General features: G+C 39.2%; 2 protein-coding genes and 1 pseudogene across 12 annotated transcripts; 1 reads left to right on the top strand and 2 right to left on the bottom strand.

The window, feature by feature from the left end:
• The first annotated feature begins 7,092 nt into the window (after positions 1-7,092).
• LOC103557311 (transcription factor IIIA pseudogene) lies at positions 7,093-8,494 on the top strand (annotated as a pseudogene).
• Positions 8,379-62,775, bottom strand: KYAT3 (kynurenine aminotransferase 3). 11 transcript variants are annotated; one of them, XM_070592451.1, is made up of 16 exons: positions 62,475-62,552; positions 57,400-57,741; positions 56,756-56,855; positions 40,937-40,995; positions 40,196-40,340; positions 37,964-38,269; positions 37,018-37,167; positions 32,985-33,071; positions 32,060-32,185; positions 31,836-31,956; positions 26,033-26,109; positions 24,766-24,855; positions 20,724-20,910; positions 17,564-17,640; positions 17,212-17,298; positions 8,379-8,605 (listed from the first exon to the last, which is right to left on the bottom strand). In XM_070592451.1, the coding sequence occupies exons 8-16, from the start codon at positions 33,030-33,032 to the stop codon at positions 8,543-8,545; spliced, it is 876 nt and encodes a 291-aa protein (XP_070448552.1). In that variant the 5' UTR covers positions 33,033-33,071; positions 37,018-37,167; positions 37,964-38,269; positions 40,196-40,340; positions 40,937-40,995; positions 56,756-56,855; positions 57,400-57,741; positions 62,475-62,552; the 3' UTR covers positions 8,379-8,542. The 11 variants fall into 11 exon arrangements, with proteins under 11 accessions (XP_070448552.1, XP_070448542.1, XP_070448550.1 ...); XM_070592441.1 differs by lacking the exon at positions 37,964-38,269 and having other exon boundaries at positions 57,400-57,543; positions 62,475-62,572; XM_070592449.1 differs by lacking the exons at positions 37,964-38,269; positions 57,400-57,741 and adding an exon at positions 60,486-60,696 and having other exon boundaries at positions 62,475-62,550.
• Positions 62,776-75,582: 12,807 nt separating this feature from the next.
• LOC103557163 (guanylate-binding protein 1) lies at positions 75,583-87,108 on the bottom strand. The gene is made up of 11 exons (XM_008529540.2): positions 86,990-87,108; positions 85,134-85,342; positions 83,677-83,804; positions 82,426-82,535; positions 81,965-82,161; positions 81,115-81,357; positions 79,989-80,269; positions 79,141-79,353; positions 78,277-78,379; positions 77,851-78,044; positions 75,583-76,757 (listed from the first exon to the last, which is right to left on the bottom strand). Exons 2-11 carry the CDS (start codon positions 85,321-85,323, stop codon positions 76,641-76,643), a joined length of 1,776 nt encoding a protein of 591 aa, XP_008527762.1. The 5' UTR covers positions 85,324-85,342; positions 86,990-87,108; the 3' UTR covers positions 75,583-76,640.
• Positions 87,109-116,381: the final 29,273 nt, after the last annotated feature.

The following is a 116,381-nucleotide window of genomic DNA, read 5'->3' as shown; positions in this document are numbered from 1 at the left end:
CTTCCAGGTCTTTTCATCAGGTCAATTTATCTTCTAGAAGAAACATTTGATCTTTGTACCATATCCTTTATGTCAGGTAGTAATGCGCTCATCTGTAAATAACAGAAAAACCCTACTACAGTGGCTTAAACAGAGGTTTATTTGTCTCATGCATTACAAAGCCTGGGGGTAGGTACAGTGGCTCCAAATTGCTTCCAGAGTCCCCATCTCTTCCCATCTTTCTGCTCTGCCATCCTCATTATGTAGGCCTTTACTCTCATGCTAGTTGCTGCACAAATGCAAGATGGCTGCTGTACCTCCATACCTCACTTCTACATTCCAAGCAGAAAGACGGGAGAATGGTAAAGAGGACAAAAAAGTCTCAGAATGACCTTGCTTTATATCTTATTCCATGAAGGGAAGCTCTTCTCAGGCACTTTTGGCTAGTTGCAAGGAAAGCTGAGAAATTGAGAATTTTGGCTTTTAGCCTCTATGTAGTAGTAGTCAAAGGAGAAGGTGGATATAATTGGCTTTTGGATAGCCAAACCATAGTTGTTTCCGTACTCCCTCTCTTCCATAAAAATCTTCGGCAATTCACCATTGCTTCCTGTATGAAGTCGATATCTCTTATTACTGTGCAGTATAATGTCATAGGATGACCGTCTTACCTAACTTAGGGAATTTATAGACAACTCATCTTCACTTTTGCATATCCACCTGTATGCCTCAGACTTCTCCAGAGAAACAGAACTAATAGGATGTGTTTATATGTACATATATATGTATATATATATATATACATATATATATACACACACACACAAAGAGATTTATTTTAAGAAATTGGCTCAGGTGATTACAGAGGCTGGCAAGTCCAAAATCTGCAGAGTGGGCCAGCAGGCTGGAGACCGAAGGAGGCAATGCTGCAGTTCAAGTCTGAGTTCATCAGCTGCAGAATTCCCTCTTGCTCAGGGGAGATCAGTCTTTTGTTCTATTCAGGCCTTCAACTGATTGGATGAGGCCCACCCACACTATGAAAGGCAATTTGCTTTACTCAAAGTCCACCAATTTAAATGTTAATCTCATCCAAAAACACCCTTACAGATACATCCAGAATAATGTTTGACCACATATCTGGGCCCAGCCAAGTTGACACATAAAATTAAGCATTATACCACCTAAATTAAGCATGCTTGAACGTCAGGAAATGACATGCGCTAAAAGGCAGAGAGAAAAGGGCTCATTTAGGAATTGAAGGGAGCTCAGTCTGTCTAGACCTTTGAGTAGGAGAAAATGACTGGGCAAGGTGAGACGGGAAGAGTGACAGAGACTACATCATGCAGGGCATTGTAGGCCCTGATGAGGGGAGTAGCCTCTACGTTAAGAGTGATGGAGTAATTAAAGGGCTTTAAGTTACTCAAGATGTTTGCTGATCCATTTCCTCCCTTCTCCATTCTGTCCTCTGCCAATCAATGTAGTGCGTGTGGAGTGGACCTTGGATTGGCCTAAGTTATTTAGCATGTCCGATCCCCTTGGCCTCAGCAGGTAGCTCAGGGATGGGCCAGTACAACACAATATACTGTTTGCTGGAGCTTCGGAAAGAGAAAGTGTCCTCTTTTGCTGGATTTGCTGGTGTGACCATATGATACTTAGAAACTGCTGAAGCCATGTTGCTATCACAGGATGTGGCAATCTGAAGATAAAGCTGACACAGAGAGGACAGCACTGTGGGATGGAACTTTGTAACAGATTATATTCTGAGTCCTGGATCAAGCTGTAACTGAAACTAGGTTACTCCTCAAATGTGCAGTTGAGTCAGAAAATTCCTTTTTATTTGATTTAAACCCGTATGAGTTAGGCTTTTTGCAGCTGGCAACATGAGTATTCTTAGCTAATATACGTAACAGATCCCATTTGCATTTTATAAAGCTCATTTGGTCTACAAGGATAATGGCTTGCAAGGAGCAAGGCAGGGAGAAGTGTGAGGAAGTCAACTAGTAATCTAGCTGAGTGATGATGTTGGCTTGTCCCAGATTGGTTGCAGTTGGGGCAGAGGCGAGTGATGGATTTAAGAGGCATTGAGGATATACAGAGGACTTGGACATGGGGAGAAAAGTTAAGAATGGCTTCTAGGTTTTCTACTTGAGCACCTGGATTGGTGGTGTCATTCCTTGAGGTGAGGAGGCCAGACCGGATAGGGTTTGCCTGTGAAACGTCCACGTGAGATGACAAATGAGGTGTTGGATATATGGGTCTGAAATTCAATAGGAAGGACTAGGCTGGAGATACAGATTTGGGAGTCACTAGCATATAAAGAGTCAATGAAGTTATTTAGTAAGGAAGACAAAATACCATTATTCAAGGAACAGGTAAAGGAGACTGAGAAAGAGCAGCCAGAGAGGTGAGAGGCAAGTCATGGATGTGCAGTGTCACGGGAACAAGAAAGAATAGGGTTTAAGAAGGCTAGAGTGTCCGCAGTGATAAATACGGAGAGGTAAAGTCAGATGGGACTGAGAAGTTTCCTTTAAACTTAGGAACATGGAGGTCATCAGAGAACTTAGAGCAATATTGGGTGTAGAATCCAGATTGCAGAGGGCTAAGGGTAAGGAGGTGGGAGTGTGTGTGACAGTGGAGGCATCAAATGAGAAAACTCTTTCAAGAGTTATTCCACTTTGCAGTAAAGTTTCTCACAACTCCAGAGCTAAGTCATCAGCACTCTTCTTGTTGCTGTCACTGACATATTTGGTGCTCCTATCCAGTCTCACGTCCTTAACTGTTATCAACAGGCCACAGACTCTCAAGTGTGTTTATCTCCAGCCTCTTCCCTAAACTGCATACTTAACTCTCCAGCTGCCTACCCAACATCCCCACTGAAAGCTGAATGGGCATCTGAAACTTACCATGTTCAAAACTGACCTCCTGATCTTCCCCAAGCCTGCCCCTCCTGGAGCCTTGTTGACCTCACTGGTGGCACTCAATCTTTCCAGTTGCTCAGGCCAAAAATTGGACTCATTTTTGATGCCTCACTTTCTCTCATGTCTGTTATAAACTTTGTTAGCAAATCCCGTTGGCTCCACTTTCCAGATACATCCAGAATCTGATCATTTCTTACTTCCCACTGCCACTACTGTGATCTTTTACCTGAATTATTGTAATAGGTTTCCATACCTCGAGCTTTGCTGCCCCACAGTCTATTCCCAACATAGCAGCCAGAGGGATCCTTTGAAAAGATGCAAGAGCCTCAAGAGTCTGGGGGCCCCTCAAGAAGAGTGAGAGGAATATACTCTCAACAGCAGGAAAGAGGAAAAAAAGGATGAAGTCTCTGTTTGAGAAGACCAAGTACCCAATCTTCAATGAGGGAGGAAGAGGCTGGAAACTCCAGCCTAGATGAGTGCAAAGGCAGGTGTGATTTGCAAATTGAGGGGCGAAATACTTTAAGCAGCAGCAGCAACAACAGTGCTCACCAGGGGAACTAGTTGAAGACAAGGAGCTGGGTGCTAGTGGGGCCTGTCAGCCAGAGCTGATGCTGATGCTATTGTTCTGCGATTCTCAGGTTCTTGCAGACTCCTCTGTTCAACCCCTTTGCATTTTGCATTGTAGCAATTACAGTCTTTAACAATTAGGCCTGGATGTCTAGTTAGGCGTCTGGAAGCCCCAGGTCTGGCCTTGGTCTCCAAAGTCACAGGGACGTTAAGCCAGACTTTAAAATTTTCCTTGGTCCAATATTGCACTGTTCACCCACACCCTATATTTAAAATCCATACCTTGCTCCTCCCCAGGTCAGCTCTCCTCATCCCAGCCAAGTGGAAAGGATGGTAACTTCTGTCCCTTGGATCACTCAGAAATGGAGTTCACTATGGACTAGTCCTAGACCTGACTGTTGGACCAAAACATGGAAGCCCTTACTCCAGTGGGCACAGAAATTCCAGGACCCCCAAGATTGGGGCTGGCATGTGAGGCTTCAATGATCACAGTATCAGATTCTAGTATTATAGAACACTCTGCTGACTAAGAACTCCAGCTTATTCTTTGAAGATACTGTGAGGAAACCCTATGAAAAATGTTGATGAAGTTCATTCACGTTACGTGTGTGGCTGTATTTCTCGAATTTTCATTGCTGTATGCTATTCTATTGTATGAATATACCCCCAAATATTAGACTGTTGTTGGACATTTTGGTTGTTCCCAGTTTGGAGTAATTATAAACAATGCTGCAATAAACATTATTTTACATATTTAAAAAAAGTATGGATGGAGTGGCACCCTGATCCTCTGGATTAAACCATAATTCTTACACTAGTCCTTGAGGTCCTATGTTACTTCTCTGATCTAATACCTACTACTCTGTCCTTTGGTTATTCCATCCAGCCATCCCAGACTCTTGGTATCATCAAACATGCCAGGCACTCTCCTGTCATAGAGCCTTTGCACTGGCCGTTCCTTCTCTCTAGAATCTTCCTCTCTGGGATCTTTGCACGGCTTTCTCCCTCCCCTCCTCTAAGTCTGCTTCTATGCCCCCTCCATGAGACCTACCCTGGCCAAGTGTTTAAAATTCCAATGTGCTCCCTAACACTCTCATTCCTCTCTATCCCGCTCTACTTCTTTTCTTCATACAATTATCATGTATAAGTTTAACATACAATATATCTCATTATGTTTATGATGTAGTCTCACTCCCCTGGGGGTCAGAAGGAAAGCCCTGGAAGGCAGGGATCTTTATTTGTTGACTGATATATCCTAAGTGCCTAGGATAGTGTCTGGCATATAATAGGAATTCAATGAATATTTGTTAAAGGGAGAAATGAAGGAAGGAAGGAGGGAGGGAAGATGGAAGGAAGAAACCTGAACACGTCTCACTGAGGAAGGGAGCCAGTAGAGGCTGAAGATACAAGCAAATGGACTGAACCAAGCCCTTGAGAATATGAGAAGAAATGGGATCTAGAGCACAGGTGGTAGGATTAGTACCGGACAAGGCTGTGGCTGCAAAGAGCAGACTTACACCCTGGTGAAAATTTTATCAAGTCTCCAGCAAGAGCAGACAGGCTAAAAATCATACATGGGATTTATATTGCTATGCAATAGTTGGCTCCTGAGGTCCTGGGCCTCCTTCTGCATGGCTGGCTCTGGTTCTGTCTGCCCACCATCCTCCCCACTCTGCCCCCCAATCCCAAGAGGAAATGAAGAAAGGATGGATGTTGATGCAGTGAAGTCATAGGAGTATTGGGAAGATCCCAGTTGGGAGTGCTGTTCTGGTAGTTTGTTTTTTATTTTGTTTTGTTTTTCACAGAAGCGGGAGATGAGGTCATTTTCTAAGAATTAATTGGGTGGCAGTGGTGGGCTTTGAGGTGTGAGGAGAACGGAGAAGTTTGGATATTTTTATTGTGGAGAATGGGAGAATCTTAGGGATTGCTGCTGAGGTAAAAGGTAGAGAAAGGTCGTTAGGGTATCACAGAAGAATTGAGTTAAGGTCAATGATGTGCATTCATGGCTGTCAGAACCTGCCCAATTGTGCATTTTGCTACAGCAGTGCCCAGCAGCCCAGGTGCCAGCATGGAGCTGCAACCCCAGGGTTGAGTTCTCTTTTTTTGACCAGGCAGGTGAGATAGAACAATGGGCAAGTTGTTCAAGGCAGAAAAGTATCTTGGTTGAAGTGATCGATGATTGAATCTAAGCTGGATGAGGAAGGGAGTGAAGACGTAAAGGGACCAATAGGAATAAAATCGAGGGTTCTATGGATTACAGCAGTGCTTATCAAATTTAGTGGGTATAAGAACCACCTGGGAAGGGCCAGATCCTAAAATTATTATTCAGTGTGTCTGGGTGAAGACCAGAATATCTTCAACAAGGATCCTGGTTGATTCTGATGTAAGAAAGCCATGGACCATTTTTTTGGACAAATAGTGGATTTTAAGTTATAGTGAGTTTAAAGAAGTGATTTTTGAGAGGAGCTGAGAGAGAGAATACTGTAAGTGATGTGGATTAAGGCTGCCCCAGCTAGAGAAGCCCAAGGTGACCTGGCCTACATGCCAAACTATATGACCCAGTGGACTTTTTTTATGGTATGAATTAGGACTGCCCCAGGGAGAGAAGCCCGGGGCATCCTCAACTGCATGCCGATCTATATGGCCAGATTCGTATCTAAAGTTATATGACCGCACAATAACCAGACCCCATCTGCACTGAAATCATTTAATGACTTTTACATCATCTTTTCTTTTTTCCAGTAAAAATAAGTCACGTACCCATGCCTTATAAAATTAGCCCTAACCGTCAACTCAGGGCAGCAGAAGCTCTGACTGCTCATGGGTCCTGTCCCCATGCTATTCCACACTATTCTCTAAATAAAAAGCACTACTACCAGATCTTGAGAGTCTAAGAAATCTTTCTTTTGACTCCTCGGCTCACCGACCCCGCATCATGGTTACAGTGTGAGGTGACTAATTTATTATCTCAAAGGTGGAACAGCCTCGAATGATGAAAGGCTCAGGGTGTGCCCAAGAGAGTGGGTGGCTGAAGTGGAGGTGAATGTCACCACAGGTGAGGAGATCAAAGTACCGAAAGCCTAGATAATCCAAGTGGAGCTTAAAGCCAGCCCAGATGATGGCAGCACTTGGACAGAGGCAAAACTGTGAGCAAAGTTCAAAGTCATTGGTAAATGAAGGCGAGGGAACTGCAGGCGGGCAGACAAAACAAAGATGTGGGGCAAAGGCGGGTGTTACTGGCTAAGAGTTTTACACAATGGCTGAGAAGTGAAACTGGCTAATGTTAGTTGAGTGTTTACTGTTTGCGAGGCTTTACACACATCAGTCCACTTCACCTTCACAAACCACAACTCACAAATTTCACATAAAGTAGGTGCTATTTTTTATCTCCTTTTTATGATGAGGAAACTAAAGCACAGAGAAGTTAACTATCAAGAAGCATCTCACAGTTCTTATCCACAAATGCTACATTACCTGTCATAAAGTAACAGTGGCAGGTGTTTTAATACATTTCAACTGAAACAAACAAACACAAGATCTCCTGAATATTGTTAGGACTGGGGTTAATTCTTTGGGAAAATAATGGAAATATTTCTTTAAATTTCACTTGTTCAGAAACATTTATTCTGGCATGCGGTCCGCCTGGAGGGGTTGCCGCTGGGCCGGGCATCAGCCGCGCGCAGCCGTTTGGCGCACGTGGCTGCGCACCCGGCCCCCAGCACCCTGGAGCCGCCGGCCTCGGTTGGCCTCGGTTGTCAACCCAGCACCCTGGAGCCGCCGGCCTCGGTTGGCCTCGGTTGTCGAGGCGGTGTCATCCCCGACCATCGTCGACGCGTTCACCACGGGCCGGCGAGAGCCCCGCGGCGGCGGCCCCCGCGCTCCCCAGGAGGTTCATCTGCTCCTTCCCCGACTGCAGCGCCAGTTACAACAAGGCCTGGAAGCTCGAAGCGCACCTGTGCAAGCACACGGGGGAGAGACCATTTGTCTGTGACCGTGAAGGGTGTGGCAAAGCCTTTGTCAGGGACTACCGTCTGAGCCGCCACATCCTGATTCACACTGGAGAAAAGCCATTTGTTTGTGCAGCTAGTGGCTGTGATCAAAAATTCAACACAAAGTCAAACTTGAGGAAACATTTTGAACGCAAACATGAAAATCCGCAGAAACAGTATGTATGCAGTTTTGAAGGTTGTGAGAAGACCTTTAGGAAACAGCAGCAGCTGAACATCCATCAGTGCCAGCACACCAACGGACCACTGTTTAAGTGTACCCATGAAGGATGTGGAAAGCACTTCGCTTCTCCCCGTGGGCTGAAACGGCAGGGGAAGGTCCACGAGGGTTATATATGTCAAAAAGAATGTTCCTTCGTGGCAAAAACATGGACAGAGCTTCTGAAACATGTGAGAGAAGCCCATCAAGGGGAGATAAGATGTGAAGTATGCCAGAAAACATTTAAACGCAAAGATTATCTGAAGCAACATAAGAAAACTGATGCCCCGGAGTGGGATGTGTGTCGATGTCCAAGAGAAGGCTGTGATAGAACCTACACAACCGTGTCTAATCTCCAGAGCCATATTCTCTCTTTTCATGAGGAAAGGTGCCCGTTTACACGTGAACATGCTGGCTGTGGCAAGACGTTTGCAATGAAGCAAAGTCTCACTAGGCATGCCGTCGCACATGACCCTGACAAGAAAATGAAGCTCAAAGTAAAACCTACTCGAGAAAAGCGGAGTTTGGCCTCTCGTGTCAGTGGATATATCCCTCCTAAAAAGAAACAAGAACAAGGCGTATCTCTGCCAACAAACGGAGAGTCACTGCGCTGCCCTCCAGACCGGGCGCCCCTGACCATTGCAGTGCTCGCCCTCAGCCAGAGAGCATCTTGCTTTGTTTAAAAGGACTACACATCAGCCAGCTCAGTTATTTTTTTTCTTAGCAGCACATTTTTCTTTATTAAAATTACTGATGCAGAACATCTAAAAAAAAAAAAAGAAACATTTATTCTTCACTATCCAGCAGGTGGCAGCACTAAATAACAATTGCATACTAATAGGTCATCTAAGAGAAAACAACACAGTCTGCACATATCAAGACTTCTGTCTACTCCATGCCTTGAAGATTTCTTCAGCAGCATCCAGTGTACTGTCTTTCTGTAAATAAATGAAATAATCATCGTTACATTTCAAAATAAATTCAAGATGAAGTAAAATTTAAATATCAAAAATACAACAAACTCAGTCTCTCGGGAAGAGTGGTGCAGTGATTTAGGAACCAAGTGCTCCTCGACCCTTGATAACCTGAGCCGGGCTGGGTCAGGCCCCAGCCTGTCCTTGGCCTCCGCAGTGATGACAGAGCCCAAGAGCACTCATTCAAGGGGCACATCTTCCCAGCGACTCAAGTCACTGGCGCCTTGCCTACATTAAGTGGGAAACCCAGCAAGGGCATGGACAGAGACTGGGAAATGGTGTCTGCAGCATCTTCCCTCACCTCAGGGGTCTAGGACACAGGTCCCAAGTGCTTTAAGAAGTCCAGAGGCAAATCAATCAATCCAATTATTTATAATGCTATATCCCATTGCCATCTGGCTGGAAAAGTGAATGAATTTCACAAGAATTCAGTATTAGAGGAGCTAGGAAGTGTGAGGCCAATCACTGTTCTTTACTGCTCCTCTCCTGACACTGAAGAAACATACAGATTAACCAGCATGGGACCAAAGAGCATCACCAAGAAAATGACTGACAAACTGTATAAACACAGTTTACAGTTTCAGTCTGAGTTTACAGCTCAGACTGAAAACGGTTTAACCTGATCCCAGCAAAAACCATGTCCATCAGTGTGGATGCTCTCATTATTCATAACCACTTGTGGCAGCCCAGGCGGTCCCCAGTGCCAAAGATGACCCACACTCATGAATGACACTAATGTGGCAGACAGCCTGAAGGATGTGTTGACGGGATTGATATTTATTATTTTCATCCATTTGGGTATGAGTGTGCAAAATCACTGACTTCCTTCAAAGAGGCTTCTAGACAACAAAAGAAAACCCCTCCCTTATCTTGCAACACATAGAGGATGCCAGGTGTAGCGAGAATGGAGGAATAAACTCCATGTTTTTAATGGTTCACAGCTGCTGTGGTCACTGCTATCTGTGAAAGCTTTCAGACGAGAGGTGCACATGTAGAAAGGTCTCTAGGCAGTGGATCCCTTTAAAGTTCTCCTTCAATATAAATCAAAAGTGATTTACTTTGCTTTCTTGCCTCTCACCTCACCCCCTTTTGCACATGACCTGACACCCTCAAGCAGGCCAGCTATAATCTCGTGAGATTGTAGGACTGAGACTCAATCTCGTGCCAGGGTGTTTGAATGTCTTTAGGAAAGGAATTTGTACTGGGGAAATCTTTTTCATTTGACAAATTGTATGACATTTATTGACTATGTCTATGGCCCACGTTGATATACAATTCCAAGATTTCTGAAAGAATCCCTATACCTTGCTGCTCAGAAAAAGTTTACTGAAAATACTAGTTCAGTAAAATCACTGAAATCTGCAAAGCCTGTCTTCTGCTAAAATAATGTTTGTAGATATGGAGATGATTCTTTCTGACACAACTGTGGTGAATGGTACTGTTAACTGGCATTTGCTTAATTGAAAATAGGCAAGTTGAGCAAATTACAGCCATCATTCATTAAGTTTTGGATAGTACTCTAATAATTTGTTCCCTTTAATGAAGATAGATTTGAGGAGAGTAGAAAAAATAGAACGTAATAACTAAATGAAGATTTAAGTGAATATCTGATCTCAAGTGAAGAGAATTTTTCAAAGTAAGAATGCAAAGGGAGACTCCCAAAAGGAAAACAATCACAGTAATATATGCAGTAGTCTTGCCTTATCTCACGGGACACATTCCAAGACCCCCAGTGGATGCCTGCAACTGTAGATAGTATTGAATCCTATACATAACATGCTTTTTCCTATACATGCATACCTATGATAAAGTTTAATTTATAAATTAGGCCTAGTGAGAGATTAGCAACAACTAATAATAAAGTTGGCTTTGGGTCCATTATTAAGTAAAATAAGGGTTACTTAAACACAAGCATCGCAATACCACCAGTTAATCTGATAACCAAGACAGTTACTGAGCGACTATCTGGCGGGTAGCATATGCAGCGTGGATCTGCTGGACAAAGGGATGATTCAGGCCCTGGGAGGGATGGAGAGATTTCATCACACTGCTCAGAATGGCACAAAACTTAAAACTTATAAATTGTTTATTTCAGGAATTTTTCATTTAATATTCTTTGGGCCAAGGGTGATAGTGGGTAACTGAAACCATGGCAAGTGAATCTGTGGATAAGGAGGACTACCGTAACTGCAGAAACAAGTCAAACTGCAGCAGAACTTACACTGAAAAATAATTGTCTGCTCCTCCCCTCCTCAGCCTTCCTGTTACGCCCGCCATCCCCCAAGGCAAACTTTCATGGCAATTTCTAGTTTTAGTTCTAGCGCTTACCACTAATATCTAAATAATGCATATGTTTCTATTTCCTTACTTATCAACTTTAGACAATATTCACCATTCTCTGCTCTGAATAAGGAAAAATTAGTGCATTCACACTACTCTGTTCCCTCCCATCAAAGTTGCATAGTTACAATTACTGATAAAATTAATTTATTTTTTGAATAGGTAATACCTGCATATGGTATACAATTAAATTGATGGGTAAATAGTGAAAATCAAGCCTCCTGTTCTTCCTCTTCTACTTTCTCTATTTCTCCTTTTCCTTTCTCTTCCTTCTCTACAGAATTATTTAGTCCAAAAGCCATTGGGCGCAGCTGAGTGACGTAGGTGCCCATGTCCGGGGGCAGGGGAAGCCTTGGCAGCCTGGTACAGGACGTCAGAGTCAGAGTGGAGTGAGGAGGGTTTCCAATGTGCGTGGCACGAGGTGGAGATGATGGCAGTGGTGGTGCTTACCAGGAACAGCATATCAAAGTCCACGCAGGGTAAGCAAGCCATCTGTATGGCAGGGTGTTGGAGCCTGGATGGGGTGAGGCAGGCATCTGCCAAGGCAGACTGGCATGGGGTGTCAGAGCCCATGACAGGTCAGGGCTTCTATCCAGTGGGTGACAGGGGTGGATTGGTGTGTGATGTTGGAGAGTTAGAGGAGGGCAGCTCTGCAGCAGGAGGGTGATGGCAGCAGCAGCCTGGTACAAAGTATCAAAGCCTGAGTAGGGTAAAGGGTGCCCGTCGGGGTGGTGGATGGAGGAGCAGTGGCATTGACACAAGACTGGTCACATACCAAGGTACTGATTAAAGAAATGATTACATGATGACAGCCAGGGTTTTCACTGTCAAAGAAGGGTGTTACAAATACGGAAAGGGAAAAAGCTAGAATAAACCCTGTGGTGGTTTTAATATAGTTAGACAGACATAGAAATAAATGCATGTGTAAATATGTGTATTTATGTATAGATGCGTGTGTAGGTATGTATATACTTTCATATATTCCCTATCTCTGTCCACTGGGAGGGCTTGGGAGCACCAATACCCCAATAGCAATGAGCACTCCTAATGCCCAGATCTTGGTTTGTAAATACCATTCTCCAGTAAAAGTTACTCATGATCGGGGTAGATAATGACAAGAAGAACCTGGTGCACCTTGCTATGCCAGTAAGTAAGGAAATGCTCAAGATGATGGAACATGTCAAAGGAAACAAAGGCCGGCCTGAAGGGGCTCCTCATGGTCAAATCTGGGAAAACCTGAGCATCAAAGTAAGTAATAAGAACAATAAATTATAACCCACTGAATAAAACAGGAATCCATAAATCTTTACATATATCAATCAATAAATGAATAAATTGCCTAATGAGATACAGAATATTTTCACAGTTTCAAAGTACCTCATCACAAAATATTGATTATTTATCAAGGGAAAAAGTGGAAGTTTACAGTAGAGAAGCCTGGCAGACACCACCTTAATCAGGTGATTAAAGTTGACATCATCAGTAATAGGAAAAACTAAAATCATGTGCTTCTTGATAGAATGCAACAAAATGAACATAGCATCAGTAGCATGGTTTCCTGCCAAAGGTGCACAACCTGAAAGTAATCATGAGGAAAAACAAACGTTGAGGGACTTTCTTCAAAATAATTGGCCAATAATTTTCGAAAGTATCAAGGTCATAAAAGTCAAAGGGGCCGGCCCAGTGGCATAGTGGTTAGGTTTATGCACTCTGTTTTGTGGCCCAGGGTTCGCCGGTTCAGATCCTGGATGCGGACCTACGCACTGCTTATCAAGCCATGCTGTGGCAGGTGTCCCACATATAAAGTAGAGGAAGACGGGCAGGGATGTCAGCTCACAGACATTCTTCCTCAGGAAAAAGAGGATTGCTGGTGGATGTTAGCTTAGGGCTAATCTTCCTCAAAAAAAGAAAAAAAGTCAAAGAAAACTGAGGAACCATTCCAGCTTGAAGGAGACATGACAACCAAATGCAACGCATGATTCTGGCCTAGATTGATTGATGATTGATTGACACAACTCTGGCCTGGATTTATTTATTTATTATAAAAAGGACATTATTGGGACAATTAGTTGAAATCTGAATTGGGTTGGATCTGAGGATTAGATAGAATGATACAGCAATGTTAACTCACGATTTGATGGTTATATTGTGGTTTTGTAGGAGAATGTTTTTATTTACGGGGAATATACATTAAAGCATTTGGGGGTGATAGAGGCATCATCAGTAATTAAGTCAACAATTTGCTCTAAAATGTTTCAGAAAAAAAGTTCTTGAACCATATATATTGAGAGTACTTTAAAAGTTTTTCTTTTTGTGAGGAAGATTCGCCCTGAGCTAACATCTGTTGCTACTCTTCCTCACTCAGTTCTCCTGAGGCAACGCTGGGATTTTATCACATATCCTTCCAGAGACAGTTCAGGCCTTCAAAAACAACTGTCTTCCTCCCTCGCTCCCTTCCTTCCTTTTCCTTCTCACACAAATGACAGAGTTCCATACCAACTGTTCTGCTCCTTGCTGTAAGCTTATGCTTTATCGCTACCTGGAGAGCTGCTTCATTCTTTTATCGATGTGAAGGTACCACAGTTTATTCAAGCAGCCCTCCCCGGTGAACATTTCGGTTGTTTATAATCCTTTGACATTACAAACAAAGATTCACTTAAAATCCTTGAATACAAGTCAATCCACAGACAAAAGCATCCTAGAAGTAGAATTGTTGAGTCAAAGGGTGTGTTTGTGCATTTACATTTGGATGGAAATTTTCAAACTAACCACTACAGAGATTTTACAAATTCTACTCCCACTCTCATCTATGTGAGTGCCATACAGAACTTTTTGGTTATTTTGGTGATTTCCAATCTAATGGATAATATACAATCTCAATGCAGGTTTGCATTTCTCTTCTTACGAGTGAAGTGGAGGAGCCTTTCATGTATTGACAGCTACTCAGGATTTTACCCATAACCAATGTAAAGTGCTGCTTTTTGGCTTATTTTGCCCTAAATTCAACTTCCTTTCTTTCGATTTCCATTTTCTTGGTATGTTTTGCCATCCTTTTATTTCTAGCCTCTCCAAGAGGTTGAGTTAGGTGTGCCAACTTTCCCTGGGGACTTCTCGGTATTGCTCTATCTTCCAACAGTGAATGTTGACGCAAAGGATCTGGGTTCACACTGATCCTCTTCTGCCCCCTGGAGGCCCGGATCTTTTTGTCTAGATGCCAAAGGATCATTCTTTATCTTTAAAGTCCAAAACAGTAAACAAAGTATAGCTCAGTGCTAATTATTCCGTGACAATTTTTCCTGTGATAAGGCATTCCCTTTCAATTTTTAGATTTGTTTGCTTGGTTTTTTAATGGAAAGCATTCTCAAAACAAAGCTATAAAATTCTTTCCTGTTTTTCCGATTTGTTCTGTTTTTGTTTTTCAGCGACTTCACGTTTCTTTCTTTCTTTTTTTCTTTTTGAGGAAGATTAGCCCTGAGCTAACATCCGCCACCAATCCTTCTCTTTTTGCTGAGGAAGAATGTACCTGAGCTAACATTTGTGCCCATCTTCCTCTACTTTATATGTGGGATGCCTGCCACAGCATGGCTTGATAAGTGGTGCATAGGTCTGCACCCGGGATGTGATCCAGTGAACCCCAGGCCACCAAAGTGGAGCGTGCCACCTTAACTGCTATGCCACTGGGCCAGCCTCTACTTATTTCATTTGTATTCTGCATCTATAATTTTTCTTTTTAATATTTTTAAATTCTTTGTTCCTTCCCACTTTTCTTTGCTCACTTTTCTCAATCCTTAACGTGTTTACCGAAGTATTTAGTACTCTTTGTGCAGTTTCCAATGTCACTACAATTACCAGTATCTTTATTTTGTGCCTTCAATTTCTTACCTGAGCTCTGAGAGCTGCTGTTTCATCTTCTTATATTATCTTACTCTATCTTCCCTGAACTTTAAAAATCTCTGCTTTAATTTCATTTTAAAGGTTTTGAATTTGAAATATCCTAATCTTTATTTGCTCTATGGCAACATTTTTCTGGTTGAATATTCTCTGATACTTGTTTTTCCTTGTACCTTTCAGCTTTTTTCCTCAGAGCATCTCTTTATAAATTCATAGGTGATTTCTTTTTATGACTTATTTTTGATTGAGTTCTCTTTGTAAGCTCCCACTGATGGTGCATCTAATGTTCCCATTGTTCTAGGTAATGAGTATGCTACCTGCTGGCTTTGTCTATGATTTGAAGATGTATTTGCAGGTCTGTATAAGGGAGGAGGCAGGACGGCAATAGAAGAGAGCAGATTCTCCTTGCCTCACAGTAAAGTTTAATATGATTGATGTAAAGTTCAGTGAGGGGGAGTTCCTTTAGATTCTGTTTCTTCCCAACTAATTTAATCGACTACTTCCAATTTAATACAACTTCTTCACATTGCCTCAACACAGCTTTTAGCAAAAATGGCAGGGGTGAATGAGCAAATCTACAGCCCAAACAGAATCTCCTTTCGACCCTGCCTCACATAGGTTTCTACCCTGCCTCTCTCATGACGCCAAATGGGTCTGGAGAAGCTCCCACTGCCAGTCCACTTACTGTTCCGATTGTTGTAGATAAAGAACAGGCTAACTCCTGGCTCTGTCGACAATGTGAAGACGCAGAAGCAGGAGCCTTTCCAGGCATATTTCTTCTACCATTACCTTCACTGTATTTGGCAACTCTTCCTCATCTACTGGGGAATTTGTTTTCCACTGTCCTAGTTATTTTTTAATAATTTCCAAGAAGAAAATGGGGGAAGGGTTGTATTTATCATTTTAAAACTGGAAGTCTTACATTACTTTTTCTTCTATTAGTTCTGTTTATTATGTCAAATAATATACCTATACCTCTATTTCTAGATCCACTGTAAGATGAGAATATTAATAGCCTTACTGTTTCTTCTACATTTTGGTCAACTAAATGTTGACATTGTTAGGTCATTAACATCTATATTCTATTCGGGATAAGTCTTCCATGGTTTGTCTCTAAAAGTTTAAAACAGTGTTTACACCATGTTGTCTAGGTTTATAGATGAGTATGTTGGTATAGAGTGCCATGATCTCAGCAAGATTGTTTTCAGTATCAATAACATCTTAAAACCAGCAATAATAAATTCAGTTCTTTTTAGTACAGATCTGATAGTGATGAATTTTCTCATTAATCAGAGATGTATATTTCACTTTCAGCTTTAAAGGATATTTTTCAGGATATAGAATTCTAGGCTGATATACCTTTTTATTTCAGCACTTTGAAGATGTCATTTCATTGTATTCTGGTCTCTGCTGTTTCTGATAAGAAGTTAGCTAACACTCATATAGTTGCTCCTATGCATGTGACATATAGTTTTTCTCTGGCTGCTTTCAAGATCTTACTGATACTTTTGGTTTTCAGTAGTTTGATTATGATGTATCTAGGTGTGGTTTTCTTTATATCCTGTTGTAGTTCACTGAACTTTTAGATCTCTAGGTTACTTTTCACCAAATATGGGGAAATTTTGGCCATTATTTCTTAAGGTACTTTTTCCACTACATTCTTCTTTTTTTGGTACTCCAATTATATGTGTATTATACTTGATATTGTCTCATAGATCCGAGGCTCTATTCATTTTTCAAAAATAATTTTTTCTTGTTTTTCAGATTGAATAATTTCTACAGAGCTGGATTCAAGTGGACCCTTTTTTCCCTAACATCTTCAATCCTCTGTGTGTTAAGCCCCATTTATTTTTCATATCAGATATCACACCTTAAGTTCTTGAATTTCCTCCCTTGATTCTCTCTTTTAGTTTTAATCTGTTCACTCACTATGACTATATTTTCCTTTAATTTCTTGAATATACGTAAAGTATCTGCTTTAAAGTCCTTGTCTGCTAATTCTACATCTGGGTCACCTTGAGTTTCTTTCCACTGACTGCTTTTTTCCTTTAGTAAAGGTCACATTTTCTTGGGTCTTCAGATGTCTAGTAATTTTTGATTGCAGGCTGGATATTGTAATGTTACACGGTAAGAAGACTGATTATGTTGTAGTCCAATAAACTCAACACCTCAAAGAGTGCTGAGTTTTGTTCTGATAGGCAGGTAATTTCATGGCAGCAAAGCCAAAATTTAAAACCTGCATATGAGCACATCATGTCTAGCAATAGAAAAAAATTGTGCTTTTTAAATCAGAAGGAAGGATATTATAAACGTGTTTTTCAGTCGAACAGGGAACTTACCTTAATGAAACAAAATCGCACAAACTTCTCAAACTGTAATTTGGTCTCTGAATTACAGAATGCTGAAACTGGGATGGCTGACAGTTTCTGAAAAATAAATAGAAAGCTAAAATAAGAAAACTACTTACACTTCAAATATTAATTTTAGGACCATATAAATTAGAAACAGATACTTCTAAATATTCAATACAGTTTCCAAAAAGAAAAATGTTTTTAAAATCTTCCAAATAATCACAAGCGGAATATCACGCAACAAAACTACAGTTAACATTGTTCAAAGCACGTGAACAGGTTTCTTTCATAAATTAACTACAAAATACAGCACAATATCACAAAGGCCAATAAACATTACCTTATTTTTAGTCATCCATTTCACAAATTTATAGTCATAAGGTTCATTGTTGTTCTCCATGTCAGAGAGGTCTGCATCTAAAACAACAGTGAAAATCAGACTACCTATGCATTATATCTGAGGCAATATGTATTTCATTTAGGTCTATAAAGATTCAAGATTTTCTCAGAAGATATTCACAGAATCTGCTGGAGTCTTATACTGTATGGTGTGCTGGGAAGTGAGGAATTCACAGGTAAGCTTCACTGATAAGACACTACTCATAGATACATTTGGTTGATGATGCTTGTGCATACAGCTCTTAGCTCTTAAGACAGTAGGAAAGGGGAAGGAAAGAGAAGTGTTGCCTTTCCATTCAGAAATAATATAAGACTGTGATCATTATTTAGGAAGTAACACCTAAATTTATAAAATATTCACCAGTAATAATTATATCTCCAAACAGTCATTCATTATGATTGTAAGCTCCACAAGGGTAAAGTGTCTGTATCGCAAGCTATCATTATCCCCAACTCCTATGTCAGTGTCTAGCATACAAGTAATGAAAATTATATTTGTTGAATGAATAAATTAATATTATTCATTATTTATAAAAGGAGAATGTCTGTGTAGATCTTTCTTTCAAATATTATGCTTTTTAAAAAAATTTTTTAATTTGGGGAAAAACTTCAAATATGTATTTCTATTCTTATCTCTTGCTCCAATCTTGCTTTAAGGTCTGGGCAAGATATTTTTTCTCTGGCCTTCAGTTTCAGCAATCTACATTTAATATTGTTCTATTTTATTGACTCTTAGATCCTTTTGAATGTTGCAAAGCAACTGACAGTGATAGTGTAATCAAAGAAATTTTACTATTTATTCCTCAAAACAAATTGAGGCAGTTATCCTCTTTCTTTTATTCACGAAATACTACTGGGTCTCTTCATATTAACACCATAAAAACCTTGATGCTGAAGAAAGTTTCATCTGTATTTTTTCATCTGAAAATGTTCTTACTTAATGATTTTATTTATGTTCTCCCTTGTGCTTTAAGAATGTAAAATTTCCATATAATAATGCTAATAATTTACTACCTTTACTGAGCACTTACTATTTGTTAAGCATGTTACATGATTCTCTCATTTATTTGTCCTACAACACTGAGAGGTCATTAACAATCTTCACTTTATAGATGAGGAAGTTAAATTACTATTTAAGTTATATATATGCATGTGTTTTAATTCAGGTCTGGCTCTAACAAAAATTACAACTTAAAAAAGTCAGAGTCTAATTGTAAATTACGTGAAAATGCCATGTGACAAGTACATAATAGTAGTGTATTCAAGGGGAACCCAGAGAAAGGGTGATTATGTACAGCAGTGGAAGGAAGAATAGGAGGATATTAACTGTAATTGACACTGGCTATACAATTCATTTATTCTTTTAAAGCTTAGAAAAGAGGAGTTTATTGTCATGGTGCTCAGAAGGAAAGAAGGGAATAAACACAATTATAAAGATTTTATAGTTAGAAGAAAGTCTGAATCTATTTCTTTTGAATGCTTGAGTCAGAGATCCTCAAAGGAACTAAACAAAATATTTCTTTATGAAGGTAGGAGTTTGAGCCACATTATGATAGCATTAGCATATTTAAGCAACCTATGAAAGTCAAAATTGGTTGTCGCATTCCCTCTATCTCCTCCATAATTTTGGATCTTATTCTCTCGCTAGAACATCTATAATAATCTCCTTATTTGTCATCTTGTCTTCTATTCAGATGTTCCCCTTTTTAGTTCTAGAATGCAGCTCATTGGTCTGGAAAGTTGATTAGTGCAGGAGAAAAAAGATAAGTTCACTGGTTAGGACATAGATCTCTGGGTTCAGAGCCCAGTTCCACTACATATTAGTTGATTAACTTTAGTAAATTTCTTGATTCTCTCTCTATCTCATCTTTCCCATCTATCAATGGGGACATAGCATCAATCTAATAGGGCTTTTGTGAGAATGTGATCTTTGTAAAACTCTCAGCATAATACATGCTATATCATAAACACTGAAAAAATATTAACCAGTTAGTCATTGCTATGAATTGTAAAGGGAAGTAATCACTATGTTCATGAATCTTACGGTTTGTTTTTATTTTCAAGCTATCATCAAATGAGAATTGGGATTTTTGCGTTTGTCTTTAGCAAATGGTGGGACCAACCTCTACTATATGAAAGAATTGCCATATGCAACTTAATCTGAGCAGATGAAGGAGTAAAATAAAATGAGCTTGTCTTCACATGTAGGAGGGTCTTACAGACATTAACATTTTTCCCCCACAGGTGAAGGAGGACGATAAAAAGAGACATCTTTTTTTCCTATCATCACCAAAGCTTTTCTAATCAAAACCCTTTCTGCTCCTACTATTACACACTACTTCAAGATCTAAGACCTAAAATAGTATTGCAAGCAGGATGGATCAACTGAAGATAGAATGGGAAAGTATTTAAGAGCCTAATGCAATAATCCTAGCAAAAGTGGCATCACTGTCTTTTTGATATTAATGTCACAATGTGATAAATTCCTTTTAGAATTTACTATCTGGAAAATTTGGTTCCAGGAAAGAATTATTCTTATCTAAAAAGCTATTAGGTTTCCTTTTTTCCTTTTATCTAAGAATTATGTAACTAATTCCATTTTTCTATTTGCCTTTGCTGCCATGAAGTTTGGTTTCAAGTTAATGCTAATTACAATACTCTATGAACCTAGGTGACTGAAATATTTGCTTCCTCCCCCTTCTAATCTAAAATGGAAAATATTCCCTGAAGGCATCAACATTCTAGAAATCTTATTTTTCTCAAGCAAAAAGGAAACTAAAATTTTACTCAAAAGAACTCAGGGTCCATATATTATTTCATGTACCTGTGTTTTAAATTACACAGCAGAACAAGATGACAGCAAATTCTATGTTTAAAAGAACACCCAGAACAACTGACTCCATAACCATGTAACAACAGTCACATTTAAGGTCAAGGATGTAAAAGCCAAGATGACTGTAGAAAAACATCGACATTGTGAAAATTCATTTTTCCATAGATAAAATGCTTATATGGCTTTGACACTAATTTTTCTCCCTAATTCTGATATAATTTCACACATAAGTTTCCATATATTTGAAACAATAAAAATGTTTACAAACCCATCAAAGACACATCAGCAATGATGAAGTAGCCCCCATCAGGAACTATGGGTTTTAGGCCAATACTTTCAAGTAAATGTACCATCCGATCTCTTTTCAATTCTAACTCTTTTGGCAAAGAATTAAAGTAACACTCTGGGTCATCCATGCGCTTGATGTCAATCCAAAAAGCGTGAGCCAAGGCTTCCTGTATGTTAACATTGAAAAATGCAGAAAGGAAATATGATAATGTTATTTATTGCTGGATTTATTGGTATAATAAATAAACTGAGTAATTTTGAGTAAAATTGAGTAAACAATGTCTGAGTAAACATTGTCTTGACAAAAAAGTCATTCAGGGAATTATAGACAAATTCCCGTGAACCTATGTTAAACTCCATAGATTAATAGAAGAATCAGTTACATGTAAGTGATTAAAAATACTGTGAAGAACAGAGAATGAACCATGAAAATCCAACTTGAAAAAGAGGTATTATATAAAGATGGTTTCCTTGGAAACGAAAAGACATTAAGTTATGTTCTATTGAGGTAAGCTTAGAATGACTTGCTAGATGCAAGTGTGAAAGATGACCAGAGAAATGATGAACTAACCAGCCTTTCCTCATTACCTTGGAGGATGTAGTGGAAATGAAAGCTGACCTACTGTGTCATCCTCCATACGTGTGCAAATCCCTGCTCTAATCGTTCCTATTCCAGGAAGGCAGTCTGAGTGCCACAAGGATTAGAAAGGAGTTTCTGGGGCATGTGGAATTACTGCTCTACTGTTCTTCAGGAAAGGCAGATGAGACAGGAGAGAAATTGAGCAAAGGAAAAAAGCCAGTGTTGTTAAGGGTCAGGCAGGCGTCCGGGGAGGCATCAGGTCAGGAACAGGTAAACAAGTCCGAATCAGGGCAAACCTAGAGAACAAGGTCTGAACAAGCAGGAAGGCAGAAGCTTGGCAGACAAGTATGAGCTGGGACAACTCAGAAATACTGGTTCTCAGAGCAAACCAGGAGATCCAAGCAGATAATCAAGAACCTGGAATGGTTGCGATAGAGGGGCAGAGCAAAGTGGCCCAAGTTTAAGGAAATTAATCAGAATCAAGAGATATCAAGAATTAAAGGATAAATTGATTCACTCAGTAAATATCTATTGAGTGCCTATGTTAAATGTGGCATTGTGGGGATACAGTTAGGGATACAGCGATAAACAAGATTAATATGGTCCTTGTCTTTATGGAGCTTCCAATTAGTGTGTTTTGACAGGCGCAGGTGGGAGGGATGAGAAAGAAAACAATATGTGAAAAACGCAGGGTATAGTTTGTTCTGTCAGAAGAACTGAGAAGTCTGGTGTGGCTGAAGGGTAGCAGGAGACATCATGGCAAGAGATGACACCTAGAGACAGAGAAGGGCAAGATCGTAGAGAAGACTGCATGCCAAGAGACTTCAGTAGGAAAAAAGAGGTAATAATAATCCCCCAGCACTAAAAAAAATCTTGGATAAATAAGGATCTGTTGGTTCAGTCTAGGAATCTGTGGGTCTCCTGGAAGCACGGACCAATTTCAAAACATGAGTGTCTGAGGACATGGGAAAAAAACAGGCACTTAGCTGAAATGGAGAATAAGATGGTTCAGAAAAAGAGATGTTCCAGATTCTTAGCTGAATCTTTCTTTTTCTCAGCAACTTATTCATTCCCTGTAGTAGGAGACACTGCCTTGGAAAATTCAAAGCCCAGGAGACATAAACATGAATCCTAACTGTAGAATTATACTGGACTACCCTCTTTTTCTCCTACGTATGATTCATCTGCAAATACTGTCAGCTGTACCTTCAAAATATATTCAGAACCCAGTCACTCTCTACCACTTCTACCATCCCCATCTTGGTTCAGTCCACTGCTGTCATCACTTCAATAGTCTTCAACTCAACAAAGCAGCCAGGGTCCCTTTGGTAACACAAGTTGGGTCATGTCACCCCTGTGCTCAAAACTCTCCAGACGCTTCTTGCCTCACGCAGTGTTTACAGTGACAAACACGGCCCTGTTGGATCTGGCTCCCAGTTATCCCTGATTTATTTCCTCCTACTCTCCTCCCTTAATGAGCCCATCACAGCCTCTGTGCTTTTCACTGATATAAACGTGACAGCCAGGCTGCTTACCCCAGGACCTTTGCACTTGTTGTTCTCGCAGTCTGGAGGGTTCTTCTCCAGGTAACCATGTGACTGCTTAACCTCCTTCAGTTCATAGATCAAATGTCACCTTCCTCAGTGAGGCTTTCAAAGATCGCTCCATTTAACACTGTATATTCTCCCACTTAGCACTATGTACCCTTCCTCTTCCCTACTTTATTTTTCTCCAATGCATCTACCAAAATCTGACATATTGCATTATTAAAATATTTATTTGCTTATTATCTGTGTCCCCCTACTAGGCTATAAGCTCCACAAGGACAGGAATTTTTGTCTGCTGTATCTCCAATCTTCAGTAAATATTTGTGGAATAAGTGAATAGATTTATTTTGAGAGGATGAAATGAGTTTAATATATAATAAAACAATGTCAGAATGAGCCTTTATCATGATATTACTTTACAGAGTCACTGGAAAAAGAATTTTAAAATAGAACTTTTTCTCATTCAGTAGGTATTTTTCAGGAAGCAAAAAGGTAAGTTTACTGTAGTCAACATATTTCACTCTTCTAGCCTTTTAACTGCCTTCCAGAAAAATACATTTTTTTCAGTGTTCTGATTATTCACAGAATGACAGTACGTAGATCCCTGTTTTGTAATTTTTTTAAAATAGCAACAATATAAAAAAGGATACACATTAAAGTTTTGCACCCATCCCATCCCTATCTACTAATTTCACCTATTTCCCTTATTCCTAAAAATAGCCACTTTTACTAGTTTCTTATGGATCGTTCCAGAGATTCTTTAAGAAAATATAAGCAAACAGTTTCCCCCCTTTCTTATACAGAATATAGCATAAATATACACTGTCCTATATCTTGCTTCTTTTACTTTACAATATATTCTGGAAATCTTTCCATATCATTAATTATTATAGTACTTCCTCATTCTTTTCCTTTCCTTTCTTTTTTTTCCTTTTTAAACAGCCATGGTGATAGACAGAATAATGGCCCCTAAAGCTGTCCATGCCTTAAAACCCAGAATCTGTAAAGATGTTACCTTGCATGGTAAAACGAACTTTGCAAATGATTTAAGTTAAGGATCTTGAGAGGGAGAGATTATCTTGGATTATCCACGGGCCTAATGCAATCACAAGGACCTTTATAAGGGAAAGAAGGTGGCAGCAGAGTTAGGGTCACAGGAGGATATGTGTCAACAGAAGTAGAGGTTAGAGTGATGTGACCATGAGCCAAGGAATCAAAGCAGCCCCTGGAAGCTGGAAAAGACAAAGAACGGATTCTGCTTAGAGCCTCCAGAAGGAATAGCAATGCCAACACCTTTCTTTTTGCCTTGTAAGACCCATTTTGGATTGCTGAACTCCAGAACCATAAGATAAAAAATGTGTCATTTTAAACCACTAAGTTTGTGGTAATTTGTTACAAAGATATAGGAAACTAATATAGTCATATGATATTTAAATGTTTGGACAGACCATGGTTTATTTAACCGATTGTCTGCAGATGAATAACAACTATCTCTTATCTTCTGCAATGAATGGCCAAGTACCTACAGAGCTTCTTACATGTACAGTTAACAGTTACAGGGCAAATTCCCAGAAGATGGACTGCTGCTTCGTAGGACACACACATCCGTAACTTTGCTTGGTGCTACCACTGTCCTCCAGAGAGTCTACAATACTCTGTGATCCCACCAGCAATGTATGAATGTTCAAAGCTAAATCTTGACAGATGAAAAAAACCAGTGAACCATCCTTGATAGCAATGAATATGTATCTGCTCCTAAATTCCCAAACTATACTAGAAAGGCCTGGTGAAGAAAGACATGAAGGGAAGAACTAAGCCAATTCAAATATGAAATATAAAAATAGCACCTTCACCAAGAGGACTGTGCTCCAACCGCAAGTTACTGCCACACCTACCTGCAAAGGAGTTGCACAAGTATAAACAGTGTTTTGCTGAACTGTCTGTAAGTGTTTTATCAAATGATCAGGACCAATGGACCAGCCAAGCTGGGAAAGGAAAAGATAAAACAGATTTCAAAAAATGACTTTAATTTTATGTACTAAATCTGAGAGTAGTTAGAATAACTTCAGCACTGTCCTTTTTGTGGAAAAATTTCCAACTGGAGACATTAAACTCTGCCTTCAGAAGGTGAACGGTGCCTCCATTCATGATCTTTACCCATGCCTCATATTTGCTACTTCGCATATTCTTGGAGGTCTAAAAACCAGTAATGAAGCTTTTTTGAATTAGATATAAATAAATAAAAGCAACTCTAGGGGCTGGCCCAGTGGTAGAGTGGTTAAGTTCCCATGCTCCACTTCAGTGGCCCAGGGTTCACAGGCTCGGATCCTGGGCATGGACCTACACACCGCTTGACAAGCCACGCTATGGCAGCGTCGTCCCAAATACAAAACAGAGGAAGACTGGCACAGATGTTAGCTCAGGGCCAATCCTCCTCACCAAAAACCAAAACCAAGACCAAAAAAATCCCACAAAACTCTGAATGAGGGCCTAAGGGACTCTTCCATAATTTGGTTCTGCCAGCATCATTTCCGATAATCCCTGCTTCTTAGGCACATTCCACAGAGGTTAGGTTGGAAGCTAACCAAGTCTCAACCGGATAAACTGTTACTGTGTTACACAGTACAGGGTTACGTGCGTGCATGGACTCTGAAACTGGACTGCCTGCCCTGGCTGGAATTTATTAGCAGTGTAACCTCAGGTAAGTTACTTAACTTCTCTGTGCTTTAGTTTTATTTTCTGTAAAATGGGGACAATAAATTATACTCACCTCATAATGTGGTGAAGAGAATCAAAGGACTCAGTAGGCATAAAGTGCCGAGAGACTGGCACATGGCAAGTGACAAAACATTAGCTATTACTGTTTTTTCTACCTTTACATTAATATGCACTAATCTGACCATTCTTTTCAAAGAAAAAAGTATCATTAGTTGATGACTTATAAAATGAAAGATTACCTAATTTTTCTTATTTTTAAAGAAATAATTAGGTCTCAAAAAGGATAAAGACCAACATGAAAGCTGAATGAGTAAATAATAAGCCCAAATCAGTACATATAAAAACTTCTGTGAACTGAGTATAAATTCATTTAAAACACAAAAAACTCTACAAAAAATAAAATACATACCTATTTTTAAGCAATTAAATTCTTACACATCTTACCTTCCAGCCAGTTACACTGAAAGTCTTTCCAGCACTTCCTATTGTTATTGTTCTCTCCCACATACCAGGAAAAGTGGCTAAACAGGAAAAAGAAAAAAAAAAAGCTTTCCAATCAATCTACTTTCAGTATAATCTAGAAACATAAAAAAGATACATGACTTCAAGGAAAGTAAATGTGTTATAGTCTAGTCAGTATAGTTATTTCAATAGGTTTTTTTAAGATAATGTAACTTTAACCCAAACACAGTTGAAAATGTTACAATGCTTTAAAACACTGCAATATCACACCAAAGTAATATGTAAATAGATCGAATAATTTTAAGTAGCAAAATTATTTCAAGGGGCAGGAGTGACAGAGGTGCCAGTAGGCAGTGTTCCACGCTGGTTCCGTGTGACACCCAGCGATCAGTGTTAGTAGTAGCTGTGTGTTCAATATAATTATCCTGCAGCACAGTTTTGGGTGTGGTCCTGGCTACGGTTTAGCCCACCTCTACCCATTTTCTGAATCCATTTCTACAGGATTCCTAGTGCAATGGTTCTTAAAATGTGTTCCCCACACCAGCAATGTCAGCATCACTGCGGACTTTGTAAGAAAGGCAAATTCTTTTTTTTTTTTTGAGGGAGATTAGCCCTGAGCTAACATCTGCTGCCAATCCTCCTCTTTTTGCTGAGGAAGACTGGCCCTGAGCTAATATCCATGCTCATCTTCCTCTACTTTATATGTGGGCCGCCTACCACAGCATGGCTTGACAAGTGGCGCCATGTCTGGACCCAGGATGTAAACCAGTGAACCCCGGGCCGCCTGAAGTGGAACGTGTGAACTTAACCGCTGCGCCACTGGGCTGGCCCCCTAAACTACTGTTTTCTTAAAGTAAGCTGCTCATAAGCAAGTTAAGTGCCCGTTAAAATGTAAGGTAGCTAAAGAAATTCCCAGAGCGGATGCATACATAATTTCAGTCCATCACAAAATACCTGCCAATATTTGTAAAGGAAGGAAAACTATATAAATCAGACAAATTATAATTGTATTCTCTGTGAAGCATACCAAAAACCAAAACAATAAATGAAAAAAATATTTAGAGGGTCCATTTGAAGAAGGAATTTTCTAACATTTGATATAAGTCATTACATCCCTTCAAGTTTTGAAACTTTTCTAGTTTTCTAAAGTATTCCAAAAGAACACCATGACACATATTCCACTTTTCTGACTAGAGAAAATCTAAACTATGAATAATGCAGGGTAATAACATGTGTCCAAAGTCAGCAAGGCATATTAGTAAGAACATTTAGAAATCAATTCTTTGAAAATAAGAATTACCCAGAGAAACTAATACAATCTTAACCTGTTTTCACTAAAAGTTACATATGAAGGAAATCAAAACTATTCACATGTCAAACGTAGGTTTTGTTCACAAAATATCAAATCTAATTACCATACTTAAAAGGAGAGCTAAATAATTTGTTAATGACTATTTAAACCATATAAAAGTGGATGCCTTTTTTCAAGGAGTGAGCTGATCAGCTGAATAACTTACAAGGAATTTAATACTAATTTTCCAAATATCAATGTATTAGTATATCTCTCTCCTAGAAGAGGTTTTTTTGTTTTTTGTTTTTTGTTTTCAGCCCTCAATGAGCATGGTTGTCACATAGTTCTTACAAAAGGAGAGTTTTCTTCAGTATGGAGATCTCTCAAAAAGTTAAAAATAGAAATACCCTATGACCCAGCCATCCCACTACTGGGTATCTACCCTAAGAACCTGAAATCAGCAATCCCAAGAATCCCGTGCACCCCTATGTTCATCGCAGCATTATTCACAATAGCCAAGATGTGGAACCAACCTAAATGCCCAGAACCTGATGACTGGATAAAGAAGATATGGTATATATACACAATGGAATACTACTCAGCCATAAAAAAGGACCAAATTGTTCCATTTGCATCAACATGGATGGACCTTGAGGGTATTATGTTAAGCGAAATAAGCCAGACAGAGAAAGACGAACTCTATATGACCCCACTTACAGGTGGAGGTTAACATATAGACATGGAGAACTGATCGGTGGTTACCAGGGAAAAGGGGGGGTGGGGGGAGGGCACAAAGGGTGAAGTGGTGTACTCACAACATTACTAACAATAATGTACAACTGAAATCTCACAAGGTTGTAATCTATCATAATCTTAATAAAAAAAAAATAAATAAATAAAAAGGAGAGTTTTCTTTTTGTTGACTGAAATCTGGAGACATAATTTGAATCAAGAATTTGGTCCAATAAGAATAAATTCTACTATTTCAACAAAAAGGAACTTCAGTAATTTTAAAACATCTAGATGTTCATATCCTCTCAATCTCAGAGATTTGGAAAGCCACAGAAATTAATGCAAATGGATGACCACACCACTGCATAGGCCAAAAAACAATCTTTGCAGGTCTGATGCATTTACAAAACCATATCCAGTATATTGTCAGTTTAGCTTGCAGTTGTATCTGAAAGGCACCTGGTCTTTGCACTTCTCATTTGTGACCCATGAACCTTAAATCAGCCACAGCTGTAACAGTTATTCCTAAGTGACACAGGCTTCAATAGAAGTCAGATAGAAATTAGAGACATGACGAAAAGTGCGACACCAGCAAAAACTGCCTGTGCGACATGAAGATGATGCTAATTTCATGATGTATAGCTAGAAAGCCTCATTGTATTATATGAAAGAACTATTATTACACTCTGCAAATTGATGCAATAGCCATTTTGCATCTTTCATGTAACAAAGGCCACTGTATTTGATAGAATATCTAAGTTTTCACGCAACTGACTCATACTCTCTAAATAATGAAATACTGAATTCATTTTTTCTTCTTTTAACTTTATGGGCTGTTATAACAACTAAAAAGTCTGAGTTAAAAATATGTGTCTTGATATCTTCAGCAAATAATACTACAGTTACACTTTTATCATGAAAGGCTTATAAAACTAAAAGTTTAAACAATATACTAACAAAGGTTTAAACAATAAATTTCAAGATCATTTAAAGTAAGCTTTTGGAAAAAATATTGCTAAACTGAGTTAACTAAAATTCTAAAGCTTTGAGTCATATCACATAGACATAAATATATATAAAATAATATTTCTTCATTTGATAGATGCCTCTTCCTCTCTGGTTAATATAAAAAAATTACACAAGTAATTGTCCATGTTGGTCTGATTTTCAATTGGGGGATAGTTCAAATGACCAGAGACAGAGATCATCAACAAGACAGTGAAGGTGAACTCTGATGCAATTTTGACAGATAACCACAGTTTGCTGTGTTAAGGCACCATGCCATGCAAATTTCTGGACTTCTCTGTTTATACATTCTCCCTGAGAAAATTCATTCTCTTCCATGGGTTCCACTATTAACAAAAATTTTTTTTAAGGTTTTATTTTTCCTTTTTCTCCCCAAACCCCCCTGGTACATAGTTGTATTTTTAGTTGTGGGTCCTTCTAGTTGTGGCATGTGGGAAGCTGCCTCAGCGTGGCTTGATGAGCGGTGCCATGTCGGCGCCCAGGATACGAACCAGCGAAACCCTGGGCCACCGAAGCAGAGCGTGCAAACTTAACCACTCGGCCACAGGGACAGCACCATACTAACAAAATTTTGATGACTGGCAAAAATATATCCGCTCATAATTTGATGCTGAGTATCAAGCCTGTAATTTCACGTCTCCAGATGTCTCCTCCTCTCTCTCTCACAGACACTGAAACTTAGCAAGTCTAAAGCATGAGAAGCAGGAATTTCCTTTGCTCAGCTCTTCTCCACTTATCTGCTCCTCCTCTCTCCACACTTCTGTCTCTGGTTAAGGGCCTCATTACTGCTGAGTGGACAGGCCAGGATCCTAGAATCATACTTGCTTGTTCCCTTCCCACCTTCAAATGCTATACTCTGTGCCCTATCAAACACAGTGGCCTTTGTTATAGTTTCTACTTGCAAACAGCCCCCATGTATCATGTCCACTGCCAGGACATCTGACTTGCTTAAGATCCTCACCAGTAGCTGGCTCTGACCTTTATAAAACAAACCCAATCATGTAACCAATACCTCTGCCTTGTCAAACTTCTGTAGTAGTAGTACTCAAAGTATGCTCATTGGTAGTCTGGTGATCAAATTAATACACAGAACTTTTTTAAAAAAAATCAATTTTAAGTTTTCTTCCACAAAATCTTCTTAAGCCACAAAATTTTCTTAAGCATTTAAGGTAAGTGCTACCACTTATCTAATACTGAATGCTGCCAAGAGGGAAACAAATGAGCATTTAGTAAGTGAATATTAATGGCAAAATCAGAAACAGTCAGATGTGTTTATTTCAATAGCTCTTGGTTACAGATAAATATGCACAGAATTGTGATCTTCTCCTACTTACTGGATTTCTGTTAGGAAAAACTGCTTCTAGTTTCAGAATGGAATGCAATCTATGACTATTTCATGATGTGAACATGATGGCTTCAAGGTGCTCTACCACTAAAATAAGTTTCAGAACCACTAACCTCCTCGATAAAGTTTAGACTCCTCATTCTCCTATCCAAAATCCTTCAGAATCACTCTACTTTTCCACCTCATCTGTGCCAGTTACTACAACACATCTTAGAGACCACTTACCTTTCTTAAGTGTATCTTGGTCTTTCATGCCTCCTTGCCTCAGAACATGCTGGTTTATATGATAGGAATTTTCTTTCTACTTCTCTGTCTACCTAATTCCATCTTTTGCCCACTTGTTTGCTGACCTCCTCAAGCATTTGCTTTCTCCTGTGTCTCTACAACAATATCTAATGTACCATTGGGGTAATTATGATATGCGCAACAACTATTTACACATAAGTGCACTAATTTTTTTATTTATTGGTTCCTACCACAGTGATTTTACTTATCCTTCCCTTATCCTTTTCATACTTCCTAGTCATTCATTCAACAATTACTTTCTGATTGTCTACCACGTACAGGATCCCAGTCTTGGAACTGGGGATTCAGAAGAGACCAAAACAAACAAAAATCCCTACCTTCTTGCAGGTTAGAAATAAAGTATGTTGATCCTGATGTTTGCTATAGAATAAAAAACAAAACAAAACAGAACAGAAAAAGGACAAAGCAAAAGCTGGAAGGAGAGGTGTAATTATCTTAAATGCTGTGGTCATAAAAACTGACCTCTGAATAAAGACCTGAGAAAGGTGAGAGACTGAGCCATGTGGATGTCTTGGGAAAAAGTGTTTCCAGGCAGGGAAGGGCAAGTGCAAAGGCCCAAGGTTGTACCCAGTTTATAATCCTATAGTTGAGATAAACATGGATTAATCCAGAAGACACCATGGCATTTATGAGATGGCCTGGTAGTAATGGTGAAATCTCAGGCAAGAGCCAAGCAGCAATAGCCTACTGTCCCTATAATCTTTCCCTGTTGACTTGCCATTTTGTCAACTTATTCAGCAGAGAGAGTCCAGCTGAGGAACAAGTAAGTCCCCTGTGTCCTATGTACCAAATAATAGCTGGTTTCTTGATAAAATCCCAAGGATATAGGCAAAAGTACTACTTCTCTGGTTTCATAGCTTTGTAGTGTGATCCAGAATCTCTTCCCCTAAGTTTGTACTATTTGTCCTTTAATGCGTTCATTAATCCACTCAGGCGTCATTTATTCAAATCCCATTTTTAAGTGCTCATATAGACAGATACCCATTACAAAGACTACTTTAAAGCTGTTCTGGGATCCTTTCCAATCAGTTGTTCAACACATGCCAAACACATTTCGATTTGTGACTCTATGTAATAATCAGTACCTATTTTTAAATGCTTATTTCCAGCATATACAAGCCATTCATAAACCTCATCACTGATGCAGAGCGTGTCATATTTGATGCAAAGGTCAGCGATTACTTGGAGCTCCTCTCTGGTATACACCTACACATATTAAAGGAAACAAAAGAGCAGAGCCAATTATGATTCAACATGTGGGAAAATGATGAGTGAGAAGGCTGTGTAAAGGCATCAAAGACTCACTTACCTTGCCTAAGGGGTTATGTGGGGTATTTAGTATAATGGCTTTGGTTTTGGAGTTAAATTTACTTGCCAATTCTTGAGGATCTAATGTCCAGTCAGAACTAGACCATTTTCTCCCATCAACAGGTTTCTAAGTATGAAGAATGAAGATGTGATTTAATTCAATTAATTCATGTTTGCTGTCTTACAAATAAATAACCTAATAAGGAAAAAAAATTAGAGAAAAACATAGCAAAGGTAACTTAATAAATGACTAACAAAGGAAACAAACAGAAATTACTAAGCTTTAGCTCTTCCTTCGGTGCCAAAGAGCACTTGAGTCTCATGCTCACACCTGTTAAACGGAAAAATGAACTCCATCAACAGTAACAGCTGTTAAAGGGCCTATGTTCCTTCAAAGGAGCCACCGATAACTATGGTTAACATGTCTGATACTGTAAGGCTAATAGAAGATTCTGTGATTCACCTTAGTGTATTACTTATTTTGATAAGATTTTTAAAAAGACAATGGTAGTAAACTTTATCATATTCCTCAAGATAATAGCAGAATAAAAAAAAAATCACTTCATTCAGAATTCAACAAGCATTTACTGAGCACGCAGCATATACCCTGCACTGTTTGTCACTGGGAAGCAGTGCTGTAAAAGTGCGTCAGAAATGGTCTCTGACCTGGCGGTGCTCACTGTCAGTGGGGGCGACATATAACCACAAAAGATGTTATATGCAGTGTGGATGCTGACATAACAGACACATGGCGAACGAGGACCAAGTAACAAAAGTTGTCTTCTTAAAGTTGTTGATGACCTTCAGTCACAGGAAAGATATACAGTAAATCCCAAAATGTAATCAAAGTAGAAACTTCATTGGTGACAAAGCAATTGGTAATTTCAAAACTTCTTAAAGCACGTGAGTCATATTGGCAAACTTACAGATCTCAGAGGAACAAAAACAGGAGTTGCTCCAGCCATTCTCACCATGGGCTCATAGCAGTCATAGAAAGGCACTATTATTATGACCTGAAAGAAAGCCAAATATGAACATAACATACCAATCATTAATTCATTTAACAAACATCAGGGGGCTGGCTCTGTGGTGGAGTGGTTAAGTTTGCGTGCTCCGCTTCGGCAGCCTGGGGTTCGCCAGTTCAGATCCTGGGTGCAGACCTAGCATCACTCATTGAGCCATGCTGTGGGGGCATCCCACATGGAAGAACTAGAATGACTTACAACTAGGATATATAACTATGTAGCAGGGCTTTGGGGAGAAAAAAAGGAAAAAAAAAAGAGAAAGATTGGTAACAGATGTTAGCTCAGGGCCAATTTTCCTCACCAAAAAGCATACCTTAAAAAGAAAAAGAAAAAGAAAACCCAAATATCATGCACCTACTATGTGCAAGGCACTATATTACATACTGAGATGCAGCAGTAAAAAAAGCAGGTTTTGCTTTCAAGGAGCTGACATCCAAGTGGTAGAGACCTTGAAGATAAACTTGTCCACGGAGAGTTACTGGAGTCCTTGGTCTCTTAGGGAGATCTACGGATGGGCTTGAGTGGAGACCCTTGAAATTGTATGCGAAATTTTATATGTGCATAGGTAGATTTTTCTGGAGAAAGGGGTGATAGCTCTCATCACATTTTCAAAGGGATGTTCCAGTCAAAAACGTTAAGATTTTCTTTAAATTTCAAATTAGAAAATAAAATATCACATAGCAGCAGAAGCAAGACTATAAGCGAAGAGAACACTGCAATGTTCTCTGTTATGGAGTACTAATTTATAAGTATTATCCTGAGAGTAAAGATGTTTCTCTTCTTAAAATCATCCTGAAGGGCCAGCCTGGTGGCGCAGTGGTTAAGTTCACACGTTCTGCTTTGGTGGCCTGGGGTTTGCTGGTTCGGATCCCAGGTGTGGACATGGCACCGCCTGGCAAAAGCCATACTGTGGTAGGCATCCCACATATAAAGTAGAGGAAGATGGGCATGGATGTTAGCTCAGGGCCAGTCTTCCTTAGCAAAAAGAGGAGGATTGGAGGCAGATGTTAGTTCAGGGCTAATCTTCCTCAAAAAAAAAAAAAAAAAAATCCTGAGACAAAGAATGGATGCTGGGAGACCAGTTGGGATGCTATTGTTATTGTCCAATACCCACAGTTTCCCTCCAGGTGACTTAGCACTGCATTCTGTCTTTTTTCCTAGTCCCTTGAGATGTACTCCTTGTCCCTTTGCCCCTGTGTGCTCTCTCTCAATCACTTGTGATCTGTTGGGTCAGTGAGCCAATCTAACCAGCCCAGTCAGTATCCCACCTGCAGTCCACAGCCTAGATCCAGCATCCCAGACCTTTTGCTTTTCTATAAGGAGAGCCTGAGCACATAATTTGTAACTATCAGAGACATTCAATTTTTCTATCTTTTTAAAACATAGCAATATGTCACAAAATTTCTAATTATTGTAGTTTTAATATTTATTATTTTAATGGCTGAGAGGCTACTGAATTCTAGAATAATTTTATCATTTGCTTGCATAAATAACAATGCTATGTTCTTTTGTGAGTATGTGTTGCTTCTCCATTTTTAAACAGTTTGCTGAATAAATTGACATGATTGCTATTACTAGATTAAAGGGTATAAACATATTTTTGGCACTCTATTTATATAGTCAAACTGCTTCTGAAAAACCTGACAACAATTTATATTTTCACAAGTCAACACTAAGTTGTCTCATTTAACTTTTTTTTCCCCTTTTTCTCCCAAAGCCCCCTGGTACATAGTTGTGTATTTTTAGTCGTGGGTCCTTTTAGTTGTGGCACGTGGGATGCAGCCTCAGCATGGCTCAACAAGCGGTGACATGTCTGCACCCAGGAGTCCAACCGGCGAAACCCCGGTTTCTGCTTCTGCGGAAGCAGAGCGTGTGAACTCAACCACTTGGCCACGGGGCCAGCCCTTCATTTAACTTTTTGTTAGTTAAATTAATGAAACCTAATTATTGTTTTAAATTTGTACTTTTTACTGTTTGTATTTCTTATGATGTGAAATACTTGTTCAAGGCCTTTCTCACTGGAGTCACATGAGGCCCTTCCATTCTAAAGCCCCTTTGTTTGTACTAGTCATTCAAGGCACGTTGAGTACCTACTATACAACGTGCTGTTAGGTGTTAGGTACCGTGGAGGACAAAGAAATGAACCAGGAACGGATCTTTCTGTCAAGTGGACTGTAAGTTCTTAATTAGTCTGTAACACTCTAGAGACTAAGATGACCTCTCTTTGCAACCCTGGTGAGAAACACACTGCCTGATATGAAGTGAGAGCTCAATAAAGGAAAATAAATTGGGGAGGCAGGGAGGTAAAACTGAAAGCTTATACTTGGCATTCTTTGCTGTAATTTCTTTATTTTTATAATGGGAATAATTCCCCTTTCTTTCTGAAGAGTATTTATTGTGCACTCAATATTTTAGATGCTGGCAGTACAGCAATAAATCAGTTCTCCTGGAACTTACATTCTACTGAGAGAGATAATAAAGAAAACAAGGAAGTAAATGAGATAATTTCAGATAGCAATAAATGTTACAAAGAAAATAAAATAGGTCAGTATGATAGAAAGTGCCATGTGTGTGGTTTCCAAATATTAGATAAGGTGATGAGGGAAGAAAGACTAGAGAAAAGAAGGCCAAGGGCTGAGCCTTGGGGTCTCTGACAGAGAGCAGAGGGGGAGGACGCAACAAAGGATTAACACCCAAAGGATGAGAGAAGACTTTCAACTACTTTATAGGATTAGAGGAGAGGATCTATATGACAGTAGAAGTGTACTTCCTTAAAACGTTTCCTTAAGTAGCTCATTGTCTGACAGAGTAGAGGGAACTAGAGACGTAAAAGAATAACGTAACACAGAGCAATGGGGTATCTGTTATAAAAGAGGTATAGGTAAAATGCACGAGCATTCAAAGAAAGAAATTCACAAAATAGACAAATATTCATTCCTCAGCCCCAGTGTAAGAATGCCTCTCTGGAGCTGTCCAGACCTACATTAGCAGACTGGTTCGCTTCTTTCCTTTGCCACCACCATAACTTATACACTCTCCACTGTTGACCATCGCCCCACATTCCTATTCATCTGTTTACAAGTCTGTCTCCTCTACTAGGCAGGGAACTTCCTCCAGGTAGAAACTGTCTTTTAAAAATCTTCTCTCCCACAGGACCTAGCACCTAGGAGATCCTCAGTAATTTCTGAACAAATGAAAGAGGTCAGGAAGTAGTGAAGCAGGGATACTGGAATGACAATGGGGAAGTAGGGGCAGAGCTGAATGAGCTCCGTGTCAAAGCGGGTCACAGTACTAAACAGCAGAAATCACTCAACCTTCTTGTTACACAGCCCCCACGTGGTGCTGCCAATAGTACTGGGCACAAAAAGACGCTGACCAAATACTTATGAATGCGTTCAGATGAAAGGTTATTCTAGCAGTGCAAACTAAAGATACATTTTCCCCATCATTGCTAGCCCTTCCACTTGCCCTTATCTAAATAAGCTATAAAAATAAGAACGAACTACACGCAACAAAATGGATAACTCCCACAGATATAATGACAAACGAAAGAAGACAGACTCGAGTACATACTGTATGATTCTATTTATATCCAGTTAAAGAGCAGGCAAATGAACCTATGGTGACAGGAGACAAAAGAGTGGTTACTTCTGGGAGGGTAGGCTAGGAAGGGGCAAAATGGAGCCTTCTGGGGTGCTGGAAATGCACTGTATCTTCACCTGGTGTGTGGTTACATGGATACACACATGTAAAAACTTATCAAGCTGTACACTTAAGATTTGTGAATTTTATTGCATATGCATTCTACTTCAAAAGTAATTCAAAATAAAAAAGAGCATAAAAAAAAAAAAAAAAAGAGCATAAAACAAGTAAAAGATTCAGACAGGACAAATGATAATGATTAATACAGGTAACATGATGTTAAAATACTTACTTCATCTCCCTCATCAATTAATCCGTGTATGGCATTAAAAAGAGATCCATATGCTCCTACTGTCACAAGGATTTCTTTATCTGGATTGATTTGATTTTGATAAAGTTTTTCATAAAGGCAGGACAGAGCTTTCACAAGTGATGGATGACCCTGTTGAATAAAAAAGAAGAAAAAAACCCTTGAATTTGATTATGGGACCTCCTTCTTAAGGTAATTTGGCTCTAAAATGTAAGAATTGTTAAAGTTTGGGTTTTATAATTATCCAAAGAAAACTTGTATTTTTAAAAGGCAGTAAATTAAAAGATTTTTTTTCCTGCCTTTAGAGGGTTCCTCCCTGGATGGTCATGAAGACTTCCTCATGATTAAAAACTTCCTATTAACGACTGGTTTTGGAAGAAAACATTTTAAGGTATTTGCTTTGAATAAAAATTGATTTCAATACCAAATATATTGTTGACAGTATATTTTTTTTTGTTTTTTTTTTTGAAGGTTTTATATATTTTTTTATTAAGGTTATGAAAGTTAACATCCTTGTGAAATTACAGTTGTACATCATTATTAGTCATGTTGTAGGTACACCACTTCACCCGTAGTGCCCTCCCCCCACCCCCCTTTCCCCTGGCCACCACCGATCAGTTCTCTTTGTTGACAGTATATTTTTTGATAGTAACTAAATCACATTTGATTATTTTTTGACAGTAATTAAATCATATTGAATAGTTGGATTTTTTCCCCAGTTAAAATAAGCCAAAAACCCTTCATTAACTGCATATCCCCTGAATTGGTTCCTCCAGTTGCTGAAGGGAAGGTTATGGCAACCAATGGACTATGGAGAGAGGACAAAAACAAATGCACCAAAGAAGCACACATTAGCGTTGGTGTGGTAGTACATGGTAGGAGGGAGTGGAACGTTATTCACACTGACAGCCAAGAGAGCAGCAGTTACCTAGAACTTTCACCAGAGGAACAAGAGCTTGTAAAGTCACAAGGTCTGAGACGTGTGGGGAGTCTCAGGACTCCTTGATTAGCTTCCTCAATTCTTCTCTTCTTCTGTGTTCTCTACCCTTCCCTCCTTCTCTTTCTTTTCCTTCCTTTTCCTCTCCCTGTCTTATTTGTTATCAAAGTCATTATTTCTTCTGTCCAGCATGTATTTCTTCTGTTTGCTTTTGAGGAACCACTCTGATTTTCTGTCAGTTGTGAGCGAGAGTCCAAGTGCAGGTCACGTGCCTTTGTTTGGAAAGCACATTGGGCTCTGGAGGAATAAAGCAGGTTAGGATGCAGAAGAGTGAGGCTGGGTGGACACACCCCAGGTTTGTGAGGTCAAAGAGCCTTCGGTTCCTTCAAACTTGTCCATCCCAGTTGAGGTGAAGAAAAAGAGGCACGTTGTGTCAAAGATGCATGTATTTGTCACCTTTTTATTCCTTTCAGAACATTGGCTAGTATGTCCCAGACACTCACCCAGATAAAATCAACAAAAACAAAGCTATAGCTCATTTTTCATATTTTGAAATTAGAAGATACTATAATATTAAAGAAACTGGGTACAATCAATAATTGAGGAGGCGACAGAATACAGCCAGCAAACTGAAAAATATCAGCAAAAGGAAAAGACCACTTAAATTCAAGCTCAAAAAATATATATGAATCGTGGAAAAAGCAAGAGAAGGTTGTCACCACTCCTAGAAATCCAAAATTGCCTTTGAATTTCATTTTCACACCAGGTCTAACAAATTCCAGCATAGGGTAATCTGAAAGCAACTATCAACATTATACATCTTTCCTTAGAATAAGGGTCTGTGTTTGTAAAATTTTTTAATTACAAAAATAATTCATGCTTCATATAATACGTAAAACTAGGCAAAGATTTGTAAAGAAAAATTATGATCTCTCCTCAACATCACTTCTTTCCCATTCCCCTGAGGTGACCAATGTCCACAGCCTGGTGACAGTGCAACACCACTCCCCGTGCTGATACCAACATAAAAACACATACACACTCACATACATTTACAAAAACTGGAACACACGGAAATGAATGGGCATGGTTACGTTCGAATAGAATTTTATACAGTATACAGGGGTGGGTCAGCTTTGGCCCAGAGGCCACAGCTTGCCAAACTCTGCTATAGATCAGTTTAGGGGAAAATGACATACTAACATTAGTCTCCCAATCATGAACCTTGTCTATCACTCCATTTACTTAGGTATTGTTCAATTCCTCTCAGCAATGTTTTGTAGTTTTCAGTGTACAGATCTTGTATATATTTAAAAAATTCAGTTCTAAACATTTCATGTTTTTGGATGCTATTGTAAATGGTATTCTAAAAAATTTTACTTTTTAGCATGTATATAAAAATATAATTGATTTTTGAATACTGGCTTGTGTCCTGCAACCTTGCTCAATTCACTAAGTTGGGGTAGTTTTTTTGTAGAATCTAGGAAATTTCTGGATATCCTAGGCATTTCATCATAGAAGGATGGGGGTTGGGCTGAGGTGGAGAGAAAGAAAGTACAGTCCTCCCTCAGTATCTGAGGGAGATTGGTTCCAGGACCTTTCCGGGATACCAAAATCCTCACGTGATCAAGTCCCTAATATAAAATGGGGTAGTATTTGCATATAACCTACACATATCCTCCCCTATAGTTTAAATCATCTCTAGATTACTTATAATATCCATACAGTGCAAATGCTATGGAAATCGTTGTTATACTGTATTGTTTAGGGAATAATCACAAGAAAAAAAAGTCTGTACACGTTCAGTACAGACACAGCCAGCATAGGTCTTTCCATCTGTGGACGGCTGACTCTGCGGATGCAGAAGTGTGGATATGGAGGGCCAACTGTAACCAGTTGGAAATAGAGGAGAATAATTAAGAGGCAAGTGCTGAGGCTGCATAAGTGTTAATGGGAGAGAAAACACACGATTCCAGAGAATATTCTCCCTCCCTTGTGTCCATAGGACCCCACCCTAGAACAACAGCCAAGATGAAGACAGGACAGTGGAGGGGCTAGAAGTAGAGGATGGCTTAACCTGGGAGAAAAGGGCAAGTTCCACTGGTTATCAGGTTGGATCAGCTGGTCCCAGAAGGTCAATTACATAGGAGTGACAGCAGTACATTCACATACAGCACAATATAAAATACAAGCTTATGGCCCACAGGGGCCTCATATACTTACAAAGCCCCGGGTGTACTGATTCAGGCTATCCGTTGTTGCAATCTTTGACAATTCTTCCTTTATGTACATAGGAAGGGATATATCTGGAAGGCCTTGGCCAAGATTCACAACAGAGGGGTCTGCAGCCAACTTGGTAAACTCAATCCTATGATAAAAAAAATACTAATATTAATAAGTACTACAATTACAAAATTAGCTTTTTAGACCTCATAGTCTTAGTACGAAACTGAAAAATAAGACCTAGTTGGGTCTTACAGATGAAAAAAAATGAGTTTTCAACAAAAATGTTACCATCTACAAAATGACTTTACCTAATAAAATGATGGCTGAACTAAAGCACTTAATGTTTCTTACAAATCTCAATTCCATGATGCCCATATTATAATCATAGATTTTTTTCCTCAACCATATGGGTTGTTAGGTTCTCTTATCAACCATTAGAGAGTAGAGCCGATCAGAAGAGTTCACAGATTAGAAGGTAAGTTCCATGAGGGCATCAACCAAATTCGTCCTTTTCTCTGCGTATTTCCAGTGCCTAGCACAGGGCTCAACACATTGGCTAAAGGAATAAATCAGTGTGTAGATTTTTAACTTCCTTCCATTTCCATTTAATGGATGAATTAAACTAAGCGCCTTTATTTATAGACTGTAGAAAAGGCTAAAAATTCCCAACTAAGGATATAAAAAATGTGTAGGAAGAAAACCTCACCAAATTATTATTGCTTATCCTAAGGTACTCACCACACATTACTATCAAGGCCTTCTATTCGTTTTGCATTTTTGAATTTCGAAGACATTTTCTGAAAGACATAAATATTGAAAGGGCCTATAAATCTCTTTAATCAAAATACAAAAATGCCAGAAAACCTTGGGTAATGCTTCCCTTTCCTTATTGTCACCATGGAAAAAGCAGTACCATAGAGGCAAATTCCAGACTCCAGTACAAAATTCTGTAGAAGAATTCATCTCCCACCGACTGCCCTAAGGAGGCTTTTTCTTACAAACTTTAGATGTTTATCTTCTCACATAAGAACAAAAATGTCATCCCAGACTAAAAAATAAATCAGTGTAAAGGCCTCAAAGGCACTAGAGAAAACAATAATGATACTAAAAAAATGTCAGTTTGAAAAAAATATCTTGAATTGTGCTCTGAAGATCACTTTAGGTAAGATGCTGAACAGTTCACAAGTGAATCCCTTGGATGCCATACAGGAAGCACTCAACAAATGGTTTTAAAACTACTCAATAAGGGGTTCCAAATAATAATACAGCTAACATTAATGAGTACTGAGAATGTACCAGGCACTGTTCTAAGTGTTTACATAACCCACTTAATGTTCACGCCACCCTCTGCAGTGGTTCTATTTTAGCCATAATTTTCATCTGAGGAAAGTGAGGGACAGAGAGGATAAGATAGCATAATGTTACAGATCTGCCCAAGTTTACAAAGTAGTAACATTTAAACCCAATAGATTCAACTCAGGATTTGAACCCAGGCAGTCTGACTCCAGAACACATACTCAGAACTATTTCCATATAGCCCTTCTAAAAAATATTATTGAAAGGCTGCCTCTTAAATAAGTATGTTAGACATTTAGATCAGGTCTAATTATATCAAGCAAGCCAGGGCTGTGGTAGAAAAGCATTAAAAGTTAAAATTATGGTACAGTATACAATTTTTTAGTTCTTTAGAATCCAAAATAAAGTTCATACTATTTCTCAAAAGCATTGAATTCGCTTCAAGTTCATTGTTAACAAGCTGCTGGAAATAAAGAAAATGATCGGCAGCATTTTTGTAAAGATTTCCTAATAGAATATTAAAGTCATTTTAATTTAATCTGGGAGGAAGATAATGATAATGGCTACAAAATAGACCATTGTTCTCATTCTATTACCCATAATGGAATCAAGAAAAACACCATTTTGCTCTCATATTTTTAATCTTTAAAACTCCAGTAAAGTGAATCACATTCAAATTCCCCAGAGGTGAATGTGCTTCCAGAACAGCATTAGGATTAATGCCCACCTGAACACAATGCTATTCCAGAGACCACAATTATAAAACTGAAAAGTCCCAGAATGACAGACAGAAAAAAGATATTTTACCAATTGTTCCTCTGCCATCTCTAGAAAAATGTTAAAAACTTAATGATTCATTCATATGTGACTACAAACACAAAGAACAGATTCATATACAAAAAGGTGAGCACAGTCTGCAGTCAAGAATTTAGACATCCAATCCAAGTTTACTTAAAGTACTTAGATAATTGAGGTCACAATGCATTTTCAGATGTAATTTTAAAATTTGTGTCTAGAAGAGCCTCTTCTCTCGGTACTCTCCCTGCCTCTGCTCCCTCCCAACACTGTGCCTCAAACATTCTACTATTCCCAATACACCATGCTCCCTCTCATTTCTGTAGCTTCACACGTGATCATTCCCTCTACCTTAGTGGTCTTTCTTTACCCATGTTTCTCAACCTCTTTTTCATCACTGCCCCCCAAGGAGACATTGTAGACTTTTTCCCTAATCATCCCCCATTAAATATTACAGGATAAAATTTTGTCAGATAAAGTTGAGCTCTGCATAGTCACAGAACATTGTAAAGTTAAGGTTCATTTCACCTGCCAAGCACAATTTTCTCCCCCTTGGGGGCAACACCGCCCCTGTTGACAATGCATGTTCTCTACTCAGTCTAATCCCTGGTCCCCACCACCCTGTCCCAGGCCTTGGCTAACCCCTAGTCCACCTGCCACCTGCAGTTCTCAAGTTAGCCCTGTTTCCTCCAGAAAGCCTTCTCTGATTCCCCATGACAGAGTTCGGTGCTCCTCCTTCCTATGTGCTCCTATTACATGTAATACTTTCCAGTATTTACTCCACATCATTGTAATTTCTCTGTTTGTCTGTATCCTCCCTTAGACCATAAGCTCTATGAGGACTTTGTCTAGTTTGTTCACTGATCTGTGTCTCTAGTAATCGGGTTTCTCCACAGAAACAGAACCAACAGGATGTGTATGTGTATATATAATATTTATATATTATATATAATAAAATGTATTCATATATATATACACACACTGATATATTTTAAGGAATTGGCTCCTGCGATTTACACGGGCTGGCATTTCAAGATCTGCAGAGCTGTCCAGTAGGCTGGAGACCCACGGAAGAGCTGATGCTGCAGCTTGAGTCTGAAGGCAGTCTGGAGGCAGAATTCCCTCTTCCTGGGGGAACCTCAGTCTCTTAAGGCCTTCAACTGATTGGATCAGGCCTACCCACATTACGGAGGGTAATTTGCTTAAAGTCTACTGATTTAAACGTTAATCTCATCTGAAAAATACCTTCACAGGGACATCTAAACTGGTGTTTGACCAAGTATCTGGGTATCATGGCCTAGCCAAGTTGACACATAAAATTAACCATTGCAGAGTAACAGAGTATTACGTCTAGCACATGGCAAGTTTTCAACAAACATCTGATGAATAAGTGAAAAAACCACACACATTAGGAATGAAGTTATGGTGTTAATTAGCTTAAGTTATGTGAGGTACTTATTGTTTCAGTCAGCTTGAGTTACTTTATGCTTCAACAGCAAATGACCCTAAAATATTGGCAGCTTAAAATCATAAAAGTTTCTTTCTTTTTCATGCTACACATCCACTGAAGGTCAGCTGCTGCTGTGTTCCATGTCACTGTCACTCTGAGACATAGACTGATGAAACTGCCTTATCTGGAGCACTGCCAGTTTCATAGTAGAGGGAAAAAAATTCTTAAAAGTTTCTGCTTAGTTGTACACACCTTACTTCTACTCACATTGAGCAATTCCATGGCTAAGCCTGACATCGACATGGCAGAAATGAAGCCTAGAGGTATAATGAGATAGGTGGTTATTATGGGTTCAGTTCTGTTCCCCCAAAGTTCACATGGTGAACTGTTAACACCTAGTACCTCAGAATGTGACTTTATTTGGAAATAGGTTCACTGCAATGTTATAAGTTGAGGGTATTAGGGTGGGCCCTAATCCAAGACGACTGGTATACTTATAAAAAGGAGAAATTCAGAGACAGACTGCCATACAGGGAGAACGCCACTTGAAGATGAAGATGGAGGTGATGCTGCTACAAGTCAAGGAACGCCAAACATTGCAGCAAATCACCAGAAGTTAGGGGAGAGGTGACGAACAGATTCTTCCTCACTTCCCTCAGAAGGAACCAGCCCTGGCAACACCTTGATCTTGGACTTCTAGCATCCCAAACTGAGACAATACATTTTTGTTCTTTAAGCCACTTCGTTTGTGGTACTTTGTTAAGGCAGCCCGAGGAAATGAGTAAGTGGTGAAAATGTGTAAGACACCCTACAACGTCCAAAGATGTCAAGATTCTGCAGTAGGTGCAAATGCTCACTGTCTAAGAATTGCTTTTCAGAGTGGATCCAGTATTAGGAAATAAACCTGGAATCCCATGGGGAATTAAGTACGAGCCCAGGAGTCTAATTCTATAGGGTCCATACAATTTCTGGACCAGCTAACTCCATGAAGTGGCTTCTGCTCCCAGGTAGGCTAACGCCTGGCATTCATATACTGTCCTGCTATGTTACAAACACAAAACTGCTAGTGAAATAATCAGCACATCTGTTTTTTTTTGAGGCTGAAAAATGCAGTTCTACAGAATCAACAGTAGATGCCACTCCTGGTGGAGATGAGAAAAAGCTTATTGTTATTAAGTCTTTTAAAATGTTTACTGCAATGGTGCTGGAACAACGACAGTTTGGAAAGATGAAAAAAAGAAATACCCCCCAGTATCCTAGAACCCTAGCATACTAAGTTCCAATGGCATATATTTTGAGGACTCTGCCTGTGAGACCTGACGCATTCAGGTGGGATACGACAGTGCAGAACGTTTTCCCAAATGGCGGGTTGAAGCGGGGGAAATCGAGGCTGATAAATCAAGACAGGCTATAAGTCAGGTCTAAAAAAAATAAAAGACTGCAAGACGAGGCCAGAAACAGAAATAGCACAGCTAGTGCTTGGATATGTGAAGAATCGGGCGTGAGAAGCCAAAAGCCTCAGCTACTTCAAGACTAGGCTGGGGCAGAAAGTGAGCACCTGCATAATGGGCACTCCTTTAATATGGTGCCCGGCTGCTGGGGTAGCCAAGACATCCATTACCTTCTAGAGCTATGAGTTAGATATGTATAGTTGTAATCATTTGTAATGTTTTTATATATTTTGCCTTTTCTCTCCAGAGGATCAAACATTTTATGAGTTTTCTTAGTCATCATAAAATTTTCACTTTTAATTAGTAGGTAGTACTTCAGGTTGTTCATGATCACACTTTACTCATTCATTCCCTGATTGTTTGGGTATTCCTTAGCATTACACCACTTCCTAGATGTCTTTTTTGTTTAAATATAGATTTTAAAAAGAAACTTTGTGCATTTTCCCTTTGGAAAGGTAATTTATTGACCCATTACCAGTTTGAGAGTTTCCTAGAAATTTGATTGTTCCCAACATGACTAAAAAGAAACTGTTATACTCTTTCCCAGCTTTGAGGGTAAGAAACATTCCAGTGCATAGATCCTTTGAAGCTCCAAAGCTGTGTTAACCAGATCTCTTAGTCATACAGACAGAGACTCAATCTGAGAGTTTAGGTGAAAAGAACTTATTAGAAAGCTCATGTCAGCATGACAAGGAGAGAAGTACAGCCAGGCTCAAGAGTATGTGAAACCAGAGACCTGAATCTCACTAGGACTCTGCTTCATCTATGTTTCTACCCAATCTTAGCCTTTCTCCACATGAGGCAAGACACAGTCATTCTTCACACTTTCACCACCATAGAGGAACTAAGAGTTGCTTTCTCTGGGTCCAGCTTCAAAACTTCTACGGAAGAGCTCTGAATGGCCCAGCCTTGGCTAACAAACTGGCATTTCCTCCCAAATTTAAAAAGTGCTATATTAAAATGGTTATTAAGAGTATGATGAAAAAATATTACAGAAAACAGCGTAGAGTAAGACTGTCAGAAGTGTAGAGATGATTGACCAAATGATGATGTCTTTTTTTTTGATGATGTCTTTAACGTGCTCACCACCCAGTCAAAAAATGGTCCAGACCTGACTCCCCAAGCCCCGGCCCTTCCAGGTGTGCTCCCTGAGCTGGAACCTGTCAATGCCCCTGGAGAGTATCTCGATAAATATACCAGCACCTATTGAAACACATGGTTGGAATGAGGAAAAGAGTATCTTTCAGAAAAACAGGAGGAAATGCTGTCCTTAGAAGGAGGGAGCATCTCAGGCCACAGCAGTCTGTGAAAGTCTCTCTAAATGGGAAGTCTAATAGGGAGAGTGGTGTGGACACTCTGCCTCTACAGAGAGCTGAAGGTATGGAGCCCAAGCTCCTATTGCTTGAACAGAGTTGGGCGAAAAGCTGACTGGAGAACTAAATTCTAAGGTAAGGGTGAAATTAAGTTTCCTCTTACATGCCAACTCATTGATTACTAGTGACTGCAATCTCATGTCTCACTTATAGTCTAACCACACTGGCTTTCATTCATTCATGCAACACTTATTTACTGAATACTTACAATGTGGAAGGCACTTTTCTGCTTGGGATATATCAGTGAGCGAAACAGACCAAGATTCCCCATTCTCATCGAGCCTTTTTTCTTTCTATGCCTTAAATGCTACAGGTTTGTTCCCAAGTGTCGTAGATTATATTACTCTATATAATTATTCACCCCTCCTTTCCAGTAGGTGAGATTGGCCACGTGATTTGCTCTGGTCAATGGCATGTGAAGGAATGTGACATACACTATGTCAAGGAGAAGCTTTAAACGCTGTTGCGTGGTTTTGCCTGGTCTCTCATTCTTCTGTCTTCTACTAGGAGAAGACCATGTCTCATGTCGGGGCTACTCCTTTAGCCTGGATCCTGGGATAAGAAGACACATAGAGCAGAGCTGCGACCTGAAGCACAGCCACAACTGACTCGTAGCCTACAGGTAACATGAGTGAGAATGGAATGTTTACTGATATGAGCTAACTGACATAACAGCCTTTGCAATCACTGTGTCCTCTGCCTGGAATGCCCCTCTCTTAGATCTGCACATGGCTGGCTCCTTACGTTGTTCTATTCAATACGCTCTCTACTGAAACAGAACTTTCTCAGAGAGGGCTGCCTTAGCATTAGCCATCCCTTCTCTCCTACTAACACCACTGAGAATTTTAGCATGTTTGTCTATTGATGTTTCTTACGACATTCACTACTATTTGAAATTGTTGATCTTGTTAATTATCTGACTCTCTCACTAAAATGAGAACCTCAGAAAACAAGGACTTGTCTTCTTCAGAGCCGTATCTCCAGTCCCTACAATGGGGTATGGGAGGTAATGTGTTCAAAAGTATTTTCTGAACACGTGGATGAAATCCTACCTCTTAGATATCCTCATCTTGAATTACTTCAATGGTATACTGACTCTAATCCATCATTTGCAGTGCTCCCGAGTTATGTACGTAAAACACAGATTAGGGGTTGCTACTATCTTGCTCGCAAATCTCCAGTGACTCCTCAATCTATGGATTGGAATTCAAATTCCAGCCTGCCATTCAAGTCCCTGAATCTATGTCCACCCTTCTCCCCGACCAGGCACCCTGTTACATAAAGTGATTCGATAGCAGAGGACCACCTGCCACTCTCTGATAGGGTGTGTCTAGTTCCCATAATTTTCGTTGAGTTCTTTCCTGTTTGATATGATCTTCTCCATCATCCCCAATGTAGTAGGCTCAGAAATGATCTCCCCAAAGATATCTGCATCCTAATCCCTGGAACCTGTGAAAGTGACCTTATATGGCAACACATACCCTCATATCCTAATGGATGTGATTAGATGAGGGATTTTTTTTTTTTAAAGATTGGCACCCGAGTCAACATCTGTTGCCAATCTTTTTTCTTCTTTTTTTAATTTCCCTTCTTCTTCTCCCCAAAGCCCCCCAGTACATAGTTGTATATTCTAGCTGTGAGTGCCTCTGGTTGTGCTATGTGGGACGCTGCCTCAGCATGGCCTGATGAGCAGTGCCATGTCCGCGCCCAGGATTCGAACCAGCAAAACCCTGGGCCACCGAAGCGGAGCACATGAACTTAACCACTCGGCCATGGGGCTGGCCCCTAAATCAAGGATCTTCAGATGGGGAGATTACTTTGAATTATCCAGGTGGGCCCTAAATGTAATAACAGGTACCCTTAAAAGAAGGAGGCAGAGGGAGCCTATACACACACAGAGAAGGCCCCTCGAAGACGGAGCAGAGAGAGATATGAAGATGCTGGCCATAAATAAAGATTAGAGTGATGTGACCATAAACCAAGGAATGCCTGCAGCCACCAGAAGCTGGAGCTGGAGGAGGAAAGGAATGGATTCGCCCCTAGAGCCTCTGGAGGGAGTGTGGCCCTCTGACGCCTTGATTTTGGATTCTGGTCTCCAGAACTGTGACAGAAGACATTTCTGTTGTTTTAAGCTGTCAAGTTTGTGGTAATTTTTTATAGCAGCCACAGCAAACTAATGCATCCACCTATTTAAGCACAGTCTACCCAACAAGATATACATTAGATCGAATGTCTAAGGAATGTTCTCAGATCCCCAGTTACAAGTAATCTTTTCTTCCCCTGTTCTCCCCTAGATCTCTTTCCTTCTACCTTCCCAGTTTCGATGGTACGTGTGCACGTCTGTGTTTAGGTTTTCTTTTAGAACCTGAACTTTGTCTCATTTCTCATATCTTTCAGGTAGCCTAGAAAAAAAGTATACATATATTTGCACATATATCTAAATCTTTATGTTCATATATTAGATTCTCAGTAAAATATATTTATTGAATTAACAATAATCTTGCTTAGGGACCTACAGTACAGTGATGAAAAGCATTAACAGTCTGAGTAAAGAAAATTACTAAACCCTTCTAAACCTACATTTCCTTATCGGTAAATTGGAGATAAAAATGGTACTTACAATATAGGACAGTTACAAGGATGAGATATCATAAAAACGCTTAGTGCAGTAGCACATGGTGAACACTCAAATATTGCTTGACTTAAAAAAATCTATTACGCTATTCTAAGAAATCAGCATAAGTCACCCCAAAATATGCCACTTTCATATAAGGACATTTTGAGCTGAAGGTAATAAGCAGCAGACACAAGAAAAACTCTGCCTCCTCCTCTCTACTAGGGTAGGCAGGACATTTTTAATCACCAAAGACATTTCTAGACTCTTATCAGCTGAGACAGCACCAGAGGAATCTATACAATCAAGCTTATTAAAACAACCCTACCTTTCACTCCTAAACTCCTTTTCCTTTGTCTTGTCACTTCTCTACAAATTTACTGCTCTTTGTTAAGTTGCTATAGAAGCCCAAGTTCTTACCACCCCTTTGAGTCACTCATAACTGAGTTCTCCTGTGTTTATTATGTGCAATGCACATGTTAATGAAATCTGTTTTTACTCTTGTTTTAATCTGTCTTTTTGTCAGTCTAATTCTCAAGGCCTCAGCTAGAAAACCTAGGAGGGCAGAGGAAAAAGTTGTCTATTTTCATCCTCCATAATACCATTCAGTGGGCTGAAATATCTCTTAAATAGTTGTCAGATGAGTCACAAAATGAGAGAAAGTATTTACAATACCTATATCTTACAAAAGACTTTTATTTATTTATTTCTGAGGAAGATTCACCCTGTGCTGACATCTGTTGACAATCTTCCTCTATTTTGTATGTGGGTCACTGCCACAGCATAGCCGCTGCTGAGGGGTGTAGGTCTGTGCCTGGGAAGTGAACCTGGGTTGCCAAAGCAGAGTGTGCCAAACTTACCACTAGGCCATGGGGCCAGCCCCAAGACTTTTATTTAGAAGATAACCTCTTGCTGTACAATCTGGCAATCAACTCCTTGGTATTTTACCCAAAAGAGTTGAAAAATTATGTCCATATAAAATCCTACACATGGATGTTTATAGCAGCTTTATTCGTAATTGCCAAAACTTGGAAGCAACCAAGAGGTCCTTCCGTAGGTGAATGGATAAATAAGCTGTCGTACATCCAGACAACGGAATATTATTCAGTGCTAAAAAGAAATGAGCTATCAAGCTTTGAAAAGACATGGAGGAACCTTAAATGCATATTCCAAAGTAAAAGAAGCCAATCTGAAAAGGCTACATACTTTATGACTCCAACTATATACATTCTAGAAAAGGCAAAATCATGGAGACAGTGAAAAGATCAGTGGTTTCCAGGAATTAGGGGGAGGAGGGATGAATACATAGACAGAGGACTTTTAGGGCAGTGAAACTATTCTGTATGATACTATAAAGGCAGATTCATGTCATTATACATTTCTCAAAACCCACAGAATGTACACCACCAACCGTGAACCCTAACATAAACTATAGACTTTGGGTGACAATGATGTGTCAGTGTAGGTTCAATGTTTGTAGCAAATGTACCAGTCTGGTGGGGGATGTGGATAACGGGGGAGGCTATGCATATGTAGGGGCAGTGAGTAAATGGGAACCGCTCAATTTTGCTCTGAACCTATAATGCTCCAAGAAAATAAACTCTATGAAAAAATTAAAGATTCTTTAAAAACTGAAAAAAAAGAGCTGCCAGGGTACTCGAAAATCATGTCTTTTTTCTCCCTTTGGACAAAATGCTCCTCAAGCAAGCAGATATTAACAGAACTATCTCATAGATTTTAGATGTTTTCCAAGGTGTGACTATATATCCAAAAAGCCAGACAAATTACATTCTTTCGCCACTAGATGGCATAGGAAAACAACAGAATGTACCTGTAATGGTAGAAGAACCGAAAGTAAAACTCAGAAGTGGACATGCAAAGTAGGGACAGAAAAATCCAATCATAATGAACTCAGAGGAGCACATATTTACCTGGAACTTTCCTCTCTTTTTTTTTAAATTTATTTCTTTTTTTTTTGGAGGATTAGCCCTGAGCTAACATCTGCCACCAATCCTCCTCTTTTTTTGCTGAGGAAGACTGGCCCCGAGAGAACATCCATGCCCACCTTCCTCTACTTTATATGTGGGATGCCTGCCACAGCATGGCTTGACAAGCAGTGTGTACGTCCACACCTGGGATCCGAACCGGCAAACCCCCGGCTGCCGACGCGGAATGTGCGAACTTAACTGCTGCGCCACCAGGCGGGTCCCCTACCTGGAACTTTTAAGCGACACATGTTTAGTTGCTTTACTTTATAATTACTGTGCCTGATATGTTGTAGTTATTTGATACTTGTTGACTAAACAAATGAGTGAAGGGGAAGGAATTTTGATCCCCTCTGAGAGATAATATATTGTAGAAAAAAATGTGTACTTCAATGGAAAACTAAGCAGTGGCTATAGCACACCCTTACAGGGCTGATTCTGGCAGGGCTAGAACTGGTCTTTGACTCATTTGCACCTTTGTAAACCAAGGTAACTGACAGGCATGCAAACTCTGCTCCTAGAGTTTTGATGGACTTCCCTCCACCCTGTGCAAAAACCAGTTTTGACTTTATTTGCATTCAATTTCTCCACTGCATATAAATTTGTGCTTTTCAACTTTTCCTTTGAACTGGTTATAACTTCTGCTTTGTTCTCTCCTATCAATAAAATAAAAAGGTGACCTTGCCATAATCAATCCACTTTTTGCTCGTCTACCTTCTTTGTTCCCACTTCCTTCTGCCTATAAAAGTCTTTCATTTTGCACAGTTCCTCAGAGCTCCTTTCTACCTGCTAGATGGGACGCTGCCCGACTCCAGAATCACTGAATAAAGCCAACAAGATCTTTAAAATTTACTCAGATGAATTTTGTTTTTTAACATTGGAAACAAGGGTTTCTCTAACCTTGAGCTCTGACAGAACAGGTAAATATGCAGCCGGAATACCTGGAAAGAGAGTCAGGTCAAGAAAAAAACAGTCTGATTTATTCTCTTTGAAAACTGAGTTCAAGCAAAGATCTGATGTGAGTAAGCTGGTAGGCAGTGAGTTTACTGCCCCCACTCAAATTCATAGGAGTGAGCCCTTCTGGGTTTCTAGACTGTGTAATCCGATTCACCTTCCCCCACCCCCAAACCAATCAGAATAGCTCATAGAAATTAGGGTTGGAGACTGACAGGCAGGTACTTTCTGCCAGGCACTTAAACCAAGAAGAGGTGTAAAGCAAGATTTGGGGCGAGCCTGTACACACTCCCTCACAGACCTGCCAAGCTCTGTGCTCTGTAATAGATGCCTACATTCTAATTAAAATTAAAATATTCAAGCTTGTTTAATGCAAAGAGCTTTCAAGCCAGGGAGATCTTAGTTCAAACTTAAATAACAAAACTCCTGTGTGATAGTAGGCAGGTTACTGAAACTGTTTCCTCATTTATTAAAAAGGAAAATGAATGCCTACTCCATGCAATTGTTATGATGATTAAATGAGTTAAATTCATAGTGGAAAAGATTCTCTCAGATACAAGAAGGTTGAAGACAATCGTGCACTGCATAATTATGTTTTGGACAACAACAGACCCCATATATGACAGGGGTCCCGTAAGATTAGTATCATATAACCTAGGTGTGTACTATGCTGTACCATCTAGGTTTGTGTAAGTACACTCTGATATTTGCACAAAGACAAAATCGCCTAACAGTTCTCAGAAGGTATCCTTGCTATTAAGGATGAATGACTGTAACTTTACACTGACGAGAGATTTTCACGTATGGAGGTATATGGGGTAACTATTCCCATTCAAAACTGATTCAATTAAAAAAGCCTGGCTTATGGCCTATCAAACATACATTGTACATCAGCTTAACCATTAAAGCAAAGAATGCATACTTCCCTTCCTCCCCTCTATTGGTAACGCCTGGATTAGTCCCTTTGTTGACATCATGGTCATGTTGACCTGCTAATTTGCAACTGAATATCTCTTTGAAAATTTGATGAAAACTTATCCTGGGTGTGTTTAATGTATGTTCTTCGTTCTACAAAGATATAAGACTGTACTGAAAACCAACCTCCTCCAGAATGCCTTCCAGGCCTTCCCAGGTTATAATTCTCACTCTGGCTCATAATAAACTCACCCCAATTTTGATTTATAGGTTGGTTATGGATTCTTTGTGTTGACAACACCAAAGCAGGTAAGAGGATGTGGGTATGGACTAAATCTACAACAGATAACGTTTTTCACATCAAAAAAGAGGGCTGTGATTTCTTTAGGGAAGGACAGATTGAAAGAGAAGGGAAAGTTTTTGTCCTAATTGCTATATAATAAATGTTTTTGTGCTTTTCTCGTGGGCATGTAAATTCAAGAAGACCTTTTTAAAAAAAAGAATAATAATAGGCAATTTTTTAGAACAGTTTTAGGTTCACGGCAAAATTGAGCATAAAGTTCAGAGAATTATTCCCATAATACCCCCCTGCCACCCCCACAGACTCCCCAGCCAACATCCCCTCAGAGTAGTCCATTTGTTAAAATAGATGAAGCAACACTGTCACATCATTATCACCCAGCACCCACAGTTTATATTTAGGTTTTGATGAGGATCAAGGCTGCCACAGGGAGAAAAGCTCAAGGCATCCTGCCCTACATACCAAACTATATCATCCTCCAGGCAGCATAGGATGTCCTGACCTGATCCGATCTGATTCTTATCCAAAGTTATAGGCCCACCCAATAATCAGACCCCACATGCGCGATTACCATTTTAATGACTTTTTTTTTAAAACATAATCTTTCCTTTATCTTGTAAAGAGATAACTCACATACCTATGCCTTATAAATTTAGCCCTACCTCAACCCATTGCAGCTCTTCACTGCCCATGGGTCCTGTCCCATGCTACTTCATGCTATTCTCTGAAAAAAAGAGCACTGGGGCTGGCCCCGTGGCTGAGTGGTTAAGTTCGTGCACTCAGCTGCAGGTGGCCCAGTGTTTTGTTGGTTCGAATCTTGGGCGCAGACGTGGCACTGCTCATCAAACCACGCTGAGGCAGCGTCCCACATGCCACAACTAGAAGGACCCACAACGAAGAATATACAACTATGTAGGAGGGGGCTTTGGGGAGAAAAAGGAAAAAAATAAAATCTTTAAAAAAAAAAAAAGAAAAAGAAAAAAAGAGCACTACCATCAGACCTTGAGAGTCCAAGAAATCTTTCTTTGGACTCCTCGGCTTGCCAAGCCCGCATCACTTTTACTCTTGGTGTTCTATGTAAATGTGTTACATGTACCAACCATTATAGTATCACACATAATAGTTTCCCTGAGAATTCCTATTTAGGAAGGCTATTTTAAGGATAAGCAGACAGGAAGCTATTAATGGAAGAAGAGGAGAAAACCAAAGGGCTAAGAATTACAATCTGAATGACTAAACCTTAAATGAAGACTAGACCAAAAAAGGGTGACACTATCAGATAGTGGGAGTTGGCGCTCCATGAGATCTCTCGAAAACAATGACTCCTTCCTTCTTTCCATGCTTCTTCTTCCCTTCCTTCCTTCTATCTTTCTCTTCCTGTCTCTCTCTCATCTATCTATTAATTTGTTCTCTGGCTTTGTGGCACCAGAGGATTATATAAATTTTATCTCCCAGTTTCTATACCTTTAAGATCTAAGTGCTAAAATAGGGGATAGATAGTGATTTTCATCCTGGGTGCCTCTTATTCTTTTCTTGCTTTATAGCAGTAATTGTTTTCTTAACATTTAAAATATTATTTATTTAAAATTACAGAAGCAATAAAAATGAAACTTTTTTGGTAAGAAAAGCAAATGATCCAGATAAAGTGCAGCCATCCCCCATTATGTTCCCTTCCTCAGAGGTAACTTGTAGAGTAAGTTTTCAATTTTAATGATGGTATGGATGAGAAGAATTTTCCAGTGAAAAAACAGGTTTACAGTAAATAGTCTGGCTGGTTCTAGTAAGCCTTTCTTGATTTAAACTTATCACTACTACTCTTGATACACTGATCATCTGCTTTTATCATTTGCCCAACAGCAGGAAGAATACTTATTTACCTGCGTGACTATTTAACTGCAAAGACTCTGATAAATAGGAAAGTAGGGACTTTTCTGACGTGGTTGTCAAAGATGGACAGCGTTGAATTCTGTCTCAGACAATCTGCAGATTTGAATAATGAACTGTCAGTGGTTCTTACCCGGGATGTACATCCAGAATCACCTGCAATACACTCCAGATGAATCAGATTCTCTTATGATGGGTCCTGGGCATGTACATTCTAACAGAGCTCTGCAGCTAATGGTTCTGCACACAAGCAGCCTCAATTTTGTACTGTGGCTTCATGTGACAACCCTACGTGACTGCACCCACTGCCTGGCTTCAACCAACTTCTCTGCATGGAGGAGGACCTGGACCAAGGTAGTCAGGGTGGTATCAAGAGGAGACAGAATTCAAGGCGTTTACAAGGTAGAAGTTATAGTGTTTATGTGTACAGGAAGAAGTTGATGATGGTTTTTATAAAAATTTCAAACCTATATAAAAGTTGAGAGATTACAATTAGGTTGAACAATTTCAAACTGGCAACATTCACCCATTTTTGACCTACAAAAATAACAAGTTCATATGATTCAACATAATACAAAACACTCATATACATGTTACCTAGATTCAAATTATCAGGATTTTGCCTCTTTTGCTTAATCTCTCTCCTTTTTCTTTTTGTTTTTTATTGATGACTAGTTCTAAAGCAAATCTGAGAGCTTAAGTCATTTTACAGCAATATACTTGGTATACATATCTAAAAAATATTGACATTTTCAATGTCATTATCATATCAATTAATAATAATTCCTTGGTATCATCTAATACTCAATCCACATTCATATTTCTCCAGTTGTCTTTAAAAATGTCTTTTTACACTTTGATTGGACCAAGTTCCTCAACAAGGTCCACACATCATGTTACTGGTTGTGGTTCTTAAGCCTCTTTTCGTCCCAGAGCAGTCCCTCTGAAACACTCCATCCCACTTTTCCCCCATGCCACTTGTTGAAGAAAACGGGTCAGTTACCCACCCTGTGGTTATGAACCACATTCTAGATTTGTTTGCTTTTCCATGTCACATAACCTGGTCCTCAATCTGCCATATTTCCTATAAACTGGAAGTCACGGGGCCTGCACTTATAGTCACTATACTATCCTTTCTTGAGTATACAGAGCCAGCTCTTTAGACCGCTCAAACTAGACAGAGGTGAGTGTAGTATTCTGGTTATGCCACTTACAAGCTGTGTGACCTTGAGCAAGTTACTAAACCTATCTAAGCTTCCACTCTCTCATTTGTGAAACAGAAAGATAACAATTCCTAACTTGAAAAGTTTTGTAAAGATAAGATAAGATAATGAATACACAATGCCCAGCACTAGTCCTGATACAGACAGGCAAGCAGTTGCTCAGTGAATGTCAGTTCTAGCCAATGAAAGAGACGACCTCAGTTTACATAACAGAAATATTCACTCCCACAAAATACTTATAGAGTATTTGAAAAATTCCATCTTTTTTTGACATAGCAGAATATGTACAATATGTAAGTGATTAAGCAATACCTACAGCAGAAGTAGAGAGTCCCAGGATTTTTGAAGAATAAATTGTCTTCAGGAATTTAGTTCTACTTTCAAGGGAGCCGAGTCTCCTCTGGGCCAAAACTATGCTACAGGATAAAGAAAAGTTTTTAAAAGGAGTAAATGTGTAATATTTACATCACTATCAGACACCTGCAGCTAACTGACAGATCACCAGCTTATATAAAATATATATATAAGTTTTTGATAGGTGTTTTCTGTGATATAATCTCATCACCAGAATCATTCAAATCATTCTAATAGACTCCTCATTACCTTATACAAATTTATGCATATGCCATTTTAAACTAGGGATCTGAAAGGATACTGTGAATTAAAAAAATTAGGCTCTATTTAGTCAACTGCACTAAACTACAGTAAGTAAAAGTTCCATTTCTCACAGCTGTAAAATCCAGAATATTTCAATCTAAGAAGTACTCAGATTTCAGAATTGTCTGGATAACAGTCACTAGTAAAAGCACAATTTGTAGTAGTAAATTAAAGTTTTTAGAAACAGATTATTTAGAAAATGAGGGGCTGGTCCCATGGCAAGTGGTTAAGTTCATGTGCTCTGCTTCAGCAGCCCAGGGTTCACCGGTTTGGATCCTGGGCACAGACCTACACACTGCTCACCAAGCCATGCTGTGGTGGCGTCCCACGTAGAAGAACTAGAATGACCTACAACTAGGATATACAACTATGTATTGGGGCTTTGAGGAGAAAAAAGAAAAAGAGGAAGATTGGCAACAGATGGTAACTCAGGACCAAGCTTCATCACTGAAAAAAAAAAAGAAAGAAAAGAAAATTATTTTAGAAGGATTATGGTAAGTCCTTGATAAATATAAAAAACATACGAAAGAATCTTAGGTTATTTTCTGAAATAATACTTCCCTCAACATTTCCATAGATAGCTAGGAAGCCATTTCAATAGATTCCAGTTACATAATAGGTGTGCATTCTGAATTACTTTTCCACCTGTAGGGATATCATCAATCGTGGGTAAATGGAGGAAGATCAAAGCAATAGGAAATTCTATTATTATACTGCCACTTAGAAGTAGAAGAAAACTCAGCTTTCTAAAAATGTTCAGGTAAACAGAATCATCTCATAGGGTTTTACTCTGAGTGTTCTGTCAGTGAATGGCATTTCCTCTATCTCTAATAGTTAAACTTTAGAAAAAGAGCTATACTCTATGGATTCAAAGGGACCACTGAAGCTAGCTATGAATCTCTTTAAGTTCCCAAAATGTTAAGGCTTCAGAAAGCACTGGATGTGAAAAGCAATATATTGGAAGTTTATTAAAAAGTGAAATATAAAATCCTCACCTTGTCAATAAAACCTCAGCTTAATTGACACCCTCTTACTCATTCTACATCACATCAGCCTTTTTGTGTGTGTGTGTGAGGAAGATTGGCATTGAGCTAACAATCTGTTGCCAATCTTGCTCTTTTGCTCAAGGAAGATTGCTGCTGAGCTAACATCTGTTGCCAGTCTTCCTCTATATGTATGTGGGTTGCCGCCATAGCATGCCCACTGACGAGTGGTGTATGTCTGCGCCTGGGAACCGAAGGGGCTGCCGAAGTTGAGTATGTCGAACTTAACCACTAGGCCACGGGGCCAGACCCTAAAAACAGGTTTCTATCCTCAGACAAGTCACTGACTCTTGTTGAACCTCAGTTTCCCCATGTTCCAAAACAAATGAATCATTAGTTTGAAGGCAATCTCAGAAGGTACTGTAAGTCACTGGGTGGTCAGCGTGACCTCAAACTGCAGCTCTTGGGAGATTTCACCCCACTGAGGGTGAGCCATGCCCTCTGGCCACCAGGCCATTCTCCTTAGGGAACTGACACTAAATCCACCTGCTTTCATCTGGAAATTCCAAAGCATAAATCCCACATTCTCTCCCCTACCTGTCTTCTACAGCACATTACCTCTGAATGCAATGTACTACCTGGCAACTGACCCAGCTCTTCACTTCTTTTCCACTTTCCAAACCTTCCACTGTGTCTTTTGAAACAGCTGCACCATAATCAGCAAATTCCATTATAACTTTATGTTCTCACAGGGTTCTTGCTTTACTCAAACCTTACTGTTCCCTGAAGATACCACATCCATCTTCTGCTGTGTTGGCTTTTTCTTATACGCCCCACCTACCTCTTGCTGTCCATTTCCCATTGCAAGATTATTAGTTCCCTCCTCTGCCTCACTGATGTTCTTTTGACCTGGTGATAACGCCTGGTCATTCATTAAGGACTGTGTCATTAGGCACACAGCTTTCTCCTCAACTCAAAGGACTGTGATCATCCCAGGTAATTTCAATGTCTTCAGAGATAACCCTTCCAACAACTGACACATCCCCATGTCCACTGAGCTTCTAATCCATTTCACCTTAGTCACTCTCTCCTACCGTCACACCCTGCACTTTGCCATAACCTCAATCTGGTCTAATTCCAAAGTAATTAACTGAAGCAATCTGCTCTTTGACCATAAACTACTGTCCTTTCAATTTGTGTAATTATTCCAACTATTGCTGTTCTTCAATATCACCAAGATCTCTAAGAGGTTGCCTCTCCTTTTCCCAATCAGCCCTCATCTTTTATTTTCCAGTTTAGATGCCAGTTCTACCATCCCAATAAGGTTCTTGACAATGCTCTAACCACCCCTCCCACCCCAAGTCTGTCTTTTCATCTGTTTTAAAAATCCTCACCCTGGATGAACTCAGTTAAAGTCTGTTTCTCCTACGGTCCAAGAAGCTGTGGACTGCTGGAGAAAGTCACGCAGGCTACGACTGGTTTCACCACAAGTTCATGGGCATTAATCTCAAACTGACCCCCAACACTCTCCAGCATTTCTACTATATTTTATAGGTGAAGGATGGCAGAATATGCATCTCAAAATATGCCACTTTGGCCTAATGATTAATTTGAGCTAAAGCAGCAGAGGCAAAAGGGGCAATCCTTATCTCCCCCTTTCTCCTGAAAACAGTAGATGAAATTCCCATGTGAAAGATGCCCTCCCTGTACCAGGAGAAAAGAGACATTCTTAGACAGGGAGTTGAGGCTGAGAAGGCTGTATAAACAGACTTTGTTAGAATAATTCTTATCCTCTTTAGCCTCCTCATACATTTCAGGTACTTTTCCACAATTGTCTCTCTTGGTTCAAGCTGGTATAAAAGCATTTGGTTTTGCCACTTCTTTGGGTCTTCATTTTCTTATGAAATCTTCTGTGTCACATAGAACTTATAATCAATTTGTGTGCTTTTCTCCTGTCTTATGTCACTTTAATTCTCAGGCCCAGTTGAAAACCCTAAGAGGACAGGCAATATTCTCTCTTATAGTCCAGGATGATTATTTTAATTTTTTCCCCCGCACCACTCTAACCTAAAACCCTCTTTAGTCAAAGCAGATGATCTTGTTTCCTCTCACAGAGAAAACAGAAGGCATCAGATGGGAACTCTCTCAAGGTAAACACCAAACCTAAAAAATCCTTTTATCTTCCTTCCTATTATAGGAAAGGAAGTGACCCTGCTACAAAAGGATGGTCCGCCCTCCCACACTCACAGCTCATTCTCGCCCACCTCTGCAGAGACGCTGCTCCACTGACTGTTACCTTTTTCTCCTATAGAGTCAGTCAGCTTCCCTTGCTCAAGTCTCTGCCAGTTGAAAAAACAATAAAAACAAACAAAAAATACAGATAAAAAATAAAACTCTTGACTCTACCTTCTCCTCCCTGTTGCTCATCTCTTCAAATCAAAACTTTCCTTGTTACTTACTTTCTTTCGAAAGCAAAACTTTTAAAAAGATATCAATTTATGGACCACCCCAGTAGCCTAGTGGTTAAGTTTGGCACACTCCGCTTAGGCGGGCTGGGTTCGGTTCCCGGGCACAGATCTACATGACTCATCTGTCAGTGGCCATGCTGTGGTGGCACCTGAAATTAAAAAAACAAAGCAGGAAGACTGGCAACAGATGTTAGCTCAGGGTGAATCTTCCTCAGCAAAAAACGAAAAGGAAAAAGGTATCATTTTATTAGCTGTCTCCTTGTCCTCAATCTATACTCAACCTAGTACAATCTGACTTTTATACTCATTACTCCACAGAGGCAGCTCTTTCTCAAGTCGATTTTGACCTCTGTATTGTTAAATCCAGGAGACATTTCACAATTCTCACTTTCCTGGAGCAATCTGCAGCTTTAGATACCGCTGGACAAGCTGTGTCTCATCCCAGAAACAGCCCGTAGAAACAGTATGTAGAAACATCCTACAATCCCACATTTTCCTCTTCCTTCTCCCCCAACCTACCATGAAACGAGGGTACTCCTCAGCACCCAGATCTGGGCTCTCTTTCCTTCTCCCTCATTACTGTCTCACTAGGTAATCTCATCATGGAAGGAATTGTGGGGGCATCAGTGAAAAAACAGCTTCAGAGAAATCTAAGCAGGCTGCTAGATACAGATTCAGAACCTCTGCAGCTATTTTTCTTCTGTACTTTAAACAAACAATTTTTTGAGCAGGACTTTCCGAACGCAATTAACGTCCCAAATGTATATTCACCAATAAGCTAAATAAAAAAAAAAAAATCTGGATGCCACTGAAAAGTTGGAAGAAAATCAAAAGGTAAATGGTTTTTAATTCTAAATAATATTTTCACTATAGTTTTCTAGTTTCTCCATAAAAACAATGTTCTGCGAAGAAAATCAGGCAACTGTGAATCAGGGTGACCTAGTAAACCTGATTATGGCATATTATACATAAGATAAACTCCATATTCAGATATGCATGATCAGTAGAACAATAAACTGCCTATTTATAATCATTGGAGTAGACTGTTTAAAGGATACGTGGCATATTTGGAGCGACCAGATATTGAGAAGACTGACGAACTGTTGCAGGCAGATTCAGAGTAAAAGGTAAGCAAAGCAAAGCGAGATGTAAAAGTTTGCACACTGGACTTAAGCCACAGGATCAACTTATAACCACTGTGCATACGGGGAGGAGGTGGGAGGGGCTTTCTCCGGAAGGAGGCAGGGCGGCCGAGGGGCGGAGGCCTGCAGGGCTCAGGTCCTGCGCACCGTGAGCGAAGCCTTCTGACGGCTGGTCTGCAGCCTGGCGAGAGCGGAGCCGGCTGCCCCAAGTCTCCTCGCGCAGCCCCGGGGCCGCAAGCAGGAGAGACGACTGCACGAGCCTGCAGCTGCTCGGACTCCAGAGGCAGATGGGACTGCTCTTCTCTTTTCTCTAAAAACTGCGGATTCCACTAAGCTTCACTTACGTGGCAAGTTAACAGCCTCTGTTTCCTCTTTTATTAAAAATCCTGTTAAGGATGAACTGGGGACGGCGTTACCTTCCCACACTGTCTTCAAAATGCCAAAACTGCCGAGGGGCAGACGATGACCGGGGTCCGGGGTCCCACCATAGAAGGCCAGTCACCTCGGTGGCACTCTCTCCAGAGGACACGCTGTCATTCCCGCGCGGACCCTCTGCAGCCGCCGCCGCCGTCCGCCCGGGCTCGGGGCAGGGACCCCGCCCCAGGCCTCGGCAGAGGCCTGAAGGAAACGCGGCCCCGGCTCTGCTCCCGCCCCGCCCGGCGCGCCGCTCCAGCAGGGGCCCCTGCCCTCCTCGCTGCCTCGGGGCCGCGCTCCCCGGACTCCGCCCGCTCGCCCGCCCGGAACCCTCACCCCGCAGCGGAGCGCCCAGCCGCGCGCCCACTCACCTCCCTTACGCCGCAACTGGCCCTGTGCTCACGAGGCCGCGTGGGCCGAGGGCTTGGCGCTCGGGATTCGGCCCAGGGGGCGGAGCCTGGGCGGGGATGGACCCGGCGTCTGGATTCAGAGCGCGGATTGGCTGCGGGGCCGGCCGGGATCGCGGACTGGATGGAACTGGGGGCGGGTTGCGGCAGGAGGCGGGGAAAGGTGCCAGGATGATGAAAGTAAGGGGACGGGATGAAGGTGGATGTTTGGATATGGCCTCGGGGCGCCATTGACTATGAGAATGTCCGCTATCCAGGACTGGACAGGGCTGGTGGAGGTGCTGGCCACTTAAACCGGTTAGGGCGGCGGAATGCAGGCGGACCTGGGTCAGGGGGCGGGGCGGGGCGTGGCTTCGGCTATGGCCGGGGATTGAGTATGAAATTCAGGCTCAAGGCTCTAATTGAATGTGTGTGACTGATCGGGTTGATGTAGATTATAGGACAAGGATTGGTTTGGAAGAAGGCAAGCTTTGGGGCCACAGAGTTTAGGCAAAGGGGGGGTTGTAGTTCGAATGTTGGAAGGTGCCGGACAGAGGGCAAGGCCACAGAGAGTGTGCAAAAGGGTTTGTAGTTGTATTTATCGCCTATGTTGGGGGTGAGAAAAAAAGCAGAGGAACTTTATATGCCTGAACCGTTAAATGAGTTTGATCAGAGAACTGAAAACAAAACGGGATGTGAAGCTGAAGGAGGGAAACAAGTGAGACATTAAAACTGAGGGATAAAAATCAGCTAAGAGAAAAAGGAAAACCATGAATTATTCCTTTGGGGAGAGCGGGGTTACCGAAAGGATAGCTTGCGTTAAGAAGCGAGTTTCGTAAATGGATTTTCTTCCTCTCCTGTTTTAAGAAGATGAGAGGATAGATGGAGTGGGAATGGCAGTAGCATTGTTAGTCTGGTTTAGAACAAAGAACAAAGATAACCTTTGGTTGAGGGAATATACTCTTCAACTAAGCACAAGGAGGTTCGGAAGAGGTTAAGTGAATGGAGAAATTATTGCGCACGATAGAGAATCTGCCCCTAGATTATGAGCTATTTCGAGTGGCATTCATTTGTCAGTATTCTCCTGGCCAAAGCCCACCAGGAACACACCCGTAGTCAGAAAGTTGGGTTTATCACTCATTGCAAACAGGGAGAACACACTTTGGGGAACCATGGGTCATTTTCAATAACAGCGTTAGAAATCTCTTCTTATACGATCTGGGCTTGTATTAGATGATTTGAGGGGAGGGTTCAAGGAAATGGAGATTCGTTCTGTTTTGGGTGCTGTCAGGAAGTGGAGGTAATTATAAGATTGGGTATCTTAATACATCTTATGTAGGAGAAGGGAAGGAAATTGCAAGGCTGTATCTGTGTTTGGTAAAAAAAAGCACCAGTTTTACTTGTTGGGAGAGGAGAAAGTTTGGTATTTTTGTAGTTTGCATAGTGATCTTGTTTTTATCTGGAGAAGATTATTAAGTGATCTCGCCTGTTGTCTCACTTCATGATCACACAGCGACTTTGATGGCGGTATTCTGTCGGATTGTTATGTTTTACTGGGGAACTCCATGTCTAGTTCTTAACCACACTGAAGCCTTAAGGGTAAGTGTCAGATCAGTTTCCAATGCCAGGTGCTTCTTTTATTTCTCTCACATTTAACAAATATGAATGCAGGACATAGGTGCTGAGGCTACTCAGGAAAATGAGTCAGAAAAAGTGTTAGTCTTAAACCTTACATAGGGAGAAACAGACAACAGGTGGATAAATATATACAATGGCTTCAGAGGGTCATCAGTGTTATGAAGAAGCAATGAGGGGTGGACACAGCAGATAGTTTAAATGGAATGGTCAGGAAAGGCTTTTTTTGAGGAGGTGACACTTGAACCTAGAAGTGAATGATGAAGAGGCTACCTTGCAAAAAGTGATTCTAGAAAGGAAGACATCTGTTGAAAAGGTCCCAACGTGGGAACAAACTTGGCAAGTTCAAGGAGTGAGAGAGACGCCAGTGTGTCTAATAGTGATTCAGGGCAAAGTGCTTCCAGCTTAGGGTGGAGAGAAAGGCAGATGCCAGATCATGCAGAGCCTTGAAGACCTCAGAAAGGGGTATGATTTTATTCTGAAGCAGCCACTTAAAAATCTTAAGCAGAGGAATAGTGTAATCTTAATTACATTTTTTTAAAGATCCTCTAGCCGCTTGGAGAAGGGACTTGTGGGTAGGCAAGTGTAGAAGCAGGAAGATCTGTTAGGAGGTTTTTAGAGTGAGAGATGATGTTCCCTGAGACTAGGGTGGTGGCAGAGGAGAGAAAGAGGGCTTAGGAGGTCCACATCCGTTATGCCGACAGTCACTCATTTCCTCTGTTTCAGCACTCCACCATCAACTATGCCTGATTTCTCCTAAGTCAGACTCTCTGCTTGCCCTCTTCAGAGTACAAACTGCTAATCTGTTGCTGAGGTGAGGGGCGACAAATTGGTGGGGATGTGCAGACCAGGGTGGTAGTCTTGGGATGTAGTGGTTTCTTAGACAGGCCTTTAAATGGTCCTCCGGTTTTTAGTCCTGAGCTTTTGGAGAGTTGTGTGTGGGGGACAACATCTGGTTGCTTTTTTTGGCTTTCTTCATGCCTGTCTAGGATTCAGCGTGTTTGAGTCTACCGTCAGCTATTCCCTGCCCATCTGCTTTATAACTTCGACCATTTAGTTACCACTGTCCTTCCCCTTGTTTTTGTTCTCGTGGGTTTATGGCTCACAAGAATCGCCTTACTGCTGTTTTAGTGGGGCTTGTAGAGAGAAAATGTAAATGTGTTTGATTTCCCATCTCTTGTTGTCGCTGTCAATAACAATCTCTGCCATACAAGAATTTAGTTAGGAAAGTTTTATTACTCATACAGTTTGCAAACTGGAGAGACGTGATCTCAGTAGCAAATCGCAAGTATGCTCCGGGAGAACAAAGGAAAGGGGACTGCCTTTATGGAAAAAGTTCCCGCCCAGGTTACCAGTTTCCACTCACATCTATTTATGCAAATGAGGGATTCAAGCCAGATCCACTGATACAAATCAGGGATGCAAGCCTGCTTAATCCTGATTGGTTGGCACAGGTCACAGTTTCATTGGTTAGGTCCACATGGCTGTTCTGCACTTTGTAAATTCAGGAACTTCAGCGGAGACTAGCTTAAGAGTGCATTCTGTGTTTTTTCTGAGAACAGGGTACCTGACTTCATCCAGTCCCATCATGGCTGTTTGACTCCATTTTGGTTTGAGGTCCCTGTTCACCACACAGAGTCCATCTTGTTCTCAGGTGTCTTTTTGTTTTTGAAACAGCACATAAAACATTGACCAACTTAAACTAGTTTTGCTTCCTTAAAACAATTTTTTGAAGAATCTAACCTTGCTCAATAACAGGGATAGCACTACGCATGTATCAGGTGTGAACCCATAGCGCAGGATGACCCTGGAACCAAGAATCTTCAGAAATGTTGCCACCTGAGCACTTGATGAAGCGAGATGGCCTTCAGTAAGGAAAATCTGGCTTCCAGCAGCCCAAGCAGCCTGATTATGGACTAATCCGAGACTAGCCAATCAGCTTACATGGCCCCAGCTGCAGCTTAGTAGCCCCTAACTCCTTAAATTTCACCCTGAACCTTGGATTGGAGAGGAAGATTTGAGGCTTTGCCTCCTAGCTCCTTGCTGGTTGACCTCGCAATAAAGCTCTTTGTTTTCTCAAAAGTTAGCCTCATGGTGTTGGCTTCTATATGTGTCTGGTAGTGAGCCCTTGCTTGGTTGGAATTTCATTTTATTCCACATTGTTATTAGTTTATATGCTTGTTCATTAAATGTTGGAATGACCAAATGCTGGGCATTTGAATCCTGTGTTCAGATATCAAGCTTTGTCTCACTCATTATACTCATGTTGGTGTTAAAAAAAGAAGTATAAGTGACTCCCTGGAATTATCAGTAGATGTATTTTCCTTATACCTTCTGCTCATTTGCTTTCTGAATAAAAACACAATATCTCCCTTATGTAGATAAAGCCTTTTCCATTGCCTCACATAGAGGACTGAAAATATTCTGAAGTAGAGTAGACAGAGAGCAGTATAGCATAGTGGATAAACCAGACTGTCTGGTTCAAATGCCAGCTCTGCCGTTTCCTAGCTGTGTAAACTTGGGCAAGTTACTTCACTTCTCTGTGCTTTGATTTCCTCATCTGTGAAATGTGGATAATAGAACCTTATTTATAGTGCTATTTTGAGGATTAAATGATTTAATCGACCTGAAAAAACTTAGAACAGTGCATGTTTCTTAATAAGTTCTGTGACATTGTTCCCTGAGAGGAAGGGAAAGAGAATCTTTAGGATTGGGCTGCTAGTTATTCCACAATATTTAGTTTTCTCTTCGCCTATAGTAATAGAACCCTCACATTTCAGCAGAGTATGTGGGTGCTTGGTGTAAAGACTGCATTTCCAGCTCCTGTTGTAGCTGAGTTGGCCATAAGACTAAATTCTGGCCAGTGGGATATAAGTGGAAACTGTATGTGCTTCTTCCAGGAAAAGTCTTAAAGGGGTAGTATGCCCTCCTTACTCTCTTGGTTTGTGGTTTCCCTGACAGTTTGAGTGCAGACATGATGGCTGCAGCCCTCTTGGATGACCTGGTGGAATCCTCAAGTTGAAGATGGTAGAGCAATAGGATGGGAGAGAAGGAGCCTTAGCCCTGACGTCATGGAGCCACCACTCCAGCTCCAGACCTACTATATTTACATGAGAGGGAAATGAGCTTCAATTTTGTTTCACTCTTTTATATGGACATTCTGATATGCAATCATAGTATGGCTGTGATGGTTTACTCACTCTTCTAGTTTGCTCCCCAAAGGCATCCCACTTTACTTTTACATGGGCCTTCCAGGTGACACCAGAGGAGTGGCAGGGAGGAGAAGCGATGCCTCATTATCTGGAAATGCTTCTCAAAAGGCATGTGTCCCTTCTAGGTAGTAAGAGTGAGGCAGGCAGAACTACCTTCTTCCTTTCTCTCATAATCCTAGAGCAGTTCTAAGGAAAACCTTCCCTAGGAAAAAAGACAAATCAGATGGATTTGTAAGTTCCTAAAGGCTTGTCCACCTTACATTCCTGCTATGAAGTGTTCTTGAAACTTGCTGAGAGTAGCTCATAAGCGTTCTCACACACACATACACAAACAGTTGACTATGTTAACTATGTGAGGTGATGGATGTGTTAATTATCTTGATCTTGTAACCATTCTACAATGTATATATCAAGTCACTGCATTGTATAATTTAAGTATATACAGTTATACTTGTCAAAAAAGAGTTATGTTCAGTTTTCAGTGTCACCTAGCTATTTTAAACGCAATATTTTGTGTGTATATGTAATATTCAGTAAATTAATGCTTTCCAGAGAGATAGTAATAGTTGTACAAACACAAGTTGAAATATATCAAAAACTGTAATAGAAAGTGTATTTTTTTTTAAGATTTTTTTTTCCTTTTTTCTCCCCAAAGCACACCAGTACATAGTTGTATATTCTTCGTTGTGGGCCCTTCTAGCTGTGGCGTGTGGGATGCTGCCTCAGCATGGTTTGATGAGCAGTGCCATGTCCACGCCCAGGATTCGAACCAACGAAACACTGGGCCGCCTGCAGCGGAGCGCGTGGACCCAACCACTCGGCCACGGGGCCAGCCCCTAGAAAGTGTATTTTATCTGCAGAAAGAGCTGCTCAGGGTAACCTGTGTCTGTTTGTTTGTCTCTCTGCCTGTCTCTCTATCCACACACACATTTGGCAGGATTTATAACATTAACTCTTAGCATTGGTTACTCGAGCTGATCAGAAAGTCTTCACAGTCTTTGAACAACTTTTGAAAAGAGAAAATGAATTTTGACTTTACAAATCAGTTTGGTAGGAAAAAATTCATCCAAAACCTGAGGTCCATATGTAAGAAATAATAAAAATAAAAATTGTTCTTAGTGAAAACTTGGGCAAGTACTGTGCCCTTCAAGACATGGACTAGGTATGTGGCTTCTGGCTAATAGTGTTAGAGAATGCTGCGCCATAGGTAAATATCAGGGCATTAGAACTTGGTAGAAATTGTTCTTCTCGGGAATGTGCCATGTTTCCTTTCTCAGTCTGACTTCGGCTCTGGAATTCCTGGTTCACCCCTTCATGATGGAGCTCTTAAGCTTTCAGACGCCTCTCTCTTGCAGGCTATCTGTAGGTTCTCAGCTCCTGGAGAATTTCTATGGGGACTACCTTTTGCTCCCCCAGTTTGTCATAGTGTGCAGTGTCCTTTTGGCGCTGCTGTTCCAAAGCCGTACCACATGCTTTATGCTAGGTAGATCCGCAGAGCTAAAAGAGTTTCAGTATAATGTTGAACGGGAATGGTGTGAATAGACATCTTTGCTTTGTTCCTGAGTTAGGGGCAGATCATTTAGTTTTTCATCATTAAGTATTATCTTAGCTGTAGGTTTTTTGTAGATGCATTTTAGCAGCTTGAAGTAGTTCAGTTTTATTCCTAGTTTGCTGAGAGTTTTATCATAAATAGATGTCATATTTTGTCAAGAGTTTTCTGCCTTTATTTATATAATTAAGTGATTTTTCTTCTTCAGGATTTTAGTATGGTGAATTGCATTAATTGATTTTGAACTAGCCTTGCATTCATAGAATAAACCCGACTTGATTGAGGTGCAATATTTTTATACATTACTGGATTCAACTTGCTAATATTTTATTGAGGATTTTTGCATATATGTTCTTGAAGGATAATGATCTGTAGCTTTTTTTTATGCTGTTTTTCCCCCCCATTTAATTGTGGTATCAGGATAATGCTGCCCTTGTAGAATTAATTGGGAAATGTTCCCTGTTCTATTTTCTGTAAGAAATTGTGTTGAATTGATGTTATTTCTTCTTTAAATTCTTGGTAAAATTCATCAGTCAGTAGGTACCTTCAGGATCTGGAGAATTGTTTTCCAGAATTTTTCAAAATGGATTTATTGAGGTATAAGTGACATGCAAAGAATTGTATACATTTTATGTGTACAATTTGATGAATTGGGACTTATGCAAACACCCATGATATCGTCACCGTAATCAATGTAATAGACATATCCATTTCCCTAATTCTGTCTCCATTTTTGGTGGTAAGAACACCAAATATGAGTTCTACTCTCTTAACACATTTTGAGGTACACGATACCATATTTTTAAAAACAAGCTTCTGTCACATATCAATATTTTGCTCAATGACAGACCACATATACAATGATGGTCCGATAATTTATAATGGAGCTGAAAAATTCCTATCATCTAGTGACATCGTAGCCTTTGTAACATCATACAACAACACATTCCTCATGTTTGTGGTGATGCTGGTGTAAACAAACCTACTGTGCTGCCAATTGTATAAAAGCATATTACATACAATTATGTACAGTACATAATTTTATAATGATAATAAATGACTATGTTACTGACTTATGTATTTGCTATACTATATTTTAAATCATCATTTTAGAGTGTACTCTTTCCACTTATAAGAAAAAATTTTACTGTAAAACAATATGTTGTGTTCTGCTGACAGCAGCCTCATAACTCTCGCATTTACCATGTCTCTTGATTCCATCCTGTTCTCTTTTGCTTGATTTAATCTCGTGTTGTTTTGCTCATCATGGCCTGTAGACATACAAAATCCACTGCAAATGTTATCAGTAAGAGGTCATGTTGAGGGCTTGACCTGGAATGACATTAAAAGTGATTAAGGGCTATGGAGGTTGAAAATCAGTGATGGTTATTGCTCACTGAGCAAGCATCTCCCATTCTGCCATAGCTATGATCTTGAAGAACAAGAACAACGCGATGGAAGCCGTTAACGAATCTGCTTCATTGAACATAAGGAGACTAACAAAAATGCAAGAAGGGCCTGTATCAGACATGAGGAAACTTCTAAGGATCTGGATTGAAGACCAGACACAGAAGCACATCCCTCTCAGGACCATGATGATCATAGCCAAAGCAAAAAGTTTGTTTGCAGTATTGAAATAAAAGGCTGGACCCAACTATGATATTGAATTCACTGCTAGCTCCAGGTGGTTTAAGCCGTTCAAGAATTGTTATTCTTTATATAGTGTGAAAGTGAGTGGTGAGTCTGTGAGCGCTGATGTGAAGGCAGCTGAAACAGTTTTTGAAATTCTAGATAAGTTGATTGTGGAGGAAAACTCCTTACCAGAGCAAATATTCAATATGTTAAAACATGCCTGTTCTGGAAATGGATGCCTGAAAGGACTTTCATCCATTAGGAGGCCAAGTCAATGCCAAATTTTAAGGCATTTAAGGGCTGAATAACAGTTTTGTTCAGGGGCAATGCTGCAGGCTACAAATTGAAACCCTTTGTGATCTGGCACAGTGAGAAATCCTAGGCCTTCAAGCATATTAATAAGCACACACTGCCAGTGTACTACAGGATCAATAAGAAGCCATAGATGACCCGGCTTCTCCTCCAAGGTGTCCTCCTGAATTGCTATGCCAGTGAAATGGAGAAGTACTGTTTGGAGAATAACATATCTTTCAAGATTTTGGTCATTGTTCATAATGCTCCTAGACATCCTCATTTTATTGGTGGTCTTCGTTCCAATATGAAAGTGGTGTTTCTCCCTCCAAATACCACCTCTTTGATTTAATCAATGAATTAAGAAGTTATAGTAACTTTTAAGGTCTACTACCTGATGAGGACCTTTGCCCAGCCTATTGTTGCAACTGAGGAAGACACTGAGAAGAGTTGATGCAATTCTGGGAGGATTACAACACCTATGACTGCATCAAGAACCTCGCTGTGGCTTGGGGTGATGTCACCAAGGAATGTATGAATGGTGTCTGGAAGAAGACACTCAAGATGTTTTTTCATGACTTCAAAGGATTTACCAAGGATGAGGAGGTTGCAAAAGTCAACATACACTTACTTTTAAAGTAATAATTGATAGGTAAGGACTAACTCTTTCCATTTTAATTGTTTTCTGACTGTCTTGTAGTTCTTTTGTTTCTTTCTTCCTCTCTTGGTGTCTTCCTTTGTGATTTGTTGATTTTTTTTAGTGGTATGCTTTGATTCCTTTGTTTTTATCTTTTATGTATCTACTACAGGTTTTTTCTTTGTGGTTACCATGAGATTTGTATAAATCATCTTATATTTGTAACAGTCTATTTTGAGCTGATAACAAGTTAACTTTAATCGCATATAAAAACTCCACACTTTTACATCAGCCCCCGACACATTTTATGCTACTCATGTTACTCTGTATGTCTTTTTAAATTATCTATTAACAAATTAGTGCTACTATAGTTATTTTTAATAACTTTGTCTTTGAACTTTTATACTAGAGTTAAAATTGATTTACACACCACCATTACAGTATTAGAGTATTCTGAATTTGACTATATGTTTATCTTTATCAGTAAGATTTTTACTTTCATATGTTTCTATTTTGTTAGTTAGCATTCTTTTGTTTCAACTTGTAGAAGTCCCTGTAGCACTTCTTGTAAGGTAAGTCTTGTGGTGAGGAACTCCCTCAGCTTTTGTTTGTCTGGGAGTATCTTTACCTCTCCTTCATTTCTGGAAGCCAGTTTTGCTGGGCATAGTATTCTTGATTGGCATATTTTTCTTTCAGCACTGGAGGTTTCTGTTGAAAAATCTACTGATAGCCTTATGGGGATTTCCTTGTATGTAACAAGTCACTTTTCCCTTGCTGCATTCAAATTTCTCTTTTTGTCTTTGAATTTTGAGCATTTGACTATAATGTTTCTTGGGGTAATCTTCTATCATTGATCTTGCTTGGGGTCCTTTGAGTTTTTTGAATATGGATGTCCATGTTCTTTTCAAGATTTGGGGAATTTTCAGCCATTATTTCTTTAAATAAGCTTTCTGCTCTTCTCTTTCTCTCTCCTCCTTCTAGGACTCTCATAATGAATCTATTTCTTTGCTTGGTGATATCCCATAGGTCCCATATGCTTTTCTTTTCTTTTTCTTTTTGTTTCTCTAAATGGCTAATTTCAAATGACCTGTCTTCAAGGTCATTGATTCCTTCTTCTGAATGATTGAGTCTGCTATTGAGACTCTCTATGGAATTCTTCAGTTTAGTTATTGTATTCTTCAGCTCCAGAATTTCCGTTTTGTTCTTTTTTATGGTTTCTTTTTCAATACTCTCTTTTGGTTGATATATTGTTTTCCTGATAGTTTTTAGTTGCCTATGTGTTCTCTTGTAGCTCACTGAGCTTCTTTAAGATGTTTATTTTGAATTCTTTTCAGGCAATCATAGTAAGCCATTTCTTTAGGGTCAGTTACAGGAGATTTAGTTTGTTCCTTTGATTGTGTTATATTTCCTTGCTTCTTCATATTCCTCATAGCCTTGTGTTGGTATCTATGCATCTGAAGAAGAATTCACCATTTCTAGTCTTTACAGACTGGTTTTGGCAGGGAAAGATATTCACCAACCAGCCTGGCTAGAGATTCTTGGAGTGTCTCAAACATTTTCTGTGGATGTATACTCTCTAGTAGTCTTCCCCCACTTTCTAGGGGGGAAGTTTCAGGGTTATGCATCTTTCAATTTCATAGAGTCTTGTTGGCTGCTGTAAGCTGGCTTCCCTCTTCCCTAGAGTAGTGCTCTGATAGGCTGGTATATTGGATACACACTTCAGTCCTCCCCCTCTATCCTGTGGGAGAAGTCTCAAGATTGTGCTTCTCCTGATCTCACAGAGCCATGCAGGCTACCATAAACCTCCTCCTTCTCCTTTTCCCCAGGTTAGTGTCCTGAAATGCTGAGTCCTTGGGTGCAAGCTCCACTTCTCTCTCCCCCTTCTGAAGGAGGTTCTGGATTGTGTGTCTTCTCCCTCTCCCAGAGTCATGCCAGCTGTTGAGACCCCCTGCTTCTTTTCCCTAGGGCAGTATGCTGAATGTATACTGTATGTATGCACTGAAATGGTAGGAGGCTGGGTGCAAGCTCTACTTCTCTCTCTTCTGAAAGGTAAGTCTCAGAGTTGTGCACTTTCTCTCAATCCAGTAGAGCTGTGCAGACTGCTGAGAGCTCCTGCCCCTTTTCTTTGTTTTCAGCTGCTCCTAGGCATCCTAACTATGCTGGTTGTGTCAGTGCTCTGAGTGAGAGGAGACAGAAGTAGGTGTTTTGGGCAGCACCCTGAAAGGTTAGGACTGTTGGATGTGTGCTTCACTCATTCTTTGTCCCCAGGGGAGAAATTGTGGGCCGAGTGGATTTCTCTAGGTGCTGAGCTGTTTCAGCTGAAGCGAGGGATTGACACGAGCACAGTGGAACTTCTCTTATTACCCATTTCAAAGAGGTTTCTCTCAGTTTGGTGCTTACTTTGGGTGTTGCAAATTCTAAACTGGATTCTGGAGGTCTCATAAAGGTATTTTGGCCAAAATAACACTGTTTTATTGGTATTTGTGTTGAGGGATGAGGGCTGGGACTTCATCCACTACCTTGCTGATGTCAATTCAGAGTTTATTTTACTGAAAATTAAATTTCCTTAGAAGTTATAGGACAATTCAGGTCACCTATTTCACCTTGTGTGAGTTTTGGTAGTTTGTGCTTTTTGAGAAATTGGTCCATTTCATCTAAGTCATTGAAATTATGCATGTACAGTGGTAATAAGGTTGATTTTTAGTTTATTAGTATGCCAAATATTTTAAAATTTCTCAAATTTCTATGCTTGTGTTTATTTCTCAGTGAATACGTTTTTACTTGTCTAGTTTATTCTTGACCTTGGACTTGTGTAGGGCCCTTTCACTGAGGGAGTTCTGCTATTTTGTCCGGATCCAAGTTTTTAGTGTGTTCCCTCCCTCTAAATCAAGGGAGCTTATATTTCCTTTCTCTAGACCTATAGAAGGAAAAGTAATAACCTGTCAGTTAAACAAGAGAAGACATACTTCTCTAGGTTGAAAAGAATTTTGACACAGGAACATCATAATGGTCAGCAAACGTAGGCCCTGACACGTGGTAGCCTCGGCAGACTGAAAGTGTGTCACTTCGAATTGCCCTTTTCCTGTGATTGTAGCACTCGGTGACTCATCTCAGATCTACTGTATCAGAAAGTCAGGAAAGGGTGGGATCCAGGGAAACTTTATGCTTAATAAATTGATTTTAACGCACAGCTGGATTGAACACCACTGGTGAAAGCAACATGCCTGCCTAGAGAGAGAGCTTTATTTTGTTCCTGGAAATAGGATTTGGAATCCGGTATAGACTCGTGCTACCAAGCTAGAAAAGAAGTTACTTAATTTTACTTAGTTTCGATTTTCCTATTATTAAATGGTTAATGAAGAAACCACTACTTGGTTTGAAAACAGAGTTATTCTTTTCTACCATGAAGTTTCTTCAAGTAACAAAAATGTATTTTATTTACTCCTTTGTTGCAGTGCAGCTTGGAAAAGAAAACACAAATCATATCTACATCTAAACACTCCATCTAAGACACTGTGGGTCTCACCTGGTCTCCTGTGAAGTTACAGTTCAAGTGAAGAAATACTGCTTAGCCACATGTACTCAACTGTGGAAGGAAGCATTCTCCGTGTCATGAGAGGGAAGGGGGTTCAATGGAGTGAAATGTCCCAACGCAATCTGGAAAAGCAGATTTATTAATATGGATTTAATGGCATTAGCTGCTTCCCTGCTTTTCTCTCATGATGCGGTATTTTGAAACACTGCATAATATTTTCTCAATCCTAACATATACAATCGAATCCATATGTCCCTTACAGATGTAAGCAACCTAAGGCAGATGCACAGAACTTTGACCAATGTTTCTATAAAGCAAGGAGCTGCAAACTATGGCTTGTGGGTACCATCTGTTTTTGAAAATAAAGTTATATTGCAGCACATCTATGCCCATCCATTTATGTTTTGTCTATGACTGCTTTTGCAGTCAACATAGCAGAGTTGAGCAGCCGAGACAGACTATATGGCCCATAAGACGATGAATAGTTACTATCTGGTCTTTTATAGAAACTCAGGCAACTATTGCTATGAAGCTAAAACCTTATTTTTCGGTGCAAACTGAAAAAAAACCCCATCAGAAATAAAAAAGCCTAGTGAAGCGTATTTTATTTCCATATTTTAATTTATTATTAAGTAAACAATTCTTAATTGCTTTAAGAAACACCAACGATTTACCCAGGACTTTTGGCAACTAGGATGAAGTCTACATATGCTGTGTAGTACCAAGAGCATTATTTTATTCGTCAAAAAAATAGTCGAAAAGATCCATATTCTCTGGGGAAAATCAGTAAGCTTTCAAGTATGACTGTTGAGAACTGGGAAAGATGGCCTAAGCTTTAGGATTATAAACAATCTAATAATTAAGTAGTTCAGTTTCCTAACGCATTATCCGTCATCATTCAAAGTCAATCTTTGTGAATTATACATTACTACAAATACAAAACGCGTAATTATCGTGTTACAATGTTTAGTCCAGTGTCAATTATTTAAAGTTCTAAAGTATCCCATTAAAGTTATAATCTGGTGAATTTAGCAAAGAGAGAAAGTTTCCTTATATAGCCCATTTGTTTATGACCCAACTCCTACTCATGCTAATGGTTTCTTCCATCTTCCTATGGAAATTCTGTAGAGATTCTAGATCGCTATATAAGATGATTGGCTTTAGCTTGGAACCCATCAGTGCAGATTGTCCATTCCCAGTGCTCAGGAATCACATCACTGCTCAGACTGTACAGTCTTGGTACAATGGAAAATTATACAGCATCTTCACTAAGCAGAAGCTAGGATGGTTCTTCCTGACATTGGACTCCATTGTACACTTGACCAAACTGATGCTCAACTATGTTCCAAGACTTTTACCTAAGGCTTTGTTCTTTATCCATTTGTCTACCAGTGGTCATCTGGAAGAATAAGCTTCTCCTGAGAGGAATCAGCTCATGATAGCTCCTATGTTGGTACAGAGGTAAAATCCTTGTAACACAATTAACAATATTGTTAGAAGGTGGACATGACTTCAATTATAGCACCACATGTCTTTGCAAGTTTTTTGTGTTATAAAAATTCAAGACCTAATATTAAGTGTAGTGACATTTTTCCAAATTCTACAAGTTTGAGTTATGCCTTGGGTAAGAGTGACCAGGAGAGCTCTATTCTTTAGGTCTTTAGCTTATGACACATCTCCTTCTTGGTTGTGCCATCCTCTTCTGGAGATTCTGTATCTCATTATGAAGTTGTCTGCTCTCATTTTGGAATCCTTCGTTTAGTAGTCGGGCCTGTTCCTACAAAGAGACAAATGGAGATAGAATAAAGTGTAGCATTAAGTAAATCTCTAATTTTATCTAGTTTCCACATTCATAGATTTTTTTAGTATTGAATTTCTTCTTGAAATTTATTCTATCCCTAGTTTTCATTGTACTTTCTCTTGGGCAGCCTAGCTCTATGATTACTTTTCCTAAATCTCTTTTAGCTAAGAGAAATTTTTGGCTTAGACCTCCTGATATATTGATGAACCTAATTACTGGTCTTGATCTTTTCTCCCATTAATTTTATACAAACTTTGTGAGCAAGCTTAATCATATGTTTGGTTCCAAATCTTATCTATGCATTAAAAACCTGTTATACACACATACACACATACATACATAATACAGAAATAAAGAATTCTCAAAATCTAATGGTTATGTGAGTCTTAGATAAGGGAATTTGATCTAAGTCTCCACAGCTTGGTGGCAGGTGTAGCAGAATATAGAGAAGGAAATCAGGGCCACAGACTGGCATATGGAATTTCTGCACATAATTCCCAACTCAACACAAACTGGGAGCAGGGCCTAGAAAACAGGTAGGAGTGACAGACTGTCACGTAGATGTGAGAGTCAAGGCTTCCTTCTGATCACAAAGGTTCTCTTAGAGCTAAAGTAATACCAGGTGTCACGTAAAAGCAAAATCACTGTGGATCCCACTAAGTGGTGAAGACAGTTCAGACATCTTACCAAGCTGCGTAGCTCTATAAAAGTTATTTGATCTTTTCTGAACCTCTGTTTCTTCTCTTAAGTGATAGGGACATAGCAGTTCTTGCTTCAGGTAGTAGTAAGCAAGAGATACAGCTAAGACATTTTTATAATGCCAAGCAGACAATAGCTACCATTGATTGAAGGATACACTGATAAAGGACTGGATGTGACAAAGCTGCAAATAAAATCTTCTAATAACCAGACATAGGCAGGGGACAGGCCAGGCAGGCAGACAGAATTGAAAAGTACAAATGGCCAGCAAAGTCCTTCTTCTGGGCTTCATGTTCCCACCGCCACTCTAAGATGTGATCAGGGAGGGTGGAGGGAAACCCAGAAACCTAAAGGCGATATAATCAAATACCTCAAGTTTAAGAGCGAGAGTCCTCTCCTGCTCTGCCAGCAGCTGGGCCCTATCTCTCTCCATCTTCTCAGTCAATTGTTTCACGTGTTCCTGATAACTCTTTTCTTTCTGTTCCATCATCTGCTGATTCTTCTTTTGCATTTCCTCCAACATTTTTGCCGCAGCCTGTGCAGATTCAGCTTTCACACGTTCCACTGTCAAGAGGAAAAGGAAGAAGAAGAATTTATGTGGGTGACCATGTTGCTTCTTTCTTCCTTGTACACTCACCTGTCATTGCTGCTACTGACTGTATATGCCCTACTCAGAAATGACTTCTGCAAGGGAGAGGCATCTTTGCTCATCTTGCTGTAGTTTAAAGATCCCAGCCAAATTATTAAAACTTTTAAGAACTTTTGAGGTTATCTAGTCTCTTGACCCACTCCTCACCTTCAATCTCCTTTTCCTTTTCTGTGAGAGTCTGGTCTGTCTGTAGAATTGCATCAATAATAGACTCCTTGGACCTCAAGTATGTCTGAAGAGTCTCTTCAGCCTAGGACCCAGAAAAGAGAGAGTTAGTAACAGGAAATGACTGTGGGCACTTATTCCTATTTGCCCACCATCTTTTCCTCTAGAAATTGCTCCTTTTGGCCCTGGTGTGCCTGGTGGTCAAGATTTCCTGTCACAGGGGTGGAAACATGCTCCAGAATGGCCAATCATGGCACCCTACTAAGGAGAATCCTTTATAAGAGATTGATATAGATATAGATAAAGATTCTTTGTTCTTTAGACCGAGGGCCCTAATTTTGGAGCTGTTGGTGCTGTGGTTCCCTATGGGGTGAGCTTGTTGGCAAATGAAGCCATTAGGGAGAAAGCAGATCAGAGAAAAGGAGGTGGAGGGACAGAAGTGTGGGGTTGAGGGGAGCAACAGAGAGACAGATGATTACATTATTTGAAATCTTGGATCTAGTGCTGCTTAAAGCCAGTTTGAAGCCTAAACTGATGAATTACCATTTTTGTTTAAGTGACCATCATTGAGTTTCTGTCCCTTACAACATGAAGATCCAGCTGTAATAGTGGATTACAGTAACAACCTGGTGATTAATCTGAGAATCCAATTTATAACTCAATTTTTAATAGAATGCACTCTCTTGGATGGGCACATAGGATATATCTGGTATAACAGGCTCCCTGTATATGTTTATTGAATGAAAGCATGAATGCTGTTAGCCCTGTAATTGCACACAGATCACACTGGTGTTTCAGGGAGGCATGTCAACAGCTTCCAAGAATCAACCAATAAATCTTGATTACCTGTATTCCCTTCCTGGGTTCCTGAAGGTACTTTTCCTTCAGCTCTTGTGTCTTCTGGATGAGGAGACGATACCCTCCTGGTTTGGAATAAATCCCCTGCTTCACGTCCTCTTCTAGAGGACTGAAAAGATCCCTAAGTAAAGCTGAGCAACGATCTGATGATGCTTTCATGTTCTGTTTACAGAAGTCATCCCGCTTTTTTTCTAGCTGGTTCTTTAATGTAAAAATAGGAAGTGAAAAGAATAGGGAAAAGATGTTAGTTTGACCTCAGAATTTCTGGAAAGGCTCCTCCAAAAAACGCATCTATGACCCCTAGGCAAACTTACAGGCACCTCAGCAGGACCATACCCTTCTTCCTGATCCTGACTTTCTACTGAAGTCCCTTTCTCCTTGGAGATGAAGTTCAGAGCAGAGATTACTAGCTTTATGCCACACCTTTGGAGATAAACTTCTGCTTTGCTAATTGGACCAATGACTGCCTATGGAATAAAGGTGGCTCAGCCTAAGCCTGCTTGAGATAACTAAGACTACAATTTTCTTTGCTTTCGGCTAGAATATCAAATCAATCTGATAATAGTGGGCATGTAATTTGGTTAGAAGCTCTGATTGTTACTTATATCCATTTCATTAAATTATAGGGAAGATGATTAGTTTATTCATGAGACAAAAAATGTTTTAAAACTTTGTTATGATAAAATTGGTTCTTTTTATTATGATACTAACACAGCGGTTGTCACCATTTTAATGTCTAGTAAGAATTGCTTCTCTAAAAATAAATGTCCATTTCATTTTCTCATAATACTTTGCCTTTGGAGACCCTATCCATATAAACTTGAGAAAAAAATTACCGCCAATTCCTTTTGAAATAAATGGTCTTCATCTTTGAAAGAACTCTTGATGAAGATTTCAATGGCCTCTTTCTCACTGGCCCTGTGCAGGTCCAGCAGCTCCTGGAGGGTTTCCGTGGGCAGCTTCACCTTCTGGGTCATCTGCTGATCGTAGTGGGCAATGGCCTTTTGCACTGCAGCCGCATTCTCAATCTGGGCCAAGGCCAGGACTGCGTTCTCCATGCAGGGCAGATCCCCACTGCTGATGGCATCGAGATAGGTCAGCACCAGGTTCTCTAGACCTACAAATGGAAAACAAATGATGATGTTTGTTGTAGGTGGGGTGAGAAAATGTTCTATTGTGTGTAATTCTGATGATGTCTATTAACACTCATTTGCCTGACAGCACCAGTGTCCTCAGCATCACCCAGAAGCTTAATAGAAATGCAGACTCTCAGCCTCTCCCCCAGATCCAATTGAATTAGCTCTTTCCTTTTGACAAGATCCTCGGGTGATATGTATGCACATCAAAGGTTGAGAACCTCTGTTCTAGATAGCAGAGGCCTGTGTTTATTGAATATATCCACTTTATCCCCAAGCACCATTGGGACGGGAACTGTACCTCCTTCATTTATGTCTATATGATTAGCCCTGGTCCGTGGTAAGCATTTGACCAATATTTGTGGAGCAATTCAAAAGGAGTCTCCCATTTTGTTTATTCTAGCAGAGCATTGTCCAAGAGAACTTTCTGTGATGATGGAAGTGTTGCATATGTACTGTCTAGTATGGTAGCCACTAACCACATGTAGGTATGAGCCTTGAAATATAGCTGTGTGATCAGAATTTTAAGTTTTCTTTAATTAATTTACACTTCCATTTAGATAGCCACAATTTCCTGTTGGCTACCGTATTGCAGGTCCAGTTCACTAGGGCAATTTTAAGCAATAGAGCTTTTTTCTTTTGCCTTTCCTATCTTTTCTCACCCAAGAAATTTGACTAATAACGTCTATTAGACACGTTGTCGTCATCTAGAATTTAACACGATAATAGCAGTAGATTTGCATTTTTCAGAGCTGAAACTAGATAGACGTTATTCTACCTTCCTTTATTCTTAGCCATGAGAGTAAAGACTGGGAAGAGGACTCACGGGATCCGTTGACCTTGATGCCTCCTGAAAGAGTTTTTGTTTTGGAATTGCTGAAGATGTAGGAACAGAAGGCTGCAGCTTGTTGCACAAATTCGGAGTCCAGCTCATCATCATGCAGTGTCTCAAGCTGGCCTAGCTTCTTCCGGTGAGTGGGCCGATCAAAGATAAAGCATTTCTTCTTTGGGAAGAACTTCCGGATACAGAGTCGGGGCAGATTAAAATTTTTATCTTTTTGACTGGTACCTGGAGGAAGATAAAAAAGGACTTTGCCTAATATAGGGGCTTGCAAACTTTGTAAACGGCCAAATAGTAAACATTTTAGGCTTTGCAGGCCAGCTCTCTTTTCCAAGTACTCGGTTCTGCTATTGTAGCATGAAAGAAGACAATAGACAATCTATAAACACATGGGCATAGCATTATTCCAATAAAACATTATTTAGAAAGACAGCTGGCAGGCTGGATTGTCCATCATTTGCCCATGGGCTATAGTTTACCAACTCCTGGACCTGTCCACTCTTCATGTTTTAATCTATTTTTTTTTCAAGTAAATGCCCATTCTACTCCATATTCTTTGGCTAATTTTAGCATCACAAGCCCTAAGCAGGGAGTTAAAATCAATCTGATCATAGCACAGGGAAAGGTGAAAGGAAAAGAAACTTCTTAGAACAGGGAGAAGATAACTTAAAATCAAATCTGTTAATTCAGATATTAAGAAAGCATTAATTCTTCGTAATAGCCAACTGAGAAGAAATAGAAAACTATAAATATGAGAAAACTGTAAATAGAAAACGAAAAAGTGATAGTTTCTGTGCTTTGTCATTCCCATTTATCAATTCTAAGTCCTCTTTACCTTGCTTAAGCTTGAGTGAATTCTCCAGGTACTCGTCTGCTGTGATGGGTTCTCCATCTGCTTTCAAGTCTAGGGAGAAATCTCTCAGCGTCCACACAAAGTCTGGAAAGAAGCTCACAAAGTCACCTGAATCCTCACCCACATTATTATCAGATGTGGATTTTGCCCTGATTCGATCTGTCAGCTCTGTCACGTAGCTGAGTAACGGACTAAGGAAAACTGGCAGAAAAGAACAGTGTGCCCCATCCCCTGTTAGTTCCACACTTTCCAAAACCTTCATTTCATCTGTTCTTGACCCAGGTCTCAATTCTTCATTAGCACATGGGATCTTTCCCATGCCCTTGAATTATTTTTTGTTTTCTCTTTTTGTGCTTGATTCACCAGGATTCAGTCAGGCAGCTGGCTTTTTAAAAGCAGTTCTCCCTCTGATTTGGTGCTGTTCTGGACCACTAAAAGGATACTGCAGTTGGTCCATGGCCTGCTGGTTGATGGTTCCCATGCTGTTGTACACGAAGGTGCTGCTCAGGAGGACTGCCAGGGCAAAGATCCAGGAGTCATTCTGGTTGTCACCCTGGAAGTCAGAACACATTTGGGCCTGGAGTATGTTTCATTCTCATGGCACTTTCCAGATCAGTAGTAGTAAAAGTATGTTCATTTAATTAGAATGTTTTTTAAAAATAATGACCCAAAAGAGGAACCCTAATCTAAATGAAAATGATCATTAGTAAAGGACTCGGACTTTGAATAGTTTTCCGATTGGTATTTTTGGTTTACATTGATTTTTACTAGGCCCTCTTATGATCATTGATAGATAATTGCAAAAAAATAGTCAAGGTTGGTGGGCAGTCTAAGACCTTAAATATAATTTAATGTTAAAATTTTCTCTTATTTTTCATAGCAAAATTTTGACTTATCTAAGAGTAATAATACTTGTATTAATAATAATTAATTAATAATTGTAATTAATAATAGCTTTTTTTTTTGATGAGGAAGACTGTCTTTGAGCTAACATCTCTGCCAGTCTCCCTCTACTTTTGTATATGGGATGTCGCCACAGCATGGCTTGAAGGGCGATGTATAGGTCTGTGTCAGAGATCGGAACCTGCAAACCTGGGACTGCCAAGGCAGAGCACGCAAACTTAACCACTACGCAACCAGGCTGGCCCCCTTGTAGCTATTTTATTGAGCAATTATTATGCACCCAATACTTCCTATTACTTATCTTATTAAATATTTAAAACAATTCTATGGGGTGAATATAGATCTATTACATCCATTTCAGAGATCAGAAAGCTGACGTTAAAGAGGTCAAATAATTTGCAAAGGCCACTGAGTTAGGGACAGAGTTCAAATTTAAACACAAAGGTATGGAGCTTCAAAACCTAAATCTTTAACTAGAGTTCTGTGCAGGCTAAGACTCGTGATATTGATTTTATTTGTACTACATTTTGCATCTGGATTAACTGGCTTAGCTTATAGCTGTTCTTAATAATTAGAATGATGTCTTCTGACCACTATGCTCTTCTGCTAGGATTCTGCCTTATGAATATTTTCCTCACCCCTGGTTGCTAAACTTAGCCTCAGGACATGTAAACAGAAATGAAAATATATATCATGGTTAAGTACAGGCTCTTATTTACAGAAACATTAAATAGTGTAGAAAATATTCAGACATGAGGGGCTTATTAAAAAATTGAATCCTCAATCTTTACCTTCTCTACATCTCCCAGACCCTCAGTGTCAAGCAGAACTAAGACATGGTTTGGCTTCTTGGGATGAGGCACACACCACATCCAGATTCCTTTGGTGTGAGACTGCACTGTGGAGCCCAGAGAGAAGCCTGCAAAGGGCAGTGGAGACAAGACAGGGTGGAGTTTTAATAGCAGATGGATCTGGAAGTTGAGATAAAAGTTAACATAATAAATAGTTAACATAAGTTAGGAGAGAGAACTGAAACCTCAACCAATATTAAATCTTACTTACAATCAGAGAAATAGCAAAATCAGCCTATCTGATACTTGAAAAAATTCAATACTTTTTCATGATAAAAACCATCAACAAACTAGAAATAGAAGGAAATTACCTTAACAACATAACTATCAAAAACACAGAAAATAACAAGTGTTGGCAAGGATGTGGAGAAATTAGAAACCTTGTGCATTTCTGATGGAAATGTAAAATGATACAGTTGCTATGGGAAAATGGTATGGCAGTTTCTAAAAAAATTAAACATAGCATTACCATATGATCCAGCAATTCCACCTCTTGGGTATATACCCCAAAGAAGTGACAGCAGAGACTTGAACAGATATTTGTACACCCATGTTCTTAACAACATTATTCATAATAGCCAAAAGGTGGCAGCAACCCAAGTGTCTATCAATGGGTGAGTGAATAAACAAATTGGTATACACATACAATTATTCAGACTTACAAATGAAAGGCATTTTGACACATACTACAACATTGATGAACCTTGAAGACATTAAGGTTAGTGAAACAAGCCAATCACAAAAGGACAAATAATGTATGGTTCCTCTTATATGAGAGTCCTGGAGTAGTCAAATTCATTGAGACAGAATGTAGAATGGTGGTTGCCAGGGGCTGGGGAGATGGAAGAATGGGGAGTTATTGTTTAATAGGCCCAGAGTTTCTGTTGGGCAAGATGAAAACTTCTGGTGATGGAAGTGGTGATGGTTGCACAACAATGTGAATTTACTTAATGCCATAGAACTGTACACTTAAAAATGGTTACAGTGGTAAATTTTGTGTTATGTATATTTTACAACAGTAAAAAAAAAGAAGAGCCAATACAGATTTAAACATTTTTTTAAATCTTAAAGATCAGTGGAAACTTGCTGTTACTGCACGAACATTTTAGTAAATATCTTGTAGTTTATTATTATGTACATTAATTATTTTTACTACTGCCTTATTTCTTCTAGGAAAGGAACAATTCATGCTTATACAAGAGGAAACTAAGGCAAAGTAGGAAGAGAGAGAAGCTGACTCTTTCAGGTCATAGTGAAGATAAGAGCATAACTGGATTGAAAGTTAGCTTTCAATATTCCTCCTCATCTCCAACTTTCTCTCCTCACATCACTGTACTTGATGTTGGCATTGTATGTGGACAGAAGGGACTCGGCAGAGCTCTGCTGGTGCCACTCACCCTTTCTCTTCCCGGCCAGCTTGTTCATCAGGTAGGATTTGCCTGTGCGGTAGAGGCCCACGATAGCCACCACCACAACAGGCTGTGTAATGGCAGACAGGATCTTCAAAGCTTCCGGATTAGCCACTAGTTGTCCTTTAGTGTTCTCGATGAGGCACACTGGGCCTGGCATGTGGACCTCTGGGGCCATGTTCAGAGTGTTCCTATGTCTGCAAGGGAAGAGATGGGATGACAGAATTTCCGGTCTAAGTACGTCAAGAACTTTCACCAGTTTACTCTTCATTCAGAAAATGGAGTCATAAAATTCCCCAACGTAGCCAAAAGTTTTGTGTGCATTCGTGAGATAGATGAGGGGAGGCATCATTTTAGAAAGTTACTAAATTATTAACAGAGTAGTCCATTGAAAAAAATGTTGGTATGACAGTGACTTATCAACATTCAACCACTTTCACAATCAAGATTTTTTATTTAATTTAGCATGGAAAACTTTCCTTTTGGATTCTCTTTAAAAAATTTACACTAGATATTAAACAGAATAGAATAGGATTTAAAGAAATTTATTTTACATTTTGGCTATATGTTAGAGATCCAATATTGATTTATTTATTCATTAATTCTTAAAATCAATAAAGACTTACATGAATAAATGTTTCAATGTTTGGTGTATGCCCTTTGGAAAATTTCCAGATATTTTAAATGTGTGTGTGTGTGTTTCTGCTATTTATGCTCTTTTCACTGGAATGAGGGTCCACAGAACTCCTCACACTGCCATTCTGGAAGTGGAACCAGTATAACTTACTCTTGCAAATTTTATAAAACTATATGGCCATATGAAACATATGACTAGGGACCCTTACAGAGTTTTGGAATGGGCTCATGCAAGCAGCCCTGAAGCTTAATCTCCGCTAGTTTCACAGTCAATTAGGCTCCAACTAAGTGGGGGGGGGGGGTATGACTGCACACCTGCAAATACTGAATGTTGCTAAAAATCATGTGTGTTTGTTTGTGTGTGTGTAAGGGAACAAAAGACTAGGAAAGAAGCATGAAGAGATCAGGAGAGCTAGAGAGGAAGTTGTTCAAAGAAAGTATCTATAATTTCCAGCTCTACAATTGTAGGTTTTCTGGGATGGGGGAGAGGGAGGGGGAGGGAGAGGGAGACAGGGAGGAGGAGCTGAAATGAAAGAGGAGAGCTGTCAGACAAGTGATGAATGAAGCTAATTCTATGCTAAGGAATTCAGGGGAGAAGTTTTCAGAAGGCAGGATCAAAACTGCTTGAGAGCCCAGAGAGGTCAAGGTAAACAAAGATGTTGCCTTTAGTGATAAAGAGGAAATTTTTAGTGAGATGCTGGGGCCCAATTGTCTTTAACAGTGTGAGATGGCTGTTTACACTGCATCTCATGTAGTATTCTTTTCTTCTCATGAAAATCATACACGTGGCCCTTTCAATTTCTTAGCTGCAGTTGGATCAGTATTGAGCAAGTTCCTTCAAAGACAACGATAATTTAATTGTGTCCCCAGTCAACACAGACAGTATCAACACAGAAAAAGACAATCCTAATGCATTTCCAGCTCTCAGTTTAGCCCCATGTCTGCTGGTGCCTAATTCAACACAAGCACAATAGTGACATCTAGGGACGTGCTGCCATCTGATAGTGCCGGGATTTCATCTGCCCTCGTGTTCCACATCAGGCTCAGCTGCAGCCCATCTTGATGCTGGTCATTTTTTAGAAAACTAACTGACCCTTATAAACCCCTCCCCACCCCTGCCTCGAGCTTATCATGGGCTCCATTTCCCAGAGCAGAGCTCCTTTAGAGCTCCAGAGAAAGCTGCTTTGGTGAGAAAATAGAGTTCTTACCTGTTTTTCTCCTCAGTTTCTGTGGAGCAGTTACTTCTCCGTGTCTCACTGGATCGCTGGACTTATATTTCAACTGTCCAATGTTGTGGGGCTTTCCGGATTTCCTTTGGAGGCCAGACACTTAGAAGAAAGGAAACTTCTGTAATGGGTTTAGGAGAATATGAAACTGAAAGCACTGAGTACAGACCAGTGATTCAACAGAAAGAATTTCCGAAATTTGTGCTAGTAGGAGGGTACGTGAGTTTCACATGATTTCTCAACTAGAATCTTTATACGTATTTTTTGAAAGAGATCTTAGAGGTCATTTGCTGTTTTAAAAAGTGTCCATTAGATGTTTAAACATAGTAGAATGTATCTTAGGACTAGGGGTCAGTTTGAGAAGCCTAGGATGAGGAAGCATCATATTAATTTTTAGATCTAATTTCCTTTAATAATGGTCACTCTCAGAGTGGATCTGGTTCCTTATTTATATGTGCAGTAAGTGAGGAAAAGGACATGTCTTACACACTATATCATAAACACCCAGCACCTGGTACTTAATACCTAGTACACAGGTAGGAGGGGGCTCCAGGTATTGCACACATGTTCCAGGCTCAGTATTGACTTCTTCACATGGGTTGGATAACCTATATCTCATAACAAACATTTCCCCATGATTTTATAGAGACTGAGGCACAGAGAGATTTACTGTCTTCTCCAAAATCATAGGACCAAAAGTAATCTGAAGCGAATCACTCTTGATCCCAAACCCTCTTGTTAAGCCTCTTGCCTATATGTTCTGCCTTTCTATGTTTGCTGAGTGAATGGCAATAGCAGAAACGGCTTTATTTCTTGATCATTTTCCAAGAGCTAGATATGTTACAGGTCTAATTCAATCAGGACTACAAGTATGCAAAATAAGTGGCATTGTCTCTATTTTACCTTGAAAACGAGGCTGAGAGAGGGAGAACTAGAAATTGTGAGTGTTAATATAATAATCCCTATAAATTTATTCTTTCCCCTTCAGCTTCTTTAAAAGACATAAAATTGTATAAATCACTAGTTAGAGCAACAGTATAATATGCTTCAGGATCGTATTACGAGAATGATAACACATATATATGCACAAAAAGGGAGAAGAGAGAATAAAGTTATGGAGTTATAGAAGTAACATTTCTGTGTCTTACTGGAATTAGTTTAGCATAATTTTGAGACGGAGAAGTTATATATACGGTTAGCCCTGGAGCAACCACTAAGAAAATAATAGATCTCAATGTTCTTTCACTTTAAGACTTTGGTAAAAGAAGAGCAAACTAAATCTAAAGCAAGCAGAAGGAAGAAAATAATAAAGATTTTTGTAAATGAGAGAAAAATCAAGGACACCAAAAGCTGATTCTTTGAAAAGACTAACAAAATTGACAAACTTTTAGCTCAACTGGTCAAGAAAAAAAAAGACAGAAGACTCAAATTAGGAATGAAATAGAGGACTTTACTGGTGACTTTACAGAAGTAAAAAAGATTGTAAGGCAATACTGTGGACAACACATGCCAGCAAATTAGTTAGAAAAAATGCACAAATTCCTAGAAAGACACAAACTACCGAAACTGTCTCAAGAAGAAATAGCCCATCTGAATAGACTTATAACAAATAAAGAGATTTAATTACTAATCAAAAAACCACCATCAAGAAAGGCTCAGGCCCAAATGGCTTCACTGGTGAATTCTACGAAATATTTGAAGAAGAATTAATACCAATTCCTCCCAAACTTGGCAAAAAATAGAAGAGGAAATTTACCCCAATTCCCCAAAATTATCTTACCACATTTCCTTTTTTCTCTGTCTGAACTGTTTGAGAGTTAGTTAGAGACATATTTCGTCTTTACTCCTAAATAATCCAGTGGGTTTTTTCTAAAACAGCAATTATCTTACAGAACCACAAGGTATTGACGTAATGTTCTTAGGTTATACACTTTTTTTGGTAGCTGCTTTTGTGAAAAGCTGGAATTCTGCCCCTTCCCCTTGGAAGGGAACCTTGAATGTCTGAACAGACATTTTAGGACAGTCATTGCAAATGTAAAACGGACATGTAGGTGTAAGAAGTGAGTAGTTAATATCTTTTATCTATCTGCCTATCTACGTTATTGTGAAATGACAGAAGTTTGAGTCAAGACTTCTGGCATCCTGTGGTGTCATTCTTTAAGCTTTTAAGGTGAGGGATTTAAGTCATTCTGTTAGGACTACTTAGGTCCTGACCTTGAGGTAATAAACAATATTCAAATTTTAAAAACTGTTCACACGATTATGATATCTTCACTAGTCTATTCCAGAACTAAAATTTGCGTATGGTGTTCACTTAGTAAATTATTTTCACCAGGACAGACAGTACTTATAAAATATGGTTTTCAAACTGGGTGAATATATCAAAACCCCTCAAAATATGTTGAAGAATCCACAGAGCATAAAAAGGCTTGAATTTACTTGAATTCCATGTAAACCAAATATAAAAGCAATTGCCAATGTCTTAAAGAAAATTCACTATTATTTTGAATGAGTTGTTGCAAATATTACATTTTAAAATGAGGATTGCTCTGCTGGAGGTCATGATGAAAAGTGACATTCTTCAAATAATGGAAATTTCATGGGAATCATTGAACTACTTGCTGAATTTCATCCATTTATGCATGACTACTTGAAGAAATGCCAAAGTTGAAAAAAACAAGTATAGTACCTGAATCTAAAAGAGATTATGATGAATTAGTCAAAATAAAAGGAAAACATGTATAAAGTGAAGAGTTAGAGTCCAAAAACTACCCCATTATTGTAGGTTTTTCATGATTTTGAGAAATACTCATCAATTGGTGATTATTGTGTGCTTCAGTAATTTCAGAAAACCATGAAAACTTTTTCTTTTTCCCAAAGGAAATCATTTATCTGTGACATTGTTCAGCAAAATGAAACATGTTCCGGATGATTGTAACTTGCCATTGAATAACATTTGTAGGCATTAGTATGACTACATCATGTGACAACGTAGCTATTATAAAAAGTAAAAACAAAGGGCTTCATGCACTCTTTAAAAAATATTAATAAATAAGTCAAATGTGCTATGTGGAGCTCACTCCCTTTCTCATCAGAGAATAAGCTGAGCTTCTAGTACCTGAAGTTATTGAATCCTTAAGTATCTTTCCAGTTATGTTTTCTCCTTGGGTTAGTCTTGTCTTGTAGAAGGAGTGTTTTAAGCACACAGCTCAACTTTTTAAAAATAACATGAGTGGGATGCCCACTTTTGGCTCTGACAAGGAAAATCTAGAATGGGTGGTGGAGGAGGGAGTTGATGGACATCAATTATAGCCTGTGACAAGTTGCAGGAGCAAAGTCTATGGCATGTACCACTAGCTCATGTATATTAAGTCGTTTATACAATTGCAGATGGTCACCAACTTGAAGATATGGTGATGGATTGAGTTTAATGAAGGGCACAGTGATCCAAGAGGTGCAAGGGGTGAACCATTTTAGATGCATCTGGAGCACTGACTGGAATCCTCTCAGTCTCACCTCTGATCCCAGCTGTGGCTGCAGTGGGCAGTTCAAAGAAGGCCTAACTTATCTCAGGTGGGTAGCATCTTGCTTTATTAGGATGTGTAAAACCCACATCCTCACAAGAGATTACAGGGGTTATGAGATTGCAGTTTCCCGCTCAGTAACTTCCCTCTCTTGGCCTTTCTCGGACATGCTGGCCATGATCTTCGCCTAGGGCCTTTGCACTTGGTGTTTCTTCTGTGACTTATGCTGGTTCCCTAGATATCTAAGTGACCTACTCCCTTACAGCTTTAGGTGTTGCTGAAATGTCAGTTCATTGATGCTATTTTTGACCCCCTGTATAAAACTGGCGTACTCCAAATTGTCAGTACTTCAAACAGTGCCTGACCCATAAGGCTTTAATAAGTGTATGTTGATTGAATGAATCCAAGTTGTGGAAGTGAACATGTTGGTTAAAGATTATGCTCTTCTTTATTTTTATTTTTCTTCTGAGGAACATTTGCCCTGACCTAACATCTGTTGCCAATCTTCCACTTTTTTGCTTGAGGAAGATTAGCCCTGGGCTCACATCTATTGCCGATATTCCTCTACGTTATATGTGAGTAGCTGCCACAACATGGCTGCTGACAAGTGGTGTAGGTCCATGCCTGGGAACCTAACTCGGGATGCTGAAGTGGAGAGTGCCAAACTTAACCACTAGGCTATTGGGCCAGCCCCAAGGTTATGCTCTTTTTAAAAACTTTTGAGACATGTGAAATTTGCCTCTAGAAATATTTGCAGTCCCCCCCCACTTCTCCAAGTGTCTGTAAAAGCATCTGTCCTTTCACATCCTCCCAAATAGATGGAATCATGCTTTTTAGTCTTAGCTAAACTGAGAGGTAGAAAATGACATGCTGTTTTACTAGACAATTTTTCATGACTAGTGAAAAAAGCCATATAATTATATAATTATTTTTACCACATTTTCTTCTCATAGTTTGTAGGCTTTTTTGAGGTATTGAAGCCTGGGTTAGCGTTATAATAAGTAAAATGCACTTGCCTACTGTATGGCAGGCATTGTACTAAATTCTTTATAGGTGTTATTAATTAAACATAATTTTGCTTCTGATCTAGTTATTATTATTTTCATTTTACAGACCAGTAACTACAGTTTAAAGATGTTTAATGGCTTTTTCACAGCAGTTCACTGGGCCGCAAGGCCTTGACAGTTAGTTGATTTGGAATTTACTCAAATGATGTGTCAGTTTAAAAGAAGAAGGTCAAATTTAGGTTCATCTATGGCTCTGTCCTGTATTTGCAAAAGTAGACTGAAATACTCTGGTACTGTATGTCCCTCCCTTTATCCTCACTAACTATGATGCCTGATTAGTTCTTTTATAAATGAAATGTCTGGGGCTGGCCCGGTGGCACAGCGGTTAAGTATGCACATTCTGCTTTGGTGGCCCGGGGTTCACTGGTTCAGATCCTGGGTGCGGACACGGCACAGCTTGGCAATCCATGCTGTGGCAGGGGTCCCACATATAAAGTAGAGGAAGATGGGCATGGATGTTAGCTCAGGGCCGTGTGTTCAGTGGTTTTACTGAACACACGCCAGTTGAAAGTGAAAGCAGGGGCAAGCTCCTAGTTTCCCAGAAATAAGACTGGATGTTCAGAAAACAGCTACTTCCTGATTAGTAGAATGAATTGTGGGCAGTTTTCCTGCATTTTGTTTTTATATCAGCCTGCATGAAAAATTTTCTATGGACTTTTTCTTTAAGTGTTGAATACAAGGAAGCTGTATTTTTCTGACCTTCCATTTTACTTGGATTTGAAGTCTCTAGAATACTTATGTTATTCTAAAAGATAGTCACAGACCAAATTAATTTTCATGGTAGTATTATTAAATTAAGTATCCATATATATACATATATTTAGTCGTTTCAAATGTTGTCCAGAATCGTAGGTCCCAAGAAGAGACTCTGAATTTCAGAGTAGAATGTTTTTATATTAAGTGCTTTTCACAGGAAGAACTCCATGCAGCATGTTCCAGGGCACTCAGCAGCAGAGATTCATTTGTTCAGCTGGGGTCACTGAGTCATATTCAACGGAGGCAAGACTAGCAAGTTTGAAAAACAATCTGAGTATGTGTGTGTACAGAGAGCATATGTACTGTGTGCACAGCTCTGTGCTAGGAGCTGAGGGGTGTATGAGGATTAATTACACACAGTCATTGCCCTGAACATGATTTAATCTGGTGGATGAGATTGACTTGCGCGCAAATCAAAGCAAAGGAGTGGATGGGAGGGGGAAGGAGGAGCACTGATTACTGAGGTAGCTAGTCTCAAGATCTTAAAATGCAAACATTTAAATCTTTTACTCATGAAGAATTTATTTTGATGTCAGTTATATGAAATGGATTGAATTTTAGTTTTTAAAAAAAATAGCCTGACAGTTGTTCTTTTTCAAATTTAAATTTATTTCCCAACCATCTATTCTGTTCTGTTCTCTGTCTATCCTGGTAAACTCAATATACACTTTAACTGACTATCAGTTATATTTTGTTTTAATAACATAGTGAAGTCTTTTCCAATGCACTGTTTCGGCTCCTCTTACCAACAAATTCTTCTCAGTGAAAATCAGGATTTCTTTGTGAAGTTCCTCCAGAATTGGGATTATATTAGATATAACAGGCAAATAAAAACTGATTTATAGATACTATATTTAGTTAATTGCTTTCATTTTGGAATTTGGATTTTTGCTCTATTTATTTAAAACCCATTTTTAGTCTTTCAGTGTTATTTGTTAGTTTTCTATATTTCTATGCAAATTCAAATTATTGATTGTCTATTGTTGCATCATTTTTCCATCTTTTCTTTTTTATTCTAGTTAAGAAACAACATAAAATTTAACTATTTTAAGTGTACAGATTAAATACACTTAAATGTTAATTATATTCACATTGCTGTGCAATAGATCTCTAGAGATTTTTCATCTTGCAAAACTGAAACTCTTCTTATCAAATAACTTCCTCTTACCCTGTCACCCCAGCCCTTGGCAACCACCATCCTACTTTCTGTTTCTATGAGTTTAATTACCTTAGATACCTCATATAAGTGGAATTACAAAGTATTTGTCTTTTTGTAACTGGATTATTTCATTTAAAATATCTTCATGGTTAACACATGTTATAGCATGTGATAAATTTCCTTTTTTAAGGATGAGTAACATTCCATTGTATGTATATACAGCATTTTCTGTATCCATTCATCTGTCGATAGGGATATATAGTTGCTTTTACCACTTGACTATTGTGAATACTGCTGCAATGAACATGGTGTGCAAATATCTCTTCGAGATCTTGCTTTCAGTTCTTTTGGATATATACCCAGGAGTAGAGTTTCTGGATCATATGGTAATTCTATTTTTAATTTTGTGAGGAACCATGATACAGTTTTCCATGGCAGTTGCATCATTTTTCATTCCCACCCACATTGCACAAGAGTTGCAGTTTCTCCATATCCTCACCAATATTTGTTATTTTCTATTTTTTTAAATAGCAGTCATCCTAATAGGTGTGAGGTGATATCTCATTGTAGGTTTGATTTGCATTTGTTTGATGATTAGTGATATTGAGCATCTTTTCATCTGCTCATTGGTCATTTGTATGTGTTCTTTGGAGAAATGTCTCTGCAACTCCTTTGACCATGTTTTAACAGGGTTATTTGTTTTTCATTGCTGTGAATTGTAAGAGTTCTTTATATATTTTGAATATTTGTTCCACTATCAGATATATGATTTTCAAATATTTTCTCCTGTTATGTAGGTTGCCTTTTCACTCTTTTGGCTGTTTCCTTTGATGCAAAGAAGTTTTAAAGGTTGATGTAGTCCCATTTGTCTACTTTTGCTTTTGGTGCCATATCCAAGGAATCATTGTCAAATCAATGTCATGAAACTTTCCCTTATGTTTTCTTCTAGTTTTATAGTTATAAGTCTTATGTCTAGATCTTTAATATATTTTGAGTTAATTTTTATATACATTTTAAGGATCCTACTTCATTCTTTTGTATGTGGATATTCAGTCTTCCCAAAACGATTTGTTGAAGAGAGTGTCTTTTCCCCATTGTGTGGTTGTGAAGCTTGTTGAAGATCATTTGACCATATATGTGAGGGTTTATTTCTGAGCTGTCTATATGTCTGTCTTCATGCCAGTACTGTATTGTGTTGATTACTGTAGCATTATAGTATATTTTGAAATCAGAAAGTCTGAGGCCTCCAACTTTAATCTTCTTTTTGAGGATTATTGTGGCTATTCAGGGTCCCTTGAGAGTCCATATGAATTTTAGGGTGGTTTTTTATGTTTTTTCAAAAAATGCCATTGGGATTTTGATAGGGATTGCATTGAATATGTAGATTGTGTTGGGTAGTATGAACATTTTAACAACTTTAAGTCTTATATTCCATGAACATGGGATGCCTTGCCATTTATTGGTGACTTCTTTAGCTTTTGGAAAGTTTTATAATTTTCAGTGTACAGATCTTTTGTCTTCATGGTTTAATTTTATTAATTATTTTTATAATTTATATATAATGATTCATTAATTATTTTATTCTTTTTGATACTATTGTAATGAAATTGTTTTCATAATTTCTTTTTTGGATTGCTTATTGCTAGTGTAGAGAAATGCAATTGATTTTTGTGTGTTGATTTTATATCCTGCAACCTTGTTGAATTCATTTATTAGTTCTGACATGTTTTTTTGTGAAGTCTTTAGGGTTTTCAATCACCTCATCTATAGACAGAAGTGATGTTACTTCTTCCTTTCTGATTTGGATGCCTTTCACTTATTTTTCTAATCTAATTGCTCAAGCTTGGAATTCTAGTTCCCTGTTGAATAGAAATGGCAAGAGCAGGCATTGTTGCCTTATTCCTGATCTCATAGGGAACGTTTCAGTTCTGCATCTTTGAGTATATTGTTAGCTGTGAGTTTTACATTTATAGCCTATATTATTTTGAAGTAGTTTCTTTCTATTCCTGTTTTATTGAATATTTTTATCATGAAAGGGTGCTGAATTTAGTCAAATGCTTTTTCTGCATCAGCCAAGATGATCATGTGGTTTTTGTCTTTTATTCTATTATGTGGTATAATATGTAGATTGACTTTCATGTGTTGAACAATCCTTTAATTCCAGGCATAATTCCCACTTTGCTGTGGTATATAGTCTTTTTAATATGCTGTTGAATTCTGTTGAATACTACTTTGTTGAGGATTTTTGCATCAACATTCATCAAGGGTACTGGTCTGTAGTTTTCTTTTTTTTTTTTAAAGATTTTATTTTTTCCTTTTTCTCCCCAAAGCCCCCCGGTACATAGTTGTATATTCTTCGTTGTGGGTCCTTCTAGTTGTGGCATGTGAGACGCTGCCTCAGCGTGGTCTGATGAGCAGTGCCATGTCCGCGCCCAGGATTCGAACCAACGAAACACTGGGCCGCCTGTAGCAGAGCGCGCGAACTTAACCACTCGGCCACGGGGCCAGCCCCCAGTAGTTTTCTTTTTTTATAGTAGAATCATGTGCTGCATAGCAACGCATTGGTCAATGGCAGACTACATATGTGATAATGGTTCCATAAGACTATAATTGAGCTGAAAAATTTCTGCTGCTCATTGCTGTCATAGCTGTTGGAACATTGTAGTGTAATGAATTACTCACATGTTTGTGGTGATGCTGGTGTAAACAAAGCTACTGTGCTCCCCGTTATATAAAAGTATAGCACATATAGGGTGGTGTCAGCATCACAGTGGAGTGAGTTGTTCCCTTTGGAACGAGGGGTGCAGCCCCCCTCCTTTCCCCTGGCTGCAGCCATCTGGGGCTAGGATCCTCACAGTGTTGTGCAAGCTTTTAAGTGGTCACTGCAAGTGGAGCAGAAATGGCAGGTGCTGTGGCTTGTGTGACTGCAAGTGGAGCAGAAACAGTGGGCACTGCAGCTACTACTACTGTGAGTGGATGTGGGGAGCAATAGGCATCCCTGTCTGTCTCCAAGTGGATAAAGCATACACACCCATCCCCCTTCCCTGGCAGTGGCCAGGTCTTTCCAGCAGTGGGGAAGAATACAAAACTTAGATTTTCCCCACTGGGGCGGGGTAGCCTGACTTGAGTTTTCAAAACACACTTGCTAGCACCAGAGACCAGAGGCTTCAAAAACAAGCAAAAAACCCAACCTCTCCCAGCTTATCTTCTGCTCACCCCCAGCAGTGGCAGATGGAACCTGAGACCATGGGCTTCAGGAACCACAACAGAACTGGTGGCACCACCTCCATTGGAGACACTCCCAATACCAACTCCAACAGCAGCAGGTGCTGGAAACAAGTTCCTGGGCCCCTGTCAGTGACAGCAACACCTGTGAACCCAGTGTCCCTGGCAGTGGTGCAATCATGACTTCCAGGCAACCCGGGAGCAGCAGCAGGGGTGGTGCATGGGGCAGCAGCATCCGAGCACATGGAGAACCTGTGGAGAGCCAGCAGAGGAACAAGAGACCCAGGTGATCCTGGAAACTCACAGCCTGTGGGAATCCTGTGAGAATTGCTCACAGCCTGGTGACCCTGGTGGCGACAACTGAGATTGCAGTGATATCATAAGCAGCAAGGACCCAGAAACCTCAAAGGCACAAGTGGCACAAGGAGGGCACTGATGATGCCTCTAGCAGAGGCAGTAGAGATAGGAAAGTGCAGGCTCTCAAATACAATCAGAAGCAGCTCAGAACCAAAGTAACCAAAGCTGTACCCAAATAAGAATGGTGTTTACTACCACAAATATACCAGCAGAGGATCAATTCATCAAATACTATGAAGAACTACAGTTAAATGGCAGAACAGAAAGAGAATGACAACTTTCCAGAAACCAAACTTGAAGTCACAGAAGATTACAATCTGACAGAGGATTCAAAATAACTGTCATGAAGAAACTCAGCAAGTTACAAGAAAACTCAGAAAGACACTTCACTGAGCTCAGGAATAAACTTAATGAACAGGAGTACTTCACCAAAGATATTGAAACTCTAAGAAAAACCAAACAGAAATTCTGGAGATAAAGAAAACAATTAATGAGATGAAAAATAATGTAGAAAGCATTAAAAATAGGGCAGACTATATGGAGGAGAGAATTGGTGAGCTGGAAGATAGAAACCTAGAAATGATTCAGGTCGGGGAGAGAGAACTAAGATTTTTTTTTAAATGAGGAAATTCTTTGAGAACTAACTGACTCAATTAGGAAAAGTAATATAAGGGTAATAGGTATACCAAAAGGAGAAGAGAGAGAGAAAAAGGAGCAGAGAATTTATTCAAAGCAATAATAGCTGAGAACTTCCCAAACTTGGGGGAGGAATTGAAAATGCAAGCACATGATGCTAATAGAAGTCCTAATTACCTCAATGCAAAAAAGACCTTCTCCAAGGTGTATAATATTAAAACTGTCAAAAGCCAATGACAAAGAAAAAATATTAAGGACAGCAAGAAAGAAGAAAATAACCTACAAAGGAACCCCCATCAGGCTTTTAGCAGATTTTTCAGTAGAAACCCTACAGGTTAGGAGAGAGTGGAATAATATATTCAAAATACTGAAAGACAAAAATTATTTTCCAAGAGTACTCTACTCAGTGAAATTATCCTTCAGATATGATGGAGAAATAAAAGCCTGCCTAGTCAAACAAAAGCTGAGGGAGTTTATCACCACTAGACCTGTCTTATAAGAATTGTTGAAAGGAGCCCTCCTACCTGAAACAAAAAAGTCAAAGGTTTACAAAGTTTTGAGCAAGGAGGTAAATAGATAGAATCAGAAAATTGCAGCTGTCTATCAGCTATCAGCATAGGGTAGTCAACACTTAATTATAACATAAAGGGTAAAGGGAAAGAAAGTGTCAAGAATAACTATAACCACGTCAATCTGATCACAAACTCACAACACAAAAAAGAATAATCTGTGACAATAAAAACACAGAAGGGGAAGAGGAAAAGGCTGCATAGGCTAATGGAGATAAGAGACTATCAGAAAAAAGACTATCTCATCTATGAGATCTGTTATACAAGCCTCAGGGTAACCACAAAACAAAAAATCAGAGCAGAGTCACAAATCATGAATAAAGAGGAAACTGAGGAAACCATCACAGAAAACCACCAAACTCATATGGCAGACAGGGAAATATAAGGGAAAAGAAGCAATGGAAAGATAGAACACCAGGAAAAAAAAAGAGAAAGTGGCAGTATTAAGCCTTCATATATCAATAATCATTCTAAATATAAATGGGTTGAATTCACCAATCAAAAGACACTGAGAGGCTGCATGAATTAAAAAACAAGACTCGACAATATGCTGCCTCTAGGAAACATATATCGACTCTAAAGACAAACATAGGCTTAGAATGAAGGGACGGAAGATGATACTCCAAGCAAATGGCAACCAAAAGAAATCGGGTGTAGTTACACATATATCAGACAAAATAGACTTCAGGATGAAAACAATAACAAGAGACAAAGACAGACATTATATAACAATATAAGGTACATTCCACCAGGAAGACATAACACATTAATTCATATGCACCTAACACAAGAACACGGAAGTATATAAAGCAACTATTAACAGACCTACAGGGAAAAATTGACAGCAGCAGAATAATTTTTGGGGACCTTAAACCCCACTTAGATCAATGGATAGATCATCCAGAGAGAAAGTCATAAGGAAACAGTGGCCTTAAATGAAATACTAAGCCAGATGAACTTAATAGACATATGTAGAATATGCCATCCCCAAAGAGCAGAATCTACACTATTCTAAAGTGCACATAGAATATTCTCAAAGATAGACCATAAGATGGGAAACAAAGCAAACCTCAGTAAATTTAAGAATACTGAAATCATATCAAGCATCTTTTCTGACCACAGTGCTATGAAGCCAGAAATCAACTACAAGAAAAAAGCTTGGAAAGTCACAAATACACAGAGACTAAACAACATGCTACTGAAAAACCATTGGATCAATCAAGAAATAAAAATAGAAACCAAGACAATATTTAGAGACAAATGAAAATGAAAACACAACACAGCAAGTCTTAGAGGATCCAGCAAAAGTGGTACTAAGGGGGAAGTTTATAGCAGTACAGGCCTACCTGAAGAAACAAGAAGAATCTCAAATAAGCAATCTTACACTATACCTAAAAGAACTAGAAAAAGAAGAAAAAAAAAAGCCCAAAGTCAACAGAAGGAAGGAAATAATAAAACTCAGAGTAGAAATATATGTAATAGGGATTAAAAAAATTAGAAAGAATCAATGAAACTAAGAGCTCACCCTTTGAGAAGATAAACAAAATTGATAAACCCTTAGCCAGAATCAAAAAGAAAAAAAGAGAAGACTCAAGTACATAAAATAAGAAATGAAAGAGGAGAAATTACAGTGGATACCAGAGAAATGCAAAGGATTATAAGAGAATATTATGAAAAGTTACTTGCCAACAAATTGGATAACCTAGAAGAAATGGATGAATTCTTAGACTCATACAACCTCCCAAAACTGAATCAAGAAATAGAAAACAGAATAGACCAATCAGAAGTAAAGAGATTGAAATAGTAATAGTAAAACTTCTCAAAAAACAAAAGTCCAGGACCAGACAGCTTCTCTGGTGCATTTTACCAAACATTCAAAGAAGATTTAATATGTATCTTTCTCAAACTCTTCCAAAAAATTGAAGAGGAAAGGATGCTTCCTAACTCATTCTGACATCAAAATCAGACAAGGACAACTCAAAAAAGAAAAATTACAGGCCAATATAGCTAATGAACAGAGATGCAAAAGTCTTCAACAAAATATTAGCAAATCAAAAACAATACATTAAAAAGATCATGTGCCATGATCAAGTGGGATTTATTCCAGGAATGCAGGGATGGTTCAAGATTCACAAATCAATCAATGTGATACACAACATTAATAAAATAAATAATAAAAGTCATATGATCATGTCAACAAATGCAGAGAAAGTATTTGATAGGATCCAACACCCATTTATGATAAAAACTCTCAATAAAATGAGTATAGAAGCAATGTATATCAATCTAAATAAAGGCCATATATGACAAACCCACAGCCAACATCAAATTCAATGTTGAAAAATTGAAAGCTATTCCTCTGAGAACAGGAACAAGACAAGGATGCCCACACTTACCACTCTGATTCAACATAGTACTGGAAGTCCTACCCAGAGAAATTAGGCAAGAAAAAGAAATAAAAGGGATCCAAACTGGAAAGGAAAAAGTAAAATTTTCTCTATTTGTGGATGACATGAGTCTATATATGGAAAACCCTAAAGAATTCACCAAAAAACTAGTAGAAATAATCAATGTCTACAGTAAAGTTGCAAGGCATGAAACCAACATACAAAAATTGTTCGCATTTCTATACACTAACAATGAACTAGCATAATGAGAAATCAAGACTACGATCCCATTTACAATCATAAGCAAAAGAATAAGATATCTAGGAATAAATTTAACCAAGGAAATGAAAGACATATACATTGAAAACTATAAGACATTATAGAGTGAAATTGAAGATGACATAAAGCAATGGAATTATATTTTGTGCTCTTGGATTGGAAGAATAAAGATAGTGAAAAAGTCCATTTTACCTAAAGCAACCTATATATTCAATGCAATCCCAATGAGAATCCCATTGGCATTTTTCAGGGAAATAGAACAAGGAAGCCTACAATTTATATGGAACAGCAAAAGACCTTGAATAGCCAAAGCAATCCTGAGAAAAAGTACAAAGTTGGAGGTATCACAGTCCCTGAATTCCAAATATACCACAGAGCTATAGTAATCAAAACAACATGGTACTGGCAGAAAAACAGACACACAGATCAATGGTACAGAATTGAGAGCCCAGAAATAAAATCACACATCTGTGAACAGCTAATCTTTGACAAAGGAGCCAAGAATTTACAACGGAGAAAGGAAAGTCTCTTCAATAAATGGTGTTGGGAAAACTTGGTTACCATGTGCAAAAGAATGAAAGTAGACCATTATCTTATACCATACACAAAAATTAACTCAAAATGGATTAAAGGTTTGAATGTAAGACCTGAAACCATAAAACTCTTAGAAGAAAATATAGGCAGTACACTTTTTGACATCAGTCTTAGCACTATCTTTTTGAATATCATATCTAATCAGGCAAGGGAAATAAGAGAAGATAAACAAGTGGGACTACATCAGATTAAAAAACTCCTGCACAGCAAAGAAAATCATCAACAAAATGGAAAAATAACCCACTAACTGGAAGAAAATATTTGCAAATCATATATTTGACAAGGGGTTAATTTCCACAATATATGAAGAACTCATACAACTCAACAACAACAAAATGAACAACTCAATCAAAAAAAGGGGAGAGGATATGAACAGACATTTTTCCAAAGAAGATATACAGATGCTCAAGAGACACATGGACAGATGTTCAACATCACTAATTATTAGGGAAATCCAAATCAAAATTACAATAGGATATTACCTCACACCTGTCAGAATGGCTGTAATTAACAAGACAAGAAACAAGAAGTGTTGGAGAGGATGTGGAGAAAAGGGAGCCCTCATACACTGCTGGTGGGAATGCAAACAGATACAACCACTATGGAAAACAGTATAGAAGTTTCTCAAAAAATTAAAAATAGTAATACCACATGGTCCAGCTGTCCCACTACTGGGTACTTATCCAAAGAACATGAAATCAGCATTTCAAAGAGATTTATGCACCCCTATGTTCATTGCAGCATTATTCACAATAGATAAGACATGGAAGCAAGCCAAGCGTCCATCAATGAATAAATGGATAAAGAAGATGTGGTATGTAGCTACAATGGAATACTTCTCAGTCATAAAAAAGACAAAATTCTGTCATTTGCAACAACACAAATGGACCTTGAGGGTATTATGCTAAGTGAAATAAGTCAGAGAGACAAAGAGAAACACCGTGTGATTTCACTCATGTGGAAAGATAAACAAACACATGGATAAAGAGAACAGAGTAGTGGTTACCAGAGGGAAGGGGATGGGGGGAGTACGTAAGAGGTAAAGAGGCACATACATATGGTGATGGATAAAAACTAGACTATTGGGAGTGAACATGACAGTCTATACAGACACTGAAATATAATAATGTACACCCAAAATTTATACTATGTAAGCCAATACAACCTCAAAAAATGAATAAATAGTAATAATAATAAAAGGAGAGTTATGAAGTCAAAAGAAATATCAGAGAGGTAGACACCTGGTCAAAACAAAAACAAATAAAAAAATGATCAAATATTTTCAACAAAATTATGAAATTAAATGCAATAAGAGAACTAATTCTTAAAAAGTGAAGTTTGCGATGTAGTCAAAGTTTAATAACAATCTGTAAGTCATAAAATATATCCATCAAACTAGAAAATTAGAGAAAGCAAGAAAACAGGCTAGACTTATATTACATAGGGGATGGGTAGACTATAGATATTTTGACACTAAAATTGAGAAAGTAGGCTTAAATACTTGTGTTGTGTATATATGTAATACTCAAACAATTCCTAGTGGAACAAAAATTTGATATTTAACTTTGAAGTTATTAGGACAACTAAAAGAAGTTCACCTATCTGGTTCTTATAGCAAATGAGAGAGAATAAAGAGAAATGGCAAGGAATGAATCTATCTCTTCTGCCAGAAATAAGCTCCCTCATGTTTGGGGCAGATCACTTTTATTAACTGATGTATTATGTTCTATTCAGTACACCTGAAATTTATACAATGTTATAAGCCAATATGACCTCAATAAAATAATTTTTAAAAAAGTATAGCAATACAGTTATGTACATAATACTTGATAATGGTAATAAATGACTATGTTACTGGTTTATGTATGTGCTATATTATACTTTTTATTGTTATTTTAGAATGTGCTTTTTCTTATTTATAAAGAAATGTTTATTGTAAAACATTATGCTGTGTTATTCTGGCAGAAGCCTCATATATCTCGTGTTCACCATGTCACTTGATTGCATCATTTTCTCTTGTGCTTGCTTCAACCTCATGGTGTTATGTTCATCATGGCCCCTAAATATACAAAACCCACTGCTAATGTTGCCAGTAAGAGGCCACATCAAGTGATTGATCTGGAAATGAAATTAAAAGTGATAAAGGACCATGAAGATGGAAAATCAGTGATGGTTATTTCTCATCAGTCCCATTCTACCACAGCTACAATCTTGAAGAATAAGAACAAAGTGATGGAAGCTATTAACAGATCTGCTTCATTGAAGGCAACGGACTAACAAAAATTTGAGAAGGGTCTATATCAGACATGGAGAAACTTTTAATGATCTAGATTGAAGACCAGACACAGAAGCACATTCCTTTCAGCACCATGATGATCATGGCAAAGCAAAAGGCTGGAACTAACTATGCTGTTGAATTTACTGCTAGCTCTGGGTCGTTTAAACAATTCAAGAATTGTTATTCATTACATATTGTGAAAGTGAGTGTTGAGTCTGTGAGTGCTGATGTGAAGGCAGCTGAAGTATTTTTGGAAATTCTAAATAAACTGATTGTGGATGGAAATGACTTGCCAGAGCAAATATTCAATATGGATGAAAGCTCCCTATTCTATAAATGGATGCCTGAAAGGACTTTCAACCATAAAGAGATGAAGTCATTGCCAGATTTCAAGTCTTTTCAGGATATCAGTCTTTCTTTGGGGCAATATTGTAGGCTACAAATTGAAATCCTTTGTAATCTGGTGCAGTAGGAACCCCAGGACCTTCAACCATATCAATGAGCACACACTGGCAGTGTATTAAAGGAGCAAGAATAAGTCACGGGTGACCCAGTTCCTCTTCCAAGGTATCCTCCTGAATTACTATGCCAACAAAATGGAGAAGTACAGTTTGGAGAATAGCATATCTTTCAAGATTTTGCTTATTGTTAATAGTGCTCCTAGACATCCTACTTTTATTGGCGATCTTCATCCCAATATCAAAGTGGTGCTTCTCCCTCCAAATACCACCTCTTCAATCCAATCTGTGGATTAAGAAGTTATAGTAGCTTTTAAGGCTTACTATCTGAGGAAGACCTTTGCCCAGGCTATTGTTGAAACTGAGAAAGACACAGAAGACACTGATACAATTTTGGAAGGATTACAAAATCTAGGACGCATCAAGAATCTTGCTTGGGTTTGGGGTGATATAATCAAGCAGTGTCTGACTGGTGTCTGGAAGACGTCACTCAAGAAATTTTTTCATGACTTCAAAGGATTTTCCAAGGATGAGGAGGTTGCAAAAATCAACAAGGCTGTGGTTGAGATGGCAAACAACTTTAACCTGGGAATGGATGAGGATGACACTGAAGAGCTCCTAGAAGAACTGACTAATGAAGAGTTATTGGAATTGGAAGAGGAATGCATAGCTGAAGAAGAGGCGAGAGAAAAGGAAACTGCAGGAGAAGAAAAAGAAGAACCCTCAAGAAAATTCACAGTGAAGGGTTTAGCAGAAGATTTGCAGACCTCAACAATCTCCTTAAAACGTTTGAAAACATGGACCGCCACACTGAAAGCTTTTCATTAATAGAGAGGAATGTTCATGGTGCATTTTCCGCTTACAAATCTGCTATGCAAATCTATGATGAAAAAAGAAACAAAGAAAGCAAACTACCATGGACATATTTCTAGAAAGAGTGACACCTCCTCAAGAAGAATCGCGGGCAGTTTCTTCAGGAGCTATTCCAGCAGAAGGCATTGTTATCATGGGAGATGACAGCTTTATGAGTGTTATTGCTCCTAAGGACCTTCCAGTGGGTCAAGATGTGGAGGTGTAAGACAGTGATATTAATGATCTTGACCCTGTGTTGGTCTACGCTAATGTACGCGTTTGTGCCTTAGTTTTCAACAAAAAAGCCTAAAAAGTAAAAAAAAAAACAAATGAAAATTTAAAAAAAATATAAAAAACCTTATGGAATAAGGATATAAAGAAAGAAAATATTTAGCTGATTCTGCATCATGATGTGAAGGGGCAGGGCTAGAGGCCACATGTGGGACCGCGTCTTAAGGTCCTCAGCACCAGTGGTATGTGAGTTGTGGATGCAAAGCAAGGTTTGGAATGTAAAGACCCAAAGATAGGCTGTGCAAAAATTTTCCCGTCATAAGTTTAATAACCTTTTAAATGAAGAATTCGGTTCTTACCAATGCTTGGTCACAAAATGGAAATTTGGTAAAAAAAATGTAAGTTTCTTGTCAGGAATATATTCAATAATGCACATATACAAATGTAAATTCACCACATATTATTCCTTTTTGAATGGCAACCATAGACTAGAACTCACCCTAATGCCTGTGTTTCTAATTCATAAACCTCTACTAGTTCCAGGAAAGCAAGTATGATTGTGTGTAAAGTAGTTTTATTCTTCCCGGCTAATTGGATTGTGTGTATTGCACGTGTAAAAATTTCACCAGGGCAGCGAAACCATCTGCCAAAGAAATGTTCCTAAGACAAGGTTTCTACACGTACCTTTGGGAAAATACTGAGGAGCATGGCTGCTGGATTACATTGTCAAGTATGTTTAGTTTTAGAACAAACTGCCTTCCAAAGTGGCTGTACATTTTGCATTCCTGCCAGCAATGGAGGAGAGTTCTTGATACTCCTCATCCTTGCCATCTTTTGGTGAAATCAGTGTTTTGGATTCTGTGAGTTCCAATAGGTGTTAGTGGTATCTCATTGTTTTAATTTGCAATTTCTTAATGACATCTGATGTTAACAATCTTTTCATATGCTTATTTACTGTCTATATCTTCTTTGGTGAGGTGTCCATTTGAATCTTTTGCTCAGTTTTGAATTGGGTGGCTCATGGTCTTATTGTTGACTTTTAAGAGTTATTTGTGTATTTTGGAAAATATTCTTTTATCAGATATGTCTTTTGGAAATATTTTCTTCCAGTCTGTGGCTTGTCTGCTCATTCTTTTGAAGCAATATCTTTTTATTTTTTTCATCATGCTGACGCCAACTTCCTTCAAATTTTTATAAGAATTTTAAAATGTGTTTAGCCACTGTCTTGAAGCAAATTGTGAATTATAAAAATAATGCAAGCACAAGCAAAACCAATAATTTGGGCTATGAAATTAGAAGACAACTTAAAATGGCCTATAATAGGACATCTATAACATATTTTTCAAGAAATCTGAAGGCAGGTCATGAAAGGTAGTGTTACATGTGCAGCTCAATGAGCCTCATTAATGATCCAAGTTTCTTTTTCCTTTATTCTCTGACTATGTCATTTTTATTTTCCTGGGACAGCAACCCTCATGTTCCCAAAATGATAGCTGTCATTCTAGGCATTGCATTTTTGCTCAGCATACTGATAATGAAAAGGTATTGTTTTTCCCAAGTTTTCTTTATTCTCCATGAAGAAAATATTTCCCCAGAAGCCCTTCAACAGGCCTGGACCTCAGTGCAGAGGGATAAAACAACCACAATGTCCATAAACCAAATCCAATTTGTTATTTTCTGAGTGTTTATTAACTTTAACAAAAGCAAATCCGGACTTAGATGAGGTGAGACTTTATTCAGATGTAAGACTATTGTAATCAAGAGAACACTTTGATCTCAGGAATCTGCAAATTTCTCAATATTAAACATACAAAGGTGTTTCTTTTATAAAGTAGAGAGGGGTAAGCAAAGCTTTAGAGAAACTTTTAAGGAATTTGGGCAAGCAACGGGAAATGACCAGCAGAGGCTGGCCGGAAGTGTTGTGCTGTGATTCTCAGAACCATCTGATAAGGTGACATGTTTCTGTTTTTAGTATTTGATCAGGCTTGGGGGCAGGCAGAGTGCAGGGACCTGTAGGGAGGAGTGAGGGCTGACTAAACTTGGGTTAAGACAAAGCAGAGGGTAAAAAATGGATAATTTTGAACACTTGGTCCACTTCCCGACTCATTCCACTAACTCCAACATCCTCCTTTGTCTTTACATGAAGATAGTATTTAAGGTGGTGGCTTTGGCCATTCTTGCCAGTTACTCAGTTTTCCTGGGTTTCTCGCATGTAAACATGTTGCTAAATTAGTTTGATTTTCTCCTGTTATTCTGTCTCATGTCAATCTAATTCTTAGGTGAGCCAGTAGAACCTAGAAGGTAGAGGAATATTTCTTCCTTCTCTACATTCTCCTGCCTTTCTCTTCAATGATGCCAAAATTCAGCTTCACAATCAGAGAATATTATATTGTGAAAATGGGTTTATTCTTTTATTTTGGGAAGGAAGACCCAAGACTTTAAATCACTACTTTGCAAGGCCTGATTAAATTCTGAAAGAATTGAAGATACACCTCCAGCTCATTCCCTGGGTAGGTGGGTTGGGTCTTTGTCCAGTCACTTGTAAAAGCATCCATCATCAACCTTGTCTTCTCTTTTCTCAGCATGTTTTGCTGTTTGAGTAGAACTATTCACTGCCTGACCGTAAGCTATACACCTACAGGCAGGATTCTCAATATGTTCCAGTAGACTGATTGCTCTTTAGCAGGGGCTTTACACTGAGTTTTGTTTCTTATTGTTTTCCTCAGCAACTCATATGCTCTTCTAAACTGCATCTCACAAGCTTCTCAGTCCAACTTTCACTTTTGTCAAAACTGACTTTAGTGGAGCCATTTTAAAATGGAGTCAGAGCTGCCTTTCCAGAGAAACTGACTTAGTGTCTTGAATCTTGGACTGGGCCAAAATGGCAATTGTTTTACAAGGAATTGTTTGAGAAGTTAGTGGGAGGACGGGTATCCTGATCGCAAAGACTGAGGATTGTGGACATTCTGAAGGTAGAATCAATATTCAATCAATGTTTAGCCAAGACTAGCTCTCTGCCTCCAACTGCAATTAAAATTGTTTGTAATACAACCTCCCTAGTTTGCCCTTAAAAGCCCCTGACTTTTATTCCCTAGTGGAACACTATTTGAGTTTTCTGTCTGAGCTGTGCTGAATTGCAATTCTTTGATCCCAGATAAACCCTTTGCCTCTTAAACAGGTTTCTTTTTGGCAGGTTGACGGTTTGAGAGGCATGGTGACACAGGTATGAATGCTTAGTTCAGGCAAAAGTAAATTTGACTTATGGATCAGTATTTGGCAGTAGACCTATGAAGGGTTAGTTCCTCTTTGTAAGAACTATTGACAGAGGATCTCAAAGGCAAGAGATAAGAATTAGAGAGGACTTTAACTCTCTCCAAGAGAGGAGACCTGAGGCTCCTGCCTGTTGAATTCTCCATTTCCACCTTGGCTGTGCTGGGGTTCAGGGCAGGCCACCCCCAGATGCGCAAGATGTGGACTATTTCGATCTGAAGACAATAAAGGCTCAAAAGACTCAGGAAGAGCATCCGACCTTCTCCCACAAACTGCCTAAAAGACTTCAACATAGAAGGCCTGTTCCAGGAAGCAGCTCATACCATATGATAGCTATAGTAGGATGTAAAATAGATGTGATAAAAGGTGACCAACAAACCCAATTTTTTGGCCTAGCAAAACCTGTTTAACAAAGATTTGCATTCCATCTCTATGTAAATTGTCTTCGTCCCCTGTGAAGCCCCAAATCACTATCCCCAACATTCTCCTTGTCTGTAGCTGAAGATACTTAAACAGGCAGCCTCAGCCAGATGGCTGAGTTACTCACTTTCTTCCGCGTTTCTCCCAGGTATACATGCTATTAAATTTTGCTTGATTTTCTCCTGCTAACCTGCCTCTTTGATTATATGGCCAGACATAAGAACCTTAAGGAAAAGCGGCGGGGGGAAGGTGGTGAATTCTCCCACTTCCCTGACAGCTGTGATCTATTGCCACAGCTGCCTTTTTCCCACTGTTTCTCAGTGCGTACATCATCCTAATTCCTTCTTCTTCTGGAGTTCTACTTAAACAGGACAATTGTGTTTAAGTTTAAACTTTACTCAAAGTTTTGGTGATGGTGGGTGATTTTGTCAGTCTGACATCTTTTGAGGCCTCCTTTTTCTGTATTGGATCATCCTTTTCTCTACCTCCAATCCCCAAGTTACTGTTCACTGTTTTACATACAGCAGTTTACATAGTGATGAGGTGACTAGTCCATTACTCCAAACCAGGTTCCTACCCTACCTTTGTATACTCAAGAACTCATTCATGTATGCTGGTAAACTAAAGGTCATCTTCTCTGTATGATCAGACTTTATAAAAAATCTTTCCAAATTAGCATAGCTCTGCTTGCACAGTATAAGTCTCATCCTGCTGGATTTGGTCAGATTCTATGGTGATTTATTTGAGTAAAATAAATGGGATTGTTTGTGTACTTAAATGTATTCACTCACAAAATCCCTTTGCAAATATTGTGTCTGTCCTAGTAGGAACAGAACGTACTTACTTGACCAAGTGCATGACTCCTACCCCAAAGCCAAGGGATTAAAAGATTACTTACTCTCTATAAAATGGTGGAAGTAAGAAACTATCTTTCTTACTTTCATTCCTTTTTTCAACTTATTTTGTCTACACGCATTTGATAATCATGCCGTAAATAATGGCAGGCTAGATATGGGGAAAAACCTTTCCACTACAGAACACCTATAAATGACGAAAGAAATGTTACTAACATTTTTAAATGTATAGCTGAGTTCACGAGAACACAAGTGAAGCTCCCAGGAATCCAATATGAAAAAATAGGAAGAAAACCACGGGAGTAAGTGGAATCTGAAGCTGTGACTTCCCTGAGGCCATGCACCATCTTCGTGTTAGCATCCTTGACTCTTACTGACCATAAGAAAAGCAAAGGATGGGGCCTTGGAGCTGAGATAGGTAGGTTTTGGTAACTCCAAACTCAGAATAAGTTGGAGATCTTTAAGGACTTCCGGGAAAGGATTACTCAATAAATATCCATCTATGGCAGAGGAAATCGTGCCTGTTTTGGCCGACCTTAGAATTTAAAAATAAAAACTTCCTTCAGTGTTTTGGATTGAATTTACATTCCCAGTTTGGTTTAGGAAAGTAGTTAAATTGGGCTGAACTTGGTAGGGCTCCAGGGCACCTGGCAGCAGCACGTCATTTTTGTCAGGCCATCTTCAACTTGGACCCGGAGGGTTCCCACAGATATAGTCCAGAGGCACATGGGGTCAAAGTGCAAATTTGAACAGGTAGCCATCCCCCACAGCAAAAGTCATTGAAAGCAGCAAACAACAGAAAGAACTTTGAGGATTCTGGACACTAACTTTGAATTCACATTATAAAATAAAATGTCTACACTGTTTAAAAATATAAGAGAGAGCATAAAAATAAGCAAGAAATGAAATGCTGTAGGGGAGAAAGACAATACCTCTACCTTCTAGGTCCTTCTGGCTGGTCTAAGTATTAAGTTACCATGTGACAGAATAACAAGGGGAAATCCAACAAAGTTTAATAACAGGTATGCTTGAGAGAAATCCAGGAAAACTGAGTAACTGGCCAGAATGGCTGAAGCTGCCACCTTAAGTACTATCTTCAGCTAAAGACAAAGGAGGTTGTTAGGGGTCATAGTTTGCGACTTCAAAGAGGAGGAAGGCAATTCACATGGAGATGGAAAAGCAAATGTTTGATAAGCAAGTGTTTGCTGGGTCATCTATAGACAATGATACCAGAATGAAATCTTTTGATAAAATGGCCCTTGCTGGGTGCCTTCCTGTCTACCACATCTAGAATTATCTATGGTGATAGCCCCTTCCTGGGGCAGGACCTTCTATCCTGAATTCTTTTAGGTGATTAAGGGGAAGTTCAAAGTCTCTTTCAGAGTCTTTTGTCCTTAAAAATAATCAAGGCAAAGAGACATATTATGGGGTGGTCAATTTTGATGCCCCACAGCACCATAAAATACTACTATGCAGATGTTGAGAAAGTATTAAAACATTTCTCTTGAATGGATAATATAGTTAACCTTGACAGTTGAATCAGAAAACAAGGTAATTCTGGAAAAAGCAACTGTGAAGATAGTTCTGGATAAACTATCAAGAATACAGTACAGAGAGACAAAGATCTGGTAAATATGAAAAGGCATGGGGACTAGATCAGGAAACCTAAGTAGCATTCCAAAGAGAAAGGGAGGAATAGTATGCAAAGAAATAATAACTGGAATTTTCCAGAATTGACAAATGACATGAATATTCAGCTGAAACAGTTACTGTGAATCTTAAAAGCAAATAAAAAGAAATTCATACATAACTACTTCATAGTGATGCAGGGACAGTGATGTGATGTCCAAGCAGCCATAGACAAATGATACATTCCTTAGTAAAGAGTGAATCGTACTTTAGTGAGGCTTTTAACAACAATATGAGGTCAGAATATCTTTGAAGTGTTGGGAAAAAATAGCCATCAACCTGGATTTTATATCCAGGCAAACTAAACCATCATGGGGCTGTTAGGGCAAAATAAAGGCATTTTCAGATATGCAAAACCAGAACCAGTTACTTCTAGCAAGAAATTCTCAGTAAAGCTGCTTTCCAAAGGCAAACTTCAAGATCAAACAGATGATCCTAAAAGGAAGGCGGGGGTGCAGTAAGTAACCAAGAAGAAAGATAATGGCAAACATATGGGTACACATAGACAGATATAATAGGACTTGAAGTGCAATTTTTTCCCCCATTTCCTTTAGTTTTAATAAAGGGAGCTTACAAAAAGTATAAACCATAGATGCAATACCACTATGCTTAATCTTCAAAGACTGTGAAACATTTATGTATCCTTGTGAGATGGTAGAAAATATATATTGGTCTCTGCTCCTGGCTCCTGACGCAGGGCTCTCAATACCCTTGTAATTTCCTGAGTGATAGGAGTGTCTTTTGTTCTAGTGAGGAAACTCTGGGTGGGGCCCCAGATGGCTCCTGGATGAGGGCTGGTCACCAGAAAGACCAAGCAATGATTAGAAGCTTGGAATTTTCAGCTCTGCCCCCATTGTTTTGAGAAGGGAGAAGGGCTGAAAGTGGAGTTAATGATGGATCGTGCCTACATGATGAAACCGTCATAAAAATCCCAAAAGTGCAGGGTTCAGAGAGCTCTCAGGTTGATGAACGTGTTGAGATACAGGGAGAGCGGCATGCCCAGAGAGGGCGGGGAAGCTCTGTACCCTTTTCCATATACCTTGCCCTACTCACCTCTTCCATCTGGATGTTCATCTATGTTGTGTATCTTATTGTTTTATAATAAACTGGTAATTGTAAGTAAATGTTTTTCTGAGTTGTTTGAGCTGCTCTAGCAAATTAATTGAACCCAAAGAGGGAGTCATTGGGACCTCTGATCTATAACTGGTTGGTCAGAATCGCAAGTGATAACCTGAGCTTGCTACTGGCATCTGAAGTGTGTGTTGGGGGAAGGAGGTGAGATCTTGTGCGACTGAGCCCTTAACCTGTGGGATCTGATGTTGTCTCTGGATAGATAGTGTCAGAATCAAGTTAAACTGTAGGACACTCAGCTGCTGCCACAGAGAATTGCTTGTGTGGGGAAAAATCTCCACCCTTTTGGTGACCAGAAGTGAAGTGTTCTCTGTGAAAGTAAAGACACACACAGGGAGGAAACACACAGCAGGAAGAACCAGCTTTTTTATACACAGAGAAAGGAAAAAACTGAGTTTTCCCAATTTAATCTTTTAGACCAAATTCCAACTTTAGTGTATATAAAAGGAGATGAAGAGGCTAATCAGAGGTAATTAGTGGTGGAAAATTCCATTGAAGAGAGTTATTGGTGTGTTCCCCATCCTCCTGCCTTTCTTCTTGTACTTTCCCCATGGCGTGATGAGGAATATTGTTTTCCTTCCCCCTCCATAGCTAAGTAGAGTTGGAACTTCAAAGTCGTCTTGAAAGCTGACATGTGTTCCCTGGAGTTAACAGACACTGAGATTTGTGCCTGAGTCAAGTCTAAAATCATCTAAAGCTCAGAGGCTTGCTGAAGTGGTTTGTTGCCATGGAGGGAAGGGAGAGGGTTAGAGCTGGGAGCAGCCTGCATTTCCAGGCTAGGTAGGCGTGCATACATTTTTCTCCCGGGTGGATCACTGGGGGTTGTCTAGACTGGAGTCATCTTTTTTTTTATAAAACTGTTTTTTATTACAGTTTGTAGTTGTTCTTGTACTGGCAATGGCTTTGATTAAGCACTGTATTAGGGTCATATCCTAGAATAATTACATTTTCAAAATTCCTGGATTTTTCCCCTTTTTTCTCCTAGTTTTATTGAGACAAAATTGTTATATAACATTGTATTGTTTTATGTACAACATAATGATTTGATGTGTAATATTGTGAAATGATTATCACAATAAGTTTAGTTAACATCCATCACCTCACATAATTCCAAACGTTTTTTCTTATGATGAGAACTTTTAAGAGGTGTTCTTTTAGCAACTTTCAAGTATACAATACATATTGTTAACTATAGTTGCCATGCTATACATTACATCCCCAGAACTTATTTATCTTATAACTTGAAGTTCATACCTATTGCTCACCCCTCTAGACTTGAGTCATCTTGAAAGTAACCCTGCCTTAGACATCTACATGACAAGGTACATTAACCTCAACACAGAGAGTGCAGGGGATGAGTGGATTCCTAGAAGACAGGGTTAGAAGAGAGGAGCCAAAGTGGACCACAGTAAGAAACTGCTGGTGGGAGGATCCGGCGGGGGGATCTGTAAAGAATTCATTAATCATTCCATGGAGGAAAAGGACCTAAGTCACCACCAGCAGGCTCCAACATCATACCATGAATGTATCCTGTCAGAGGGTTTCTTTTTCCCTGATGTACTGCATATCATGGACACAATGGAAGGTATCATGAATATGAGCTAGTGTGCCAAGGGGGAAGGAGAGCTGGGAATGAGAAGAAAAAAACATTCTTCTTCCTCACTATGTGCCTGTAAAGCTGAGTCAGGCCTTGGCTGTATGAAAGAGTGGGGGTGGGGGGACAAGGGGTAAGGCAGAAGCATCGATGGTAGGTCAAATCTGAGAGAGGGCTTTTAAATTCTAGTTAGATATAAAGTTTCTTTTTTATCTTGAAAAATATACTATTCATTTTCCTTGAGTTACTAATGAACTAGTGGCAGCATAGGCTGATCTCATAATGTAAGTTAAAAGGACAGTTATTGAGAAATAATAAAGTTGCTTTCTGCTTAGGCAGAAGAAGATACAGAATACTAACTGCGTAAAAAGTAAGAAAATGCCCAATTTGAGGAGTAAAAATAAGAAGATGGTTAAATGCAGAGAAAAATAATATGTTAGATGGGGATGGGAGTGTACTTATATAAACATTAAAAGTTAAGAATAACATGAAGGATGTTAATAATGTGTGTAATTTACAAACCAAAACAGGAAAAAATTAAAAGAATTATTGTGATACCATGGCAAAGAGAAAAAGCAAAAAAGAATGGTATATTGTGTGAGTGAAAATATTAAGAAGACCCTTATATTATTCCCAATTTAAAGTGGACATGCTGACTTAGTGCTCTACATGGCTGGATTATATATCTTAACGTGGATGGAAATTTCCCACATTATCAGTCTTTCTTTCCAAAAGCAGGATACAGATAACTCTCATTCCCAGAATTTCCCATGCGGAAGCATAGGATTTAGATTCTGTCAAGTAGATCCACCTCTGTTAGAGTTAGTTGAAGATCTGAGCCACCCAGAGATGGTATTTTTCATTGGGTGGCTGATTTTCTACAAATATGAAGGTGGAAGCATCCAGTTCCTCAGAGCTGACAGTGGTAGAGCTTCAGGCATTTTATACGGAGACCTTGGTTCCAGGTGGCATGTGCTGTGGTATTTTCTCTTGGGATGTCTTCATTGTAGCATGGGTAGTATTACCCCTTGCTGAATAGTTGTATAGTCTAGCTTTCTCCCCATCCTAGGGAATCTGTGTACTAGCTAATAGTCTTTAAAGTCAAATTCCTTTTTACTTTAAAATCTGTATGAATTTTCTTGTAATTTTGAGTATACAAATTCTGAGTAATATATATTCTGAAACAGTTGGGTTTGTTAACAGTTTTGTATTCATAAATTGTTCTTGTTTTTTCCTTCTATTGTACTTGTCCTTCTTCACTAAGCATTTTGTCCTCTATGGCTTCCAGGAAACAATGTCATAGCAGAAAGACAGAGAGAAAACGGAATCAAATTATAGGTTTTTAGGGGTTCATAACACTCCAATCCCATTACATGACAAGAGTAAAGACTTGAGTAAGAGCATGGGCTGAGGCTATCTGGAAGGGTGATGTGGATGAGGAAGAAAAATCTACCCTGAATAAAACCTGTCTGATACATCTCCACTGTAAAATGCATCCCAATTACACAACAATCTCTCCAGAGTAAATGTGAAAGATTTAAAACATATAGTCTTAATAAATTTAAGAAGATTGAAATCATATCAAGCAGCTTTTCCAACCACAAGGTATGAAAATAAAAATCAATCACAAGAAGGAAACTGAAAAAATCACAAATATGCAGAGATTAAACAATAACCGACTCAACAACCATGGGTCAGATAAGAAATCAAAAAATATCTTAAGACAAATGAAAATGGAAACAAAACACATCAAAACTTATGGGATGTGGCAAAAGCAGTTCTAAGAGGGATGTTCGTGGAGATAATTGCCGACATCAAGAAACAGGAAAGACCTCAAATAAACAACCTAACTTTATACCTATAGTAACTAGGAAAAGAAGAACAAATGAGCCCAGAATTAGTAAATGAAGGAAATAACAAAGATCAGAATAGAAATAAATGAAACAGGGACTAAAAAGATAATAGAAAAGATCAATGAAACTAAGAGCTGGTTTTTGAAAAGATAAACAAAATTGTCAGAACTTTAGCTAGACTCATCAAGAAA

This window comes from Equus przewalskii, chromosome 24 (genome assembly GCF_037783145.1).
Source record: "Equus przewalskii isolate Varuska chromosome 24, EquPr2, whole genome shotgun sequence".
In the NCBI taxonomy this organism is placed as follows: domain Eukaryota; kingdom Metazoa; phylum Chordata; class Mammalia; order Perissodactyla; family Equidae; genus Equus; species Equus przewalskii.
The sequence above is the reverse complement of the archived record's forward strand: the minus strand, read 5'-3'. Positions and strand labels throughout refer to the sequence as shown.

What these genes read in the sequence shown, in the direction of transcription:
- KYAT3 (XM_070592440.1), bottom strand. Translation starts at nt 62,741, where the DNA reads ATGGCGCCCCGAGGCCATATCCAAACATCCACCTTCATCCCGTCCCCT. An exon ending in ATCAGTACACCCGGGGCTTT is followed by an intron (nt 37,168 to 40,195) that starts GTAAGTATATGA and finishes TTTATTCAACAG; the next exon opens with GGTCATCCATCACTTGTGAA. An exon ending in TGCGATTTTGTTTCATTAAG is followed by an intron (nt 8,606 to 17,211) that starts GTAAGTTCCCTG and finishes ATTTATTTACAG; the next exon opens with AAAGACAGTACACTGGATGC.
- LOC103557163 (XM_008529540.2), bottom strand. Translation starts at nt 85,323, where the DNA reads ATGGCCCCAGAGGTCCACATGCCAGGCCCAGTGTGCCTCATCGAGAAC. An exon ending in AAAGGAAAAGGAGATTGAAG is followed by an intron (nt 78,045 to 78,276) that starts GTGAGGAGTGGG and finishes TCCTCTTGACAG; the next exon opens with TGGAACGTGTGAAAGCTGAA. An exon ending in CTCTCGCTCTTAAACTTGAG is followed by an intron (nt 76,758 to 77,850) that starts GTATTTGATTAT and finishes GTCTCTTTGTAG; the next exon opens with GAACAGGCCCGACTACTAAA.